We start from the raw sequence: 143,364 nt of genomic DNA, 5'->3' as shown, positions 1-143,364 counted from the left end.
TCGAGGGAGACTTGGATCTGTGCCTCCCTGCTTCTGCCAACTGTAAGCCAAGCTTGGGGAAAACACCCAGCCACTCCCGCCATCCTGGAAGTAATCCTTCCAGAATGGAGGTTTATTTGCTCAGCAATGAAAACATCGAATTGCATACCTCAGCATTTAAACACGCCCCACCGGATTTGCTCACACCCCTCCTGGTCTCGTTTGTGTAAGATTCAGGCTGCGTACACAAACAACCGCCACTCCCTCCTACGGGGATCAAGGAGTCAATTTGTTCCCTGGACCCTCGCCACCACCATCTCTTGGTGGGCTGATGCGCCCATCACACAAGCAAAACACAAACACTCCCCCATTTGGCATGAGGCTTTCTGAACCCAAGCCGAGGACCTTGACTGGCAGTCAACCTGCCCCATCCAGTTGTGGAGAAACAGAGTGACTCATGACAAACAGGTCATGGTTTCAATAGGTTTGTCTTTCTTTCTAAACACCGCGAACAAAGAGCGTTTCCCCTTCCTCCCCCAGCCTGAGCTGGCACTGTCACCCTGCTCAGAAACCCACACTCGAAAGGCACTGGTGGAAACCACAGAGACACAGGAGAGAAGTCCCATTGACAGGAATCCATAGAAGTCTAGACAATGGCCAAGAGGAACTCTGGACTCCATGACTCTGAACCGTGTCACCCGGCGCGATGGAAGAGGGGAAATGGGCGGGCTTGAGGTGCTTCTTCACGCAGCGCATGAACTGTGGGACTCATAGAATCATAGAATCCTAGAGTTGGAAGAGACCACAAGGGCCATCGAGTCCAACCCCCTGCCAAGCAGGAAACACCATCAGAGCACTCCTGACATATGGTTGTCAAGCCTCTGCTTAAAGACCTCCAAAGCAGGAGACTCCACCACACTCCTTGGCAGCAAATTCCACTGTCGAACAGCTCTTACTGTCAGGAAGTTCTTCCTAATGTTTAGATGGAATCTTCTTTCTTGTAGTTTGGATCCATTGCTCCGTGTCCGCTTCTCTGGAGCAGCAAAAAACAACCTTTCTCCCTCCTCTATGTGACATCCTTTTATATATTTGAACATGGCTATCATATCACCCCTTAACCTCCTCTTCTCCAGGCTAAACATGCCCAGCTCCCTTAGCCATTCCTCATAAGGCATCATTTCCAGGCCTTTGACCATTTTGGTTGCCCTCCTCTGGACACGTTCCAGTTTGTCAGTGTCCTTCTTGAACTGTGGTGCCCAGAACTGGACACAGTACTCCAGGTGAGGTCTGACCAGAGCAGAACACAGTGGCACTATTACTTCCCTTGATCTAGATGCTATACTCCTATTGATGCAGCCCAGAATTGCACTGGCTTTTTTAGCTGCCGCGTCACACTGTTGGCTCATATCAAGTTTGTGGTCAACCAAGACTCCTAGATCCTTTTCACATGTACTGCTCTCAAGCCAGGTGTCCCCCATCTTGTATTTGTGCCTCTCATTTTTTTTGCCCAAGTGCAATACTTTACATTTCTCCCTGTTAAAATTCATCTTGTTTGTTTTTGCCCAGTTCTCTAATCTGTCATGGTCGTTTTGAAGTGTGATGCTGTCCTCTGGGGTGTTAGCCACCCCTCCCCGTTTGGTGTCATCTGCAAATTTGATCAGGATGCCCTTGAGTCCATCATCCAAGTCGTTGATAAAGATGTTGAATAAGACCGGGCCCAAGACAGAACCCTGTGGCACCCCACTAGTCACTCTTCTCCAGGATGAAGAGGAACCATTGATGAGCACCCTTTGGGTTTGGTCAGTCAGCCAGTTACAAATCCACTGAGTGGTAGCATAGTCAAGGCCACATTTTACCAGCTTCTTTACAAGAATATCATGGGGCACCTTGTCAAATGACTCGCTCCCACAGGAGGCAGCAATGACGGCTCCCAACTTAGAGGGCTTCCAAAGTAGATGGGACAAATTCATGGCACAGAAGGTTATCAATGGCCACGAGCCACGATGGCTGTGCTGTGCATCCACGGTGTGGAGGCATGTTTCTGGTGAAATCACGATAAGATGGGCCATTAAAAGGTAAAGGTAAAGGACCCCTGGATGGTTAAGTCCAGTCAAAGACGCCTATGGGATTGTGGCGCTCATCTCGCTTTTAGGATGAGGGAGCCGACGTTTGTCCACAGACAGCTTTCCGGGACATGTGGCTAACCTGACTAAACCATTTCTGGCACGACAGGACACCGTGACAGAAGCCAGAGCACACAAAAATGCTGTTTACCTTCCCGATGCAGCAGCACCTATTTATCTACTTGCACTGGTGTGTTTTCAAACTGCTAGGTTGGCAGGAGCTGGGACAGAGCAATGGGAGCTCACCCTGTCATAGGGATTCGAACCGCCGACCTTCTGATTCAAGAGGCTCAGTGGTTTAGACCACAGCACCACCTGCGTCCCATTGGCCTGATCCAGCAGAGCTGTTTTTATGTGACGATGCTTCAGATAAGGATTTTTATGTTGGTGGTGGTAGTGGTGTGTGTTGTTGGTTTTTTTGTGTGTGTGTATGTACTGGTCTCCTTTCGTATGCTGCTGTTTGACTTTAAGCAGTATTGGAAATGGTTTTCGTTTTGAGCTCTGAAACCCACACCTCTCCCACGCTCGGGGATTGCCCCAATTCAGCCCCCCCCCCCAACACAACACATTTTGCACGTTGGATCATTAATTGGTTCAGAGAAAGGAAGCTCGTTAGTAGCCTCCAGTGAGTCAAGGCTGTGTGTGGGAAGGAAGAAACCAGGGAAGTCAAATCTCACACAGCTGCTCAAAGAAATGGGAAATATATTTTTAATAAAAATGGGTGGGAGGGGGCGGGAAGAGAAAGACGCTTTCAACTTTTCCTTAGGGGCTTCAGGGTCTGATTCTGTCTTCCAGAGAGTCTTGAATGGCTAGGATATTGGTGGCGGCAGGAGGAATCTGAGCAGGAGCTGGAACTGCCAAAGGCATCCCCAGCACACCTCATTGTGTGCCAACATGAAAACACACACACACACACACACACACACACACACACAAACACACACACACCCCTGCCTGTTGGAGCGCTGGTGTCTTGCGGCAAAAGGTTGTGCTTCCTTACCAGCAGTGGACTGTCTCCATTGGATGAGCTTCTTGCCTCTCCACTGCATCTTCCAGTGGCCCCAAAGGTAGGGCCAGTCGTGGCTGGTGCCCAATGGTAGGGACGGGGCAAAAGGGCAGGAGGACAACAGGAGGGGGAGCCAGAGAGCCAGTGCCAGGCAGAGCCAATGAATTCTAGTTTTGTCTTCCTCCATCTCCTCCTTCCTGCTGCATTTGGCAGAAGGGCAAAACTGAGATTGAGACGGAGGAAGCCGATAGGCAATGCCACCCCATGGATTGGAAGCAAGCAAGAAGGAGTAAGAGCACCTTTGTTGAAATGCCCCCTGTCTCTTGAGGATCAGTCCTACCCCCCCCCCCCGCCCCAATTCCTCATAAGTATGTATCTGTCAAAGAGTGAGCCAGCAGTAAATCACACCATTCCAAGTTGGAGTTAACTCTTTATGAGCAAAAACACGATCTGCACATACAGTGGTACCTCGGGTTACATACGCTTCAGGTTACATACGCTTCAGGTTACAGACTCCGCTAACCCAGAAATTGTACCTCGGGTTAAGAACTTTGCTTCAGGATGAGAACAGAAATTGTGCTCCAGCGGTGCGGCAGCAGCGGGAGGCCCCATTAGCTAAAGTGGTACCTCAGGTTAAGAACAGTTTCAGGTTAAGAACGGACCTCCAGAACAAATTAAGTTCTTAACCTGAGGTACCACTGTACTTGGCAGAGTGTCAGGCCTCTGAGCACAGCGGCTCCTCCCCGTAGGTATTGCCCCCCCCCCAACATCCAAGCCCCTCCTTTCCAGGGCTTTCTCCAAGCAATCAGAGACTGCGCCTGTCTGCAGCCTGTCCGTTTCAGCCCTCTTCTGGTTCTGGCAGACAGGGTGGAGGGAGAGTATGTCACAACAGGAGGGGAGACCCCTGTGCCTCTTCCTAAGCAGGACCTATCTCGTATCTCTGCCTCTTGGCCTCCATCCTCTTCTGCATCTGCTTCTGCTTCTGGACTTCTCTCTATCACAGACTCCCCCTGCTCACTAAGTCCTGTTACCTCTTCAGCTTCCAGCACCTCCTCTCCCCAGTCTTCTCCCTCTGTCCACCCATCATTGCCCGCCACCACTCCCCAGGCTCTGGGCCTTTTTCCCTTGGGGGTTCGCCAGCTGGTTCCACCCACCATTCCTCTGCGTCCAACCAGTCCATGATGGTATCCTTGTTCCACAACGGAATGAACCATCGGTGGGGACCTTCAGGCCCAGTGCCCAAATGCAGCCCACCTCTCACCGGTTCTGTTCCACACCTTCCCCCAGTTTATTTTGCCTGGCTGGAAAGTGTCTTTTTTGAACTGCAACCATGCTTGCCTGGACAGAGAGAGGTCAGTTGTAGAAACTGCTGGCATTTGTCTACTGGAGTAACATCCATCTCTGGCATGCACCCCTCAAAAGACGCATCACCCTAAGGCAGATAAAAGTTCCCCAGCCAGTGGCGTAGCGTGGGGGGTCAGGGGGGGCGGCCGCACCGGGCACAACATCTGGGGGTTAGGGTTAGGGGGCGCAAATCCACGGGTTAGGGGGTGCAAATCCACGGGTTAGGGGGCACAAATCCACGGGTTAGGGGGCAGAAATTACTTGCCTTGCCCCGGGTGCTGACAACCCATGCTACGCCACTGTCCCCAGCCCTGGAATAAACACTGCCAGTGTTCCACTGCTGATGCCTCTCATACGCTGCATGCATTGGGTGGAGGTTGATGGCTGTGCTGCACCCCTGGGCAACTTTGCTGCTTTTGATCTTTGCTCCGATCTGTAGGTGCAAGTGGGTGGCTCCTGGTGTCCAGCTCCTGGAAGCAGCCAGCCCCAGGTGAGGCACGGATCAGGTTTTGCTTTTCCTGGAAGGGTTACCCACCTGTCTCTTTCAGGTTGTTTTGTCTGTGCCTTGCCCATCCTTGTCTGTGTCACATTCCTGGGCTGCCGTGCTGAGGTGGGACCAGGCAGGAGCAAAGCAGTCCTTGCCTGCCTCGCCCCACTGGCTTGCAATGCTTCAGAGAGAGAAGGAGGCTATTTGGGGTCACCTTGTTTCAGCGGTGTGCAGCTGCATCTGTTCATTCATTCATTCATGCATCCATCCATTCATTAAATTTGTTTAACACCCGACATCCAGAGATCTCAGGGCTGTTCACAACATACAATGACAACTAGGGCCAGGGCCTTTTCAGCACTGGCCCCAACTTGGTGGAACGCTCTGTCACAAGAGACTACGGCCCTGCGGGACTTGACATCTTTCCGCAGGGCCTGCAAGACAGAGCTGTTCCACTTGGCCTTTGGTTTGGACTCAGTCTGACCCTTAAGTTTCCCTCCCCTTATGGTTTTGATCTACAGACTACTTTTAAAATGAGGCTGCATTTTAAATTGCATTTTAACCTGTATTTTAAATTGGTTTTCCCCCTCCTATTACGTTTTTACTATAATTTTACTGGTGTTAGCTGCCCTGAGCCCAGCTCTGGCCGGGGAGGGTGGGGTATAAATAAAAAATATCATCATCATCATCATTAATAGAAACAACACAAAATGCAAAGTAAAAATAAGAACAAAAACAAACCAATAATCCCCACCACCACATACACAACACAACTGAAAGGGCATCCGGTGTCAATCAGCCAAAGACCTGGTTGAAGACGCCTGGCACTAATGAAGGTGATGGACTATATGGAACTGGCAGAAATGACTGGCAGAATCCGTGACCAGGGAGAAGAGTCGGTGGAAGAAGATTGGAAGAAATTTAAAGATTATTTGCAGAAACACTGCAAAATTAAGGAAAGTTAAAGTGATGCTGGATGGAAAATAAGTGGTATTGGTTAAAAGTTTTTTAAAGTGTATGCAAGTATAGATTGTTAATACTTAGAAATATATATTTACAATAGGTGATGACGCAGAGTTATGAAAAAGGACAGAGGGTAAGGATTTGCTGAAAGGACTTTTTAAATGGGAATACAAAAGGGGAGGTGTGAGGGGGTCAAAGAACTAAGCTGATGAGATAAAGGAGATTGAAGGATGGAATTAATTTTAAACTTTAAACTTTTTATGCTTGTTTTTCTTTCTATCTATATCTAATCATTCTTTTTCTTTTATGTCTCTTTTTATTTTTTTAAATTGTTAGTTGTGTGAACTGTATTTTATAATTCTATGTGTGTTTTAAAAAATCTTAATAAATATTATATAAAGAAGAAGAAGACGCCTGGCACTTAAAGGTGTATGAAAGTGCCAGGTGAACCTCCCTGGGGAGAGCATTCCACAAATGGGAGCCACTGCAGAAAAGGCCCTGTTCTTGTGTTGCCACCCTCACGTGGAGGAGGCACATGAAGAAGGGTGATTTCAGGGTCCAGGTAGGTTCATATGGAGAGAGGCAGTGGTCCTGAGCCATTTAAGGCTTTAGAGGTGAAAACTAAAAAAAATCCTTCCAGTAGCACCTTAAAGACCAACTAAGTTAGTTCTTGGTATGAGCTTTCGTGTGCATGCACACTTCTTCAGATGCATGCACACGAAAGCTCATACCAAGAACTAACTTAGTTGGTCTTTAAGGTGCTACTGGAAGGAATTTTTTTATTTTGACTATGGCAGACCAACACGGCTACCTATCTACTAGGTGAAAACTAGCACTTTGAATTTGGCCTGGAAACTAGTCGTCAGCCAGTACAGCCGGAACAGGATCAGTATAATATGCTCAAACAGTCTTGCCCCGGTGAGCAACCTGGCTGCCAAATTCTGCACCAGCTGAAGTTTCCGACCAATCTTGAGAGGCATCCCTACATATAATGTGTTACAATAATAATAATAATAATAATAATAATAATAATAATAATAATAAATAATTTTATTTATACCCCACCCTTCCTGGCCAAGGCCTGGCTCAGGGAGGCTAACACCATATATATAATACATTAAAAACACAAAATCGAATGACTGATTAAAACACAGCTCAAAATCACAGTAAAATCAAAATAAAATTAAGTGGCAACCCACTTAATCGAATCTAAGGACCTGAAAGAATGCATTTCATAATAAGAAATGCACACTAACACATTGATGGTGCAGAAATAAGGAGAACTGGGCTTCAGACTGCAAAAATAAGAAAGGGAAAGTGAAATTGACAGATTTAAGCCTTGTCAGCCTTATCAGCTGCATAGAGCCAGACTTGAAATGTTGATGCCCATATACTGAATTGCTGTATGGGACCTTCCCTCACTAAGAAACATACAGTGGTACCTCGCAAGACGAATGCCTCGCAAGACGGAAAACTCGCAAAACGAAAGGGTTTTTGGTTTTTTGAGTTGCTTCGCAAGACGATTTTCCCTATGGGCTTGCTTCGCAAGACGGAAACGTCTTGCAAGTTTGTTTCCTTTTTCTTAAAACCATTAATACAGTTGTGACTTGACTTCGAGGAGCAACTCATAGCACGCGGTGTGGTAGCCTTTTTTTAGGTTTTTGAAGACTCTGGTGATTTTTGAAGCTTTTCCAAAACTTTTCTGACACCGTGCTTCGCAAGACGAAAAAAACCGCAAGACAGAAAAACTCACGGAATGAATTAATTTCGTCTTGCGAGGCACCACTGCAATGTGGAGAATGCCTCCAACTTTGTAGTTTTGTTTTCCAAGGTGGAAAAGAACAACTGGTTTCCAACGACCGAATTTCAACATGTGCAGAACTGTGTCCCCATCTTTAAGCATCCATATACTTTATCTTTTGCTGAAACTTACGGCCGCACACTCCCACCCTGTCTAGGGTGATTTAATCTCCCCACAACATTTCTGGCTGTGGGCCTGTATGCCTGTCGAAAAGACATGAGAAATGTTTTTTCAAATATATATATTTATAATAAGCTGTTTGGGAAGTCTGGATGGAGTCTGAGTTGTGGAGGTATCGAAACCATCTCCTGGGATCTGATGTAGCACTTGGGTTCGTCAAGATGGCATTTTCCCAGGCTCCTGGCTCAGCCCTGAAATACACACCAGCGCGACTGCAAGGAGCATCGCAGGAAAAGGCAAGGGGCCTTTCTCAAAGGAGGTCGGGGGAAAGGCCTGGAGCTCATCAGTGGCAGGACAGAGCTCTTTTGCAGGCAGAAGATCCCAGGTTCGGTCCCTGGCATTTAGTAGTCTTTTAAAAGTTCATTTAGAAAAGTCGTGTTTGGTTAAGTGACCATTGTTTAGTGGGGAGGGCTCTGGTAAACTCTGGCCTGATTCACACAAACACACACAACAGATGGGGCAGCCAAATAATTCCTGGGCAGGACCACTTTGGAATGCTGATACAGACAGGGGACTAAACTGCCTGGAACCTGTCCCAGTGCTAAATCAGGGTTTCTATTCTGGGCCTTGAGGAATGCCGTTGTTTAAATTTGATTAGAGGGGATTCCTGGAGTTAAGATCACAGAAACAGAGGGCAGAGTATAGCTCCATCTAGTCCAGCTTCCTGTTCAGCTATGGTTTCCCATCAGGGCAAAGATTTCCACTTGCGCAACAGGACTCCCTCCGTTGCACACAGGCCGCCGCCTCCCCAAATCTGCTCCATTGGGTTGTGGGAAGCCATAAACAAAATTTGCACAAAACAGAATGACAATGCGGCACCAAGGAGCCTGCACTGGCCTTGTTTGGACCTGTGCAGACAGACAGCTGTCGCATGAGTGGGACCATCCAGAAGGGGACGTGTCTCATGCGTAGCACCCTGTTGTTCATAGGGAACCTGGTGCTAAATCGTTCATGCTATGTTGGGTACAACCAGTGCTTTTTTCTGATGGTACAAGGCAGTACACAGTACCTGCACCTCCCTCCCTAAAATCAGAGCCTTGCGCCTCCTTCCCAAAGCCCTGGTAGTTTCTTCTCAGCTTAGGGAGGGAGGCATGATGCTCTGGCAGGGTCTAAGAGCCTTCCCTTCTGTGACCAGGTACTGGAAACTTTTTTCCTAGGAAAAAAAATAAAGCATTGGGTACAATTCCCTGTTTTCTCACAGATGCTTGCAGGAAGACCTTAAGTGAGGTTTGGAGGCAATAGCTCTCACCTCTCATTGCTCCCCAGGAACTGGCATTCCAAAACCAGCTGGAGAACCCCCACGAGAAGAAGGCCCAGAGCCCAGAGAGTGGTGGTGGAGAGGAGGTGCTGGAAGCTGAAGAGGTAACAGAAGTTCTGTTTTGTTGTTATGCTTAATAGCCAGCCATTGATCAGCCTCTCCTCCGTATCTTCCAGTTGCCACTCTTCTGCGCTGAACTTCCTCCTTGCCATCCTCCTTTGAAATTGAGGCTGTTCTACACAGACTTTTCATGGAGGTTTAGGTCCCGTTGAATTCAGCGAGGCTTACTTTTGAGAAGATGGACACAGGATTATGCTGTAAACCTCTGTGTGGGGATGGAAGCATTTTTGTCTCCCGGCGTACCTGCATGTGTAAACAGCTTGTAGGCCAATTATGGGGGGGGGGGTTTATAGTGTATCTTTAGCATGAAGAGCAAACACCTCCTTGGCATTTATTAAAAGAGTGCAGGGCTGTTGCAGAGTAAATGGAATGAATACAGCACACAGAAGATGGATTAAGAGCCTTTCACAACGCACAGTGCCAGGCTTCAGAAGTAATCTTTGGTATGAGGATAGAAATGTTATGAGCAGGGCCCAGTTTTCAGGGTGCAGGATCAGGTGAGGGAATCACATGGCTGAAATAATGACAGGGCCTGCAGCTGCCACGCTGAGACCCTTCCCACCACCTTCCCTGGGAAGAAGGTATTTGCATCTGGCTGGCAATTAATTATTGCAAACCAAGGCCACACTTTAGGAATGGCTAAGCCGCCAGCTCTTACAGAGCAACAGGAGCACACCCCACCTTTTGCAATGAAGCATTAACTATGCTCTGGACTTAACCAGTCAAACCCCCATTTGCTAGATTTAATAAGCCAGGAGGGAAAGGGTTCACGAGGGCATGCGGTCAGGCATCTATAGCCACAAACACCTTGAGCTTCTCATCTGGCTGCATCAGGTGAAAACGATCCTGCAACACATCACCGGTGGCTGCTTTGGGTTCGTTGCTTGAAACTGCAATCGGTCAAGTCAAGGTCACTCTGAAGTCAAGCAACTTATCCTCAGAATGGGTAGCCACATTCTGTGGCTCCTCAAATGCTCCAGAGGTAGTAACCTCCAGGTGGTCTGAAATAACTCAGCCAGCTGGCTACTAGAGGATGCAGTCCAAGTTGTGAAATGCACATGGTAGATGCAGTTGTGTGCACCACAGCGGCATAGCATGGGGGGGCCACAGGGGTAGTTGCTTTGGGCGCGAAATTGTTAGGGGCACAAAATTTCAACACCCAGTGTTGCCTCAATACAGCTGGGCACTTCTGTCACTGGACTCCATTGAAAACAGCTTCTCCATGTGAACCAGGAAGTGACCAATCCAAAAAACGGAACAAGTATTCTTTCCTTATCTCTCAGTCTGTGATCTCCTGGGTGACGTGGATGCGCATTGAATGTGCATGCAAGGTATGCGAGGAGAAAAACACAATCCTCCCATTGCCAACCTTCTCCAATTCCTTCTGTCTTGGCAAATGTGGGGCTAGGATTCCATGTACAATGGTACCTCGGGTTAAGTACTTAATTCATTCCAGAGGTCTGTACTTAACCTGAAACTGTTCTTAACCTGAAGCACCACTTTAGCTAATGGGGCCTCCTGCTGCTGCCACGCCACCACAGCACAATTTCTGTTCTCATCCTGAAGCAAAGTTCTTAACCTGAAGCACTATTTCTGGGTTAGCAGAGTCTGTAACCTGAAGTGTGTGTAACCTGAAGCGTATGTAACCCGAGGTACCACTGTATGTTAATTTAACATGTAGTTTGGCCCCTGTCTGTTGCTGAAGGCCTTTTCAAATGTACCTGCACCAAACCCACAAAATCTGACGCTTGAGCAGATGAAGGCGACTGAAGATGGTTGCATCCAACTCCAAACTAAACTCCTTGCATGCAGGTTCAAATTTCTCCCTTTGGTCCAGAGCTTTTGGTAAGGAATGCATATTATTTTGAGGGGCTTGGCAAGAGAGGTAAACATTGTGCCCACCAGACCTCCTTGCTTCCCCATCCTCCAGCTTCGGAGATGTCAACAGATGTTATCGATGTGCTCACGAGCCCGTTTCTCAGTCTTAGGGGCTAGCACCTTGGCATTTTAAACATGAAATGAGATTCTCAGGAGGCTGAATCCTGGCTCCCGTGCCAATCCCATCCCTGCGCAATGCAGCTGCAGAATGCACGCACAGCCCAGCCTTTGATGAAGCAATTAACCTAATCGACCTCTTTTATTAGTAGTAGTATTTGGCTCTGCGGCCCGTGGGAATCTTGCAAAGCTCAGGGCTGTTTATGCACAGATCCACCGACAAGCTGTCCTGGGCAAAAAGGATGATTTGCGCAAGGGGCCTAGCAGAGGGGAGATCCCCGTCCCCCAAGCAGGCGCTAAAAGAGGGTGGCCAAAAATAAAATAAAATAAAATGCATCATGAGCACATAGGTATGGCGGGGCAGGGGGAAGAGAAGCAGCCCTCCTTGTGAGTGAAGGAAGGGAGGCAAAGTGTGCCTGGAGGTCAGACGTCTTGCCAGTTTGAAAGGGAGATGTAGAGACTAGCAGAGAGCACTTTCCCAGGGGGAGGTTAGCGCTTGCCTTCCAGTGCCAAATGGAAAAAGATGCCGCGTTTCAGGCCTGAAGGAGAGGCGGGCGTGGGGTGGGGAGGAAGTGCCTGCTCTGCGCTTGGGTTTTTTTTTTACCTCCTGGATGATATTTATGGGTCAGGCTTTGACCAGGTGCCTTCTCCCCCTCGCAGGGCTCCATTAGCGCAGGAAGCCTTGCCAAAGCTGGACAGGGGGAGGGACCAGGGACCCAGATCTCCTTTCAGAGTTTTATGCTATGCAATGGCTCAGGTCAATGCCTGGGAGTTGTGGTTTAGGTTTTTAGCATCTCTCCGGTTCCTCATTATCCCACTCCCCCCTGCAGTTGGTTTCTGCTGTGTTGTTTTCCCTCCACCGAAGATATAGCAGAGATGAACTTCAGACGTCGCTTGCATTTCAGCCACAGACACACACTTTTAATCCAGTGCAACTCCTTGAAATGTGTGCCCTCCTTGACAACAGAGGGCCCTCCTGTTTTTTTAACAACCTGCAAGCAGGAAAGAAGGATTCTGTGTCTGTTTCTCCCACAACACCACTCCTCCTGTTCCTGTCACACACAAACACCACACCCAGCAGGAGAAGAAGAAGAAGAAGAGTTTGGATTTGATATCCCGCCTTTCACTCCCCTTCAGGAGTCTCAAAGCGGCTAACAATCTCCTTTCCCTTCCTCCCCCACAACAAACACTCTGTGAGGTGAGTGGGGCTGAGAGACTTCAAAGAAGTGTGACTGGCCCAAGGTCACCCAGCAGCTGCATGTGGAGGAGCGGAGACGCGAACCCGGTTACCCAGATTACGTGACTACCGCTCTTAACCACTACACCACACTGGCTCACCACACTGGAGTGCAGTTAGGTAATTTTAGACTTAATGGTCTTTTGCAAGGGTTTTGAAATGGCAATGGGTGTTCTTTCACTTTCCCCCAAAAACATATTAAGCAGGTCCTGTAGTGTCTGAAACCTTGCTGCCAAGTTGCGTTAGGGATCTCTGCCCCAAATTCCAACTGCGATGGCACCATTGTCTCCTCCTGCAGCTGGGATGTTCCTGTGTGTCTTGTTCTGAGTCTCAGTATTGTCTGTACCGACCTGGAGCGACAAAGGGCGTAAGGAGAGCCAGCTAGATCAAGCCAGTGGCCCGTCTAGTCCAGAGTCCCATTCTCAAGGTGGCCAGCCAGACGCCTGTGGGAAACCTTCAAGCAGGACCCGAGACCAAGAGCAGCTCCCCTCTTCTGTCGTTTCCAGGGTGGCTAGTAGCCATTATCATAGAATCACAGAATTGTAGAGTTAGAAGGGACCCCAGGGGTCATCTAGTCGAACCCCCTGCAATCTCAGCTAAAGCATCTATGACAGATGGCCATCCAACCTCTGCTTAACTTCCCCCAAGAAAAGGAGAGTCCATCTCCTCCCAAGGGAGACCATTACATTGTCCTTTCTTGTAATCTGAAGCCATTGGTTGCCTTGTTCTCCATGAATTTGCCCAACCCTCTTTTGAAGCCATCCACGCTGCTGGACATCACTGCTTCCTGTGGCAGTGAGTTCCACAGTTTAATTGTGCACTGAGCTTTCTTTTCCCTGCCCTACATCTTCCAACATTCAGCTTCACTGAATGGCCCTAGTTCTAGTTCCATGACAGGGAGAAGAACCTTTCTCCATTCATTTTCTCCGTTCCCAAATGCTGCTTCTTTTCCTTACAGACTCTCCAAGGTCTCACAGCTGGAGATTTCCCCAAGCCCTACACTGGACTTGCCAATGTCTCTTGCCTGAAACCTTGGAGAGGCACTGCTAGTTAGAAAAAGCAATATTTAGCCAGATGGACTAATAGTTTTATTCTGCGTAAGGCAGCTTCCTGTATTCCTCTGCCCCCCCCACACTTTCATCTGTTGTTTCCCTATGTCATTGTAAGCTCCTCAGGGCAGGGACCTTTCCTCCGGAACTCTTCAAAGCAGCAAGAAAAAACACCCCTCTTTCCTTCCTTGCTTGCGTATTTCAGTGTCCTCCCTGCTCATTTCATGGAAGAAGGTGATTGAGAAGCAAATATCAATAAGGCACGGTCGATATGTTTTGAAAACACATTGGGAAGAGGACAATGATCCGACAATGAAGATGAATTGGAATGAGCATCTTGATCCCTTGCTCTCCTTTTTAATCACCAAATGATGGTGGGCTCTGTTTACCTTTCCCCTGAGAGCTATTGGTGAGCTTTCAAGCTCACCAGCTGGAATCTTAAAAGTCTGAGCCTAAGGTTGCTGACTAATCCTGTGGGTCCAATAAATATATAATAATAGGTGCCTTGCTGTTTTTATTGTAATTATTGGTATGGCTGCAATTGATTTTATAAGTGCATACAGTTTCAATTCAAAGTAAATTTTAATGATTGTTTTCTCTATGTTTTTAGTGGTTCCTATTTTTACCCATAAGCGGCCTTGAGTCCCATCAGGGGGGAAAGCAGGGTATAAATAAGAGTTTGGATTTGATATCCCGCCTTTCACTCCCCATAAGGAGTCTCAAAGCTGCTAACAATCTCCTTTCCCTTCCTTACCCACAACAAACACTCTGTGAGGTGAGTGGGGCTGAGAGACTTCAGAGAAGTGTGACTGGCCCAAGGTCACCCAGCAGTTGCATGTGGACGAGCGGGGAAGCGAACCCGGTTCACCAGATTACGAGTCCACTGCTCTTAACCACTACACCACCATGCTGGCTCTCATATAATATATAAGTATATAATAATGACAGAAGAGGAGGCGGAAGAGGAAGAGGAAGAGGGAGGAGGAGGAGGAGGAGGAGGAGGAGGAGGAGGAGGAGAAGAAGAAGAAGAAGAAGAAGAAGAAGAAGAAGAAGAAGAAGAAGAAGAAGAAGAAGAAGAAGAAGAAAACAGTACAAAAGGGGAAAGTAGGGATGGCCACTAATTTGTATGGCTTTGAAAGAGGATTAGACAAATTCATAGAGGAGAGAGCTATTGATGGCTAGTAGCCATGATAGGACATCCCTATTTTCACTGGAGAAACGTTGGTGGGGAATAGGATGTCCCTATTTTCACCAGAGGGTATGTGATGGCTATGTTCTGTCTCCACAGCTGGAGGCAACAATGGTTCTGAATACCATCTGCTGGAAACTGCAGGAGGGGAGAGTTGCTCTTGTGTTTGTATCCTGTTTGCAGGTTTTCCCCAGGCATCTGGTTGGCCACACTGAGAACAGGATGCAGGACCAGATGGGTCCCCTTTGGCCTGATCCAGCAGCCAGGCTCTCCTTATGCTCATCAGCATCCGGATTTGAAGGAGTCAAGGAGAGGAACAGCTATAGGAGGGAACAGGAAGGACAAGCCTCTGGCACAAGTCGGAACCAAAGTGTCCCAGGAGTGGGTGCCTGGAGGGAAGCAGTTCTGTGGAACGCCAGTGGAGGAATGAAGCATAGGGCGGCACTGGTGGACATTTTGAGACTGGCCAGAGAAAGAGTTGAGCCGGTTGCACAAAGCTTGCGTTATTGCAGTCTCCAGGCTCCCATGGCATTATTTCGTAATGGCTGCAACAGGAAACGTTTTATAAATAGAATATCTGGGGATTGATCAACTCTGGGGTGGGGAAGCTGCTTCAGTCGGGCGGGGGGCACATTCCCTTCCTCGGACACATGCCAACAGTGGGTGAGGCCAGGAGCAAAAGTAGGTGGGGAGACAAACGCAACATTGCATTTATTTATTTATTTGAAATAGCCATAAATTTCAGTTTCCTAAGAAGCATAGCAAGGCAGCATACAAGGTAAAAACACATTACGATAACAGCATCTGTAAAAGAACACCAACAAACCAGCAACAGCGTATCAATAAACTGGTTGGTTGAGGAACCAAAAAGTCAAAGTTCCAAAGAACTGTCGGAACAACAGTAGAGTTTATGAAACTCTTCTGAAAGCAGGAATGACATCTGCTGGACTTCTAGTGGCAAGGAGTTCCCCAGGGCAGGGCCCACCACACAAAAGGCCAGTTCCCTGGTGAAGGCTGACTGAATCTTTTGGGGGAAAGTGCTCTCTTGGCAAAGGACTACCAAGTGTTGCCAAGGGCTCTGCCTCCACAGCTGAAGGCATCCATGCTTCCAAGTAACAATTGCTCAAAACCACCGTGTGGGCTTTCCCCAGGTATCCAGTTGGCCACTGTGAGAACAGGATGTTGAACTGGATGGGAGATTGGCCTGAGGCAGCTGGTCTTTCCTGATGTTTGTATGCTCCTGTGAGCAAGTCTGGCCTCTGCATTTGTCACTCGTTGCAACTTCTACCTTTGTGCAGCAGCCAGTTTCTGCACAAACACACACAGCCTCTCTGCCTTCCATCCAGGTGAGCAAAAGGCATTATTGGAGTTCAAGGCTACATCCCAGTCAGAAAAAAATGCTCAAGGATGCTGTGAAACAGGGCAGGTGAGAGACATGTCCTGCAGAGCCTCCAAGTGTCCCTATTTTCCAGGGACAGTCCCAGATTTACAGAAGCCGTCCCGGTTTCCCATTTGATCCTGGAATGTCCCACATTTTCCTTAAGACGTCCCTATTTTCGTCAGAGAAATGTTGGAAGGTGTGGAATAGGACGTCCCTATTTTCATCAGAGAAATGCTGGAAGGTATGTTCCTGGAGAGGGAAAGACTGTGATGTCAGGAGAGTCCTGACAGCCAGAGAGAGAGAGAGGCTTGGAGAGAGGCATTTGACCCCGGCGTCAAAGATTCCTCATCCTGGACTAACTGCTCCAGCTAAGAAATGCACAGGAAGTGCAAGAAGCGTTAAGGGGTGGGTGAGAGAAAACAGAAACACTATTGGGATACGGGAGTTGCCCAGCCAGAAGTCTGAAGTCCACCATCTGGCCAAGGTTTCGGTTTGTAAGAAGCCGCTTAACAAAGCCTTCTACCAGGCCTGAAGCCATAGGTACCATCCTCTGTCTTCTGTGAAGCATTTTCGTGAATAGAGCCTGCTATGGGCACTTGCCATCGCTCAGATAATCCCTTCACAGGTTCTGGAATGAGCACACACCTGCCCTCAACCACCCACCTCCAGTCAGCCACTCGGTATGCGGTGAATCATCAAAGGAGCCTCCGAGTTCAATAAAAAAGGTAATAACGGGCAGTTGCAACTTCCTGCATCTCATAAACTGACAAAACGTCACTTTGGGACAGAGACTTATGAGAAACAAATTTCTCAACGTCTTCCTTGGAACAGCGAGTTCCAGAAGGTGAGCAAGGAGAGCTGCGGAGAGAGGATGCTTAGGAAACAACCAGGAACGGATTCAAGCAGGAACTGGAGATAAGCCGCTAAATCTCAGAAGACCACAGAGTAATAATTAAGATTAACGTTCTCGAGGGGTGGATTTGTCCCAGAAACTAACAGGTGCCACTCAGCTATACAAATGGTGGATTTTCCAGAAGAGAAAGAAGGAAGCTAATGGGTTTTTTTCTCTCTTCTTCTTCTTTCAAAGCCCCAACCCACAACTTCTCTAACATGCTTGAAGAGGCAGAACCGCACAGGGACAATGTAAAAAAGATAAAAGGCAGACTCTCTCTCCAAACGAACCCCCGTAGTGTGAAGGAGGGCAGAAGAGATGCCAGGATTTTATTTAAAAAAAAAATAAAAAGCAGTCTGATTGGAAAGCAGAAAAGGATGTAGAAGCCAAGCAGGTATCTGTCGCCCCGTTTAAATTCATCTTTGAAGGCTGATAACAAGAGTTATAAAATGATGGCAGTTATTGATAAGTGATTATCAGTGGACTTAACTAGCCAATGGCAAAATAGAATCCAAAGGCACCAGTGCTTGCCACTGATTGCAGGCTTGGGGGGAGATCCAGCAGCAAAACCCGTCTTTGAGTTTCACATGCATGGTTTACAGCCCTGCCTGCCTCTCGGAGGTGACTGTAGGGACTCAAAGGTGGTGGTGTCCGTCTTACCGCCATGACACTTGGTAGTTGCATTGAGTTGCTGTCATGTGTCTAGCCCTGAATGATGGAAGCTCCAGAGTCTGGAGAAGCTGTTGCGTTCAGATCTTGCTTGTTGGTTTCCCATGGGCATCTGGTTGGTCAACTCTGAGAACAGGATCCCAGGCTAGATGGGCTTTGGCCAGATCCAGCAGGCCTTCTCTGTTTTGGTGGCTGTCGTTATTAATTCATTTAATTTGTATCCAGCCTTTCCTCCCAGCTTAAGGGGGCATACATGGCTCTCCTCCTCCACATGTGCCAACATGGATGTTAGAGCGTGATGCTGATAACACCAAGACTGCAGGTTCAGTCCCTGGATGGGACAGCAGCATATTCCTCTGGGTCCCTTCCAACTCAACAATTCTATGATTTCATTCCCACAACAACCCTGTGAGGTAGGTTAGGGCAAGAGCCAGTGACTGGTCCAAGGTCACACTTCACGGCTGCGTGGGGAGTTGAACCTTGGCCTCCCAGGTCGTCGTCCAACGCTCTAACCATTACACCACACAGCTCTAACCATTACACCACACAGCTTTCTTAAACCTATGCTCCCCAGTATTCCCAGATGGTCTCCCATCCAAGTACTAGCCTTTCTGACTTAGCTTCTGAAATCAGGTGAGATCAGGTGATGTGTTCAAGTGCTCCAGGAACAACCTTAGCATGAGAAGGGGGGCATTGCACATTCATCTCTTTATTCATCAGTGAACTTGGTCAGGTATGAAACAGTCTGGGGGTTCAGCGGAGGAGGAGCCTGGTCACTTCCCGCTGCAACCGGCTGCTTCCATTGAAGTGTGTCCACATATTCAGAAGATATAGCTTCTATACTGTGGTGCACACAAGAATGGAGGGTTCTCTCTCACCTGATTCCCCAAATCGGGAAGGTTCCAGTCTATTCAGTTTGTTAGCGCTCCATAGGGTTCTCTCACCTAGTGAGTTAATGCCTAATGTAAGACTTCTCCAGAGTAGGGAGGGGGGAAATCATAGATTTGGAAAGGACCACAAGGGTTAAGTCCAACCCCTGCAATGCTGGAATCTTTGCCCAACATGGAGTTCGAACTCACAACCCTGAGAGTCACAGTCTCACACTCTACTGACTGAGCTACATGAGTCTCAGACCTGTGTCCATCCAGACATGGTTGGACTCCAGCAACTATCAGCCAGCATAGCCAACGGTCCACAATGATGCGAGTTGTAGTTCATCCACATCTGGAGGGCAGCAGTTTCCTCATCCTTGCCCTAGAAGCATCCGGGGACACAGGTTGCTTTCTTGGCCACCGCAGTGCATCACACCCGGCCAGATGTTTTCAGTGAGAGAGCATGCGCAGTGAAGCAGAAGCTGCTTTTCCTGTTGCATGTCTCCATACAGATGCAGCATGCCTCTGGATATCAGAAGTGGCTGATGTTGTGGGCTCCCCACCAGCACACACCAGCCAATAACCACCCCTTTCCCAGCTGGGAAAATGATCGGATGCATAAACCCCAAAGGGCTGAGCCATCCACATGCTTCTGGGACTCACCCACATTTTGCAGCGCTGTGACATTGAACTGCGGGGAAATGTATGGGTGCATGTGCAGTGGGGACCTATCTCACACCGATGAACAGGGCAACTGGCTTCTTCCAGGGAGCAAACCCTACCTGGAGAAATTTAAAGCCACTTCCATAAGGGCAACCGTTACCTTTGCTCTAGCCACAAGCTATCTGCACTGTCAGTTTTCTGGTTCCAGGTAGAAGGGAGGGCTGTTTTCAAAGCTACCACTTTGTTTAAAAGAGCAGGCAAATAAACAAAGGATGTTTTCCCACATTTCTGAGTTGGCGTTAAAGCACTTCAGTGAGGATGTGAATAGGTTCCTCACAGCAATTGGGAGCAGGAAGTCCTCCAGGTAATTGTCTGGTCCTTGAGGTGATCAAAGTGTAAACAAAACAATTACATTGAGGAATCTAAACATCTTCCTTCCCTTTTCTCTTCTCCTTCCCTCGCTGCTGGAGACCCTGAAGAGAAGCAGACTCTTGTCAGGTAATTAAAACTGGAGGGATTGTCCTTGGCTGAGGTGTCAAAGAGGAAGTCCTCGACAGAGTGTGAAAGAGCTCATTCCCGCCTCCTCGGTTTAAGGGATGCAGTGCAAACAAATAAATGACTGGGACTCTACTGTTGTCCCCAAAATCTTTTATTCACCCCATTGCCTTTAATGCCTGAGATGCCATGGCTGGAAAACTCAGGTTGTGTGTCTGCATTTGGGCAAGGAGGGGATGGAATGTGGGGGTTTTTATGACTCTCTCTTATAGAATCATAGAGGACAAGGGTGGTGCTGTGGGTTAAACCACAGAGCCTAGGGCTTGCTGATCAGAAGGTCGGCAGTTTGAATCCCTGCGACGGGGTGAGCTCCCGTTGCTTGGTCCCTGCTCCTGCCAACCTAGCAGTTCAAAAGCACGTCCAAGCGCAAGTAGATAAATAGGTACCGCTCCGGCGGGAAGGTAAACGGCGTTTCCATGCGCTGCTCTGGTTCGCCAGAAGCAGCTTAGTCATGCTGGCCACATGACCCGGAAGCTGTACGCCGGCTCCCTCGGCCAATAAAGCGAGATGAGCGGCGCAACCCCAGAGTCGGTCACAACTGGACCTAATGGTCAGGGGTCCCTTTACCTTTTACTTATAGAATCATAGAACTGTAGAAGTCAGAAGGGACCCCGGGGTCATCTAGTCCAACCCCCTTCAATGCAGGAATCAGAGCTAAACCCTCCATGACAGATGGCGCTCCAACCTGTGCTTAAAAAGCCTCCGCTATTGGAAGGTGTGATAAATAAAAAAGGATCAGACAAATTTGTGGAAGATAACGCTATATCCATAGGCATGTTCACAGATCATACTTTCACACAAATGCTTGTAGATATGTAGAAAAAGCTTGCACCTGTGTAGAGTGTAATGTGTGAACAATCCCAATGGCTATGAGCCTTGATGATTATGGTCTGTGCTGGACTAGCCGGGCCGTTGGCCCAATCCTGAAGGGCTCTTAGCTGCCGATAATCCAAAAACTGCCAGAATTTGTTGTTTCGAAAACGGACCCACAAGGTGGGAGGAAGCTGCGAGGGCGGGCTAATGATGGAGTGACAATGTCAGGTGGGAAAAGGGGTTGAGCACATCTCCCTTTGTTGCATCTCTGCTTAAAAAATGGCCCCTCCTAATTGAAACTTTTCAAAAACAAAAACAGGAAAAGGTTTCATGGCACAAGTTTTTGTGTAGGTTGTAGTTAAAGTTTGAATTTAGATTATGACAGTGCAAACACTTTTGAGGTAATAATTAGGAAGGAAGGAAGGAAGGAAGGAAGGAAGATATGAACATCTTAAGATGGACACCAGGGGATTTGGTTTAAGGAGGAATCTTAAGCCTGATTCTGTGCAGGGAAAGGGCTTGCGTCCATGTAACACTCTTAAGAAATGGCTGCTAAGTATCCTTGTTTTGCATTTCCAAGTCTTAGTAAGCATGGTGGGGAACAAGCAAGCAGGAAGGAAGAACGCCAGAGGCAGGTGTGAGCGTAAAAGCTGAGGTGAGAAGCCTTTCAGTTGGATGAAACAAATGGAAACCCAAACAGCTCCATGCAGGTCAACAAGTAGTCCTGGAACACTTGAAAAATAAAATAAAGTCATCACACAGCAAAACTGGCCCTTGATGTGAGGAGAACAATCCAAACTCATGGCTGAGGAATGCCGTTGTGGGCGCACTCAGGTTTGCACAGGTGCACAGTGGTGATGACGCCAAACCGGGGGGGGGGGGGGCAGGAGGGGGCGAGTACACACTCTGCCCGTCTGGCTCCGTAGAGCGTGTGCCAAACATGCAAGCAGCCCTCTTTTCTGAAGTGGTTTCTCGTCTACTCAGGGTGGCGAAGAGGCAGATTAAGACACTCCAGTAAAGGATTACTCAGGTTTTGTTTGCCAATCCCAAGGACTCTTGGGCTAACCCCCTTTTCAACTCGCGCCAGAGAATGCCGGGACCATGATTCAAGACTGATGCATTGGCAGCGAACCTTCTTGCCCTCCTGGGGGGCTGCCAGGGACATTGTCAGCTCCAAACCATGTTCTGATGAGGGACATGTCCTCTGCGCATGAGGTGGGAGGCGTGGCTCGCTTGGCGGAGCGCACACTCAACTCAGCACACATGACTGAATGACAGAATTGTAGAGTCGGAAGAGACCCCGAGGGTCGTCCAGTCTAACCCCCTGCAATGCAGGAATCTTTTGTCCAGCGTGGGGCTCAAACCCACGACCCTGAGATTAAGAGCCTCATGCTCTACCGACTGAGCTATCCCAATAGCCCGAGCCTGGTTCGCCCCATCTGCAGTGGAAAAGATGTCAAGGTGCAGGTTGCAGGCACACAATAACATCCAAAGCTACCTTCAACCAAGGAAGGCTTTTGGTCCATCTCACTTAACTCTGCCCACACTTACCGGCAGCCACTCTGCAGGATTTTCAGACAGGATACTTATCAGCCCTTCCGGGAGATCGGTGGTGGCTGAAGGGGCAGACAGAGCAGAAGGCAGGGAGGTGGAGGCAGAACCAATGGAGTAAAATCTAGTACCTTCTGAATGCCAAGCAGATGTTCTGCTGCTGAGCTAAGGTTATTTATCATCATATTATTGTTGTTGTTTTTATTGTTTAAAAGAGATTAGAACTGAATAACAAACAAAACACAGACCCATTGGCCATCTGTCAACAATTCTGTTGCATATTGGAGGTGCCCCCACGCGGAAGGCACTTTCCCTTATTTTGTTTGGTGGGAGCAGTCAGAGGAGGACCTCTGAAGATCTCAAATGCTCTGGCAGATACAGCTGTGTGGACAAGCTCTCAAAGCAGAGAACTCAACTGACGGGGCTGCATTTTCAGCGACCTTATAAATGCTCTGATTTCAGCTTGCGTTCTCCACCCTCACCCTCCGGGTTTGATCGCAGAACAGCCATTTTGGGTGAATGGAGCTGCTTTCAAATGCTTCCTGGAGTTTCATTATGATCAACTGCCTTCCCCGCTTTCCAAATCCGTAAGAAAAAATATCTCAGAATGGCCTCCCTCCAGTACTCAACAGGGCAAACCTTTTCTTTTAATGCTTTTTTACTGCTCACCCCAACACCGTCTTTGTACCCAATAAATCTGCAGACCTGGCTGAGGAACAAAAAAGAGAGAGGCCAATTCTATTAAAGGCACATCAGTAATTTGTTCCTGCCAGTCAGAAAAGACTCGTTTCTGTAGGTTGCAAATGGTTTTTGTGTGTGAATCCCAGGAAGATTTAAAACTCTATTCTTGGATATATTCAAGATCAGATAGTAGAAAAACATGCAATTTAATAGCATTTCCCCCCAAGCTACTTTTAATACCGCATCATAGAGACATTGTCCAGGGGAGGACAGGCTTCAGGCTTACATTAGAACCTAAGAAGAACCTGGGAACAGTTATGGACCACCGGTATAAAGTTCACGGCATGTAATGCCCTAAGAGAGAATATTATGAAAATGATTTACAGGTGGTACATGACACCAGTCAAGCTTGCAAAGATCTACCATCTGCCTGATAATAAATGTTGGAAATGTAAGGAAACTGAAGGTACATTCTTTCACCTTTGGTGGACTTGCCCAAGGATTAGGGCCTTATGGGAGATGATTTATAACGAAATGAAAAAGGTATTTAATTATACCTTTCTTAAGAAACCAGAGGCTTTTCTCCTGGGCGTGGTCGGCCAATTGGTGCCAAAGAAAGACAGAACTTTTTTTATGTATGCCACAACAGCAGCAAGAGTTCTTATAGCAAAGTATTGGAAGACACAAGAACTACCCACACTGGAAGAATGGCAGACGAAGGTGATTAACTACATGGGACTGGCCAAGATGACTGGCAGAATCCGAGACCAAGGAAAAGAGATGGTGGAGGAAGATTGGAAGAAATTTAAAGACTATCTTTGGAACTATTGTAAAATTAATGAGTGCTAAAATGCCAAGGTTAGGGAAACTAATAAGTTACAGCTGTATTGATTTGGTAAAAGACAGGGGGAGCAAAAGGTGAATTAGTTAAATTCTGAAGTGAGGATTTGCTGGAAGAAATTTGAAAATAGGGATGCAGAAAGGGAAGGTATGGGGAAGTCGGAGAAACAGGGTTCAAGAAAAGAAGGTTTTGAAATTTTACATGTTTATGTGTTTGTTTGTCATTGTATTGTGTATTGTTTGTGTTAAATATGTGTTAAAAAAACTAATAAAAATTATTTTTTAAAAAAAATAGAACCTAAGAAGAACCTGCTGGATCAGGCCAATGGCCCATCTAGTCCAGCGTCTTGTTCTCACAGTGACCAACCAGATTCCCTAATGGGATGTCCACAACAAGACCTGAGCAGAAGGGAACTCTCCTCTAGTGTACAGTGACGTAGCATGGTGTGTGTGGCCCACAGGGGCGGTTACCTCGGGCACAAAATTGTTAGGAGTGCAAATTTCAACACCCAGTGCTGCCTCAATACAGCCGTGCTCTTCCATCACTGGGCTTCATTGAAAACGGCTTCTCCATGCAACAATGGAGTGACTCTTCTTATTTCTGCATTTGCAATCTCCTGGGTGATGGGGATGCCGTTAGGCAGTTGAATGTGCATGCATACTTCGTCCGTTTCCCTCCCTCCCACCCTCTCCATGCAGCCCCGGGCATTGGCAACCCACGCTACACCACTGCTCATGTGGCTTCCACCGACTGGTGCTGGCAAGCCTTGTTGCCTCCAGCTGTGGAGGCAGAGCAGAGCCATCAAGGCTTGCAGGATCAGTCTCTTTCAGAGAACCCCAGGACTCCTGGATGATTCTCAGGGAGGGCTCTTCAAGGAGAAGACCTGTGATGAGGGTCAAGCTTTGGTGAAAGAGGGCTTGCTTGCCCACTACTCAGGGTTGTCCCTGGGGTGTGAGTCTGTGCATGTGATGAGAGCTCTGTGCTTGGGGGTACCAGTGCCTGACAGGCAAGCTGGCGAGCCCTGCTGATTCCTGCCCTTCTGCTGAGGCTTTTCACCTCTTCCCTTCCTAGAGCAAAGGATAGAGAAAGGAGGTGGTGGCCCAAAAACAGCTGCAAAAGAAACAATTCAAGTGGGAAGGGGTGGGGAAGAGAGAGGAGCCTCCATTGCTGCCATCAGGATAGAGTATGTAGAGCACAAGGGATGGCAGAGGCAGGGTGGGAAGATTAAGTGTGTGTTACAGTCCAAAGCAGCTGGAGGGTTCCAGCTTGGCAAAGGCTGCAATGCAGGATGCAAAGTGCGACCTGAAAGCGTGACCCCTGGGAAACTCTGGCTTATGACAATAGTTCCACAGTTCGTACAACGAGTGATCTGGCGAGAAATAGCGGAATAATGCCCCCCTCCCCACTAGTAACCATAAAAGAGGCACCAGGGAGAGGCTGCTTTTGCACATAACTGGAGGAATGGGACGACTCCTTCCCGTCCCCAAATATTATGATCAGTCAGGCCGGGGGAGCGCGAGTCTTTTCCCAAATGGAAATTTAATTGGGCGCATCTCCATCCTGCAGATTCTTATTTTAGGCTTTCCAAAAGCCTTTAAAAGCCGCAAGGCCAGTGATAAATAAAGTCATGTGTGGCGTCTCCATCTGTTGCCAAGATGAGCTCTCCTTGTGAAAGCAATAACCAAACAGGGTGGCAGGCGGGTGGGGAGAGAAGGGTCTGACCTTTCTAACAGAGATTTGGTGTGAGGCCTGGGTGGCTTGGGAAGAAGAAATGGGGAGAGGGAAACAATCCAAAGTGTCCTCTGAGCCTGAGGCTGGGGTCTTACTCACCTTCTGCCCTGCCACACTGCTCAACTATCCTGATTTGAACCCCAGAATTACATCCTGGCTTCTGATTGGATCCTGGAATGTCCCGGGTTTTGGTTTGGTGCTCTGAAGCGACTCAGCTAGCTCATTCCAGAGCACTGGACCAAAAGATGCTCAATTTTTGGTCTTGCGCTTGCAAGCAAATCAGGATCAGAAAAAACCTAGCATTCTTATTTTGACCAGCAGGATGTTGTAGGATATGCCCTGCTGTTTTGAAGCACAGGCCCATGCTTTAAAGCTCACGTTTTTTTTCCTTCCCTGCAAAACCCCACTCTTTAAATCTGACGTGCAACAAACAGCAGTTTGGGTTTCCCATGGATTGCCATTTGCTCCAATTCAGCTTGAAAGAGCAGGTTTTCATGGGGATAGCTCTGGAGCAAGAGAGAGAGAGAGAGCTTGGACGCAGAGCTTTACAGTATGCACCATGCCTGGAAAGCATGGAGGAAAGGTAAATTTGGAAGAGCCCTGAATGGGATGCTGGGGCAGCAGGTTCAGAGGTCATAGATGCTCTGTAGGAGATGCCACAACAATGCAAGAAACTCAGGTGAAAGTCAAAGCCACGGTGGAATCAGGCCTCAGGTGGTAGTAGAAGGAATGGCTTCTGCTCTCCAGCAATGTCCAGCCATGGCAAGCTTTTGACAGGCGGCTAGGAGAAGCCAGCTCTGTTGGACTGCTCCCTCCAACTTGTGTGAAGAAAGGGCTCTGCCATACATTAAAAGAGTCCACTGCAGGAGGGTGAACTCTGATACCAGACAGAAACACCAGGTTCTTCCCTCGCTCATTTATCCTCATAGCGACCCTGTGACATAGATTATTTGATGAGACACAGTGACTGACCCCAGGTCACCTGGCTGAGCAGGGATTTGAACTCAGGTCTCCCAGGTCCTTGTATGACCCTCTAACCACTACACCATACCTCTATGTCTTTGTCCACCCTCTCCATCTCTCTGCCCATATCCTGACACATTCCTGCCTGTGACCTTTGCTCAAACGGTTCAGCAATCCTCGTTAGCTGCAACTCTGCACTTTCTCTCTTATTGCCCCCTCGTGATTAGAATTCCCTCTTCAAGCACCTGTTGCCTTAAAAATTAATTACTACAGATACAAAAATTACAGATGCAAATACATATGCAAAACCATGAAAGATTTAATCTTCTTTAACAAAGAGAAGTGCAAAATTGTAAAAGCACAGAGTAAAAGAAAAAGGGGTAATTACCATAATGCTGTCACAATGTTCCTGATAGGATCTGCAGTTCAGCATTGCCCTGCATTTTATGACACTTGCACACCATAAAAGGACTCCATGGGTGTGCACGCACCATACGCAGCACATTCAAAGCACATACGCTGCCTCACAAAGAACCCTGGGAATTGTAGTTCACCCCGCCCACTGCTACAGTTCCCAGCACCCTTAGCAAAGGACAGTTCCAAAAGTTATTTGGGAATGCGGTTTGACTGAGCTTTCGAGGTATGGTCTGTGCACGCAGCCCATCTCTGAACCAAAAAATGTATCTATCTCCTACCTTTATGGTTCAGGACCTCCATGTCTTCTGGAATGGGTCTCCTGATATGAACCTACCCAGACCCTTAGGTCTTCATTTTAGGCCTTCAGCAGAGGCTTGGGGGATGATTACAAGGGAAAGGGCCCTTTCAGTGCCTTCCCCAGTGAAGTCTGCTTGGCACCTTCATTGCCATCTTTTTGGTAGCAGGTAAAAATGTACCTTTTCCTCCAAGCTTTTGGTGGATGTTGATGGTGTTATTTGCTGTTAGTTTTGCTGCTGAAGCACTCTGCTAGTTATATTGCGATGGTTGCTTTGCATGCATGTGCGTTTTAACCCAATTGCATGTACTTTTGTGTAAATGTGTTTTATTTTATGTTACAATGTGTTGTCGTTGTTTTTTTTTACTTATGCTGATGCTCTCAAATATGCTGCACATTGCTTGGAGACGGAGAACAAGTGAATAACAAGTTCAGCAATGAACTAACTACAGTAATATGTAGAGACACACATTTAGCAGATGGTGAGTAGCTAACCAGTACACCTACTTGAGTCTGTTGTTCGGGTGCTAATTGTTGGATGAGGGCCACATGAAGACCTCTGCTGCTCTCCCCCTCTTAGGGTCCTTAAACCAGAATTATCCGGGCAACATTTTAAGCTGAGGATGTCTTCGAATACAGGGCTGTCCTCTACCATGCCCTCAAATGGAAGGCTGTCTTCTGCATAGTAGGTCAACTTCCCCCCTTCCCAATACCCCCCCCCAATATAACAACAATAACTGGGTTAACTCCATTCTCATTAGAGAATACAATTTCCACCAAAAACATTACATTGGCTTTGTAGTTTCGTTTCAAGCATTTTCTTGAGGCATTAACAGTGACTATAGCCTTTCCAAGGACAAATTTGAGTGGTTGGTGGGAGAGAGTGGTTATCTTCTTCCTTTGCACAGTGGTGTAGCGTGGGGGCAGGGGGGCTGTGGCCCTGGGCACAAATTTATGAGGGGGAGCATCCAGGTGCCCCTATGACAGGCTCCATCGTTGAGGCCAGAGCCATGGGAAGGCAAGCCATGCCAGGGTTGCGCCTTTGGGGCTGGGGAGGCAGCGGTGCCTCTTTCTCCTGGTGGCTGGCAAAGGGACATCTGCCCATGCCCCCTCCCTGGGCCAGCCAAGAGGGAGGAGGGCGGTAGTGCCCACTGAGGAGAGAGGGAGGAAGAGGAAAGTTAGAAAGGGCTTCCAGAGCCATGGGCGCTGCCCAGAGCACAGGAGGATGAGGCAACACAGCGACAATCCTTCATGTTTCTCTGCCTTATATCTGCTCCCAGGTTGGGACTCGTTTGCAAGGAGAGATTCCCTTGATTAGATGCTGGCCAGCGAAGGGACCAACCACTGCCTGGTCCACCAGGGGGCACAACACTTGCCCTGCCCCGGGTGCCAGCAACCCATGCTACGTCCCTGCTTACATATGGGAAAAAAAGGAGACCAGATTTCTACAAATGTATCTCCCTTTGGAACACCTTTAGCTGCCCTTCTAAGACAAGTTTTTCACTTTGTTCAAAGGCAGTCTATCTTGGAGTGTTGGATTCTGGGGTAAACTATCAGGGACCTCCTCGTTGTGAGCACCTGGAGGCATCTATTGGAGAGCTTGCTGAAAGGTTGGTCCGATTGTGGGAAGCCCTTCAGATCCCCTTCCAGATGTTGTTGATCAAGGTGGGGGTCTTGTGTTTTTCCTCCTGCCTCTGCTTGCAGCTGCTTGCCCTCCTTCCCTGGACTCAGATGTTTCGGGTTTGGCTCCCTCCCCCCAACCCGCCTCCTGCTCTTTCAAACCCCTGCTCCCCCATCTCATCTCCTGGGTTGGGGTGTTTGCAAGGCCAACTCCTGATTCTTTCCAGCTGTGCTCGGCCTAAGCGGCTGACACAGTTCCTGAAGACTCTCCCTGCCAAGAAACAGGAATGTCAGCCAAGAGTTAGCAGCGAGCGCATGGAGAAAGCCAAAACCCCTCCGCCAATTAATCCCAAATCTTCCTCTTCTTGTCAGGGGGAAGAGACTGCAGGGAGAGGTACGTGTTTGCGTTCCCAGCTAAGACCTGGTCTCTCAGGAACCAGAGGCCAGTTCGGCCAAAGCACACGGTGTGGGAACTGGGAACAGCTGAGCCCGATGCTCTTCCCAAATAGAGGGGAAAGCTACCTCAGGTCAAGGAAAGCCCTGTTTATTCTCTGGACGGACACCTGTGTTGATAGAAGGAGTCCAGGCAGGATGGGAGGGTCTCTTCCCACTGGCTGCTTTCTCTATCATCCCTTGAAAATGGTCAAGGTCTCTATCCAACGCCAAAGGCAAATGGTCTTTCCAAACCATCACTAGAGACAAATGCAAGGGAGGACATCACACAGCCTCCAATTTTGGGCTCTGTCTTGAGGGCAACAAAAGTGGAGCTTTGGATCATCTATGGCTCATATCCTCCTAGTGTCCTGATTTCCCGTCCTGGAATTAAGGAAGCCACCCTAGCTTCTGATTTGATCCCGGAGTGTCCCTGTTTCCCCCACCAGTGCTGCTGCCACCGAGCTCAGGGAGGCGGATGAGCTGACATTTGTCCTGAGTGGCTGTAGTGGTGCAGGAGGATCCCATTGCCACTGCTGATCTTCTCCCTTGGGCAGCTCATAGCAGCTGCTGGAGAGCAGAGGAGGAGGAGGAGGAGGAGGAGGAGGAGGAGGAGGAGCAGGAGGAGAGGCTGCTGCCTCTGAGGCCCAGCCCTGTGTGATGTGCCATCTCTGCGATACACACAAAGAGCAGGACCGCCCTGGGCAAGAAGAAATGGGGAGAGGAGAGGAGAGGAGTGCAAGGAGTTAGTAGTAGTAGTAGTAGTAGTAGTAGTAGTAGTAGTAGTATTTTAAACTGCTTTGTGTGTCTGCATCTAATTTGTCCCTTTTCTAAAATTTATTTATTGGCATATATTTTCATTTCATTTCATCCAGCTAATTCTCCCCTGGCCTCCTCGCTGGCCCAAGTAGGACCAATTCAGCCAGCTAGCCCTGGGGATTATCTAATTGATTTTTGAATTTTATTGTTATTCATGTTTTTATACTGTATTTTATGCTGCTTTTTATAATTAAGTGTTTTAAATTTGTTGTTAGCCGCCCTGAGCCTGGTTTTTGAACCGGGAAGGGTCGGGTATAAATAAAAAAATATTATTATTTATTATTATTATTTTTGTAAATCTACCAAAGCAGGATTAAGGGTTTTTCTCAGGAGGGTGAAGGGCTTGCGTGCTACATCCCATTGGTGTGGCAGTGGGGGCACATGCCCTTCTTCTGATAGGTAATAAGAGGTAATAATAGGTAATGCTCCGCAGGAGGGGTGACACATTAAATGGAGGGTCGAGGAGGGTCAATCGGGGGGGGGATGAGAAATGCCCCTACTTTCATCTGAGGAATGTTGGAGGGTATGACGGCAAAGGTGTTCACTGGGTACAGATCCTTGGGTAGCCCAAATAGTTGCATGCGTACAGAAGGAGGAGGTGTCATCAGGGGTAAAAGAACTCCAAAGTCTGCAGATGCAAATGAAAAGAAACTATGAAAAACACACACACCCAGCAGCTGAAAGGGAAATGAAGCAATGGAATGGAGTATCTGGGAAGAAGACAGGGCTAATAAAGCAGATTGGTGTGCGGACGTCCCAATATAAACCCGCAAGACAATGCACTATTATTGCATGAATGACACCTTGCAGAACAGCCCTGCAAACAAGCACCCATCTGGAGGGGCCCAAACTGCTTGTTCATCTGTGCTCTGTGGCTTTCGTGCAGCGCCTAGTGCGCGGCACCGACTCATCTCAGCGCGCATGGAAACGGCCCGAGCCGAACTGCCGGCGACGGGACTGTTAACAGCGGCGCTGGTCTTTCTGCTTGCTAATCACTTGGTGCAGCCTTTTCGGGATGCAACGCGCTTGAGAACCTTATCTCTGGCGCGGAGCCTGAGCCAGCCAGCCCTGCGAAGGTGGTTTGGGGAGGAAGGACCAGCTGAACCGGTTGCCAGTGACCCAGTTCCAGGCTGTCTGCTCCCACAGCAGAAGAAGTCAGGGCTCAGGAGATCTGGGGCTGAGCCAAATTGCCAGCAGGTGGGTTGGGTGGCTCAAGCTCACTTATTCCGAGCTGTGGCGCAGAAGGTCTCATTATGGATGAAAGCAGGCCAGGTGGTGTGACCCACAAGATGCCTTGGGGGGCAGCGTTGGCCTCAGGCAGTTCCCATGCTCTTCATGGCAGAGGGTGGAAAGTATGTCAGTGGAGAGCTGCTCTCTGGAAGAAGACAACAACAACCCGAGCGGCAAAACAAACAACCCCTCGCTGGATTAGAGAAAACAGCACCCAAGTAGCTTAGAGGCCTTGAGGAACATGTTCAAACAGCCCCAGCTGTTGCCGCTGCCCTTGCCAGCTCCCGGAGGCCCATTTAACCATGTGGTGTCCAAATGATGAGAGGCAGAAGTCTGATCTTTGGAGGCACGTTGGATAGTGTAGATGTGATTCCCAGCAACTGGGAGCACAGCCATCATGGCCACTGGCCATTGATGGTCCTCTTTGCCATTCAAGTTGGTGGCCATCACTGCCTCATGTGGGAGTGAGTTCCATAGTCTAACTGTGTGCTTCATGAAGAAGTCCTTCCTTTTGATTACCCTGAATCTTCCAACATTGGGTGTCCCCATGTTCTGGTTTTATGAGAGAGACTTTCTTCAGGACAGATAAAAAGACAGGATGCTGGCCTAGATGGGTCACAGGCCAGATCTAGCAGACAATTCTTATTTCCCTATGTTATTGTGCCTGCGGGATAGCACAGTCGGTAGAGCAAGAGGCTCTTAATCTCAAGGTCGTGGGTTTGAGACCCACCTTGGGCAAAAAGATACAGTGGTACCTCGGGTTAAGAACTTAATTTGTTCTGGAGGCCTGTTCTTAACCTGAAACTGTTCTTAACCCGAGGTACTATTTCTGGGTTAGTGGAGTCTGTAACCTGAAGAGTCTGTAACCTGAGGAGTCTGTAACCTGAAGCATCTGTAACCCGAGGTACCACTGTACCTGCATTGCAGGTAGGGGCTGGACTAGATGACTCTTGTGGTCCCTTCCAACTATGATTCTACTCTCCACACTGTGCCCCATTTGATAGACTGGTTGACTTATCTGCATTCCCCCAATCCCTGGGCTATTTTAAGCAGAACAAGTTCCCAGTCCTCATAGATGGAGGGATAGTCACAGGCAAAGGGGGCAGTTTCTGTGTTTTAAAAGCTGTAAGCTACAGCTGAAACAAACGTGCGGCCAGGTTTCGGACAGGGCAGCGCGACCCCGGAGAAGAGGAAATCGCTCCATGACAAATCCTCCTACCCCAAACCTACAGGCACCAATGTATACTACAAATCTAGAGGGTTCCAGTTCAAATGTTGAGGTGCGGGAGTAGCATTCACAACGGCAGATGTTTCTTCGATGTGTAAACGAATGACAATAATTCAGGGTGACTGTCAAGCCGCTAATTACTGAATGTCAGCATGTTAAGACATCGTTGCAAGCCTGCCAACTCTGCTGCTGACAGTTGTTCTCCTACTGCGCCACAAGGCAGGGGGAATGGAAAAAAGGAGCCTGCCTTGGGCTGCCCAAAGCTGTGGTCCTATGGAAGCCGCAGGGATGCGAAATACGCAGAATTGTAGAGGGGGGACCCCAGGGGTCATCTAGTCCCTCCCCCTGCAGGGCAGGAATCTCAATGTTTATTATCTCAGATTCAATCCCTGGCATCTCCGGCTAGGGCTCTCAAACTCTGGAGAGTCACTGCTAGTAACTGAAGAGAACATGGAGTTAGACAGACCAATGGTCTGACTAAGGAGAAGGCAGACTCCTATGTTAAGAACATAAGAAGAGCCAGTGCTGGTTTTGACCCATAAAACCTTTCTTTAAAAAAATATTTTTATTGAGCAAATTTAACAAATCAAATTATAAATCAATATAACCAATTACACCCCCCCTTCCCTCCCTCTGCCACCCTCCAAAGACTTCCCTCAGCTCCCCTCTCTGATTTGTTTATACATATTATTCTCTGCATGTTGTAAAGTTGTACATATCACTGCCTTATCTGTCATATGTTTTACCAATAAATTTGTGGGTGGTTATTCAAAACCTGCTAAGGAGTCCAAATCCTTTTCTTGTCTTTTTAAATAGTTTGTAAGTAATTCCCATTCTTCCTTAAAGTCACGGTTGTCCTTCTCACTCACGCAATTTATGTGTTAACTTTGCCAACTCCACATAACTCAGGTTTTGACCTATAAAACCTTAAATATTTCAGGACCGCAATACATTAAGGACCACCTCGGACTGTACCCAGACGGCCCTTCTTCGTGTGCCTCCTCTGCGAGAGGTCCAGAGGGCAGAAACATGTGGCATGCTCTCCCCAGGGAGGTTTGCTTGGCACCATCATTACATACCTTTAGGCGCCAGGCGAAAACATTTCTCTATAACCAGGCCTTTGGCGTTTAAGTATCTGTGGCCTTTTAGAGGTCCAACTTTCTATCTCCTGGCCTGCGCATAGTTCCCCTAACTGTTTTTGAAAGACTCTGTGCTGCGAGGAGGGACAGGGGCTATCAATATATTTGGAGCCCCACCTTTGGGGTTTCTTTTGAGAGTCTCTCTTTCTGTTTCCAGCAGCTCCCGAGAGCTTTGCAGAAACTCAAACAATCCCATCCTTTGTTTTCCCCTCCTTAAGCCCTAAACAGGAGATTAAGGGGGAAACCAGCAGCACTAATAACTCCTTTGCTGGGGGGTGAAGAAAAGGGGAGAGCAAGCAGAGAAAGTGAGTGAACATGGATCCCTTGGAGATGGGACCTAGAGGGAAACAAGCACATCCCAATCTCTTCTCTCACATCACCTCTCTGTCTCCTCTTCTCCAGGTTAAACATACCCAACTCTCTTAACCATTCCTCAGAAGGGTTGCGTTTCCAAACACAGTTCTGTGCTGCAGACACACACATAACTTTTGCTGAACCCGGGCTACTATTGTCAGTTCCTGTGCTTAGCTATGGAGCAGAAGTAATAATACAGAAACAAGTGCTTCTGATCACGTGAAAAGGATTTTGGGGTCTTAGTAGACCACAAGCTTAACATGAGTCAACAGTGTGAGGCAGCAGCAAAAAAAGGTCAACGCTGTTCTAGGCTGCATCAACAGAAGTCTAGTGTCCAGGTCAAGGGAAGTCATGGTACCACTCTCTTCTGCCTTGGCCAGACCACACCTGGAATACTGTGTCCCATTCTGGGCACCACTGTTTAAAGAAGGATATTGACAAGCTGGAAGGTGCACAGAGGAGGGCAACCAAGATGATCAAGGGTCAGGAAACCAAGCCTTATGAGGAATGGTTGAAGGAGCTGGGTATATTTAGCCTGGAAAAGAGGAGGCTGAGAGGAAGTATGATGACCATCTTCAATATCTGACCATCTTCAAATATTTCAAGGGCTGTCATGTGGAAGAGGGAGCAAGATAGTTTTCTCCTGCTCTGGAGGGTAGGACTCAAGAAAGGAGATTCATTGGGGAGAACTTTGTGACAGTCAGAGATGTTTGACAGTAGAAAGGACTGCAGGGGGTTAGACTAAATGACCCGCAGGGTCTCTTCCATCTCTATAATTCTACGATTCTATGTGCAAAGTGAATTTCCTTAGCCACCAAGCACCCATGCTCCAATCAGCCAACTGCCAGGACAACTGACATTTTGACAGGTCAGAGGCACAAACCTCCAGGATGCAGTTCACCCCAAGTTTCCCTGGAGAAATCTTTCCCCTGTACATCTATCAGATTCGTGTCCTCTCCCGCCCCTCCGTTTCAATAAACACACACTTGCTCCAGAGCTCCGCAAATTTCTTAAATAATTTAATTGAAAAAAGCATTTCTTTAAAAAATATTTCTACAAATGCAGCTGCACCTTTTCTTTTGTTTTCCCCCCTTCTTCAACATTAAATACATCTCAATATATATACTTAGATATATATATGTATATGTACCTATATATAAAAGTTGCAGATACAGTACACGAGAACCAGCAAGGGTGCGACACCTCTGCACAGACAACTTCCAATAGTCACTGAAGCCAAACTCGGTGCAAGCCAAGCTATTGCAGCTGGTGGGGGCAGCGGGGAGGGCAGAACCATCTTGGGGTGGGGAGAGGGGAGGTGGGGAGGGCAGTGAGCAGGTGGCCTGCAAAAAGCGTGTGAGAGCCCTCATAATGCAACAGGAGCAGGGCACAAGTAGACGGCACAGGCCAGCTCACCTGCTGACCTCCATCCCTGTCCACTGCACCTTGGAGGGCTGCAGGTAAGCCTCTGATAGTATCAGTCAGGGATCCACGGGTCCTACAAGTATCCTGATTGGATGCCTATCCCGAGAAGTAACAGGAAGCGGAAATAGGTGCTGGAGAGACAAATGGAAGGATCAAGTGTTAACAAGGCACACCCCTTGCCTGCTGTAATAAAAACCTGATTTTAGCACCAATCTGCAGAATGGATGGAGACTTTGTGTTGCATTGCCTCTATGTTTTTTTGCTATTAAGAAATAACGTACACGAGAGTGAAAGGAGAAATTTGGCCTTGGCCTTGGAGAACTACCAAGGATGGAAACAAGGCACGATAAAATGATCGTGGCAAAACGTTGCGGGAGGTGCATGGAACTGCTGGAAAGTCGCGATACCCGGTCGCTAAGTATTAAAGTAGCTCCTTTTGCTCCCATTCCTCCCCCCAAGTTTCTGAGCTGCTTAGCAACAAAATAAAAATGAAGCCCTTGCATGTCTCTGCAGTCCAGGAGGGTCTGACACTTGCTTTTCTCTTCTTTTTAAAGCAAAGCAACCAAACCACTTTCCGTGACTCACAGCGTTGTTGCTTGATTGTCACAATGTGGAGTTTCCCCATCTCCCCCCCCCCTGTGTCTCAGGTTACCAAAAACGAAAGCCAGGCTGCCCCCAGAGACCCATGCCACATAGATTCCTGCCTTGGATGTTCTCAGAGGCCCTTACAGAGAGAACTACTTAAGGGAGAACCAGCACAAGAGTAGCTGCCTGTGGAAGAGGCATCTGAAAGACAGACAAGAGGAGATGGAGGAGGGAAAGCCGGCAGGCAACTTGGGATGCCTCAGAGGCAGCGGAAGAAGGGACACCAGAACATATATACTGAGTCACGACTGGTCCATCAAACTCAGTATTGTCGACACTGGCTGGCAGAAGCTTTCTCCAGGGTTTCAGGAAGGGGTTCTCTCCCAGTCTGATCCAGAGGTGTTGCCAGGGCTTGAACCCTGGACATTCTGCATGCAGGGCAGCTGCTCTAGCTCTGAGCTACGGCCCTTTCCCAAGGCCAAAAAGGAAACTCAGTTTACTCTGCCGTGTAGCAGTTGCCAGACAGGATGAGGTTCCGAGGTTTATTATCGCTTTTATATATTATTTATAACCCACCTTTCCCCCGACAGGGACTCAAGGCGGCTTACAGATAAAATAAGAACAGCTAAGCAGATTTGGGACTGAAGATCTGGCATCTAGCCTGCGCCACAGTCAACGTGGAAGGAAGCACCAGCAGGCTCACGGGAGCAGCCCTTTGACTCAGGAGCAATTGATGGGCAGGCTTAGACAGCAGTGCTTCCTTAAGGGAGGAAACGAGGTTATTGGTGCTCTATCTCACCCTGACACCAAACCAAGGCTGTGCTCCAGCACTGGAGTGGGAAACCCCTTTTTTGTCGGGGTGGGGTGGGTGGCCTACAGCAGAATCAGAACAGGCAGGAACTGTCCTCCCTGCTCCTTCATTTCCTGCCAGCTTCTCTCTCTCTGCCACCCGCTTCTCTGCCTTCCTTGCTGCTCGCATGAAATTAGACTGAGGGCTGACCATCCCTGCTCCAGGAGCTGAGGCACACCACAAACTGAGATGCCCAGCAGCCCGGCAAAGCACCAAATAAAGGCACCATGTGGAGGAAAGAGGTGGGGACAGGAAGCCCAGAAGAACCTGCAGAGGTTCAGGTGTTTAATATCCATGGGGAAAACTCCCACAGGACCTTCAAAGCCCTATGATGGAAATCAGCTTAGCACATGGATGGAGAACCAGTAGTCCTCCAGACATTACCAAATGACAACCCACAGCATCCCTGACCATTGGCTCTTCTGGCTGGCATGGATGGGAATCGGAGTCCAACAACATTTTAAGGACTACGAGTTCCCCATCCCTGGCCTAGAGCTTGCTGAACTCCCACTCTGGGGCCTGCAAGTTATATTTGGTTTATGCAACCAGAATACCCATGGAGAACTGCCCAAGCGAAGCCCACACCTTCCTGCATTGAGACAAAGCCACGTTCTCAGGGGGCTTCAATGTTTCCCCATCACACTCTCTTCTTCTCTGCCCTTTCTCAAACTTTCCTTTGCAAGCACAAGGACTAGGGGGTTATTATTCCTGAGCTGTGGTTTGTTCGAGGGACACACGAAGGAACATGACGCATGCAAGCTTCTGTATTAATGGAAGATGCTGTCGATGGCTTGTTGCAAGATGGGCAGGCATGAGGGAGAACGGAAGGGGTAAAATGTGTATCACACGCCTGCCTCTTCTATCTCAGGTAGAGCTGAAAGTTGTCTGCTTCAGGTAGTCAAGTTTGCAAATTCCTGACCTCAGAAACGGGGGTGGAGGGCTGGCTCAGGAAGTGTTGATGCCTGAGGTGGAATGGTGGAATTGCTGGTGCACACGAATCTGTTTGTTGTGACAGAGCTCAAGCCAAAGGTTCAGGTTGCATTCCCCATACATCATCTTAACACACAAGAAACCAGCATTATAACCTAAAATCGGCACACTTTATGGAATAGAGAGTGAAGGCACAGCTACATGACCATTTCAAGAACTTTGTGCTTCAGTGTTAGATGAGCTCCACCTTTTTCATGCAAGCAGAAGACAGGGTCCCATATTCTGGGAAGAGGAAATCATTAGTTGTTTAAAAAGTTCATATTCTACACCAGGTAACCCACATTCCTGCACCCTTCTGTGACCTGATGCACACATTTGCTTTTATTCTAAAGCACAGATAATGCTTCTCCTAATCATTCATAGACAAGGCCCCGCACTAAAAAAAATTGATGAGTAGAAGCCCTTGCCCAACTTCTGAGGTTTTTGCATGGCACAAACCTTCTGCTAGCAAGTCCACCTCCACAGCCTTGAGGATTAGAAACTAAACAACAACAAATGCAAAACAAAACAAACAGAAATCCAGGCTGTTGAATTCAACACGATTCCAAATTACAATGTTTGTGCAATGGCAGAAAATGAAGAGTCTGGTCTATAGCTCCCTCTCCCTCTCTGAGAGCAAGAGAAAGAAGGTATCTTTAATAAAGAAAACATGTTCACTAAACCATACAATGAAAAACAGGTACGCAAGTTGTGTGCGAGTTTCACTCTTCTTGATAACTATGTATGCCTGCATGCCAAGAGTGTAGACCTCCAGATGTTGTTGGACTCCAACTCCGATCAGCCCATCCTGCACAGCACATGGTCAGGGATGATGGGAGTTGCAGTCCAACACCAATTGGAGGACCACAGGCTTCTCCATCCTGGCTGCATGTGGAGGTCTTAGTTTCATTTTAAGGTCCCTGCCCTATATAGCAAACCATACTGTTAAGAATAGGGTAGAGAAAATCTTTGCGATTCTTGAACCTTTCCTTGAAGGGGGACTCATTGTTGTGGCAGCAGGTCTTTGTCCAGTGGGCCATTTTGCAAGATGGAGGGACTGATGGGGAAACCATGTCACGGACCTAGGCAATGGCAGGACTTGCCGGGCAGTTGCCACTGGCTTGTCCACACTTCTCCTTGTCGTGCTTGCCACCCGTGACCCTTCTGAATATGGCTGAATTTACACACGAAAAGTCCTATGCGCGTGTGCCAAAAGGGAGCAACCGCTTCTCAGATAAGCTCTGAGAACCGATCACACATTTCTGAACTATGTACATAGGACTAACTTCCTGCATGTAAGACATAATGTACAGTAATTTGGACAGGCTGTTCCCACACAGAGGCATGAAGAAGCATGATAGACCAGATCGGCATTGTCTACGCTGACCCTTGAAGGCAGAGGCCGATGTCTTGCGGTTTGCCTAGCAACAGCAAAGTGCTTCCTTCTCTAGGCCTTATGACTCACCAAGCTGAACAGGGCCTACCTACTATATATAGTTGCCAGGAATTTGATAACTCTTGCCTTCCATCTTTTTGCCTTATCGCGGGTCTAGTAGGTTGGTTGCAATATATGGCTGCTCAGCATTTAGTTGGGGGGGGGTGTCTCAAACTAATAGGGGCCTGCTTCCTTCTGTCCCTAGCAAAGTAAGAGGCTGCGCCTGAGGTGGGGACAAAGGAGTCCACGTTGGCAAGGTGGCAAAGATATTGCAGGAGAAAACCAAGACAAGCTTTTCCTAAACAAACCTCAGGGAAGTTTTGCCTCCATGTTGGATTTAAGGAATTGAGGAACCAGGCCCAAAGTGGAACAAATTGTGGGTAAGGAAGACCTGTTGCTAAGTAACCCTGAGCTCCCTAAGGATTGGTCATGATGTTCCTCAAGCTATCTTCAAGCCACTTAACCATCCTTCTTCCGGCGAGTTTCCCAAACTTAAGTCTCCAGCTGTTTTTGGACTACATCTCCCATCATCCCTAGCTAGCAGGACCAGTGGTCAGCGATGAGAGTCCAAAAACAGCTGGAGATCCGTTTGGGAAAGCCTGTTCTTCAGGGAGGCCGTACCCAGAAAGGAGGTTGTAAAGGGTGGGGGGAAGATATTGTTTCAAAGCTGGGCTGGGTCCCGGAAAACTGTGTGGTGATGGAAGGAATCCTAGAGACTCCAGCGAGGAGACAAGATTATGAGCAGGCTTAATTGGCTAATTAGTGGAAAATTAAAAACAGGGCTGCATCTGGAAACCACACAAAGCATACTCAAGCTCCACTGAAGCATGGTTAGGTCGGCAAGTATGCGCACTCCTGGTGCAAGAGGCACCTCAGCTTTCATTTTTCAAAAGGGCCACTAGTCCTCCTGGCTGCAGAAAAGTGTTTGCAAATGGGCATCGTCTGCTGATGAAGGCTCAGAAGCCAGCAGGAAGCCTTTCAGAGACCAGGAGATGGCACTTTGATGATCTGTAGCTGGACCCCATGAATCTTCCTCCTAATCACCTAAGTGCTTCTGCTATCCCTGCAGGACTCTGCACCATTATATCAGAGCACAGCAAAGGGTATTTGCATATGAAGGGCAGGGAAATGCAAACCTGAAACTTCTGCCTTCTGATTTTGGTGGGGTCATGGCCAGCTTTAAAGTGGAGGTTGCCTTCCTTCCCCACAGGGTGAAAAAAACGGGTGGGGAGGGGTTGAGTGGAAAGTCCAGCAGCCCCTACAGGACCGTCTCTTTCTGCCTAATGGGTAGCTTCAGGCAGGTTGATCAGAATGAACCAAAACACAGCCAAGTAATGTGAACTAAATGCAGATTATTAGGGTAATGTTAGGGTTGCCATACGTCCGGAATTTCCCGGATACAGCCTGAAAACTGCAGTCGGAAGCAGTTTCTGGCTGAAAATCACTAAAATATCCAGGAAAATCTGGATGTATGGCAAGCCATGTTGGCAGTGCTGTTTTGGGTGATTTTCCTTAAAAAATAGCTCAATAACTTCTGGGTGGGGTTGTTTTTTTTTTTTTTGGCAACCCTAGGTAATGTGTGCGGTAAAAATGCATCTTGGTGGATACAGCAGACAAAAATACATATTAGGGAAAGATGGTTGGCAAAAATGTGCCTGTTAAGACAACATTGCATAGGGGGGGGGGGGGAAATTGGGAGAAATTTGCACTGAAATCCTGCTGATGAATTCTCATGAGGACTTTCGTTTTTAAGAAAATGCAAACCAATGAAGAATTTTGGAGATCTGAACTTAAGGCTGTGAAGCTGAAATGACCATCCCTGCTGCAGAGACTGTGGATTGTTCTGGATGTGCTCTAGCTGTAAACTTCAGCCCTCTCTCACTGACACGCTCAAGCAGTGAGTTACCTAGTCACACTGGCTGCCTTTTCCAGGAAAGAGAATAGCCACTCAGAGAACAGCTCTGGGCGACTGATGAGCCTGCTCTCTTTCCAGCAGGCCTGACGAAAAAGGTTATATCGCCTGCTCTGAGTTACTTGGAGACAAACGTAAGGCTCCATCCTTGTTCCGAGTTACTTGTTGGGGGGGGGCAAGGGGGAGGCAGAGCAAATTTCCCTGCTATAAATTTGCAATCGTGCCCGTTTCCCAAGGAAAAGAGAGTGGGAATTAAGCTGCCTTGTCCAAAGCAAAATGGTGCAGTGATGGCCAAACTTGGCCCTCTAGCTGTTTTGGGACTACAATCCCCATCATCCTTGAACACTGGTCCTGTTAGCTAGGGATGGTGGGAGTTGTAGTCCCAAAACAGCTAGAGGACCAAGTTTGGCCATCACTGGGTAATAGCTTTGGAGAGAGAGTGGAGTGGGGGGAAAGGAATTAGACTCATCACCTTTGCAAAACAAACAAGCTCTGGAAGCACACTTTGGGCGAGCTCTGGTGAATCTCTGCTTCCTACAGGATTAGCTGAGCAAACCGAAAGGAGTCGCTCTCTTCATAGAATGTAGTTGGAAGGGATTCTGGGGGACATCTGGTCAGTGGCGAAGCTTCACGCTCCAGCACGGGGGGGCGGAGAGCAGGCGGGGGCGTGGCACACCACCCACAGGTGTGTGGTGCACGTCCTGGGGGGGAGGCGGGGCACCCAGCGTGGGTGGTGGGGGCAGCCATGATGGCACCCTGGTAATTGGGCTGCTGGGGCGGTGCGCTCCCCCCCCACTCCTCTTCCTCCGCCAGTGCATCTGATCCAATGCCCTGCAGTGAAGTACAGTGGTGCCTCGCAAGACGAATGCCTCGCAAGACGGAAAACTCGCTAGACGAAAGAGTTTTCCGTTTTGGAGGTGCTTCGCAAAACGAATCTCCTATGGGCTTGCTTCGCAAGACGAAAATGTCTTGCGAGTTCCTGTGGGTTTTTTCCCCTTTCCCCCCCTTTTTCTAAGCCGCTAAGCCACTTATCAGCTGAACCGCTAAGCCGCTAAAAGCGCTAATCCGTCAATGGGCTTGCTTTGCAAGATGAAAAAACCGCTAAACGAAGAGAATCACAGCCACCTGCCACTGGTCTCGTCTCAAGGCTACATTTTGGTGGGAGAATGTTCAGAAACTGCAAGAGTGAAGTGTGTGCCTCTGCGTATGGGCGTGAGTGCGCATTTACCTGACAATGCATCTATGGGATGGCCTCCTCCAGCTCATAGGGGTATGGGAATCGGGAGCATGGGCTGAAGGCTTTCAAGGGCAACCTCCCTTGCTCCTCAACTGTCAGGCCCCCTTCTCCACAGGAAGCCATAGGGGGGAGTTGCAAAGGGACCCTCCCATCAGTTTTTTTCCCCAAGCCAAGAAGGATGTTGCTGCACTGGAGGCCTCTGATGGAGGCGGGATATTAGATTCTGCTAGCTAAGCTGTGCTGTCAACCATTGCGCTCAAGGTCCTTTCTGTATCTTAAGGTTTTGCAGCAAACAGCCAGGAAAAAAAGCAGCGAAGAAGCATTTTGGCAAGAGGGGGGGGGCGTGGACACACTTGCTATGGGGGCTCATGAGGATGCTGTGCTATGACTCCCATCATCCCTGGCCACTGGTGGGGCCAATTGTGGGATTCCAAAAACACATGGGGGGCCACTCCAACGAGTTCAGGTCTGCTTTTAGCTTTCACAGTGTCTACCGAAGGTTGTCCTTGTACAAGGGCTGAAAAAAGGAGAATGGGGCAGTGACAAGAGAGATTTGGGCCTCACCTTGCAGCCACAACTGTTCCCATTCCTACCCAGACCGCCCTCCTCTGTGTTTACTCCTTATAGTCCTGAGCAGATGAGGGTTGCCCCTTTCCCCTAACCTGCCCTCTGTCCTCGCTACCTCCAGGTCCAAAACCAGGGACCACCATGGCTGGGCAAAGCTGCGCAGGAAGAAGAGAGGCATTGTGGGTAAGGGAGACAGTGGTTAGCTGGACACACACGCACAAAGCAACTCTGTGATACCAGCAGGGCGGGAGGAGGTGGGGCTGCACTCTGCAGTTGCCTCTGCCACCCCACTCGCAAGGTCCTCCCAACGTCTCATTGCTTGTAGCCTGCGGCTGGAAGGAAAGCGTTGCCCGCTTCCTTCTGGAGGCAAAGGGAGGAAGAAAAACTCTGTAATAGAGGAAGGTAGGAAGGGCAGGTGCCTGGCATTTTGTGTGTGTTGCGGGTTCTGTGCAGCGGAGAAAGGGAGAGGGGAGAGAGGGAGGGATCGATCGATCGAAGGAAACTCAAGTAAAATTGTTATTGCCTTTATTCGGCCCATGCCTTCTTGCACGGTCCAGACGGCCAGTACACGCACTCGTACACATGCAAGCTCGCCACCTCCGCCAGGGAGCCTCCTGCCCCCTCGGCTCAGGGCTGCAGAGGCTTTCGGAAGAAAGCAAAACGAAACAGGGGGGCGGTGGGTGGGTGGGAAATAGAGGGAAGTGTTCCAGTCTTTTTGGCAGCGATCATAGCGTGTGTCAAGAAAAGGATCCGCAGAGATGGGCGTGCGGCTGACAGGGCCTGCTCCTTCCTGCATAAAACATGAGGTGGGGAGGAAGTCGTGGCGGGGGGTGTGGAGTGGGGGGGGGTCTGAGATTGCAAGGCTCCTCCGCTCAGCCTCCCTTTTCTCTCGAATCCTGCTGCCTTTCAACGTCCGCCTGTCCGTGTGATCTCTGTGCAAACTCGCGCTGACGGGTCTCTGGAAACACCCACGGCTGCGATTGCAAGACGCGGAGCCGGGTCGCCCAACTCCTTTGAGTAGAAAACTCGCCGGTGCCGCCACCGGCTTTGTAGTTCCAGCGTTCAGGGTCCCAAATGGACCGGCCGCCATCTCTCCCTGCAGACGCCCCCTGCCGGCCCCGGGGAGCGGAGCTGGCCCTGGCGCAATCGTCTCTGGGTGTGCGGGGAAAACGCCCGGCTGGGTGCCCCTTTCCTGGGGAGGAGAGCGGCTCTGGCAGGTGCTTTTTCCATTTGCTTGTTGGCTGGGGATTCCTTTTCCTCTTGGGCAGCGTGGAGTTGGAGGAATCTTCCGCAGCGAGGGCTGAGATGCCCAAAGGACAACGATGGCACCATTGGAGGGCAGTGGGGGAGAGCCTCAGTGAGAGGGGAGAGCTGGTGCCTCCATCCCCGCCCCATCCATAATGCGCCTTCAATATGAAGACTCCGCGTTGCTGGCACGCCATTGCGAGCACGCAACAGCGAAATAAAAAAAGGGGGAAAGGGGGGGAAGAAGAAAAAGGCATGGTTTCCTCCAGGCCTCTCCCCCCGCGTGCCGTTAATCTAGCTAGGACCACCCTAGTCCGTCCCGCCAGAGGTCTGTTGACAAGCCAATAGGCTCCACGCAAAAATATGGGGGTGGAGGGTTGTGGGGTGGAGAGAGAACGACCCCTCTCCCCGCCCCACACTCAGGAAGCTGGGCAGCACCACAAACTAGAATCCCAGGGAGGTTCCCCCGTCGGGTCCATTCCAAGCCAGAGTCCTCCGCCGTCAAACCTGAACTGGCAACGTCTGGTTCATTTGTAACCTCATGTCCTGTATGCTGCTCAGAATCTTCTTCTGGTGTCCTGCTAGCGTCACTCCTATCCTGAGCAAGTCCCTGGAAAGACACAGGAAGCAAAGGCGTTAGCAACGCACAGAAAGGGGAACTCAGCTTTTGGGGGGTGTCAGTAAGCGCAGGAAAGGGAGCAAGTGCAGCTGACCCATGGAACTCCCTGCCACCAGATGCATCAATGGGAGGGCTGGTGGAGAGCAGTGTGTTTTTGCTCAGAGGCATGAGTGGCGTTCAGATCTCTCCCTGGCCATGAACTCACTAGGTGCCCTCAAAAAAGATGCAACGTGGGGGGTAATAATAATGACCTATATTAAAACACGGTGGTCAGAATCACTAACACACAAGGCGATCAGAGTTCTCAAACGCAATACAGTTTTAAAGGCAGAAGTTCCACTGTGCAATCGTAAATCTTTGTCCTGATGGAACCACTAACTTAGCACTGTGTTGGATGGACACGACTCTATTTTTAGTGGTGTGAACTGACTTCCATTTAATGAATTGACTTTTTCAGCCACAGTCCTGCCTGCCTCTTCCAGATGACCTTCCTCCTCTCCATTTGACACTTGGGTTAGTGTCCCTGGACCTTAAGAATACAGAGTCCGTGTTTAAGCAGCTGGGGGGTTTTTTATTTATTTTTTGCTGGGTGGGAAGGTTCTGTGAACAGTCCACACACGGAAGAGACCTCCCTGCCCTGGACAGGACCATTCTCAAGCAGCGGTGCCATCAGAGGAGGCCTCTGGGGCAGGCGTTCAGAGGCCTCCACCTAGCAGAACAGAAAGGAGGGCCCTCGATGCAGCGGGGCTGGCTTGGCACATTCCGGAGAGAGTGACTCAATATACATGGCCCTCTGCAGAACCCACCCCCACCCCTGCAATAAGACATTTAAATCCAGAGCACCACTGTTCTCAAGCGAAGGCACGGGGGGGGGGGGATTCTGAGTCCCTGGCCTAACAAAGGGGCAATTCAAAGTCTTTCTTTGCTTTTTTTTGGCAGTGCTGAAGTCAGTACAAGAGGATTGACTTGATGGAATGCATGTCCCATGAAGGTCTCAGCAAATACTCAAGTGCCGGCTCGCCACATTTGGCAGCAGCAAGGATCTTTCGACTAGTGTCTGGCACCAGGAAATGGCGAGTTGTGACTCCAGACGATGAATCGTCTACAAAAGACTGTCATCTCCCCACCCACCCACCCCTGCCCGGTAGGCTGGTGAGAATTTCATTCCACAGTCCAAATGCAAGGAATGAAGAGGAGCTCTCTGGACACAGAAGACAGCATGATGGAGATCAGGTGTGGATGATCAAAACCCAAAAATGTTGAAGGGAAATGTAGGGTTAGGCAAAAGCTCCACCTGGGGCAACGCTCACATTTAAAGCAGTTGTGGCTTCCCCGAAAGAATCCTGGGAACTGTAGTTTGTTAAGGTCATTGAGGGTTGCTAGGAGGCCCCTGTTCCTCTCACAGGGTTACAATTGCCAGAGTTCCCTGCGCAGAAGGATTGCCTGTTAAATCACTATGGGAATTGTGGTTCTGGGAGGTGAACGGGGTTTTTCTAACAGTTTCCCTTTAAAAACTCCTGGAATTCTTTTAGGGGAAGCCCTGGCTGTTTAAAGGGGTTTCACGGTGCTTTAAATGTATGGTGTGAATGTGGCCATAGTCCAGTGTCTGACAGTGGCCAGGCAGTTAAAGGTAAAAGGACCCCTGACCATTAGGTCCAGCCGTGGCTGACTCTGGGGTTGTGGCGCTCATCTCGCTTTATTGGCTGAGGGAGCTGGCGTATAGCTTCTGGGTCATGTGGCCAGCATGACTAAGCTACTTCTGGCGAGCCAGAGCAGTACAAGGAAACGCTGTTTTTACCTTCCCGCCCGAGCGGTACCTATTTATCTACTTGCACTTTGAAGTGCTTCCGAACTGCTAGGTTGGCAGGAGCAGGAACTGAACAACGGGAGCTCACCCTGTTGCAGGGATTAGAACCGCTGACCTTCTGATCGGCAAGTCCTAGGCTCTGTGGTTTAACCCACAGCGCCACCCGCGTCCCTATGGCCAGGCAGTTACTGACGCTTAAAAGCTGCAAACACAGGGTACAAAAAAATTGGACAATTCCAGGAGTCTAATGTCAAAAGGGGATGGTGGAAGCCAGATTTTCAGAGCGCAAGGCTTCGGTGCCCCACACTGTCTCCCCCATTCCATAGGATTAGAAGAGCAATGCGTAATAAACAGACATATTAAAATGGGCATGATTTCAAGAGGTCACAGAATCAAGGAGCTGGGAGGCCCTGGGTAGGCACTCTCTTGCTTAAAAGCATCAAAAAGTCTCAACTGTATGCCAGCACACTCTGAATGCATCCTAGCCAAAAGCAGGCGTTAGGTTGCCCACCACAAATAGACCAGGGAACTATAAGCCCATCTCTGTTCCCCTGTGGCTTGTAGCATCCCTGGTGAGGATGCTCCAGTCATCACCTGGCCCTTGAGATCATACCTAGGTGACGTAAAGTGCCAATCTCGGCCTTCCCCTGCAACGTAGTCTGGCTTAACCGGAAACGGCCCGGCCTCCTGGGGCCGCTGCGTGCTTTGCCCCACCCCTTCGTACTTACTCGGCTGTCATTTGGGCGACCAGGTCGAAGGAGGCGAATCCGGCGTTGACGAAGTTCTCCTTGTACCGCCCCATTTTGATGGCGTCGAGCCAGTCGCCCACAGTGGTGAAGGTGGTGTAATCCGGAACGGTGCGGTCCAGGAGGGGCTGGGAAACGCTGCGAAGGATGAGAGAGCCCAGAGGTCAGGCAAGGCTCAGGAGGGGGAGAGCGGGCTGCGTGTGGGGCTGAGCCGCAGGGGGGCAGTCCTGGCAGTCCTGTGGCGCGCGAGGAGGCTAAAGGCGGCTGTGCACTTCCCTGTCCACCCTCTTTGCTCGTTGCTCCAGCCCCGGTTGCTCCCCGACTCCAGCCCCCAAGGCCATAGATAGATATATCCGAGGTTTGCTTATTTATCTTTCCTCCATGAGAGCTAGAAACTTTGCACAGTTAGTCCAGACACAGCAGGTTGCCTGTGCTTGGAGAGGGTGAGGGGGCGAACGGCACTGACCCAGATTGCACGCTGGCGATGACCTTCAGGCTGGCCGCGTTGCGGATCAGCTTGTCGAGCGTGTTCACGATCTGTGAGAACTTCGGCCGGAGGTTGCGGTCGCGGACCCAGCAGTCCAGCATGAGCTGGTGCAGCGCCGTGGGGCAGTCCATGGGCGGTGGAAGGCGGTAGTCTTGCTCCACAGCGTTGATCACCTAGTGAGAAACAGGCAAGGGGTCACGGAGGGGCACTTTTGCTCCTGCACCTCTCCTTCTCCTACACAGGAGGAGGCCGTACTTACATCCTGGTTGGACATATCCCAGTAAGGTCTTTCGCCGTAGGACATCACCTCCCACATGACGATCCCGTAGCTCCACACGTCGCTGGCAGACGTGAACTTGCGGTAGGCGATGGCTTCCGGGGCCGTCCACCGGATCGGGATCTTGCCGCCCTGTGGGAAGAGACACTTGATACCGTTAATTAGCGCCAACCCCTTCAGGAGGGAGATGGGGTCAGCCTGATTATGCTGGGCTAATGAGAGTTGCATTCCAATTTATTTATTTTTAAACTGTAATGAATCAGGCTCTCCCACGTTTTCAGACAAAGGGCCTCTACCTGGAGACATCATTGGGATTGAACCTGGAAGCCAAACAGTGGCTCTAACCACTAGGCTATGGTCTCTTCCCAAAGATGTGGACCTCCCACTAGTTCTTCCCTCAGCATATTTTTTCGTGCTCTTCTTAATTCTAGTTCTGGCCTCATCGGGGTAACTCTTCTTTCCCCGCAGGGTTTCCTTGTAGCGTGCAAGTGGCCCTAGATATCTCTGTGCGGAGAAACCAGTACTTATACAGGGCTTCTCTGCCAGGCCTCTGAGAGGGGGGGGGGGACAGGGCATGGCGGCGAGGGTGTCACATACCAGCGAGCTGGTGTAGGTGGGGTCCGCGGGGTCATCCTCCAAGAAGCGCGAGAGCCCAAAGTCGGACACTTTGCACACCAGGTTGCTGTTGACCAAGATGTTGCGGGCCGCCAGGTCCCGGTGCACGTAGTTCATCTCGGACAGGTACTTCATGCCAGCGGCGATGCCGCGAAGCATGCCAACCAGCTGGATCACCGTGAACTGCCCGTCATTCAGCTGTTGGTGGAACAAGAAGAGGAGTCAGAAAGAATTGCTCAGGTTTGAAAAGATCAGCTCTCCATGTGCTGCTTCCCTGCCTATCCTTGCTGTGATGGCCTGGGACTCAGGCTTGGACTCGGAACCAGAGGAGACTCAGTCTGCACTGGATCCTTTGCCTCAGGCATCACCTGAACCAAGTCTGGGGCCCGATCCTGAAGAGTCCCAGTCTGCACAGGTTCCCCTGCAACAAGCACCAGCTGGGCCGAGTCAGGGGCCTGAGCCTTCCCTGGCTCCAGATGCAGGGATGACCTCCTTGCCTCCAGCTGGGCCATCACTTACAGCTGCTCCACTACTGGTTGGGTCAGGGGAGGCTGAGGCGGCCCCTGGGTCTAGTAACCCACCAACGTCTCCCAAGTTGCAGAGACTGAGGTCTGAGAGAAGGAGAGACCTGAGTGCTCGCCTTTGGGCAAAACAGGGAGGTGAGTTGCTGGGGGATCAGGACTGGCTGCTACCCCGACAAAGATAAAAGGCTGTCAGACTCCGCCCCAAGTTGCGGGAGCAACATTGCTGTGTGCTAGATCCTGTACCTGTCCTTGTCTGGTTTCCTGCCTCGTGTCCTGCCTTGGCCCTGTCGGACTGACTCCTAGCAGAACCTTTGGATTCTGGTCCGGTCCTGGACCGTGTTTCACGGGTTACCCCCGGCCGGGCCCAGCACACTTGCCATGGTGCGTGCATGTACACACACACAGGCAAACACGGCTTGTGCAATATGTAAGATGACAAGCAACCCCTGTCAAACACTGGAGCAACCCATCCACATTTGATGGGTTGAATATGGCTCAGATCATAGAATTGGAAGAGACCACAAGGATGAGTATATTTATAAAGCTCGAAGCGTTTCTGTTAGGGATGATAGGGGTTGAAATCCCCTCCTCCCCCCCAAAAAAAAAAATTGTTAAAGTTGTCTATGTATGTACCAACAGCAGCTTGGATTCTATATGTGCAGAAATGGAAGGAAGAAGCTCCAACCAAAGAAGAATGGATAAGAAAGATAATGGAGTATGCTGCTGGCAGTTCCCACACTGCGAGAAGCCAAGTTACAGGGAACCAGGCAGAGGGCCTTCTCGGTAGTGGCACCCGCCCTCTGGAACGGTAGTGACACCCTTCAGATGTCAAAGAGATAAACAACTACCAAACCTTAAGAAGACATCTGAAGGCAGCCCTGTTTAGGGAAGCTTTTAATGTTTGATGCATTACTGTATTTTAATATTTTGTTGAAAGCCGCCCAGAGTGGCTGGGGAAGGGGTATTGATAAATTGTTGTTATCTGCTTGAAAAGAGCCCAGGAAGCTCTTGGCAAGACCAGGGAGTCCTGCTCACCCGCAGGAAGGAGTCGAGGGCGCAGTTCTCCATGAACTCCGTGACGATCATGACGGGTCGGCTCTTGGTGACCACCCCCTCCAGGTGAATGATGTTGGGGTGGTCAAACTGCCCCATGATGCTGGCTTCGCTCAGGAAGTCTCGCCTCTGCCGGTCCGTGTAGCCCACTTTCAGTGTTTTGATGGCCACAAAGATCTCCCTCCTGCCTGGAAGCTTGAGGCGACCCCGGCAGACTTCTCCGAATTCACCTGCGGGAGGGCAAGACGGTCACATGACGGAAGTGAGTGGCCACACCCACCGAGAGCACAGCCAAACCCCGCCCCCTCCTCTTCCCTCGGTGGAAGGCAGGAGCTGGGCTGCCATCAGGTGACTTGCCTGCTCCAATCACCTCCTCGATTTTCACGCACGAAATGTCGATTTCCTTGGCAAACTCCCGGACGGCTTCGTTGGGGTCCTCGTAAGTGAAAGGGTCGATATAAACCTTCATCCCGGGAGTGACTGCAAGGACAGAGAGGCGATGGATAAGGACACATGCTTTTATCAGACATATCTGGGGCTCATTTAAGTTTGACTCGCCTAGGTTCTTCTTGATTATCCCTGAGATTAGAATCATATTATAGAATTGTGGAGTTGGAAGGGACCGCGAGGGTCATCTAGTCCAACCCCCTGCAATGCGGGATTCTTTTTGCACAACGTGGATCTGGTGGCAAATTATGCAATTATTTTTCTTTTTAAACTAAAAAGGCGGTTTTTACATGCCTTCAATTCACTGACACCCCTAAAGGAAAATCCAGCTCTGAATACTATGGACAGTTTTTCCTTATTACAATGAGGGCTAGAAACTTGTAATCTCTTTTGTCAAAACGGAATGCAAAGCTTCTTTGGGTTGGAAGAAGGCCGCCAGGAATTGCCATAAGGGAGCACAGTTGTGAGGATACATGATCCTCACCGCTATGTACCACCTTTCCATCAGAGAAAGAGGACGAAGAGGTTTACATGCAGCCTTTTGCAGCAGCTACAACAAAGGTGACTGCCTCCTTTGGGGCTGCTGAGCACACACAGGCAGCATGCAGGCATCTCTGGGAAATAAATGCAGGCTTGAGAAAGCAGAACCCACAAAAACAACGTTCACGTGCCTGTGTGTCTCAGGTGCTCATGCCACCCCTGGCTTGATACTCACTGTATTGCTGCAGCTTCTCCGTATACTCTGAGTCGGTGTTGTTTTGTTGCTTCCTGCCCAAAGAGAAAGGAAACCATCAAACAGGCTGCAACATTATCCGCCTCCTGGTCATCTTTCCACCAAAACCTGAGCACTGGAACACTGAACACCATTGCACACAGAGAGCCGAAATCTACTCCACCCATCCTCTTGGTCTGTTATCCATGCACAGATAATAGTTGGAGAGTATTCAATCAGCCCTGGGGATACCATGAAGGCAGGGTGCTATAAAGGGCTTCTGTGCTTAAGCTGCATTCATTGCACCTCTGATTGAAGGGCCACAGACTGCACTTTCTGCATTCTGTTTCCCTCTGACCTCGTGGCTTATAATTCCTTTCGCCTCCATGGATATACAGATATCTATACAGACATGGACAACTGAGAATTGCACACCATGCATCTGATGAAGTGGAATCAAGTCCACGAAAGTTGGTGAGATGGGGGAACCTGCGGTCCTTCTAGAAGCGGTCAGACTGCAATGACTATCGACCCTAACCAGCATGAATTAGAAACTCATATACAGTGGAACCTCGACTTACATACGCCTCGTCTCGTGGACGTTCCAAGTTGCATTTGCAGCAAACCCGGAAGTAAACACTGGGTTTGCCACGATTTGCGCATGCGGCTTCTGCCATCTGCACGTGTGCAGAAGCGGCTGCCGCCGTCTGCACATGCGCAGAAGCGCACTACCACCAAACGTGCACGTGCACAAGACGCCTCTTCTAGCGTCCCGTTTCGACCAGTGGATGGACCTCGGAATGGATGATGTCCGTAAGTAGAGGTTCCACTGTATATATATAAGCTGATCACCAAATGGCACCTTAAGCCACAGTTGAGGTCGCCACAATGGAATGTCTAGGCACCTTCCCCCACCCCCGGTGAGATCTTTCTTGTTGTTGGTTTCATTTCTATACCACTTTATATTTTAAAGAAGAAATCTCAAAGCGGTTTACAATACATCAAAGCATCAAATAAAACAATCCAGAATAAAGCAAATGCAAGCTTTGAGAAAAATACTTCAAATCCTTCTCTAAGTGACGTTTTGCTTTCCCAGTTGCCAACCTGGTATTCAGAGATCTCCATGTGGTTGCAATGGGACTCACACCAGTTGCAAAATGCGCCTTGCGACTGGCTAATTTCCAGCACTGGCTCAGGGATGATGAGAATTGGGAGTCCAACAACTTCTAGAAAGGAGAAGTCTCCCCGTCCCTGACTTAAGTCATAATCAATCAGTCTTGGAGGTGCCGCAAGACTTTTGCTTGCTCATGCAAGCCGGGGATAGCCAACGTGGTGCCCTCCGGACTCTGTGGATTACCACCCCTGACCATTGGCCATACTGGGAGTTGAGAGTCTAGCAACATCTGGAGTGATGGGAGCCGTAGTCCGAAACATCTGGACAACACCACAAATTGTCTATCGCTAATATAGGCAGATCCAATCCTTGACAGAATGAATAGTCACGCCCCTCCCTGGAGCTCAGGCTCTCCGTCGTCCCCGCCAGTACCTGAAGCAGACAATGGCTATCACCACGACCGCGATCACGAAGACGAGGCCTGCGGTAGCCGAGCCCACGATAAGAGGCAGTTCCTGGAAGCTCTTGCTACTGGAGCCTGTTAGGAGAGGAAGAAGAGGGAGGAAGAGTGTTGGAAGGTGGGAGTGGAGAAGGAAGGGAGATGCTTGGACGGCAGAAGCCTGTGGGGAAGGGAGGGGAAGGTGCAGAGCTCATACCATCCTCCACTGGTGTCCGAAACTCCATGGGGAGGCTGTACATCCCATAGCCAGCCACCGTGCGAGCCCGGACCTGCACCATGTAGGCAGAGTTGGACTTCAGCCCTTCCAAGCGCACGTTGTTCTTCTGGCTGGTGACGGTGTTGGCGATGCCGTCGCTCTGCTCCTGCTGCAGGGAAAGAGAAAAGGGGATGCCTCAGGGTCACATCCAGCCCTTCCCCGACTTGGATGGTTTTAAAAGAGAAGTAGACTAATTCATGGAGGAACAGCAGTCAAAGGCCACTAGCCCTGATGGCTGTCTTCTGCTTCCACAGTTGGAGGCAGTAATGCTTATGAAGACCAGTTGTTGGAAACTGCAGGAAGGTAGAGTTGCTCTTGTGCTCAAATCCTGCTTGCTGGTTTCCCACAGGCATCTGGTTGGCCACTGTGAGAACAGGATGCTGGACTAAATGGGCCATTGGACTGATCCAACAAGCTCTTCTTGTGTTTCTAACACCTAGAGGGCCAAAGGTTCCCCACACCTGCTTTAGGCGGCTCTACAAGAAGGGACAGGGACGCGGGTGGCACTGTGGGTTAAACCACTGTGGGTTAAACCACAGAGCCTAGGACTTGCCGATGAGAAGGTTGGCAGTTCGAATCCCCATGACGGGGTGAGCTCCCGTTGCTCATTCCCAGCTCCTGCCAACCTAGCAGTTCGAAAGCATGTCAATGTGCAAGTAGATAAATAGGTACTGCTCCGGCAGGAAGGTAAATGGTGTTTCCGTGCGCTGCTCTGGTTCGCCAGAAGCGGCTTAGTCATGCTGGCCACATGACCCGGAAGCTGCATGCCGGCTCCCTCGGCCAATAAAGCGAGATGAGCGCCGCAACCCCAGAGTCGGTCACGACTGGACCTAATGGTCAGGGGTCCCTTTACCTTTACAAGAAAGGGACACGCAGAGCGAAGGCATTCAAGGACACCCCAGAATTCTCCTTTGCACAACTTTCTAGTGGTTTTCTCTAAAGAAAGGCAGACTCGGAAGGCTGTGCATTGATAAGATACTTCCCCCCATTAAATAACCTGCATTCTCTCCTCCTTATCATAGCTAATCGTCATTATTTGTTGCTGCTGTTATTAACCGTTGCTCTGTACGGCACCTCTCATTGCTAAAGTGTTTTGTTATATATGGAATAGAATCCAGCACCCTCCAGATGATGATGTTCCCCAACTCCCACCGTCCATATTGGCTGGGGCTGGTGAGAGTGGAGAGTCTCACAATGCCTGAAAGATTCCCCCATCTCTGCAGCAATCATCACAACCACCCCTGTAAAGTATGCCAGCATCACCCCAGCCCCCCACCTTGCAGACAGGGCGGCGGCACAAACGGCGAGATTTGAACGGAGGTCTTCCTCTTTGGCTGGCTCACCTGCTTGGCTACCGCAGTAGAACTCAGCACACTACCTAATTCCCCTCCCAGTGGGAAAAGAAGTGTGCCGAGTGTTTGTCAAGCTGAAGTGTGCCCGCCACGTCCCTGCCAGAGGATTAGCTTTACCTTCTCAAAGTACTTTATCTCGTAGTCCAGGATGATCCCATTGGGCTGTTTCGGAGGCTCCCAGGAAAGAGTCATGCTGCTTCCCGTGCTGCCGTGCAGATGCATTGTGGGAACTGCTGAAGGAGCTGGGGGGGGGGGGGGAGAAGACGTATCAGCCTCCCTCCTTATCAGCAGAAATAACAACTGATCCGGCTCCCCTGACAGACAACATGTGAGTCGCTGAGGTCCTCAATGCAACACCCAAAGACACCTTGGTGCCTCTGCCCCTACCCCATATTTCACCATCAGGGCTCCCCATTACTCCTGATTTTCAAAACGCTTTTCGCAAAGATTGTTATTCTCTCTCTCTCTCTCTCTCTCTCTCTTTTTTTTAAGAAGCCAGCAGCAGCTGGGCTGGCAGGAAAGAGCAGTGCAGGCTTCCAGCTCCTTTCCTTTCTCTAGGACAGCGGTTCTCAACCTGTGGGTCCCCAGATGTTGTCAGACTACAACTCCCATCATCCCTGAGCTCTGGCCTTGCTAGCTAGGGGTGATGGGAGTTGTAGCCTGGTCTTCCAGCTCCCATCCAAAACATTCAAGTAAGAGGGGGAAAGGCAAACCTGCAGGTGCTTTGTAAGTTTGAGGAATAGCCATTTCCTTGGATGCATTTTTGTTTCTGAAGATGGGGGCCACCCTGGTGCTTTTGGGGTGCTTTCCCTGTATTTTGGGCAGTTGGGTTTTTTTTGTAAGCCAGGGGTTCACCTGCAATTTTCTTGTTAGGTTGTGTGTGTTTGCGCTGCCTTTTTTTGGGGTGAATGTTGCCTGTCTATTTCGCCTGTGTTTTTCTTGTTTTGTGGGTTTAAATGTCGGTGTTTTGCAAGTCTGAGAATCACCAGTATTTCTTATGTGAATTGTTTTCTCCAGCATGAATGTTAGATTTTCCAAATGTGTTACTTAGCCAGATTTCTACTGCCATTTTCTAAGATTTCCAGGACTCAAATAAAGCTGGAGGCACAACAAAACATTCGCAAGACCACTAAAAATGGCTCAAATCCACTGGAGAGCCAACTGGCGTTCCATTCGCTGTGTCAAACAGGTCACTGTGAAAGGCATGATAGGCGCCAACGTGTCTGCTAAGCCACTGGAATGCAGGACCTGAGATGGAAGATCCAGTCCATCATCCGGAATGGAAACCCTTTTCCCTTCCTCTATTGCAATCCCTACAGTAGCAGCCTTCTAGAAAGGTTGGTAGCCCTTCACCTAGCTCCACCAGCAATTTCCCACCAGTCACATTGGAACAGCCGTCTTTGGGGCAACATGGAATGATGCCCACTATCAGGGCCGGCTCAAGACATTTTGGCACCTGAGGCAAACCACAAAATGGCGCCCCCTTGCCAGGGAAGAAGAGGGGAGTGAATATCTATGCCATGAGCAAAGGGGGGGGGGGGATGAAAATCAACACTGGTAACAGGGTGGGAGGAGACCAGCAGTGCCTCCTATTCACCGCGAGGCTGCTGTGGAGGCAGCATTTGGGGAGAGGGTTGCTGAGGAGACAGCAGGTCTGGCAGCAGAAGTGAGCAATGTGTTCTTGGATGCCGGATCTGCCATCCCCGTGAATCTTGCTGCCTGCGGCAGTTGCTTCACCTTGTCTCATGGATGAGCTGGCCCTGGCCATCCTGACTCCACAACAGGAGCCCCCAATCTCTGGAGGTCAGTGGCCCCACATTTGTATTTCTGAATGAGTGTTGGAGCCACTCATCTGGTCGCTCCCCTTCCTCGTATCACTCTCCTCCCGTCCCAAGAGACAGGAGAGAAAGAGTGTGTGCACATACTTTGTTCTCCCATGAGATCTGGGTAAAAGCCAGCTCCAGGAGAATCGATCTGAGCCTGGAAAAGGGCATAGAGATGGAAGAAGAAGTCAGAAAGAACATCTCTCTTCCAAACTTCCTCCTTCAGCTCTAGAAAGGTGGATCCAAGGCCTGGGGAGCCTGGAAGGCCATCACACTGGCTCATTTCATCGAAGGAGGGGAAATGCGTACAAACTCATTAAAAACAAACAAACCTCGGGCAAGATTTTAGAAATAAAGGACGTAGTTACTGTAAGGCTCCTTCCCGATTCTTTAAACAAGAACCACCAACACCATTTACGTTCTCCTTAAATCCTTGGCTAGATGCACAACCAGACACCCAACACACTTACAGGAATCCATGGCAGCTCCAGGACTCCAAGTTCAGGGCCTGTTTGGCATGAAAGGGCCTCAATCCCAGAGGTTCCTGCTCCACCGCTGGCTCAGCAGAGATTGCCAGGGAGAGCCTAGGCAGCTGCCCTCCCTTTCCCATGAAGCACTCACCTGCCTGGTTGGTGGTGATGTTGACAGAGGCAAACTGGGGGTTCTGAAGGCTCTTGCTTGAGACCCCGTTGACGGCCTGGATCTCGAAGGTGTACTGCGTGTGAGCCATGAGGTTGCTGATGTAAATGTGCCTCTCGGTCAGGCCGAGTTGGCGGGGGACAAACTCCACGTTGTCGTCGCAGCGCATGCACAGCCGGCGCTCCACGCTGCACTTCTTGCAGATGACATTGTAGAGCAGGTCGTCCCGGCCCCCGGAGTCGCGGGGCTCACTCCACTCCAGCACCAGGGATGTTTCGTTCACGTTGGATATGACGTTGCGCGGGGCCGACGGGACACCTGCCGCGGGATCAAAAGAGGCTCAAGGCCCCGAAAGAACCCCCAAAACCTTACCCTCAAAGCTGGACTTTCCCCACCCCAGAGCCTTTTGCCACCCCCTCTCCAAAAATAAAATAAAATGATGATTGGCATTTACACAAAGGCATGTGAGTCTTTGACGAGTTTTGCATACAAGTTTCTCTAGTCATCTTTACAACCACCTCGTATTGGAGGAAGCAGAGGTAACGCTTTTAGGCATGGCGGTTTGAGTGGGTACAATGCAAATGTACCCTTTTCTCTCCTGAACCAAGCTCTGAAAAAAGAAGACTGGTTCTGCAAGTCTGCAGCATGGTTTAGTCTGAACCAGGGAAAAGCTGGCTGCAGAAGGCACCGATTGGCTAGTACCTGTGACATCAGAAACCGCTGGCTGGGTAGAGCGGAGGTTCCTGGCAGGAAGGTTGCTATTGCTCACGGGGAGGGAGATGGGGAAGGAAATTGGTGTGGGGCATAAACATCGGCAGAAGCACAGGATTGGTTCTGCTGGTGCGTTTACACCATGCCAACCTCCCAGCTACCTTTCCTTCCAGTAAACAACAGCATCCCAAAGCTAGCGTAGAGGCTCCACCCCACCCCAAAAGCCATTTCTGTTTGGCGTCACCAGCATACCTCTTCTCCCATCTTCCCAATTCCTGAAGCAGCTTTGCAAATCTTTTGTAAATTGTTAGTTTCGTCAACAAAGCAATGGGCGGAAGTATAAATGCATTCATGTGCTACCTTAGAGGATCATCTCACTGGCCTTGGTACCCTCAAGCTAGAGTGGAATAATAAGCCCAAAATAAACACATTTTGAAGTGAAACCGAAACGCCAAGCAGCAGAAGGGCAGACTTACTGGTGCAGGCACTGTCGGGTGGATCGGTGTCTGACCGGAAATAGTTGTTCTGGCACATGCAGAGAGTAGCTGCCCCGGAGCTTGTCCGACTGTTGGGAGGGCAAGGGGTGCACCGACTTTCCCCCTGCTTTGACTTGAAGGTGCCCGGTCCACAGGCTAGAAAGGGGGGGGGGAGGAGAGAGAGGAGGTCTCAGTTACTGGCACACAACAAGAGATCCAATTTAGCCCCATTACACGCAAATGCAGAGCTGGTACACATACGCAAAAAACCAAATTGCTTCATATTTCAGCCTACTTTTTTGTTGCAACACCTCACCCAAACGAATGCCCTCGCCAGGCCGGGCAATAACAAGCAAATCCTAAAATTAACAATCACTGTGGCATGTTGGCCACAGCATGGAGCGATGGCTTGCATATTATTAATCATTATTATTGTCATCCCAGGACAGGCTGCAACAACATGAAAACACAAGGCTGGGATCAGTTAAAGCAATTTATATGCAGAAGAATATGGTGTTGTGAGACACAGACAAGCACACCCTGATCTTTATCTAGATAAATGAACCATCACAGAGCAAACACTGGTGGCGCAAATTCTGGGTTGCCTGCAGCACCTGAAGTCAGGTTCCTCATGGTGGCTGGAAAAGGGCCTTGGTGGTGAACATGAAGACCTTGCCCTCGTTCTGAACTAGCTTAGCTACATGGCGTCATAATAAAGCCAAATCAGAGTGAGGGTTGTGCTTTCTGTCCACAGCATCACCCCAGCTAGGAGGACCAATGGTGAACGATATTGGGAGCTGCGGTCCAACAACATCTAGAGAGCCACAGTTTCCCCATCCCTGATTTAGGCTCTCCAGCCTGACATTCAAGGCTGCTCCATTCCTCTCACCCACAGATCTTCCTTCTTCCTTTTATTTCCAATCACTTCCAATGTCCATGAATGCAGGGAGGACGGCATTGACGTGGATGTGGATGAAGATGCCAGATCCGAGAGAGGTTCAATGAGGGAGGGCTGTGGCCCTGGGCAAAGTTTGCTTCTCTCTCTCTCTCTTTCTCTCACATCCAAGTCTCCTGCCCCTTAAATGGGAGCTAGGATACAGCCTACCTCGCAGGCATGTGTGAACCCAAAACGGGGGGAAATTGCAAAGCACTTTCCAAATTTAAATCGTCAGCAGGCCAACCTAACCAAGCTCTTTCTCTTCCACAATGATTTGAACAGTACAGTGGTACCTCAGGTTAAGTACTTAATTCGTTCCGGAGGTCTGTTCTTAACCTGAAACGGTTCTTAACTTGAAGCACCAATTTAGCTAATGGGGCCTCCCGCTGCCGCTGCGCTGCCGGAGCACGATATCTGTTCTCATCCTGAAGCAAAGTTCTTAACCTGAAGCATTATTTCTGGATTAGTGGAGTCTGTAACCTGAAGCGTATGTAACCTGAGGTACCACTGTATTGCATTTTTTTTTATAAACCACCAACTTGGAGGGAGAAATCCATGACAGTGTACAGTACAATAAAAACATTAAAATGTCACAAAATAATAATTTAAAAGCCCATAAATTTACACCCCACCGTCCAGCCATGGTCAGCTTCGACTTGGTGGGCGGCTTATGGTGGAATCTGCGCCCTGAGGGCTTTGGAAAAGCCCCCAGGCCGTGTGGGAACATTCCCCCCCCCATCTTTTCTTCCCAGAGCCCCAGAGGCGGTGCTGCCAGGAGGCTCCTGCCTGCTGAGTCCCCCCCCCCCCCGTCTTCTCACACTACCGCAGGAATCCCGGGAGAAGAGCGAGAAGCATCTCACTCTGGGATTCCTGCTGACCTCGGAGCTGCCTCCGTGGACCAGACTGACAGTTGCTGAGCAGTCGGGCTGCGAGAGCCAAGACATTTTTTCCTTTCCACCCTCCAATCCCCGGGGGCCTGGAACAACCGACCACGTCCCAGGCCGCCTTCGCCTGGAGGGCTGACTGAGCCGTTTTCCACACAGCTCCTTTCTTTCCTCTCCCCTGCTCCTGGATTTGGTATTTATTATTGATTATGGTTATTATTACTACTTCAAATAAATACAGGGAAGAAAGAAAAATATGCAAGAGTGGGAGAGAACAGGGGAAAAAGGAGAGGGACAGGCCGAAAACACGAACCTCTTGATCTAATAACTTCATGGCTGCCAGCTTTGATTGATTCCCAACCATACGCACCAGCTTCTAGCAACTGAAGCAGTTTCAGGCTCCCCATTTTAAAATATATATATATATATATATACATATTTTTATGGAGCCAGGCCCCCTCAATGTTCAGATGGTGTTCAGTTCTGTCCCCTGGCTTCTCACAACGTCACATGTGACATCAGGAAATCGCACTGGGGCCCCTCAATCAAATTGATTGGGGAAACCCACCCAGATGGGTGGGGTATAAATAATAAATTGTTGTTGTTGTTGTTGAATCATAGAACCATAGAGTTGGAAGGGACCCTGAGCACCATCTAGCCCAACCCCCTGCAATGCGGAATATGCAGCTGCCCCATGCAGGTATCGAACCTGCGACCTTGGCGTTATCAGCATTGCGCTCTACCCAACCAAGCTATCCACATGGCTCCTCTGTTCTCAACAAAAAACGCTGAATGCAGGTTAAAAAATTGGTCCCAACAAATCAACAGGACTGAGACTGGAGAACAAATGGTCACTGCAGAAAGAGGATCCCCGTGATATATGTACACACCCAGAGAGAGAGAGAGAGAGCCCCAGATTTGAAATGCACAGAGCTGATCAGAAAATGAGTTGCCAGAATCCTGGACTGCACATCCAAGGGGAGAGGAGAGGGCTGGAGTCTTTATTTGACGCCACATCTAAAACAATTCCATTGATGGAGTGAACTAGCACACCTGGCTAGATCGGAGATAAAAACAGCCGAGACTGGGATTTTGGAAATGTTCCTGAGTGCATAGGAGTGAATTCACTGCCTTGTTTTACCTTTGGTAGCGAAGGCTGGTGGACACAGGAGTCTGCCTTGAACTGAACCAGACCACCAGTCCAACACACTCAGTATTGCCTTTTTAATAGTATTAGTATTAGTATTAGTATTAGCATTAGTATTAGTAGTATACCGCCCTTTACCCATAGATCTCAGGGCAGATCGCAACATAAAATTTCAATATAAAAAACACAAAATACGTAACAAAAATATGCCTTCCCTGATGGACACCAGCTCCTAGTTTGGTTCACATCAAAATGGGAAGTACCTGGGTACTTTATTAAATACTGGGGACAGGGAAAGGAAAGTTATTGTTGACAGAAAGAGATGGCTGTGCAGGATGAGAAGATAAGAGCTGCAAGGACTAAGCCTTCCCTCTCCCCAAGATGGGCTCATTCTCCCCTTGAGTCTATTTGTAGCCTCTCCCTCTCTGCCGCCCTGAGGACGAGATGCTTTCCCCTTGTTTTCCTAAACGTTTAAGCTTCTGCAAAGATGCAGCAGATCCTGCGCTGCAAGTTCCGATTTCAAAACCTGTCGTGCTTTTAAGTGCAGGCTTCCCAGACTCCCATCCTGTGGCCACAGCAAAAAATCCAACCCACCCAGGGCAGGACATGAGCACACAGCAGTAAACAGGAGGAGCGGAGGAATCCTCCCCACGCGTGGTCAGGCTCAGGGGCCCAGCCCTAGTGCGCCGACCCCGGCAATGACTGCCGAGGCAAAGCCCTCTTCATCCTGCCTAACCACAGAGAAGTGCCACAGGAATTTGGAGTGCGACAGGAAACTGCCAGGACTGCACCGAAACCGGAGTGGGTGGAATCCAGAGGCAGCAAACGCCGTCCTTGCCCTCTTGCCAAGCTCAAATCAGATGAATAATTTCCATATCCCCCTACCCTGCCAGATTTCTGGCAAATATTTAACAGAGCCTTTTGACTTTTCCATGTTCTTTTTCCAGTTGTTTGGTGAGGAAGGAAGGAAAGTGATTAGAAGCGCAATCCATCATCTCTTCCCAGGCTCCCCTAGACCTCAGCCCTGCTCTAGCTTCGAGGTGCATGAATCCTGTTTCATGAATAACATTGACCCCAGGCTCTATGTGCAACCCCCCTGCTTCAGAAATTTATGCCTGCAGCATCTCACCATCCTGTAGTGGCCTGTGCTGCTATCATGTATCTTGCATTTTCATGCCTGGATAGCTCAGTTGGTTAGAGCGTGGCACTGATAATGCCAAGGTTGCAGGTTCAATCCCCGAATGGGGATTGGACTAGATGTTCCTCAGGGTCCCTTCCAACTTTACAATTCTGTCATTTCATGATTCTGTAGATATGAGATCTACAAACAACGACAACAACCACCATCTTGGCTAGTCTGTGCTAGAGAGGTATCCCTTTCTAGAGTTGCACCTTATTTACCCTGGGCTGTGCCCAAATCCCGGAAACGTCTTAATGTGTCAACTTGTGTTTGTTTATTTCTTCTTGCTTCCTGGGCACATGATGTCTGCTGAATGTGAGGAAAAGCATTCATGGCATTGACTCACCCTGGATGTGCAAATCGTGGCTTTTCGCAGCATGGTTATTACCCCATTGCAGCTACAACATCTCCCAAAGTGGGTTAGCCAATTACGGCACAGTAAATGTGGGACAACTTTCAATCCGGAGGAAACAGGGAATTCTGTGTCACAATAGCGTGGCTGTCAAGGTGCCTTCCTTCCAGATCTGGGCTCCACTGCCCCGAGAAGCCGTGGGCTGAGAGGGTCCCCAGAATATATGATGGCCTCACGGCATCCGGGGGACTTCCAAACACCCCTTCCTGGAAGCCCATTGGTTTCTCTTGACCTTGAAAAAGGGCTGGCCCAGACCTTCTGGATCAGGTCTGGGATCTGCTTGGGCAACAACCAGCGCTGACCTTGTCTCCTCTGACCGTCTGCCTGACTTCCCTCAGGCTCTGTTCCCAGCCATTCGCGTTTCCTTCTTCCCACCTTGCTGGCATTCCAGACTATTTACAGCCCAGGCTGTCAGCAATAATTAACTTCTGGAATCCATTGCCACAAGATGCAGTCAAGGCCCTGGTGGCTCAGCCGGCTTTTTTTTTTTTTAATTTAAAGGATTAGGCAAATTGATGGAGGGCCGTTATGAGTCACAACAATGGAAGAGCCAGCTGCGAGCCAATGGCCAACTGGAGTAGCCAACCGGAGGCTTGTGGGAAACCTGTAGGCAGGCTCGGAGCACAAGAGAGCTCTCCCACCTGTGGTTTCCAACAACTGGTATTCCGTTGCTGCTTCCAACTGTGGAGGCAGGACATAGTAATCATGGCTTGTAACCATCCATAGCCTTGCCCATCATGTTATCTTCATTTGAAGTCATCCAAGAGGATCCCTGCCTCCTGGAGGATAAGGTTACCAGACATCCCCGTTTCCCGGATTGACAAATCAGTTCCCTGAAAAACTCCATCTATTTAGTAGGAAGTTGAAAAGTGTCCCCGGATTCATTGAAAAAAATCTGGTAACCTTACTGTAGGAGCGAGATCCATAGTTGAAACTATGCGCTGAGTGAAGAAGGCCTTTCTAGCTGGGAATGGAACTTTGATGCTCAAAGGCCTTTTGATTACCAGACCAGAAGCCAGAGGATGGGGAAGGCTCTCTCTCTCCACCAGGTCCCAACTGACCACTACTGGAGACTGTGCGCACTGGGAGGCAACGGGTCTTTGATATGAAGCAGGAAGGCAATGCTTATGTTTTTAATGCCAGGGTGATTCAGCATTAAAAGTCTAACTGAATTGGGCTTAAGAGTGCTGCCGATGTGTTCCTGAGGACAGTATATAATAGAATAATAGAACTGTAGAGTTGGGAGGGTCATCTAGCCCAATCCCTTGCAATGCAGGAATATCAACTAAGGCATCCATGACAGATGGCCATCTAACCTCTGCTTAAAAAAACTCCATTGAATGAGACTTCACAGCTCTTACTGTCAGACAGTACTTCCTGATGCTTAGTCAGAATCTCCTTTATTGTAACTTGAAGCAATTGGTTTGGGTCCTACCCTCTGGATCAGAAAAAAAAACTCCAAGCTTGTTCCATCTTCCATGTGACAGCTCTTGAGATATCTGAAGATGGCTATCATACCTCCTCTCGGTCTCCTCTTTTCCAGGCTAAACATACCCAGCTCCTTCAACCGTTCCTCATAAGGCTTGGTTTCCAGACCCTTGATCATCTTGGTTGCCCTCCTCTCCACACCTTCCAGCTCGTCAAAATCCTACTCTTACTTCCCTTGATCTGGACACTAGACTTCTGTTGATGCAGCCTAGAATAGCATTGGCTTTCTATGCTGCTGCTGCTGCATCACATTGTGGACTCATGCTCAGCTTTTGGTCCATTAAGACCCCTAGATCATTTTCACATGTGCTAGTCCCCCATCGTATATCTGTGTAGTTTTTTCCTATTGAAATTCATTTTGTTAATTTGGGCCCAGTTTTCAAATCTGTTGAAGTCATTCTGAATCCAGATTCCGCTTTCTGCAGCATTAGCCATCCCCCCCAGTTTGGTGTCATCTGCAAGTTGGATGGACACCCTCTCAATTCCTCCGCCCAAGTCATTTATAAAGACGTTGAACAACAACGGGCCCAGGACAGAACCCTGCAGCACCCCACTTGTCACTTTTTCCCATAAGACTTGGCGAACCAAGTAAATCCTTGCCAGAGCCTTAATACCCAACACAATCTTCTCCAGATGTTGTAGGAATCCAACTCCCATTGGCTCCAGCCAGCATAGCCAATGATGAAGGATTATGGGAGTTGTAGTACAACAACATCTGTAGGGCACCACACTGGCCACCCTGAAGCTAAAGGGCAATGAAAATAACTTGATGACAGCACATAAACTAACAAACCACACCCGTTCCTCATTTCCAGTTCATCTGCTTAATGGCTTTGGCCCGGTTTCAGCTAAACACTTGCCCACGGGTAAAATGGATCCATCCTGGGGACCCAGAAGGTCCACGGATAATTATATCCTGCCCTCTCAGTTCCCAAATCATCACCAAGTACTTAAAATTTCGGTACTGTTTGCACATTTTCTAATGAACCTGCGAGGGGGTGGGTTCTCTGGAACTCAGAATATTTTGACAAGCAGTGCTGGGTTTACTGGGAATTCAAAAGAAGAAGATGTGCCACAGGAGTCATCTATGAGGAGCTGACACTGCTCCACGAAACCAATGGCTGCTGTAAACAGAGCAGGGGCGCAATCTGTCACGGGACGGTGGTGGTAGATGAGACCCTTTCGTTTCCACAATAAAACCAAGAGAAGTAAACGATATTACATTTCTGGGAGAACCAGCGTTTCTGCTGATTTTGTATGACTGGCTCCACACATGATCCTGTGTTTTCCAATTTTTGCATGTTAGAAATTTCAATAAATATGTTTTGAGGGGAATATTGACAGAAACCAGCTTCACTATCACCAGCCAAGGCTACAGGTGTCTTGCCTGATTCGTTTTGCTGAGCTGTTGCTTTTTGCTACAAATCTCTCCCTCTCTTTTTTTTTGGGGGGGGGGTGTGTGTTCCTCAGTACCTTCTCTAAGCAAAACAATTTGCACATGCATTTTATTAAAAACTGCTTGCAGTTTTGGCAGAAACTGCCTCTGTGTTCTCTTCATATAAGGAGCTGCCTTAATCTTGAGCCAGACCCACCTAGCGGACCCGCAGCCTCTTCCTCCAAATGGCCAGGACTCGCCCCAGCTGGGGTCTTGGCCTCCCCAAATCCTACAAACTAGAAATGAATGTGGAACATCACGCCTGCATAGCTCAGTTGGCGGAGCATGATAACTTTAATCTCAGGGTTGTGGGTTCGAGTTCCACGCTGAGGAAGATGCTTCACTGCATGGCAGGGGGTTGGACTAGATGACGCTCGTGGTCCCATCCAACTCTACAATTCTGTAATTCTGTCACTCACAAGTGTGCTCTTGCAGCTGCGGAGCTATGGCTTCCCCCATGCACTCAATTCACTTTTCGCATTTATGCAAGGCAAGAGAGGCATTTCACATTCAGTCTCAGTTATCAGTACAACACTCCTAAAAGGTAGGCTAGCATTTCCACTCCCTTACAAGAGACTAATGGCTTACTAGCAGCCCCCTTCCTTCGCCTCCCATTCCCCGAGAGGCTAGGCATCCCCCCCCTTGCTTCGCTCACCGGCAGATGACACCATGCGCCCCTTCTGACTGCAGCCTGTCAGCCCTGTGGGCGACACCCAGCACAAGCCCCCCCCCCCCGTGCGGGCAGCCCCCTAGCCCCCAACCCCTCAAAGCCACTGCCTGCTCCGTTGGTTGGAACAAGGCGTCTTGTGTGACCCTCTTTTCTGGGGGGTTGATAAATGCCAGGAGGCCACAGCTGTGAGTAGCTGGATCCAAACCCTCAAACAGACTTCCATTCACATCATAATCAACCCCTTTGTTGCAGGCACGGCTGCAAGGATGGGGAGGGGGGAAGGCTCTATATCTCCCCCCCCCCAAAAAAAAAGATTCAAAGTAGATGAATTAATCACAGGCTTTGGGGGCATACGGCTGGTTCCATCACTTTTTTTTTGTAAAAAGGATTCCAAGCTGAGGTGGAATTGTTTTTCAGGCTCAATCGGTACAGCACAAGACTCTTCGTCCCAGGTTTGTGGGTTTGAGCACCATGTTGGTCGAAAGATTGCAGGGGGTTGGACTAGATGACCCTCAGGGTCCCATCCAACTCTACCAGTCTGTGATTCTAGGTGTGATATTATCTTGAAGCCCTGCTCACAGTGAAGAGGTCAGGAACAAGGGAGCGCTTTGGCTCCCCAGGTAAGCCTTATAGCAGTGCTAATGACAACCAAAGTTGCCTCGGGATCATTTCCAAGCCATGCTTACAGCAGGAATGGGGGACCTTATACAGCTCGGGGGCCACATGGAATGGTGGGTGGGGCAAGAGGAAAAAGCAGGCAGAGCAACGAATGTGAGTTTCATCTCTGTGCAGTATGCTAGTTTCTAGGTCTCCCTCTCCCCCCCCCCAGGTATTCTTCAGCCAAACAAGCAAGAGGCATTATCAGAGTCCAAGGAGCCAGACAAAAAACATTCAAGGGGGGTGCAAAGCAGGGCTGGTAGTTTATTATTATTATTATTAGCAGCAGTAGTAGTTGATTTTATTAATATTTTGATTTTTCTAAAAAGCTTATTTTAAATTCTACTTTTGTTATCTATCTATCTATCTATCTATCTATCTATCTATCTATCTATCTATCAAATTGTAAACTGCTTAGAGGTTTTATTTACAATTAATCAGCATACAACAACTTCTCTTAACAGAAATTAAAATTAACAAGGCAAAAGCGAAGAGTCCCGGGGGGGGGGGGCAAAAAAAGAGAGGTCTGGAGGGGCTGCCTTTGCTACCTGGATGGAAGGTTCCCCAACCATCCTGAGGAGGGAAGGCTGGCCAGCCATAATTCAAGCTCGCCACTCAGGCATAAGCTCACCTTGGGCCAGTCACCATCCCTTAGCCTAACCTACCTCCCAGGGTGGTTGTGAGGATGAAATGGGGAGGAGGAGAACCATATACACCACCTTGAGCTCCCGGGAAGATAAAGCTGGTGTATAAATGTAATAAATAATAATAAGAGTCTGTAACCGGCAGAGAGAGTCAGCTATATTAACAAGCATGGCCAGCCTTGCATCTGCACCATCCCTGGAGAGCGCTGTCCAAAGGAAGCCAGGCCAAACCAAGCACATTACAGTGCCTTAGACATCCACATAGTGCACAGACAGGGAACTGGTGGTCCTGCAGATGTTCCTGGGACGCCGGCTCCCAACAGCTCCAGCCAGCACATCTGGGAGGGACACCACCCCTGATACTGCAGACACGGAGACAATATTCTGCGCACGGAGCAGCCGCGCCAGGAAAGAGGGAGCCAATCCATTAGGATGCTTTGCTCATGCTGCAATTCTCTGGAAAAATCCCACCGGATGACCTAAGCATTTTATTAGCAAATGTTCCTCGCTGATACGAACCCCTTTCCGCCCATCTCCCAAGTCCCCTGCTGAGTAAGAAATCTGGAACATGAAGCATCCAAACGGCGATATGCACTCAGCCACGCACCGAGGGGACCTGGCCTCTGCAAAGGAAGAGGTCCATCTAAGCAGCGCGTGAGCCAAGCGCTGGGAGATGAAACCCACAGCTCAGGATATTTCACTCATTGCTGCAATCCTCTTAGGGCTGTCTCAGCACAGTGGCAGCTCTCTTAAGGCTGCCTTGCCCAACCAGTTACCCTGAGAAAGCCACTCCCTGGATTGCTTCAGCCTTCAGCTCGTTTTGATCAAAGAGCGATGGGATGAGCTGGCCTGATCTCGAGGCAGGGCCCTCGGAGGTTGGCTTCTGAGGCCCAGGCCTGCTTTTCTCTTAGGCGGAAAGTCTCCCTGCAGCTTCAGGCAGCCCATAGATGCTAAAAGGATGGATAACTCCTCATCCACATGCAACACACACACAAATCCCAGAACGGAAAAAATGAACGTGCTGGGGACTCCCATTCCTCCTTGCTTCTTAAGGCACCTGGGTAAGAAGCAACGATCAACTCAGAGCTGAAGATGGAGAACCCGAGGACTACCGTTGGCCATGCTGGTAGATGGGAACTGAAGTCCCAACAACACCTGACAAGTAGGGCTGCACGATATCAGCTTTTCAACCTCATGATGTATCACCAGCCAAACATCACAATGTAGTAAAGGTAAAGGGACCCCTGACCATTAGGTCCAGTCGTGACCGACTCTGGGGTTGCGGTGCTCATCTCGCTTTATTAGCCAAGGGAGCCGGCGTACAGCGGCATGACTAAGCCGCTTCTGGTGAAACCAGAGCAGCACACGGAAACACTGTTTACCTTCCCACCGGAGCGGTACCTATTTATCTACTTGCACTCTGACGTGCTTTCAAATTGCTAGGTTGGCAGGAGCAGGGACCGAGCAACGGGAGCTTACCCCGTCGCAGGGATTCAAACCGCCAACTATACTATGATATAGTAGGATTGCCTTATTTGAACAACTTTTGGGCCAAAGGAAATTTGACATCCAAGGATTTGCCAAAAAACACTTCTGACGTGGGTTGCCATAAACCTGGGAGGAACCAGTTGCAACAGCCCTGGCCCCATGAGGCACCACAGGACTCTAGCCCTAAAACCAGTCCAGGGCGACATACTGGTAAATTACCCAGGCCTACTGACAAGCCACAGGTTCCCACATCCCTTGTTCACAGCACCAACGTATATATATTGTGTATAGATGTGGCACTGCAACCCACAATAGTAGTAACTGCTAATGGAGTGTTCTCAGTTGACTCTTCCCATGAGTCCGTGCTGAGCTTTTGTTGATAAATCTGTTTGTTTACCAGAGGCCCAAAGATGGGGTTTGCCTTCCTGGGGTTATAAATTAACCCTTGCCCAGCTGTCAAGTACATTCATGGAAGCGGGTTCTTGTTGGTGTAGTTTTGACAAACAGTGGTAAATCTGTGTGTGGGCTCTAGTCAGCAGGTTCAGGCTCACCTGGTAGAATGCTCCCCCTCCCCCCACCCCACCCCAAAAAAGATGTCGACTGGCAGCTTTACCTTCTCGCTCTTCTCCCTGACTGATTAGTTTTCTGCATACGGGGGATTTCTGTGCACAGAGGAGCCATCAACTGTGTGTAATCTCTATCTGCCCTACTGCTGGCTGCTCAGCTGAACAGGGAAAATATTACTATGCATCAAAGTCCCCCCCCCCCCCCAGCAGAGCTGAGCTCGGACATGACTACTGTTTGGGAAAAGCAAGTTTGCAGGGTTGCAAACACCCACCTAGTCACCTGTGTTAAGACTTTCTCCAGGCAATGAGGGGTGCTTTGATAAAAGCTGGGTTCCTTCCCTTTACCCCAAAACAGATTAATAATAATAATAATAATAATAATAATAATAATAATAATAATAATAATAATTTATTTGTACCCCGCCCATCTGGCTGAGTTTCCCCAGCCACTCTGGGCGGTTTCCAACAAGGCTTAAAAATACATCAAAATGTCACACATTAAAAACTTCCCTGGACAGGCAGAGAATGTTTGCTGCGGATTTGCTTGCAGGCTTTGGTTCCTATCCGCCTTGCAGCAAGGACAACCCTACTAGGATCCAGGGAGAGCTGGCCACCTTAGGAGGGCCGATGTTGGGTGGAGATAAGGGGCAGCAGAGTTGGAGATGGAGAGGTCCGATCTAAGGCACACACGCCAGCGGGAAGTTCTGGTGCGCAAACTTCATTGAAACGAACGAGAGCTGCACTTTCTCTCTCGTACAGCTTTTGTTATTTCCCCAATGAGGTAGGAACAGGAGAATTTACTAGTGGGTTGTGTGTTTATCCACAGGGAAGTACCATTTGGGTCGAGTGCCAAAGTGTTTGGGGCTAGCTCTGCCTTGCAGAGGAGGAGGGGGGGGGTGTCGAATCAAAGCCTCAACCCAGAGAGAAAAGATTGCTATCTTCCAGGGAGCTGGAAGCTGATGTGAAACAGCCTTATTTTCTTGGGCAGCCTCCCCGCCCCTGAAGCAGAGGCCAGGAAAACAAGATAAGTCTCACGCAGCTGAGTGCGGCTTGGGCTTCCCAAATGGCACTAACCAAGGATCTACTGGGGGAAAGGAATGTCTCCAGCTTCAGCACGTATTTTCCCAAACAGTTGTGTCAACGCTCTCCACCCAGAGAGGCGGGCTGGAGAGCATGGCGCGTCCATCTGGTGGCTCGAATGGGCTCCAAAACTTTTTGGCAGTCAAGACTTCCCTGCCGGGGTCTGACACCTGCCCTGCATCGCTTTGAACCGAAATAGACTGACCTTTGGGGCCTCCCCTCGAAACCCGCAAAACAGCCTTATACATATTTATGGGCTGAGCCCCGTCCAAGAAGCAGACACCCTTTCGCCACGAATGTTCCAAGCTGCACAGCCTGGTTTGTTTTCAGGCTGGAAAAGTGCACACACCAAAGTTTCGCCCATGAACTGAACAGCACAGTGTGACCACTGGGTTGAAGGTGACTAGATCTCTGCTGTGAGTGATTTTTAAATTTTACTTATAAATCGGTGTTTGAGACCTTGTTACTTGGCTAGTCATCTCCTGGGAACTTTCTCAAGTGAACAATGCAGGTGTGAGTCCCCTGATTCTGCTAACCACCCATTTGTAGATTTCCATGTTCTGGGATCAATCAACTATTAAGAAAGAGGATCTCAGCTGCAGCAGAGCTAGGGAAGGCCTAGTTAGGAACAAGGAGAGCTGTTCTCATCCTGGGGGGAAACTGGGCAATTAGATGGACCAAGGATTGGTGGGTGGGGAACCTGTGCTCCTGCAGATGTTTATATTTATTGCACAAGATTTATAGACTGTTCCTCATATGAAATCCCAGGGTGGTGCACAACAGAGATAAAATGCCACTAAAAATACTACGGAATGATCATAAGACGAGCCTGTTGGCCAATTGCCCATCTAGTCTAGCATCCTGTTCTCACAGTGGCTAACCATATGCTGGTGGAAAACGGGTCCTTAAAATGACTGGCTCATCTTAAAAGCTGAAACCGTGGAAGGGGCCTGTCGACACAAAGTGGAATTCCCCATCAGCCCCAACCAATGTGGCCAGTGGTGAGGGATGATGGGAGATGTAGTCCAGTAACATGTGGAGGGCCACAGGTTCCACCATTCCTGATTTACAGAATCTTTAGCTCAGCTGGTAGATCTCAGGTTCGTGGGTTCAAGCCCCGCAGTGGGCAAAAGATTTTGTCATGGTCCGTTCCAACTCTACAATTATCTATGATTCTATGTTAAGTGCCCGTTGCCAGCTGTTATAATGACTCTGGGCTCTAACAGCAGAGGAAGAGACCTCCTTGCCAACACCAACACAGTGCCAGCCAGCTTGCCTGTGATTCCGCTAACTCGGCTGCATTTGTTTTATTGTGACAGAATGTGTGGGTGAGCCAGGGCTGTCCCAGTTTGTGCTCAGCAGCGCCCAATTCCATCTGGATGACCTGCCCACGCAGTGATGCAACGTTGCCAGGCAGGCCTATTGGCAAGAGTGGACCTGGGCTGTGCGCAGCTGACGGAGGCCCCGCAACATCTGGCAGCATGGCCTGCCCCGAGGTGCAGGTGTTCAAAAGTAAAAATACAACAACTTAATGTCGTACCTGCAGGCCGACAGCTACCTGTCTGCGTCTGGCTTTTCTCAGGATGTTTCCATGCAGACATGATTGACAATGTACAACCCTAGAAGGCTGCCTTAGATGTTGCCTAACTTTGACATAAGAACACAAGAGAATCCTGCTGGATCAGGCCTGTGACCTATCTTGTCCAGCCTCCTGCTCTCGCAGGTGCCAACTCGATGCCCGTGGAAAACCTGCAATCAGGATTTGAGCAGAAAAACGCACTCCTCTCCTGTGACTTCCAGAAACGGGTCTTCAGAAGGTCTACTGTCTCCAGCTGTGGAGGCAGACCATAGCCCTGATGGCTAGTACCCATCGGCAGTCCTCTCCTAGCTCAGCATTGCCCACACTGAGTGGCAGCAGCTCTCCAAGAGTCTCTCTCAGCTCTGCTTGGACTGAAGCTGGGGCATTCTGAATGCAGAGCAGCTGTTCTACCACTGAGCTACAGCCCTTGAGACACCCATCCTCTGCCATCGTAATTGTACTGGGATCCAGTATGCTGAGATTTCAAAGAAAGTGGAAGAAGGGAATACCTTGAGAAAAAAGCACTTCCTCCATCTCTAGTTGTCTGCAAATTGCGGGTCCCTTGATTAAAGGCAAATATTTGTTCTCTGACCTTTTTGCATTGTGCAAGAGTTCTGTAACATACTATGTGCAAGGAGATAAAGAACTACACAACTTTTAAAAGACATCTGAAGGCTGCATCAGGAAGTTTATAATGCTTGATATTTTATTATGTTTTTATATTTTGCTGGAAGCTGTCCAGAGTTGTTCTTCTTGTTGTTGCTGCTATTTTTTTATTATTAATCATCATCATTATTATTAACCAGAAATGAAAAAACAGCTGTGTACAACTGCAAGAACCTCAGGAACAAGGCTCCTATTGAGTCCAGAACACCCACCGGCAGATGCAATTGCCACAGCTCCTCTGTACAACCCATTGCAGAATACATTAGCCTTACTTGCTCTGAACACCATCTCATGCAGAAAGCAGCAATCAGCTCGTACTCTTGCACATGTTCTAGAAGTCAGCTAGAAGAGTGAAGCGGTCCCCTCAACTATCAGAAAGCAACACAGGTTTGGTTTTTTATTTATTGGATTTCTATCTTGCCCTTGCTCCCAAAGGAGCCCCCGAGTCCAGATCATTCCAGTCTATTTAACGAGGTCGCAGCAGGCCAAGAGATAGCCGCTTTAACACCTCTGAATCAGAGCACCTACCGCGTGAAAGCCCACAGAAATGGTTATTCTTCGAGTGTCATCTCAGAAAAGGAGGACTGAAAACAAAAGAAATTGCCACATCTTGCGGTGAACTGAGCTCTCCTTGATCCCCATGTTGCATGCCTAGTGTTGACCCAACCCAACTTGCTCAGGCAACCTGACGGGACCCACAGCGCACGGTGGTCTGGCTTGGGGAAGAAGCCTCTCTTGCAAAATCTAGACCTCGCCCATGTGACTAAGGGCCAAGGGTGGGAGCTTGGCTTCGTTAAAAACACACACACACACACAACCACCCTGAAATCGCACACAATAGTGACTCACATATGGCTCGTCGTTACCGCACAGAACACTTGGCAGGGAGAGGCAGGAGTTATCCAAAGCCCTGAGCAATCCCTGAAGTGCAAGCTCGGCCAAAATGTCGGGGTCCCCTCCTTCCAGCTGGGAGGAGCATCCCCCAAGAGTTCAGGCTGTTTCATCTGCCACATCATTAGCAAAGCTCTTTGCCCCAGCCAGCTCAAACTTCTCTCCTGCACCCCCATCCAGAAGAAGACGAAGAAGAAACCCACCCCTGTTTTAAATTTTTTGGGTTCCAGTTACCAATAAGACAAGAATAATATCTGGGATGCCATCCCGTTTTATGGGCCTGGCCAGCTTTCCAGCCTAGGCACCATCGTTTTGTATGCCTCAGCAGTGCCTTTTCCAAATCCTCCAGGACTTCTCTCCCAGCACGGAGGGGAGAGAGAGAGCGAGTCCTGGAGATAAATTGAAGCCATCACATCCCTTTGTCCAGAAACCATGCAATTTCGTTAAAGGCAGCAATCAGGTTCGACTGGCAAAAAGCTGTGCTTTATGAACCCTCCAATCCTTCTCCCCTTAAGTGCTTGCAGATGGTGTGGAGATGTGCGGCTGAGGTGGCACCTCTCATTCTAAGCTGCTGTTCTGGGTTTCCCCCCCTCTTCCAAGGTGCTTTTGATTTGTGGAGGCATTATCCCGTAGGTTGAAGAGTCTAATTCAGTTCCATAGTGGATTCCACCCCCCCCCTTTTTTTCCCTCGAGGAAAGCGAGAGAGCAAGAGAGATAGGAAGGACTTGAGGAGCGGAGCTGAGTGTTTGGAGGAACTGGAGAACTGAATTGAGGTCGAGAAGGCAGTCAATTGACACCGTCGTTTTGCCAGAACCAAATCCAAAGGAACCCCTCTCAAAAAATTCACTTAACAGACAAGCCAGGCCCAAACTTAATTCTCTCCTCTTAGGCAAAGATCATAAGACGACCTGGCTGGTAGCCAGATTCTGCGCCCAGATTTGTAGGCACAGATCATCCTCTAGAATAAAATAGCTTACTAGGGAAATGCTGAAGTTGCCCTTTGGGGTGCCTCAGGGTCAATTTTTTATGGTGGCCCAAATCTTAGTTGTACGGGTGTATGTATAGATCTCAATTTTTTAACTCAAGCCAGGCCCAAATTGCCTTCATTTTAAGCCCCACACGGGGTTTTCACTGCAGATGGTTATTTGCCTCTCGCTGCCTCAGAAACCCAAATACATTGCAAAGGGCTTAATTAGAAACGGGATTTCGGCAGGGCCCAGCCCCAGAGCCTGGGTTCAAGGCCAGGAGGCTCAGCCCAGGCTGAGGCAGAACTGACAACAGCACATCTTCTGAGCATGTAATTTCCAAACCTTGTGAAATCCCAGGAGGCCCTTGCTGGTGTTTTGTTCAGGGTAGGGCTGTTCCTCCAAGATCCACAGATCTCCAAGAGCACAGCCCTGAATGCCAAAGACCCATGGGTGTGTAATAAACACGAGAAAGCCACAGATAATAAATAATTATCTGGAGCAAGGATGAGGAGAATAACAGGGGTATATGGGGGTGGGTAGGTAGGGAGCGGAGTCACCGGAGATCAAACCCCTTCATCCCGGCAGAGGTCAGCTTAAAAGGTTTTGCACAGTTTCCGAAAAAGTCAACAAAGCAGAATTCAGATGGATGAGTGTAGATAAGGCAGTCCAAAAGACCATCAATCTTTCTCTCACACATGCATGCAAGGAATACAATTGGTTACGGGGTCTTTGCACCTTGACCTGCGTCCAGTCAATATGGCCTTTGTTTTCTGAAATAACATTTTTACTCCAACGTTCCTCCAAGGAGCTGGGGGGGGGGGCAATTGGCCTATTCCTCCCCCACCTTTTATCCTCCTGAAAAGGCTGTGAGGTAGGTTAGGTGTGTGTGTGGGGGGGAGAGAGAGAGAGAGAGAGAGAGAGAGAGAGAGAGAGAGAGAGAGAAAGAAAGAAAGAAAGAAAGAAAGAAAGAAAGAAAGAAGAGAGAGATACCCCAATTTGAATCCATGGGGCTTTGGCCAAGCCCCATCACTTGTGGGTGTTAAACTGGCGTTGTAGAGCTACCTCTTTACCACTGCCTTTAGCAGCTAATTTGATCTGAGTTGCACCGCTCCCCCAGTTTTCACCCGATTTTGATTATTTTGCATTATTTCGGATTTGGGTTGGTCCTCTTGGCTTTCAGTAAATGTTTTGAGGCTTTTTTGGGTGGGTGTGATTAAACCATTTGCATAGTCTGCCCTACCCACTGCCCCCATCATGCCCTCTTGGCTGCCCACTTTCTCCCCCCCCCTTCCACTTTGCCGGGCCCACCTGCCCCCATTAATAAGCTGCCCCACTTTCCCCCACCAGCACTTCTTTCCCAGGCCTAGTAGAGAACACCAAAGTCTGGGCCAGGCACCATTTGTATGTGGAGAGCTCCCCTATGTTGCTCTCACAAGAACTCTCATAGAGGTCAGGTCCAAAATACAGAGACTGGCACACAGTCAGCCACTGAGCTGCCAATAATTATGATTATTAAAAGGCTGCACATGGGAACCTGCGGATTACAGCCAGAGCAAAATCTCACCAAAATTCCTCCTCTCGGTTACAGACAGCTGCAGTGCCAAGTTTTGCTTGCCCCGGGATTTTTTCCCTAGCTGGAAACATTGATACCTGCTGCTCTTTTCCTCCACCCACATCTCATCTCTTTCTCGGGGCGCAGCAGAGGCTGCAACGCAGAACCTTGGCAAATGTCGGGAGTGAGGCTCCACCTGCCTCTGAATCGTCCTCCACCTTGCTCCAGGTGTCCCACATCATTCCTCCCAACCCAGGCCAGCATCCCAGGCTGACAGCCTAAGTCTCAAATGGCTAGTTTTGATTACAGATTCTTTTGCAGCTCTGCCATCTTTCTTGTACTCCCCCCGGTTTTATTTTTATTTTTAATAGCATCTTAAAATATATGTTCTCGGTCCTGCTCTCACCAGTTAATTTTTGCATGCATACTTGAACACTGATTAGTATTTTCCTTCTATCCTAATCCCTCCTGGCTCCTTCGTCTCTTCTAGTTCTTAAGGACAAAACAAAAACCATCAAAACTTTTAAATCCTCCACTCTGAGTTCTGTAGTTTTGCATTCATTAAACTTAGATTTTTAGATGGCAGGCCGGCAAATGGGGAGCAGCCATTATCTCCTGCCTAGCCATTGTCTCCTGCCTATTGTACAACTCCTACACCTTTAAGGTGCGCTGTCAGAGGGCTGCAACCTGCCCTTTTTTCTGATCACCTGTGGTGAGCCAGAATTATCTCCCAAGCGAGCAAGTTCTTATAAATTAACCAAATTGTATATAACCAATTTCTGTCTGCTAAGACAAACAGTAATCTCAGACCCGTTTCGGAAAGCATGGTAGTAAACCAGAATTTTCAGCGCTAGCGAGTTCTGAATGCTTACTTGCAAGGTTGCATTATTTTAGGCGCTGCTCCCCCACCACACCTAATATCAAGCACATGCCTCATTAGGCGTATTTTACTTTTGCATTCCAAAGTCATATTTGCATGAATTAGTCACGTTTGATACACAGCATGCAATGCGCGTCAACCCGTCAACTAAATAAAACTTTGAGAGCACTTAGCTTAGTAATTTCCAAGCTGTGAGCCAAACCACACCAACAGGCCACAAAGGAGAACTGCTTGCAGTCGGTGACAATTTTTCTAAAAAAAATAAATGCTTCAGTGAGCGCAAGCACGCTCACCCAGCCAGCCGCAAAGAAGAAGGAGCCTAATGTGTCTCTGCATGGGTCAATTCTTCAGCTTTAGTTCCTTCTCAATTACCCACCAGGAGGAGGGTAATTCTGGCCCATCTCTGCTTCTGGTGTGTTTCGTGCATCTGATCTATCCAGTAGGTAATTTTGCCCCATTTCTGCACCTGGTGAGTTTGGAGCAAACACAGAATTACCTGCTCAAGGAAGAGGCTACTTGTGGTCTTTCTGTACGCTGCAGGCCTGCTTCTTTTCAACCAGGCAAAAAGACTCGTACAGAAACACAGAACGATTAATTCCTCCAAGGAACACATTTCAGTGGACTTTAGAAGCAAATCCTTTCGCTCGCAGGAGGAAATGGTAATGCAACGAGCAGACGTTTTGGAATCTGGCTACTGCAGGTACTTGCCTTGCTACCTGACAACCCCGCTTCCCCAATCGTCCCATAGTTGCCCACACCACTAAAAAAAGGGGGGGGGGGAATTATACATCTTCAGCCATCATCTGTCATGATACTGTGTTCGCTCGGTGATTAAAAAGGTTTGCACAAATGAACCCAGTGGAGAGAGCCTTATGTGGAGGTGAAGGGGAGCGTGGAAAAACCACTTCTGATTGCTTTCTACCTCGATAAAAGCCCCATTGACGGCCACGGGCAGGAAGCACAAACGTAAACCGTGCACATTCGGTGCATTATCTTCCTTGGCACCAGTATGATTTATTTAACATTTATATGGCATCAAGGCATGCACACAACACAGGCCCACACACTATGGAAACATCAACACTGAAGCCTTATCGCGGTGGTAATGAGACGGCAATGATTGCAGAAGGCACAGAGGCCAGGAAAGCTCTCTGGAAGTGCACATCCAGTTTAAACAGCTCTGTCTTGTACCACGCTCACGTGGAACAAAGGCAAACGAGGGTTGAGGAAGGGTGGAAAACTTCTGTAAATGCACACACAGGCCATTTAGTGATTAGCTTACATACCTGAGTTCCTAACATGGGCTGGGGGTGAGGGGAGTTGTATAATCTAGCAAGGCTAGGGAACTTCAGGCTGAGAGACTGAGTGTGGCCCTCCAAGCCTTTCTAATTGGCCCTCAGGACTCTGCACCCAGGCCAGGAGGGTAGAGAGGACCATGGAAGTGTGACCAGAAACTAGCCTAGGTAAAATTCATGTTGCTGCACTCATTTATGCCTCAGATTCCACACATTTCTGGCATGTGGCCCTTGAAACCTGTCCAGAAAGGAATGCAGCCCCTGGTCTCAAAAGGGTTCCCCAGCCCTGCAGGACACGTCAGACCACAGTTATCTGCAGGCGCTGACAGCCGCCTCCATCTCCCATCTGAGGGTCTGTCTCTCCGGTTCCCCCACCTGAAGAACCAAGCCAGGTCCCAGAGGGAAAGCTGTGTGCTAATTAAATAAATGCAAACAAGGCTTGAATGGTGTCAGCACCAGCTCTCCATGCCCAGGTGGCTCCATTGGGCACCAGAGAGCAAAATCCTCCATCCTCTTGGGAGTGGGATTTCCAGTTACATATTATTAACAGCTCGAAATGCGGGAACAGGGAAGATGAAAGAGATGCGGGAGATCTTCAAAAGACCAGGAAGTTTAGAAAGGAGTGGAGAAGACCTTGCTGTAAATCCATCTGAGCTGCAATTCAGTTTTATTGTTATTTACTGTGAGGCAGGAGCAACTCCTCTCAGAACTGCCGCTGAGAGAGAGGAGGAGAGAAGGGAGAATGGCCAAAACCATAAACCTCCCCTCAAGAACTGGGAACAAAGCCTGGGCCAGTCCATAGCCTTCATAATCCCTGCAAATCACAGGGGTCTAGGATGCAAATGCCATCTTCTTCAGCATCTTCCACAGCACACCTGGCTAGGCCGCAGCCTCCGCCTAAAGTTACCGGTCCAAGCATAAAAGTCCCTGATACAGCCGATTGGTTGCTGTTCGCTGTGGAGCGTGCACTTGGCGGCAAACCTGGTTTTTCGAGTGTCTGTGTAACGTGTAAAATAATAACAGGCAATTCATTTCAACGCAGAAACAAAAGTTTGAAACTAGTATGTGTATGAGGCATGGGGATCCTCTGGCCATCCAAATTTCCTGAATTGCAACTCCTCTCTGCCCTGGCCACGTTTGCTGGGGATGATGTAAGCTGTGCGTCAGCAACATTTAGAAGGCCATGGATTTCCCAAGTCTCACACCTTGGAAGCTGCAGCAGATCAAACCCTCACAACCAGCTTAACTGCCACAGATTAACTATAAGTGAAGTAAAAGTTGTCAAAATTCTCTGTGGGAAGCAGCCAGGATCATGCCTCTTCCATGCAGAACATTGTGGGGAACAGTACCTTTCTTGCAAAGATAGCCTTCTGAACAAGGCCAGAGAGGCGTTCCATGGTTGGGGAGGAAAGGGGGTTGGACTAGATGGCGCTTCTGATTCCTTCCAACTCTACAATCTATGATTTTAACTGGTACTCATAAGCATTCTGCCTCCAACAGCAGTGGCGGGATATAGACACTATGGATCGTAGCCACCGATCGCCTGATCTGTCCCATGAGAATTTGTCTGATCCTCTTTCGAAGCCACCCAAAAGGGTTTGAACCCGGGACTCGACAGTTCCGGGTGCTAAGCACACACATTACTCCCCCAGAGACTCCTCAGGAAGCTCATGGGACTCAGGGTCAGCAACTGTCTGAAGAACCGGAAGCAGAGAATGGGAACAAATAGGCAGGACACTCCAACTCCCATTTCACCCACTTTCTGCTTCCTGAGCCTCTCTGTCTCCCAGGCTCAGCACCTGGTTTTAAAGACAGCCTGCCATTCTCCCTTCAGCCCCTCTGCTTCTGGGTGCCTTGCCCCTCAGGCCCCCTTCCCCTTCCAATGTGCTTCCCTGCCCACCCCGCTTTCTGCTAACAGCGCAACAACCCCTCTTTTCCGAGAACCAGTCGGAAGGCTTTCCAAGCCAAGCTGGCGTTTTAACTTACTTGACAGAAGCTGCGGTGTTTATTAACGTTCTATCGCTGATAGCTTTTCTGTGGGCAGAGAAAACCCAAAGCTGCTGACTCCAGGAAGCATGCTATGCACACACCGTTTGCTCAGATGTGGCAACTGAAACCTGCGACTCCACAGTATCATAGCCTGGGGTATTTCATTCTTAACCACACAACACTTCTGCATCTTCTCCTGTCCCCTGACTTCAGTGCTATTTAAGGAGAGGCTTCTCAGCGGCCAACTACCTGGCTGCATCTGGCTAGAGAGAACTGCCTCCCGATTGCCAGACAAAACAGATTTTGCACACAGGGATACAGTCATACCTCGGGTTACAGCTGCTTCAGGTTGCATTTTTTGGGGTTATGGACTGCCGAAACCCGGAAGTACCGGAACGGGTTATTTCTGGGTTTTGGCGGTCGAGTATGTGCAGAAGTGCTAAATCGCGCTTTGCGCATAAGCGCCAAATCACAACCACCGCGTGCGCAGACGCAGGTTGTGAACGCTGCGGGTTGCAAATGTACATCCCGCACAGATCACGTTCGCAAGCCGAGCGTCCGCTGTAGTTTGCTCTCCCTGTGTACTTGCAGTGGCAAGCGAAGGGGTTGGTAGGCTTCCCCATGCTACTGACCTCCAACTCACACCATCCCCAGCCAGCCTGCAAGGGTCAGGGCTAATGGAAGTTGCAAGTCCACCACCTGGAGGACCACAGGGACGGTCCATTTGGAGTTAAGGGTACTGCACTGGACAATACTTTCCTACAGTCTACCTTACAGGGCTGTTGTAAAGGGGACAGGATTGCAATGTACAGTGATCTGATCCTGTTGGAGGAATCTCTTTTATAATAATGAATGGCAAAGTTAACTATCTGGGGTAGTACTCCCCCCCCCCCACCTCCGGTAGGGCTGTGCAATTTATTCTTTGCAAGGCTGAATTAAAAACCACTGATATTTTACGGTGTGCGGCTAAGAAGACCGCTGGTATCCTCTCCCCCAGGAATGAACATTAGGCTTGCAAATTATGATTTCACACGCAAGCCTTTTATGGGAGGATTTTTCGGGACTGCATATAAGCAGAAGATTCACGAATCCCTCTCTTAAAAGAGAGTGGGAAGGAAGCGTGAGTGGAGAGTCAGGTCTATTTCAGATTTGCCCAAGAAATATGTGAACATTTTCAAAGTCCCATCACAACTTACAGGAAATCTGGCAAACTTCAAGGTGCTGCAAATCTTTAAAATCTGTTTCCATTTACGGACATGAAACCTTCATATGGAAGATCTCCAGCTTTAAAGGCACAAGAAGACACACACATGTACACGCATCTCTTTTTCTTTTTCTTTTTCTTTTTCTGTTAAATTACCCAGCGCACAAAGTAGCAAATGAAGATTTGTACTGGATCTGCGCCAAGAACCTGCCTAGATGATGAACTGGATATCGTAGCAAAGTCTACACCTGTCAAAACTTTAGCAGGCATCCAAAAGGGGCTGAGAGCCTGCTGCAAAATCGTTTCTTGCCTTGTCCGACAAAATGGCTGAACACAGCAAGGCAAGATGGCAGAACGCATGGACCTGAACTTACAAATACTGGTATGGTTGGTAATATCTGCCTGGGGCAGGGCCAGGAGAGCCCTAAGATACAGGGAGGTAGAAAACAGGAGGAAAGGTCAGACAAACCGTAGGGAAGATAGCTTGGCCTATTTTGATCAATCAGACAAAAACGATAAGACCCAGGCACAGAGCTGTGGGTGGTGCCACCAAACCAGCCAGATTTTTACTCACCAGTAAAAAATAACATCACAGCAACTAGTATTATGGTGCTTTTACCCATCTCATGACCAACCACTTGCTTTGTAGTTTCAAATATTCACACATTTTACACCAACGGTGGATAACCCTTTCCCTGCCAAAGGCCCACGTTGCCTTTGGATTAATAATATATGTTAGGGGTCTCATACCAGCAGCAAGCAGGGATGGAGTCTGAAGTGGGTGAGGATACCCTCACCCCACCATCTCCTTGCCCCGCACCCCATTTCCCACCTTACTTGGCACCTGCATGACATTATGGCTGCAAGATACATGGGCCACAGATTGCCCATCTGTGTTTTGTACGAACAGTATCAAATCTAATGGGGGGTGGGGGTGGAATCACTTAGGAGAATGAACACATGGTCCGCTTATGGAATTCATTCCCAAAAGAGGGAGAACAAACAACAACATCTGCATGGGGAATTCGTCTATCAGCCATGACAGCTAAACTGAACCTCCATACACAGATGCAGCAAACCTATGTATACCAGATTCTGGAGGGCAAACAGAAAAGAAAGCCATTACCTTCAAGTGGGCTGGTTTCCACACACACAAATCACACGCCCAACATCAGGCAAATGAGTCACTATTAGAGTCCAAAGACACATTCCAGCCAGGCAAGAACACCCAAGGAGGTTGTGAATCTTAGAATCAAAGAATTGTAGAGTTGGAAGGGACCGCAAGGATCATCTAGTCCAACCCCCTGAAATGCGGGTCTCTTTCAGCCAACACAGGGCTCGAACCCACAACCCTGAGATTAAGCTACGGAGCAAAGGCTGGTAAGGAGAGTAGCCTGGAGAAAGAGGATGTGGCTGGGGCGGGTGTGTGGCCTAAGCAGAGTTCCAAGGGCCTAAGAGAGAGGTCTAGAGGGCCACATCTGGCCCCTGAGCTTGAGGTTCTCCTCCTCCTCTACACATGACATGACCCGGCGGGATCACAGCCCACTAAGCTCAGGTTTTGCAGAAGCTCTCTCCCTGAGAATAACCCTCCAGAGGTAAATCTTGGCAGCCACCAGTGCCAAATATTCAACAGTTCTTGTTGTCGCTGCAGGCACCCTGCAGGCACCCTGATTCTCCTCCCCTTGCCTACGCAGGTTCTCTTGACTGATTGATTTAAGAGTCCCAGTTCGCTCACTCCTGAAGGCTTGGAGAAGTCAGAGCAAGTTAAGAACAGACATAAAATACCTGGTTGGGTTTTCTTGTTTTGTTTTTGCAGGGGGGAAGGAGAACAATGAAGAGCGCAATCTGATGCCTGTCTACTCAGAAGAAAGTCCAATTGACTTGAGTGGGGCTTACTCCCTGGCACGTGAGTGTGGGATCGCGGCCTAAACTCTACTGCTCTTTCAGGGGCCTTTCAGGATCAATTTCTTCATTCATTGCATTTTTTTATCCCATCTTTTTCTCCGAATAGCTCAAGGCAGCAGACACGGTTCTCTCTGCTCAGCTCCTCATTTGATTCCCAACAACAACCCTCTGAGGTTGTGAGTGGCTTAAGCCTAATTCTCATGTCAACAACAAGTCCCCTTGGCTGCCTTGGACACTACACAGAACCAGCCACTGTTTCCCATTCGCAGAAACAAAATAGTAATCATCTACCGTTCCAAAAATTACCCTAAAGGTGATTAAGTGGGAGTGGAGAGTTAATGGACTGAAACAAAACATCGTGCACAGGAGAATTAGTTCTCCTTCCCAACCACCAAAAGAATCAGAAAGAGACTTTGATACTGCCAAAGGGCAGGCTATGCTCTACAAATCCAGGGGCAATTGCTCCTGGCCCATAGCTGACCTTTCCTGGGCATGACAGCCCTCTCCCTCCCTTTGAGAAGGGCTGTAGGTCAGGGAGTTCTTGGTTTGTCCGCAGGAGGTCCCAGGATCACTTCCCAGCATCTCTGGGTACCTGCTGGGAAAGTCATACGCCTGAAATCCTGAACAGCTGCTGCCAGTCAGTGTCTGCAGTCAGGAGATAGCCAGTATAAGGCAGATTCCTACCGATCTTCCCTTTTGCGGTGGTCACTTGTACCGCTCTGAGCTCTAGAACAGGTACATACAGCTCAGGCGGCTTCACCTTGTTCAAGAATTCAGAGCAATGTGAGGCAAACAATCAGACGCACTCAAGGACTTCCCAAAGAAAGGTGTCTTGCATTGTTGGCTGGGCTCTGGAGCAGGCAGAATTCACACTCTGGCAGCCTGAGCCAAGGAGCAGCACAATAGGAGAGACCTCTCTCTCTCTCTCTCTCTCTCTCTCTCCCCCTTTCCCCCATTTTCCCTGCCCTCCAAGTACCCAGATCTGTTGCAGCTGTGATTAAGTGTTAACGTGATGATATACTTTGCATTCCCTACAAAAGCACTAAAACACACACACTCTCTCTCACACACACACACCCCAGAGCATGAGTCAATGTCCTAGTGCAGCTGCCATGTTTTACAGACAGACATGTTTTTCAAAAGAACAGGTTTTACAAGAAAGGAGATTCCGACTAAACGCGAGGAAGAACTTCCTGAGAGCGAGTCTACCTGAGAAACTGGTGGGCTCTCCTTCCTTGGAGGTTTCTAAACAGAGGTCGGGCGGCCATCTGTCAGGGATTCTTTAGCTGCGACTCCTTCAATGCAGTGGGCTGGACTAGATGACCCCCTGGGGTCCCTTTTCAAACTCTACGGTTCTACGATTCCAGGTTCGCAGCCTCGAAGCTGGGAGCAGGCATTGCTCACTCTTTTGCTTCTCTGGCTACCCCTCCAAGCCACGGACGGCTGCTCCTCAATATCCCAGCACCGCCTCGCAGTGACAATACCACAAGGCTTTGTTTGATTCAGAGTCAATTGGATTTACACTTCGGGAGATAACCTCCAGACACTGAAATAAGCACTCTATGACCAGAGGAATTGGGGGAAAGAGTGCTAAGGAAGAAAGCAGAGATAAGCTGCTTCCTATAGCATCTCTGGCTACCTGCTAGACTTTCAAACACCCACCAGACATTCGCCATGGCAGATGGTATTAGCAAGACGAGGCCAGTATAAACCTCAGAGGCTTTAATGTGCCCAGGCTCTGACCCAGAAACAGAGACCTTTTAAATTTAAAGCTAAGATGTCAGGAGGTCAGGCTCAAAGGAGAATGGTGTGTGCACACACTTCTGGCATTTGTGAGCTGTCAGTTGCATAAAGAGAGAGCAGGAACCTGGGATGGTGGCATCGTTCCAGAGCGGAGGACAAGGTGCTGCTTTTGATCATATAAAGCCCTGAAAAACAGTACGGACTCTAGAGACCTTAAAAGGCTCTTGCCTCTGCTGCCTTCCAACCAGTCTGCCTTTGCCCCACTCTTGACCACTGTTGGCGGCTGCCAGTTCTGCAGCCTCAAGTTCCTTGCACAGTGTTGTATACGAAGACAAAAGCTAAGACTGACGTGATGGTGTACACCATTATCAATGAGCCGGCCCTACCATGAGTCAGGTGAGACATCTGGTTTGGCTGGCGGAAATCATAATCTAATTAATTTTTTGACCCTTGGGGATGGAGGCGGTGGGAAAGAGAGAGTTAAGATTTTCTCCTTCGCGTGGCAAAATGTCTACACCAGCAGCATACATTGGGCAAACCGGCCAGGAACTAAAGCAACAGTCTCAACACACGCAACCAAGGAATGCCAGGAGGAAGGCCACCACTTACCTAGGCACTGAGTCTCCTTCATAGCCGGTTCATACCCAGCAGCACAGGTGCAAGCTCCCACGGGTACCATCCACTCCCCGTCGCCATTACAGTAGAGTTTCAAGGGCACAGACACTTCCACCGCATTGGGGATGCAGGTGCCCGGAGCAATGACCAAGGAGGTCGGCTCCGCTCCAGTCAAGGTCTCGGGGAAAACGGCAAAGCCAGCAATGGTGCTGGAGCACTTTTTGTAGAAGGCACGGACGGAGATGAGCGACATGCAAGCTCCCAGGTCCTGGAAAGCCAGGTAGAAGCCATTCTTGGAAAGGGGCCCGAAGCTGCGGACTTTGGTGTTCATCCGGCCGGATTCCAGCTTCGAGAAACTCTCATCGGGGGCAATTGTATCCACTTTGACGTAAGGGTTTTCCATCCAGAAGGGGCTGGAGGCAGAGGCAGAGTCCGTGTCCGACTCGTAGTAGAAAAGGTTGAAGGTCTCTTTGCAAGAGCCGGGGATGTTGGGGATGCTGTTGCAGTCGCGCACTGTGAATTTCAGCTCCACGTAGACGCGCTGGACGTCGTGGCGCTCAATGAACTGGGTGCGCAGCCAGTTGTTCTGGTTCATTTCTTGCACGTTGCACACCTGATACGTCCGGATGGGGTTCATGGCCTCGTCGTAGCCGCTGACTTCTTCCCACTGCACAAAATTAAATGACACCGGTCCATTATTATTTCTTTATTTTTTAATGAGAGAAAGGGGAGGCTTGGCTAAGTAGGGCGTGTTGTTTGGGGGGGGGGAGAAACTTACTTTTTTGCAATTTTTTTCTCCTAGAAAAAGTGTTTTTTGGATGTGAGGAATTCAAATCTGCTGTTATTTTTGTGATTGGATAACTTTTGGCTTGGCAAGTCTACATCTGATTAAGAAGCTTAACCGCTTTTGGAAAACCAGAGCATTTTTTTAATTTATTTTTTTATTCAAAGTTATAACAAAACATATTTTCCAAAAACATATCCTTATTCCCCCCCATTTTTCCTCCCCCTCCCCCCACAAAACCCATCCCCCACCCCCCGACTTCCCTCAGTTCCAGTCTTTGGTTTCTCCAGTAATGCTATTTTCTGCATGTTACAGAGTTGTATAAATCCTCCAACTGTTTAGCTAATTATTATCAGTAAAAAAATAAATAAATGTGGATGTTTATTCAAAACCTGCCAAGGAATCCAGTTTGCTTTGTTGCGTCTTCAAATACTTTGTGAAAGGTTCCCATTCATCCTTAAAGTCACAGTTATCCTTGTCCCGTAGCTTAGAACCAGAGCATTTTAATTTGACCTTATGAAACTGTCAGGTAATGCTAAATAGTAGTAATTATAAATACTAATAATAGTAATATATAATATAACTGCAAGTATTGGCAGTTTTAACGACTTCTGTGCAATTTCACACACATTCTAACTATCAAGCAAAGCGAAATCATAATAATTTAGCCAAAAACACTATTTGATTTCCTGAGTCATGCTTCAACTTTTTAGTACCCCTCATTTTTGAAAATAAAAACCGAAAAATTCAAGCCACTCTAAGAAGGGCAAAGCAAACCAGGACACCCAGGCATATCACTGAGACTCTTCCAAACGTAAGCTGTTTGCTACTGAAAAGTTTGGATGCAAGGACATAAAGGCTGCTGCCATAAATCATGGGGAAGGACTGTAGCTCAGTGGTAGGGTATTTGATTTGAATGTGGGAGGTCCCATGCTCAGTCCCTGGCATCTCCAGGTACGGCAAGGAAAGACCTCCACCCAAAATCCCCGGAGAGCCACTGCTGATCAGAATAGACTGAGCTAGACCAATGATCTGACTCAATGAAAGGCAGCCCCCCCCCCTGTGTTCCTAAATCCCACTGTGGCCAACCAGTTGCCTCTGGGAAGCCCACAAGCCCACTTGACATCAGGGCACAGAGCCCTTTGCCCCCATCAACAGCTGGTTTCAGGCCTGGGTTGCCTTATTTGGCAGAGAGAAACCCCAAAGTCTCCCAAGCTTAAGCCTTTTCCCAGCCCGTCAAGTGCAACATCCTCAGAGCGCAGATGCCAGGAGTGAACCTGGGATGTGCTACTTGCAAAATTCTGCTCCCCATTGCAGAGCTAAGGCCCCTCTCTCCTGTTAAATCGGCACTAATACCCTTTGCACGTGGGATTAGCTGCAGAGGCAGGAGCACACAAGCCTTGGAGAGAAGGCAGGGTGAAATTAAAAAAAAATAATCTGCATGGGCATCATCCGTTAGCAATCTTGGCTCCATCTCAAAGCCCGAACTGGAAGAAGAAGAAGAGTTTGGATTTGATATCCCGCTTTATCACTACCCGAAGGAGCCTCAAAGCGGCTAACATTCTCCTTTCCCTTCCTCCCCCACAACAAACACTCTGTGAGGTGAGTGGGGCTGAGAGATTTCAGAGAAGTGTGACTGGCCCAAGGTCACCCAGCAGCTGCAGGTGGAGGAGCGGAGACGCGAACCCAGTTCACCAGATTATGAGTCCACCGCTCTTAACCACTACACCACACTGGCTCTCACACTGGAAGTTATGTAAAGGCAGTTTACTCTGGTGCAGTTGATCTGTGCCGTTTTCGTACTAGAATATAAAAATCTGGTTTTGCACGGCTGGAATGTAGCTGACCGTAGAGAGTCCCAATTCACTGATTCACCCAGTTTTGCCTCTGGCCACACCCAACACTGACACGCAGCCCACGGAAAATGTTCCAGGAGGAAATGCAAACCTTGGCCTGGAACAGAGCTCTCATCCCTGGCTCCCAAACCCCGGCCCCATAATGCAATTGGCGGGGAAGCTGGAGGGTGAGGAAGATTTGCTGAAAACTTGCCTGGAGAGAAGAACATTCCTCACCCTCACACCCCCGAATGCACAGCTTTCATTGCTTGGGGGAGTGGGGGGATGATATATTGGGGGGAGGGATCAAGTTTCTAGTTCTCATGGGTCGTAGCGAAAACCCCACGAAAGCGCAGAAACAAAAGAGAAAGCCGTGGGAAGAGATGAAGTCACGCAACATCTGCCTGCAACAACTTGCAACAGGCTTTTGTTGTGGTCATGAAGTCAATGATGCTATTAATGAGCAGCAACATTCAGCAATATTGGTTGGTGAACAAACAGGAGGTCAGAGGCCCCAGGACACGTTTGGATGTTATGAGGAAAGGAGCAAACCAAGATCGTCCATTTTTGTTGCTGTTCTATTATTTGCTAGCAAATTTCCGGTTATGGCAAGTGTTCTGTGTGTGCTCGTATCTGCATCTACTACAGATGTATATACTCTGATGGTGGCGCAGTGCATCTCTGCATAGACTGCATTGCACACAGGCATGCGTGTACACACTTATGTGCAAATACACGAGAGGGGAATCCCCGGAAGAGGGGACTAGGCCAGCCTGTGCAACGGGGGGAGACTGCAGTTTAATTTGCCCCACAGAACTGAATGGAAAGACCATCCAACCACAGTGATACATCGGTTTACGAACAGTCCTGTTAACAAACTATTCGGTTTATGAACTTCGCAAAACCGGAAGTAGTGTTCCGGTTTGTGAACTTTACCTCGGTCTATGAACAGAAGCCGAATGGTGGAAGGGCACTGGCAGTGGGAGGCCTCATTAGGGAAAGCGCGCCTCGGTCTAAGAATGGATTTGGTATAAGAACGGACTTCAGGAATGGATTAAGTTCGTAAACCGAGGTACCACTGTATATAGGATAAAATAAAAGAGTGTACCGAGGTGGCTAAACTCTCTCTTTGGCTCTGGTGACCCCAGTCATTAAGTCTGCTCCTTATGAACATTCCTATTCTGGGTCCTGCTCTTTGGTCACGCTAGAGTTTGACAGAATGATGACAGCTGACATATATCAGTCTCTGAAACTCCCCCAAGGCTTCTTATGATTCTACGCACCCAATATTTTCTGCAGAAGCAGGACAAAGCTAATGGCACAAAACCGACTCCCTTTAAAAATCGAATCATTAGAGGGCTTTTTTTTTTTTACTGCTTGGTTTAATGTAACTTTAGTTTAATCTGAAGCAACAGCATGCCGGAGAACGCTACTCAAATGTCCCCGGTTCCCTCTTACCACACTCCTGGCTGCATCAGGAACAACAACCCTCACGACTCGAATTGCTGTGATGGTTTGAACCTGGGCTAATGGTTTGTTTCTTTCCAAACAAACCATGAGCTATAGCCAAGGTTTGTTCTTCGGCTTGTTGCTTGTGGCATCTTTGGGGAAAACAAACCATGAGCTCAGGTCCGGACGACACAACGAGCGAAGACCTGTGGTTTGTTGTGGTTTGCTGTTCCAGAAGCAAGCAGGGGAAGATCAAAGCAGAGCTTTTTTTTAAGCAGAATGCACTATGGCACAGCCCATTCACGTTACACCATAGTTAAACAATAACTATGGTTTTTAACATGACGCGGGAGCACAAACTTTAAGAAATCACCTATGATTATTCTACACATGACTACAGTTCCCCAAGAATCAATCTTTTGGTTCCCTGCAATGGTGACCTCTGTCTTTTCCCTTCACAGGCTCTAGACACAGCTCATCCCCACACACAACCTACTCCACCTTACGTATCCCACTTCCTCCTTTACTAGTCACTGCTACACAAACCTCTGCCTGCAAATTCTGGCATTGCAGGGGGTTGGACTAGATGACCCCCTGGGGTCCCTCCCAACTCTCAAATTATATGATTCTAGGAAATGTTTTTTTAATAACTTTGCTTTAAAAAATCATCTGAGTTATAGTAAGACTGAAGCAGAAGTTCTTATGACATTTTATGTTGTTGTTTTTTTAAAAGTATGCGCTCACATGTCAAGTTAAGCCATAGTTATTGTTTAACTATGGTTTGATGTGAATGAGCACTGCCCTGGTGCATAATGCTCAAAAGGCAAATTCTGCAAATGATTGATTTCCATGGTTTTTATAGGTCTAAGTGGCCTTCTTGGGCTACCCTCATTGCAACTGCTAGGAATTCACATGGGTGGCTGAAGCAATATTTGGGAGTAGCAGGTGAATCCACGAATCACAGAACTGTAGAGTAGGAAGGGACTATGAGGGTCATTTAGTCCAATCCCCTGCAATGCAGGGATATTTTGCCCAGTGCGGGATTCGAACCCACGACCATGAGATCAAGAGTCTCACGCTCTATTGATTAAGCTAAACCTACGTTGCGGAGACGCACAGGAAAGCAAAGGCAGACAAAAGCAGTGTGGCTCTTAATTTTGCCCACGTCTCGTTCCAACCCAGCCCCTTTGGAGAATGGAACATCTTACCCCAGTCTCGGGATGAGCCGTCCACGCCAGCTCAGACGTCACCCACTTCGTATCCATCAGAGTTTCTAGAGGGTGGGAGAGAGAGAGAGAAACACACAACTTGGAGGTCACTGTTGCACAAAGTTATTAGTTTTATTTCTATCCTGCTTGATTGTAAAAGTAAAAAATAAAAACCACAAGCAGGTTTTACCCAAGGAGTTACACAATTAAATTATGGGCAAAAAACAGTTTAAAAGAACCATTCAAAAGATTAAGATCAGCAATAGACCGAAAACTCTCATTAACATCATTGGGTTATTGGTTTGTTTTCGTTCTTGCACTTATTATGTATTTTGTGTTTTTATGCAGTAAACAGCCCCGAGATCTATGGAGGCAGGGCAAATAAAAAACAAATACAAATAAAATAAAACGTGTTACAGCAACACGTGTGTCAAATTACACCAAAAGAGACCATTCCACTTCTGGAAAACAGCAGAGGACCTTCAGCTTGGCACACCCCCTAGCCTGGCACGGAAAAACGAGGCAGCAGATAGATTACAGCGAACTGGGTCTCCCACAGAATGACTTTTCACCTGCAGCCCAGTTACGGGGATGCTGCCTGTGTTGGCCCAGCGGATAGCACTTTGTGCATGCTCTGGGACACGCCATTGCTGCCTTTGACAGGTTCCAGAGCTAAGCCCTGTCACTTGAAGTAGGAGAGGAAGAAACAAGAGCACCAGAAACCTACACATAACACAAGCCCCTAGAGATCATTTCTTATTTTTTTAAAAAGAGAAAACTTAACCCTGGGATGGAATGGGATGTGGGAAGATTGCAGGACAACAAGGGTCCTTGTTACGGCTGAACTTTAGGGCTGTTTTGCCTTCAGGAAGGAGATTTCCCTGGAGTTACATGCTTGGTCTACCCTAATGACTGCCCTTCCTCCACCCTTTTGACCTCTCCCATTCCTCACTTCTGCGCAGACCTGGCAGTAGAGGCAGGAAAAGCTCTCCCCCCCCCCCACTTCTCCCAGACTTTGGCAGTGCTGGCATGTATGAACCACAGCGCTGGTAGAAGGAGTGCTTTCCCCGTGACTAGGGCGGCGAAGGCTGAAGCAGGTTTATCCAGCAAGAGAAGAGCAGGGAGGCAGCTTCTCATGCGCCGCTCACTCGTGCCGTTTCAAAAAATAGGGGGGGAAGAATTTGACCGTCTGGCCAACATTCCAGCAGCAGATTAACAGCCAAAACCTCCCTGTCAGCATTCCCCAAAGAGCCTCCCAAGTCCCAGCCTCAGCCTTGGGGGTGAACAGAGAGACAGACAGAGAGAGAATGAACAACAGCGCATTTGGGATTTTTGTCGGGGCCGTAACCAAAGACGGTTGACCCCGAGTAGTGCCAGGCCATTCTGCAGCTTGCCAGCATCCGCGACAAGAGAAAGATGGGCATTTGACATGGAGGACCAAACACTAGCAGGTTGATAACATCAGCTGAAAGATAGATAGATGATAGATAGATAGATAGATAGATAGATAGATAGATAGATAGATGATAGATAGATAGATGATAGATAGACAGATAGATAGAGAGAGAGGGGAAGATTCTGGGGCAAAATCAGGTGCGTGGCAAAAACAGTTGTGCGGCCGCAAGAGTTTATAACACAGCTGAGTTCCAGCAGCATAGCAAGCACACATCACAAAACTAGACTCCAGTTCATGATTGGTTGTCTTATTAAAAAGGTTTTGAGTACCTGTCCTTGTAAAGAGGTCTCATGAGAGACCGGGCAGTACAGGGAAATGACTCGAGAAAACCAGCCACAAGGGATTACCCTGTAGGGCACAGTTAGTTTGGTTCGGTTCACATTTTGACTCAAATCTCCCTAGTCTGGACTTCCTGAAACAATGTGCAAACTGAGACACAGCTGCCCTTCAAAACCTGCCATTTCTCTGAATTTTGCAAGGCAGTTCTTCAGCCCTGAAAACGTATACAAAATGCGTACACGCATTAGGGGAACATGCACGTATAAAAGCGCACATGGTTGTTGTTGTTTTTTGTCAATGTACAGAAAAGTGTTATAGTAGGGGAAATTGCTTGCAAAAAAAAAAAGTGTGTACGAGGCAAAACTGCCTTGGAAATGAGTAGATGAGCAGTAAAGTGTGCTAAACTACCGTTGAGTTTTCTCGAGGACTTTTCGCTTAAAAAATGAAATCGCAACCTGATGCAGAAACGGGGCAAACTTGAGGCTGGGAATAATGAGAACTGGATGGGAAGTGAAATGGACAAATTTGTTTGTCGTCGCTGCACCCTTGGCACCCTTCTGTGGAACAAAACGTCTCCATCGCAGTCACCCAAAGTGGCTGGGACCTTCCTGCTCACAATGCAGGAGTCAAAGCTAGACATTATGACTTTATGCAGCTCCTGTCCTAATTACCTTGTCTCCAAGGCCCACAGAGTAGCATTTAGCATCATTTTATTACTTTTGCACATTTGAGAAAGAGAGAGAGAGAGAGAAAGAGATACAGTCAGAAAACACCATCTAACTGGTGGTAGTTTTTGGGAATACTCGTTGTACTACCATCCCAGTTTTTTTCTGAATCACACCCAAAACACAGAATCACATCTCCCATCATCCCTGACCCCTGTGGCTAGCTGCAGATGATGGGAATTGTAGTCCAACAACATCTGGAGAATTGCCGGTTTCCCGCCCTTGCTACAAGCAAAGGCTTGCACAAATTTTTCACTTGTCGAGATTTAAAGTAACTCCTGCCTTACAAAACAAACAAGCCACGATAAACAAAGGAGGACATGGTGGCGGGTGTTTTGTCCCTGGCCCTTACAGAACAGGTTGGACACGTGCAGTCCCAACGAAGAGTGGGCGGGAGCAAACCCCAAAAAGCACCTCGCACATGCGCTCTGCCACTGAGATACCATCTCTGCCTTGTGGAGGGGAGGCCAGATATGCGCCGTGCCAGGAAACCGTCACGCCGCTCTCAAAAGTGAGGAATTTATGGCCTGTCAACCGAGTGATCTATCTCCCATCAAAAGGCATGATTGATGGGCTTCCGCGTTTATTGAAAGGAAACTTGCGCGTGCTGGAAGTGGTTTGCATACCACCCATGCTTTGCCCTGAAAACAAGTGCCGCGGAATGCAGCACATGGACGTCCAAAACACTCCTCACAGTGCGCCAGAATGCTGAATCTTGTCTTGAATCTAGAAATGGTTCCCGTCTCTCCCTCTTTCTCTCTTGCCTGGGAGTCCCAGCCAGATCACCTAAGCCAGGGGTGGGAAACTAAAAGTTCTTGGACACCCAACAGCACCAGCAAACATGGTCAGGGACAATGGGAGTTGCAGTCTGCAAAGACAGAGGTTCCACACACACACACACTCTCTTAAGGGATGCCAACTTTCTTCAGAGTCCTCCTCAAAGCCCACCTCTTCCACGGTCTTGGTTTTAGCCTCCATCCCAACCCCTCGCCCCAAACTACGGCACACTTTGGATTACATTCGAGTGTCTTAGCCACACGTCACTGTCCGCTGCTGGAAACGGCAGGAGGGGAGAGGGCTGTTGTGCCTCCAAGGTCCTCCTTGCACGCTCCCCACAATCATCTGGTTGGCCAATGTGAGAACAGGATGCTGTACCAGATTGTCCGCTGGCCTGATCCAGCAGGGCTTATTTATGCCATCTGCTGGATAGCTCAGCTGGTTAAGAGTATTCTGATTATAACGCCAAAGTTGCAGGTTCGATCCACGTAAGGGAATATTTCTGCATCGTAGAGGGTCATAGACTAGATGATTCTTGGGGTCCCTTCCAACTATGATTCTATATTGTCCTTCCTTTCCTCCATTGCCTGTTCTTGGGCAAAAGTTTTGTTTGCAGGCTTTTCTTTCTTTGTTTTTAGCTGGTGATTATTGACCATGATTCCAAGTAAACAATAAACCTCTTCCAGAGGCTCGGATCTGAATCAATGAATTCAAGAAAGGAGATTCCGACTCAACATCAGGAAGAACCTTCTGACAGTAATAGCGGTTCAACAGTGGGAAAGACTCCCGAAGGAGGTTGTGGACACTCCTTCCTTGGAGGTTTTTAAGCAGAGGTTGGGTGGCCATCTGTCATGGATGCTTTAGTTGAGACCCCTGCATTGCAGGGGGTTGGACTAGATGACCCTTGGGGTCCCATAGAATTGTATTCTATGATTCTATGAAAAACCAAAGAGAAAACATTTTGGGAACCTTAATGAACAAAAAGGAAAGGAGCTGGTTATGTGCAGTTTTACATTTTAAACTCACTTCTCGTTGTTTTTACTCACTTCTCAGCCTGACCTGCCTTGTGAAGATATAGAAGGTGACATAAAAGAAATGGAAAGCATGACTTGTTGACTATATCAGAGGTATCATATCTGGGTTCTGTCAGGGATGCTTTAGCTGAGATTTCTGAATTGCAGGGGGTTGGACTAGATTGCAGGGGGTTGGACTACAATTCTTTGGTTCTATGGGCATTCTCTAGGACGCGGGTGGCGCTGTGGGTTAAACCACAGAGCCTAGGACTTGCCGATCAGAAGGTTGGCAGTTCAAATCCCCACGACGGGGTGAGCTCCCGTTGCTCGGTCCCTGCTCCTGCCCACCTAGCAGTTCGAAAGCACATCAAAGTGCAAGTAGATAAATAGGTACCGCTCCGCCGGGAAAGTAAACGGCGTTTCCGTGTGCTGCTCTGGTTCACCAGAAGCAGCTTAGTCATGTTGGCCACATGACCCGGAAGCTGTACGCCGGCTCCCTCGGCCAATAAAGCGAGATGAGTGCCGCAACCCCAGAGTCGGTTACGACTGGTCCTTATGGTCAGGGGTCCCTTTACCTTTTATGGGCATTCTCTAAACTAAAAAGGCCTGTGTACACTGATGGTGCTGCATAAACAAAATGAGAATACTGGATTAGCCGAAACTGTTTTTGTACAGGTCCGTGGCAATATGGAACTATCAAATCTAAGTAAGGATACCAAAGTAGAAGTGGAATTTTGGAGCAACAAAAAAGAAAATAAAAAACCATGTGCCGCCAACGCAGGTGGCAATGCTATATGGGCTGCCTTTTTGCCATCTCCCACTCCCACCCTATTGCCCTTCAGCACCCTCTCGGTGAGATAGCAATTAGTTTTCCAGTTTGGTCTTGCAAGGAGGTTACGCCGCATCCCGGGATTTTAGGAATCCAAGTACTACCCCCCTGGAACAGAGATGGGGCTGTGATGGAACAGCTGCTCCAAAAGGGGGGGAAGCAGACTGGAGCCTGATCAAAGCTCAAGGATCGCACTGGAAGATGGATGGTTTCCATCTCATGCCAAGGCACCACTCAGACTTGTTTTGTGCGGAAAGCAGATCTTGCCATAAAACTGTTCCTGGACTATATCAGTTCAGACTGCAAAGTGGGGGACTGCAAGGCTAAATGTTCCCCCAGATGAGGGGGGAAATCCCCCAAGAAAACCAAATGTCAGGAACAAAGTGGCTTCTAGCTTAGGCTAGCTTGTCTTTCGGCAGGTATTATTTTTGCAGGGAAGCATTCGAACACACAATGCTCAGAAACGACACAGTCCAAGAACAGTTTTGCAAATCAGCTGTTCGCACAGTCCACGATTCAGAGTCAATTCAGGCCCTCACAAAGCGCCAGAGCACCAATGACAAACTACACATGTGACATGGTAAGTGGTGGGCTTTTAAAGGACTGGCTTCCCTGCGTTAAAACAAAGAAGGAGTATCACAAAATGACCAGGCTCCCAATTCTGTATTTATGCAAAGAACCCTGGGCACACAGAAATCCATGTAACACCCTTTGCTATGGAGGAACTTGCCCATGTATTTTAAAAATCAATTTAAACAAGGATGATTTTACACCTTGGTTCAAACTGTAAGGCCTAAATTACAGGTGTGTTAGAAGCGTATCAGCTCCTGGTGTGTTCCTGAAGCCAGCACCCCCAAAAAGGTACTGAGACCGAAGCCGGGGTCGCTCCTTCCCCTTTGAAAAAGCTCAGCAGCAGCAGCAGCAACAACCCATGGAGGACAAAAGAATTGGGAGAACCCCTGGGGAACCAATTTAGCCAAGGCAAACAAAAAGCTGGACATTTGTAATGGAGGCTTGTAAATAGCTAATCATCTGGTCTCCTATGGCGAATCAGAACCGTTTCCAGGCAACCACGCAGGGTAGCTTCTATTAAGTGGGAAATATGCCCCCCCCCTTGCAGTGCCAGAAACCGCTAGCGCAGAGGCAGGCAAGGCTAGCAAAAGTTTTCCTGGGCTAATAACGCCGGTGAACTTATTTGCAAAGCTGAAGTAATGCGCGCACCACCGCAAACAGTGGTATTTGCAGGCCTGTGCCTGCCCATCTTCATCCTGCCTGAAGTGTTAAGCGACTACGGCTAGATTTGTGGCTGCAGTTTTGGGGGTTATTTGCTTCATCTGCTCTCGGGGGACCGGAGCAAGGAGTGTCTTGCGCTGGGACAGCCCAAGAGCGAGCCGGAAGAAAGCAGCGGAAAGTTCTAGACCTGCTGCCAACCTTGCCTCCCTGTTCAGCACATGTCCAAAAGGTAAAGCCAACACACACACACACACACACGGCCCGCACCCCCTCACAAAATGCCCTTCTCGGAGGTATGTTCCGCCAGAGACTGCTGATCCATGACAGATGCTGCGTTCTGACAGGAGACGTGCCATTTGCATCCTGATTTTGCCAGGATCCACGAGCTCACCTGAAAGACGGGCGCCGAACAAGGAGGCACAAGAAGAGGCTAAAAATAATTTTTAAAAAAGAACTATCCCTGCAGTAATTAGAAATCTCGGTAAGCAGTCAACCACAAAAAAAGCGGGGAAGAGGGGGGTGGGGAGCTCAAGAAGACAAAGAAGGAAAAGCCAGAAAGCATCTTTTCAGCAGCTGGAAGAAAAGGGAAGGGGCTGTGAGAGACATCATGGCAAATGGACATAAGGCTGCCCCTTTGCCCCTTCCCAGAATTCCTCTGTTTATGACACTGCAGGCTAAAATTCAATGGATACAAGACTTTTCCTAATGCATAGATACCTGAGCTAAACAAGGTGCTACTTACAGTTTTAATGAATCTTGCTTAAAGGTGCCTACTTTTACTTCGAAGGAGGTGCAGGCACATGGAACGCCCCCCCCCCCAATTCAGGACATTTGGTTTCCTGCCCAAAATTGTACAAAGGTGCCACTCTGCAGTAAACCGAACTCCATTCAAAGCAGCAACAATATCACCCTCGTTACACCTTGCAGAGGCAAACACTTTTGACCCTGTTCTCAGCGCCCACCCCAAAACAGTGCGGAAAGGAGGGGTGCTTTTTTTTTGCTTTTTTTTTGGAGGGCAACTTCGTTTCCCAAATCCTCCTCTGATTCACTGTCAGCTTAGGCCTACTGAAACTAATATACTGCCGAGCCCTGAGGGCAGAGTACAACTTGCTTCTCCCAACAGTGATTTAACTGCTTTGCAGAGCAGTATATGCTTGTTATATGTGAACGATGGCACAAGTGTCTGTTTTGCTGTGACTAATTGTTACATTAGACAGTTTACTTTGTATACACACACACCTCAGCCAGGAAGCCTACGTAATTTGCACCCCCTAGCAGACTCCGGCTAAGTTTTAGGCAGACACTGATGAATTTTTCGAGTTTCACGTTCCCGTTGCATCTTTTGTGCGCCACGTGAAGCATTTTTTAATTGGAAGGCAGTTGCATTTTACAAAGCAATTAGCAAAACGCATCCTTCGCAATGGTCTCAAAAAACAGCGGAGAAAACACACATGCACAAAGGAAGCAGACGTCGGTGTGTGTGTGTGTGTGTGTGTGTGTGTGTGTGTACACACATGAATTTGGACCAATATATTGGGGGGGGGGGAATGGATGCAGGAATTCCTAGACTTTTTGAGCCTGTGGGCACATTTCAGAATTTGAGAAGCTGCCATGGCTATACCACAAAATGTCTGCCGTGGCAAGAGGTGGCAAGTCATTAAACGGCTGCTGCAAGAAGCCTGGCTTCCCAAAGAAAATGAGTGCAAGGGAGAGGTTGCGTCTGAGATCCAAACGTAAAATGACGTTATCTGATCCCTTCCCAGAACAAAATATCGGTTTCACAGGAGGAAAACGGGCGGTGCTTGAAGACACCCCCTCCCTCGACACCAAGGAAAAGCAACACGATACAGACAAAACAGACTGTACCCTCAACATTAAGAGGGGTTTTTGGCCTTCCAGTCAGAACAATATTATAGAAACGATACAACTTTATCTGTATCATAAACTCTGCCATCTCTAGCCTGTCTAATAACACAATACGAGGACATGAGGCCACCATCTTGCTGCAACTAAGCAGCTCTGGGTCTGGTCAATCAATGCCTGAGTGGAACCATGTTGGACAGAAGGAAGACAGGATATAAATGAAAGATTTTGATATATCACAATGTCTGAAACAAGGACGGAGCTATTTGGGGCATTGGCTGGCTTCATGGTTTTTCCCCGCCTTGTGATTTCTGCATAGCACATCATTATCATTTGCTATATATTGCCAGGTCAACAATTACGAAACTGATACCACGTCAAAATGGTTTTGGGTGATATATCGCTATAACGCCCAGCTCTACTGAAGACACCATGGGGAAGGGTCATAGGTCAGTGAAAGAGGATTTGCTTTCCATGCAGAAGGTCCAGGCTCAATCCTGAACATCTCAAGAACTTGCCTGCAATCCTGGAGATTCACAATAGTGAGTTGGATGGGCCATTGGAGCTTCCAAGGTTCCTATCATCTCCATCTGAACCACAAAGCTTGGAAGCTCTGAACCGGCATGCCCAAAGCTCCAGGTCAGGGATGTCTGGAAGCATCCTTTGCCAGCTGCAGAATATCCTTAAGACAGGCAGAAAAGGAGTACCGAGGAATGAAAGATTAACCACAGCAAAGGGAGAAAGTAGAAAGCGGGGGGGGGGGGAGGAGGCAGATGATATCGTAGAACAAAGGGCGCGGCTGAGCCAACCGATTCTCCCGGGATACGTGCCGAGTCATAAGGGGCAAAATGCAATCTGCAGCTTGTTTCAGGTGCTCTGCTCCTCATTGAGACTCCTGGTTCCAAGTTTTACTGCGGGCAAGTCAGAACCTCATTAAGAGATACTAACTGTTTGGACCGACATCACAGGCCATTGCAACGTTCTTGGCTGCTGAAAGAGCAGGCTGGGGCATGGTACCGCAGGGAAATGCCTTTTATGGGGGGCGGGGGGGGGGAAGAAGCTCCAGCCTGCCACCTCTGCCAGCAGGTCGGCACTCCTCCTTCCAAGAAACTATCCGATTGCGAGGATAGATTTCAGCCAGCGACTAGGACCAAAGTAGACTGGCAAGCATATTCAAGAGCAATGGCGCGGAGGCTACAGGAACTCAATGGCAGAAGCAAGTACCAGGACAGGGAAGGAATTATTTGCTTGTTCTCTCGCAGAGACGTTTTCCTCACATCTCTTTCCTACGTGGGGCTTCCCGGGACAAGCAGCAGTGTATTAAGTTGTCACATAAAACGACTCAATGGTGGCACAGTGGGTTAATGCGCCTGGCTGTTAACCAGAAGGTTGGTGGTTCGAGCCCAGCCAGGGATAGATGTGGGCAGGACCATTATTAGAAACTCATAGATATATAAGCTATTGGCCAAATGGCACATTCTCTCTCTCCCCCCCCCCAATGTGGTTTATTATTAAAATTATAATTATTAAAGGGGGGGAATCTCAAAGCAGCTTGCAAGACATTAAAACATCAAATAAAACAATCCAGAATAAAACAAAATCAGGCTTCAATGAATTTTTTCAGATCCTTCTCCCAGTGACAGTTTGCTCTCCCCAATATTTACCTAGTCAATCTATATAGCTGCCCCATAGAGAAGAAGTACTGTAGGAAGCCAGTGTCGGACTAGGACCTGGGAGATCGGGGTTCAAATCCTCACCCAGTCCTGAAGCTCACTATGTGACCTTGGAATCACAGCCCCCTAACCTACCTCACAGGGTCGTTGTAGAGATTAACTGAGGAAGTGGGTGAAGCATGGACTCCGTGGAGAAAATGGTGGGATATAAATTGCAATAAATAAGCTATTCTGCTTAGCTGCTGGAGAGAGATGGAGCGGCCAGCCAGATGGAAAAGCAGACACGGAGCAATGGATCCAAACTACAAGAAAGAAGATTCCACCTGAACATTAGGAAGAACTTCCTGACAGTAAGAGCTGTTTGACAGTGGAATTTGCTGCCAAGGAGTGTGGTGGAGTCTCCTTCTTTGGAGGTCTTTAAGCAGAGGCTTGACAACCATATGTCAGGAGTGCTCTGATGGGGTTTCCTGCTTGGCAGGGGGTTGGACTCGATGGCCCTTGTGGTCTCTTCCAACTCTATGATTCTATGATTCTATGATATGATTCCATTTAGCCACAATCGGTCCTGCTCCAGTTGCAAAACACATCTGGCTAATTTTGACCACTGTTCCCGCATTGCCCGGGTTTGGAGTAGATGGCCCTTGGGATTCCTTCCAACTCTATAATGCTAGCATTGTAGCATCATTTCACAAGGAATGGTTGTGAATTTCTGTACCCATGCCTCCTGCTATAAAGGTGATCCAAACAGCAGTTATGACCCCTGAAACTGTGTCGTGCTTCTACCCACATACAAGAAAGTAAGCCTAAGAGTCATTTCATCAACCAAGCAGCGGGAGCCCCAAGGCCGGCAATCCAACTGGTAGTGCTGACCCCAGAGAGGGCGAACCTCCCCTGCCCAAGCTTTGACTCCCTGTCCAGCTCAGGAGGTAATTGTGGCCACAGCAAGCAACTTTGTGCTCCCTGCATTCAGGCACCTATTGGCACAATTAATCCCAGCGACATTCTGAACAGCATCACAAAGGCCTCTGGAGAGAGCGCCTTTGTCCGGGACAAAAAACCGCCTGTGGCAGACAACATGAGGTTGCACTTTTCCCGCTGACATGCGGATTTTTTTGCAAATGCAAAAGCATCAGCCACACAGAGTGACAGCATAGTTGGGGGGGTCAGCCCCTGTGTGCTTCCCTGCCCTGCAAAACTTCCAAATTCTCGCCAATCTTCTTGCCTTTTGGAAAGAACCTTCATCGTCCCCAATCTCCAAAAAAAGTTGCACACTCTGGGGCAGGGAAAGCAGCTTTCCTGGTAAGAAGTTATCGCTGTTTGTTGACGAAGGGCCCGTCACCGATCCCTACACTGCCAGGATGTTTCATGCACAAAACTGCAAGCTGTTGTGCTTTTTTGCGGGGGATCTAGACGATTTATCCTGAGATAACTCTCCTGTTGCAGAGCAGGGGCCAGGAGTGTCATTTGCCTCTGCAGTCGGAACCACAAAAATGTCGTGAAAATGAGATTCCTCGCTCACTGCTAGTTACTGACAGTGCTATGCAGAAAAACTTGTTGTGTAAGCGTCGCAGGAACCAATTGGACAGTGCCCATGACAGCACCAGTATTACCGTATTTTTTGCTGTATAAGACTCACTTTTTCCCTCCTAAAAAGTAAGGGGAAATGTGTGTGCGTCTTATGGAGTGAATGCAGGCTGTGCAGCTGTCCCAGAAGCCAGAACAGCAAGAGGGATTTCTGCTTTCGCTGCGCAGAGATCCCTCTTGCTGTTCTGGCTTCTGAGATTCAGAATATTTTTTTCCTTGTTTTCCTCCTCCAAAAACTAGATGTGTCTTATGGTCTGGTGCGTCTTATAGAGCGAAAAATACGCTAAGTCTCCTCCAACCAGCCTTCACCAGTTCTAATAGCTCTTTTAAGAAGGTTTTGAAAAGAGTAAGAGAGAGAAAAGATCATTCTCCAGAGCTGGAGTGCGCATCTAGCTCCACTTTATTTTTAAGAAAAGGGAAGGGGCATTTACCCTCTCATGAAGTTACACAGAGGCTGGCACAGCCTCTGCCAACCTGGTGCATTACAGCTGATTTGGATTACAATTTCCACATCCTCCACTGATGGGAGATACAATCCAGAAGAGCTGGAGAGCAAAATTTTGGCCAAGACTGGCTGGACACGGCCCCTGCTGCCTTTGAAACCAGCCGTTCTCCCTCCGTTTTCCTACTTTTGTAAAGGGAAAAAAAAGCTGAACAAAAATTGTGTTTGCGCTGAAGGGTGCAACCAGCTTCTGGCTGCAAACACAGCTCAGGTGTGTGTCTCCCCCTCACCTGGCTGAGGTGAGTTGGTGCCTTAAATCTACAAGGCCGCCAAAGAAACATCACAGAGTCTCCCTAATTAAAAAGAGAGAGAGAGAGAGAGACCAAAGTTTGGGAGTGTATACCTCATTATCACCATTTCAGTTCTGCCAAAAGGAAAACTCACGGCCAGGTCAACCCCACCTTTGTGCACTTCAAAGCCCAAACACGCTTGCTTGATAATGGCCTCAAAAAGCAGCTTTGAAACGAAGCAGCAGAGAAAATGGGACTTTTCATCTCTCCCGCCCCCTCACCTCCAGCTGGCCACCTGCCCCACCTCAACCGCTGGCAAGAGGAATGAGCCCCTGCGCCTCTCAGCTTAATAGGAGAACCCCTCGCCTCTGACAAAGCACATCTCATGAAAGATTCAGAAGGGCTGTGCGCTGCGGAAGCGGCCATGACAGGTCTGAGAGGAGGGGGGGGGGGGAGAGAGAAAGGCAGTGAAAGAGGAAGTCTGAGCACCAAGCCATCGGACCCGTTGCAAGATGCAAGCAAAGCCCTGCATGTCGGGGTGGAAAAGGAAGGGGACAAGAGAAAGCGCGGAGAGCTCAGGATGTGCACACTTCATGCGCTCCCGCCTGGCACTCCCCAGAGGACCTGAGCTGTCAGGGCAAAGCTATTCCAGGCCCACGAAAGGCCGTGACCCATGAACGCCGCCTCTCTGCAACGTTTCGGAAAAGAGGGGTCCTGGGAAACCCATGCGCTTGCCACTTTTAATGCGCCGGCAGAAGCTATGTGCCAGCTCCCCCTGCAGGAGATCAGAGGCGGCTGCAAGTCAGGCTGCAAAGTGGGCAGTTTCGTTCCATGCTTCTTCTTTTTGGCTTCCTCCCTTGGCTCCCCCCCCCCCAAAAAAAGGAATTGGCCTTCAATTTCATAACTCACTCAGGATAATTTTCTTTAAAAAAACCAAAAAACAGCAGCAGCAGCAGCAGCTAGCATCTCATACCCTCCCGTTACACACCTTAAAAAAGAAAAAGAAAAGAAAGAAGATTATTGGTTTCTTTGCAGTATAAAATATACTTCTGCAGAAAGAAACAGCGCTGAAGGTCGTAAGTGAGCTGTCGGAGGGAGACAGGTAGCTTGTCAAAGCAATGCGTTTGTCAATACAGAAAACCTGTCTGCTAAGACGCCTCACTTAATATTGCGGTGTGGAGCTAACACACACCCTTCTCCTAAGCCAGACTTTAAAAAGAGGGCTTGGCTATTCCTAGCTAAAGCAGCTGATAAAATTTTGATCCCCCCCCCCCCACACACCATTAGTAATTGTAATTTCTCACTTTTTAAAAAAACCAACAACACAGTTTGGTTAACATTAAATCTGAATGCCCTGTTAAGGCTACACAATCTCTTAACACTGGACTAATTACTTTCTATCAAAAACATTGCAACGGAACTCTTTTAATGTAAACAAGAAACTGGGGGGGGGGGGTTGGGGGGAGGGAGGATCAGGAAAATCATCTTTTTTGAGACCAGCCACTTAGATTTGTACAGCGCTGAATGATCATCGTGAACGAAAATAAAATACAGAAACACAACAACTCTTTCTTATGCGCTATGACACATAAGCCTCTGTGACACAATAAGCAGGTGGCTGTATTATTATGATGGGCTGGAGATTTTGGGCTAAGGACAGACAAGTCATCACAGGCACTGGAAGCCAGGGAGTAGGAGCCAGCTGCTGCCTCCAGGAGATGAGGAGGAAAAGGATGTCCACTAGGCCCCACCTGGGTGGTCCTGTATATTCAGGTTTGCATCCTCTCTGCTTGAGCTCTGCAATTATCTCCTCCTTAATTTGTATGCGCTCAGCTGGGACCGAGTCAATGGGACTTAGAATCGTAGAAATCTCAACCAATGTCCTGCAATGCAGGAACCTTTTTTTTTTTGCCCTGTGGGGAGCTCAAACCCACAGCCCTGGAACTGAGAGCTTCATGCTCTACCAACCGAACTTTCGTTCTTTCTTTTCCTTTTAAAAAACAACAACAATTACTGAAATCTTTCAGCATTAAATACAATCAGGATCAAAGTAGTCTACAATACAGGAATATTTAAAAGGACCAAAATATATAAAGTAAGAGAGAGAAAAGGGAAATGTACCCATAAGGCCCTTCACCATATTTATATTGTATGCATCCTGTCATCTATCTACATACATTTTTGCCAAAAATAGGGCTTGAACCCACAACCCTGAAACCGAGAGTTTCATGCTCTACCAACTGAGCTTTCTTTCTTTCTTTTGCAAGCAGACATGCATGGTATTGCACTCCTACAGAGTTCAGAAGTCTTCCCCAACCTGGTGCCCTCCAGACATTTTGGACTACAATTCCCAACCTCCCTAAGAACTGCAGATGAAGGATGGTATACAAATTTAATTAGCTAATAATAATATATAAACACAAGATCATTTCTTTTCTTTTCTTTTTCTTCACCTGTCATGGCGCCCTGTATCCCTAGTACCATCCCTTCTGGAAGGTTTTAGGCCTTTTGAGTTGCCTCTAAAAGCACAGATAGTAATCTTCAACCTTTTTAGACCCAGGAACCCAGTTTCTCTGCATTGGGGGGACCCATGGCTTAATCTCGGAGTCTGCATTTGCTCCTGTGCTGCAACGCACCTTTGGGGCAGCCCCAGCCCACCAGCTGAAGACCAGTGGATGAGAATAAGGAAAACCTTTGGACTATTAGCCGATTTGTGTGGCTGGGGTGGAGAGAGCCACAGAGAGTTATGTAATACGAGACAAACAACCCAGCACACAGCCACCCAGAAATAACATTGTGAAAGGTTTGGGTTGATCAATAAAGGGTGATGTGCTGCATTGTGTGTGTGGAGTCGCTTCCAGTTAGCATCCTTATAAGGCTCAGCAGCTTAAAAGGGTGAGCAGTTATCCAATAAATAAGTACTGTGTTTTGGATGTATCTTAAAAGTTGGTAAAAACAACAACAACAACTTCCAGATTCTATACACAAAATTATACAGAGCAACACTCTCCTACATGGAACAAAATGCTCTATTAAGTTTCGACATAACATGCTCTCTTCTGGTCAGATTAACCAATTACTCTGCCCCACTGTGTAGGAAACACAAGTGGGGAACGGAACAAGCAGTTAAAACAGGCTTTTTCTCTCTTGAGAATTAAACCCATCCCCACCAAGTCTGAGCTAGTCTCCTGTCTGCTTATCCCTAACATAGAATGCTAGAGGATGCTACAGGTAGGGCACAGATTTGACCCATAAGGAAGAATCTGGGGTAAAAAATTGCAGACAGGAGACAAGGGACCTTTTATATGCAGAACATAAGCTCTGCCACTGAGGTATGGCCCCAAATGTTCTTGACAGCTGGCCTCCCCTAAGCTATTTTTTATTCTTTTATTATTTATTTAATCTGTATACCACCCTATATGTAGATGTCAGGGCGGTTCACAACATAAAATTACAATCCAAAAAACAAAACAAAATTCATGATAAAATTAAGAACAGAAACAAACCAATAATCCACAACACATTTCAAAAGGGTATTGGATGTCAATCACATACTCTCCAACATTTATCCGATAAAAATAGCGGCATCCTATTCCATAATGATAATTTTACTATTTATACCCCACACATCTTACTGGGTTGCCCAGCCACTCTGGGCAGCTTCCAACATATATAAAAAGATTTTTAAAAAATATTCCCTATACAAGATTGCCTTCAGGTGGCCTGGGGGTCGGATAACTCCATACCCTCCAACATTTCTCCAATGAACATAGGGACATCCTAAGGAAAAGTGGAACATTCTAGGATTAAATCAGAAACCGGGACGGCTTCCCTAAATCAGGGACGTCCCTGGAAAATAGGGACACTTGGAGGGTCTGCAATCAGCCAACGGCCTGGTGGAAGAAGAACGTTTTTGCCTGGTGCCTAAAGGTATGTAATGAAACCGCCAGTTGAACGTTCCACAAAGGAGGGGCCACTGCAGAAAAGGCCTGTTCCTCTTGTGGAGGAGGCACACAAAGAAGTACCTCAGAGGATGACCCCTGGGTCCAGGTTGGTTCATATGGAGAGAGGTAGTCCTTGAGATATTGTCCACTCTCTCCATATTCTCCTCTTCTGGTAATATAAAGCACAGTTTCCAAAATAAAACTCTGAGCGATCCCTATCACAGCTTCATTGCTGAGTGAGTTCCTTCCTCCCTCCGCATTTCGGGTATCCCTCCATGCAGGACCGCCAGGGAAAAGCGGCAGTGTCCCAGGCTGCATCCTCACCACCAACTTGGCTCACGTCCCGAGCCAAGCACATGCAAAATAGGCCCCAACTTGCACTCACAGCCTCAGCGCATGGGTAGGTGGTGTTTATCCAGACTGCAGAGCAGCATCACTCAGCAAGGAAGGTGTGAGGCCTCCCTCCCTTCTCGACAACACATACCATCAGACAGGTACTTGTTATACGGCAGAGCAACTTTTGCAAAAACAACCGGAGGGGGGGGGGGAAGAATCCATGCTGCTTGGGAGTCCTGAGCCACTCCTTGGAGAGGGAGGAGGCGCAGGAAGGACACCTCTCTCGGAGCATTCGCTTGCAAACCTTGTTAACTGTGGCAGACAAGCTAAGCCAGCGCTGGTTGGGAGAGCCTAGAGCAGGGGTCTGCAACCTTTAAGACAAAAAGAGCCACTTGGACTGAAGGAAAAAAAACTGGGAGCCGCAAAACCATTGCGACATTTAAAACAGTGGGGAGTGTCAGGGCACACAATGCGCCTCCTCCCCTCGCTAGTATCTGCCCCGGAGCTGCGGCAAAGGTGTAAAAGAGCCACATGCGGCTCCGGAGCCGCGGGTTGCAGACCCCTGGCCTAGAGAAAATACCTCCTCCCGCATTTCTTAGAGAAGGAGTGGCAGAGATTCATAAGCATGGCTCCTCCAGCAGGACTAGGGAAGACCCCCCTTTCTGAAACCCTGGGGCCTGAAGCGGTACTGCCAGTCAGAGTTGGCACTACTGAACTAGACAGACTAACCTATTGCCAATCCAAGAAGGTAACTAGCTAGCCTGAGCAACGACTGCAGGGGGGGGGGGGAGACGTAGAAAGTGCCCGAGTAGGGCTGTCTGTCGTCTTCTTCAAGTCCATGGGGTTTCACAATGGATTTTCTCTCCACCCGCCCAATCTTCTTAAAAAGGACAAGCTGCTAGTCCCCAGTAGTAAGGCAGGTCTTGAGAACCAGCAAAAGGCCTCCATGTAAGCCTGCACTGATTTGTAGGGAAACCAGCTGTACCTTCTCCTCCTACCCTTGTGTTTTTAAGGGCCCCACATTGGTAAACACTTATCCTTTAGTCTCCTCCCTGTCCTTTGTTCCTGTCTGCATTTTTTCTCAAAATCAGGATTCTGCAGAAACCCAAACTTTGCAGAGTGTGTGCATGCAGAAAACAAGCCGAGCCTGCACAACATTCCTCGTTTATTTGCACCATCTCATTTTCAAACCAGAACACACACACACCCCGTTCGTCGCATGCCCATCCTGCTCTTCCACCAGAGAGCTCGGGGCAGTTTATGTGGGGTTGTCCCTGTTCTATCCATGCAGCTGCTCTGTGGGGCAGGTTGGGTCGAGTGTGAGCAACTGTCCCAAGGCCACCCAGTACGCAACACATCTGAATGCAGATCAGAACCCAAGTTTCTCTGGTTGATGGTTCCAACGCTCTAGGACAAGGATGGGGAATCTGGAAACATCTGGAAAGGCCACAACTCTCTTTCCAGCACAGCTAGCTCTGGGATGATGGGTGCCACAGATTAGATGAAATCCTTAAAATTAAGCCCTTGCTAGCTCCCAGCAGTACTGCTGCCCAGGCGTTTATGTTCAGTTACACACACTGTGCTATTTGTCTGCACGGAACTGGTGGATTCTCAGGGACGCAGTGCACAAACCATCGTTTCGCTTGCATGTCCCACCTGGCTGGAGACATGTGCATGTTTAAGCATGTTCCTCCTAATCATGTACCACAGCGGAGATGAGGCAGGCAGAAGGCATTCAGTCAGCGCACACTGCAAAATGCAAATGGATCAACATTTGCTGAGCAGGCAAATGGCACAACTCTGTGTTGCTTCAATACCTCTGACCCGGATCATTTCGCACACGGGTAAGCAAGTCTCAACTGTTCGCACAACCCTATGCATACAAAGAATCCTAGAATTTTAGAGTTGGAAGCGTAATCTAGTCCAACTCCTTGCAATGCAGGAATCTCAGCTAAAGCATCCATTAACAGATGACCATCCAATCTCTGCTTAAAAACCTCCAAGGAAGGAGAGTCCACAACCTCCTGAGGGAGTTTGTTCCACTTTCTAACAAATCTTACTGTCAGAAAGTTCTTCCTGATGTTGAGTCGGAATGTCCTTTCTTGTAACCTGAAGCCATGGGTTCGAGTCCTGTCCTCCAGAGCAGGAGAAAGCAAGCCTGTTCCATCTTCCATGTGGCAGCCCTCAAGATATTTGAAGATGGCTGTCAGATCTCCTCTCAGTCTCAAGCAGATGTGCCTTCTCAACCCCAGATTTACTCAGGTTCTCCCATGTGCGCATACTTCAGATACAAATGCATGTGCATTCTCAAAGCAACATGTGTGCCCAGATGGCATGGATGGCACGAAGACTCCAACATCTGTTCAGGGCTGGTGCTGTACCTGCAAGCAAGCCAGGGGTGAGGAACCTTCAGCTCTTCAGGTGTTGCTGAACTAGACGTTTCCACAGCATCTTCAGGTAAAATAGGGAATGTCCCTTGTCGGAAATCCTGAATAGCCACTGCAGTCAGCTAGCTGTGCCAATGGTCTGATTCAGCTCAAGGCAGCTTCCAACAGTGATGAGGCAGCTCAGTCGGTAGAGCGTGAGACTCTTAATCTTAGGGTTGTGGGTTCCAGCTCCACATTGGGCAAAAGATTGCAGGGGGTTGGACTAGATGACCCTCATGGTCCCTTCCAACTCTACCATCTAGGATACTATGTAGTCGTACCTTGGAGGTTGAACGCCTTGGCTCCCAAACAAATTGGCTCCCAGAGGATCGAAACCCGGAAGTGAGTGTTCCGGTTTTCGAACGTTCTTTTGTAAGCCGAACGTCTGACGGGGCTTCCGCGGCTTTTGATTGGCTGCAGGAGCTTCCTGCAGCCAATCAAAAGCCATACTTTGGTTTTCAAACATTCTGGAAGTCGAACCGACTTCCGGAACAGATTCTGTTCGACTTCCAAAGTACGACTGTATGTCCCATCAGCTCCAGCCAGCAGGGCCATTACTCAAGCAAGGCTGATGGGACTTGAGAATCCAGCAACACCTGGAGGACCACAGATCAGCTGCCCCCTGACCTAAGCGGAGCAGGCACGTGTCCCTGACGCAAGTTGCATCCTTGTCCCATTTTCAGATTTTTGCTGACCCGCATCTGACTCAATTGCTCCACCTGCAGCATGGGAAGATTGCGGCTTCATTTAGAGTCCCAAACAAAGCCAGAGTTTCAAAGCAGCCTCTCTCTCTCTCTCTCATCATTGCTTCTCATATTACAGCAGTGCCTAAAGGCCCCAGCTCAGGCAGAGCCCCATTATAGGCAGACAATGAGCGCTGGTCCTTGCAACCAACTCTTTTAATTACAGGACAATAGGCAGAGGGAAGAAAGGGAAGGTGGATTAGTAGCTGCTTTGTGAGAGGGACCAAAAAAAAAAAAAAAAGGAACTATGTTACTTGTCCCAGGCCATGCTAGGAGCAAAATGGGAAGAGCTGGCTGCTAGAGCAAGCATAATAAAAAGATGAACATGTGAACCACCTCTTCGCTTGGATCCTCAGCATCAGGACCAGAGGCTTTTTCAGCCAGAGACACTCACACTTCCCCAGGCATTTTCCAGATGTTTCAGACTACAACGCTCATCATCCCCCAGCCAACATTTGGTGGGAACTGTGCTCCAATATCTGGAAGGCAACAGGTTGGAGAAGGTTGGTCAGTTCTTAATTTATGCTTAAGTTCAACCAACCAATACACCTTTTGCTTGGACAGGCTTACACAGTCAAGTAAAGTCTACCTGCTGTTCAATATCTCATGCACATATATTTGCACTAGCTTGTATTTTGACTCTTTTACCGAGAATTCTAATGCATATTTTCATTTCACGTAAACTGCTTTTATGATCCGACAAATTCCATCACATAAATAAATAAAACAGAGGGCAAAATGATACGTTACGCCTGGGATCATGTGACTGGCACCCACAATATAACACTCCTTTCTTCAAAAAGCAGCCAGTAGAACAACTCAATTTGGATGCATGCTATAGCACCAGTCTGGAGTTTAACACTTTACCAACATCAGGTATGGGGCAACCTTTGGCTCCCAGCCATTGCTGAACTAAAACTCAAATCAGTCATAGAATTGTAGAGTTGGAAGGCACCCCAAGGGACATCTAGTCCAACCGCTGCCTGCACTGCAGGAATCTCAACAAGCGGCCCCCCATCCAAACTGAAACCATACTGGACACTGCTTTGCTTTGCAAATGTGCCGGCAGATTGATTGCTGCACTGCTTGTTGCTCCAAGGCCAATAACGATAGGAGCTGTAGTTCCAACAATGCCTGGAGATCCACAGGTTTCCCAAAGCTGCCCTACCTGCTGACTTCCCCAAACTGACCACCCAAATATATGGGCAGAAATATATAATGGCATCAGGACGGAAGAGGTACATTTGCTTGAGGAAGCAATGGTTGCAGCTGCTTTTGGGGGAAGAAAATTACATCAGAAGTTCCTATCACAAAACTCCAGCATAACATGTAACTTCGCCCTTTACTCTGGTTGTAGGGTGCAGCACGGCTGTTAGGTAGAAGGAATGAGCTATGAGCCAGGACACATCCTGATCCAAATTCATGGTAGACACAAACTCACTCGCTCATGGGAAGGGAGGGAGAGGGAGAGAGAGAGAGAAGAGCTGCTTGCCTGTCAGTAACACAGGGATAATTGTGGGTTGCCTTTCAGGGTTGCTGTATTGATTTCCGAGATAAAACCAAGCACACATACATAAGAGCCTTGCTATATCCTACCGAAGGCCCGAACGGTCCAGCATCTGCTTTCTACAAGGGCTGGCCTGATGGTGCCCCGCAGAAGCTTGAAGGCAGGACCTGAGCACAACAGCAGTCTCCCTCATTTGCTTCCCAGCAGCTGGTTTCCAGAGGCATGCAGCCTTGGGATCCTGAAGGTAAGAGTACAGCCATCCTGGGACTAGTAGCCGCTGCCTGTCGGAAGCGAGCCAGCAATAAATCACACAAAGTACATGAAGTTAACTCAGGAACAAGGTCTGCTTGGGAGGGCCTAATGAAGCCAGCAACTCTTCTTCTTCGGTAGGTCATGCCCACAGTTGCCAAAGTCTCCTCCTCTCCCGGGTCTTTCCCAAGCAATCTGAGACTGCGTTGGTGTGCCTGCCTTTGCTCCTCCCGTTAATGTCTCTCCTGGTCCTGGGAGACCAGGGGGGAAGGGGAGCTGGTTGCAGGAGATGAGGAGACACCCTGGGTTCTTCACCAGCCTGACTCATCTCTGTCTCTTGACCTCCTTCCCATTCTGCTTCTGGACTGCTGTCTGCAACAGTGTCCCCCCGCTCACTAAACCCTGTTACCTCTTCAGCTTCCAATACTTCCTCCTCTGACCACTCATCATCATCCCACCACCACTTCCCAGGCTCTGAGCCGTCTTCCCTTGGGGATTCCCCCAGCTGGTTCCTCCCACCATTCCTCTGTGTCCAGCCAGTGACATCACTGATAGCATTAGCCTCCATAAATTTGCCTAACTCTCTTTTAAAGTCACCTACATTGGTGGCCTTCTTCACGTCTTGTGACAGGGAATTCCAGGATCTAACAGTGCCCTATGCAAAGCAGTATTTCCTTGTTCATCAGTACCCCTTACCCACTTGCAACCCACTACACCCTCGGAAAGCCAGTACCTATTTAGAAAAATTTAGAATGTGCCACAAAAGACTGCAATATAGTAGGAGGGCAAATAGATGAGCCATTTTCCGTAGACCTAAGCACTTTCACAAGCACAAAGCCACCAGCGGATACAACACCACAACATTGACATGGCTCAAATCGACTGGATGCAACCCCATTCTTTGTGCTACTAATGAATTTTGTGACATTGCATTTTTTAACGAAATGGGATGCTTTCTGCAGGAAAACACAGGTACAAGAGAGGTGCAAGGGAAAAGGGCTATGGGAGAAAATTGTAGTATCATAGGAAGTATTATTGTTGCTGTCAGTGTCAAGGTAAAAACAATTGCTGCTGTAAAGAAGCAATTTCTGCCACATAAGCACAGGGTCTCTAGTGTGCATCCCCTTGGAAGTTTGAGAGGGGCACGGTTCATATATTTTGTATCAGCTAAAAGCTGGCCCCAACACGGCTCCCATCAGCTCCAGCTGTGTCGTGTCATGGAACATCCACAAACAGTCTAACTTGGAGTGGGAAGGGCTGTTCAAAAATGCTGCAAAAATAGTGGACGGATGTGGGGAGACTCGTACATAGGGCATGGCAACAGAGTGTGCACACACTGCTGGTAGCCAGAAGGTGGGAAAAGCAGAGCGCAACCCGAGCGACAAGGGGTCTAGGGCAATGAAATGTGAGGGGCATCACAGCTCAGAGATGGGGGATATAAAGTAGGCAAAGTGATAGCAGCAGGGATTTGAGGGAAGAGTAGATGGCTGCAGATGTCAGGGGGGTGTGGGTACTTGAAAGAAATACCAATGAAGAAAGTTCCACATAGGTCTTATCTTAGGACAGAGGAGGGAAAGGAACATTTATTTGTTTAGCCAACTTGCTCCCTGGGAACAGGCCTGTCATGCTGTGACTTTTAGGGTAGTTTTCTGATAAAAATGACCCTGAGAAGAAATCCAACATGGGAACACTCCCAGCTCCAGAAAGCCAGCGTGAAACCAGAAGGTCTCGCAGGGCTTTGAAGCCCAAAATATTGTGCCGCCCTCCTGGGAAGTGACCCAGGTCGGATGCTGTGCCAATGGCAGAACCAGTAAAGAGAAAGGGGGTCCAACTCACTTTCTCATGTCAGGATTTCCTTGGGGTTGGGGTGAAAAATAACTTCTAGCAGAAAACTGTGCGTTAATAATGCCAGAAAGCTTCAAGCACAGCAGGCTCCCGGAAAATCAACGTCTGTTTGGAGGGCCCCAATTGGTACCTTGGAAACCACAAATTAGCAGGATGCTGGGTACAGTATTTGGTTCTCAGCACATCCAAGACCCCAGCATGCGTCAACTCGAAGCCGTCCAACTCCTCTCCCCACAGCAGCGAGCCACGCCTGCGCAGACGTGGTGCGGCACTCTCTGGCTGCCATTGTCCATTTTGCTCAAGGAGCGCCGCGGCCGCCATTTTGGGCTCCTTCGACAGCTCCGGCAAGAATTCGAGGAAAGCGAGAGGACCCAAAATGCACGGCTCTGTGGCGGCTTCCTTAAGGCAAATAACTTTCAGGTGGCTTAGCCGTGCGTGGACCCCAGAATCTGCACCGAGAAAGTCTTATGAAGAATGTTTTCTGCGTGCACAAAATGTCCAGGCGCTGGCACACCTGCCTCGTGGCCACTCGCTTCCCCACAAGATCCTCCTCAGTGCTGAGGGAAACATGAAGCCCAGTTCTCGCTCGCCTGCCAGGGCCTGCACACTTGAGAGAGAGTCGGGTTCCAGGGGACGCTGTCTCCCTTGCCATTCCCTTCTTACTGACCCGTGGCTCTCCCTGCTTGACCTCCCCACCACCTCCGGCTCATCAATCACAGACTTCCCTACGCTCAGCGGGGAAGGAGGGAGGGGAGATGTACATTCGCCTCGGTTCTGGTGTTTCCCCTCCTCGCCAAGCAGCGGAGGGCCTCCCGGGCTCCAGCAGGCAAGCCGAGGGAACAGAGCGGCTTGCAGTTCTCCTCATGTCAGGAATATCCGTCTAGCCCTGCCACCTCCTCTCCTGCCCCATCTGCTGAAACTGTCCGGCAAAATGTCTGCGGCGAGGGACAAAAAGCCGCCGCTTCTACTTTGTTGCAAAGCAAACAAAAACACAGCGCTCGGCAACGCCAAGCCATGGGTCTTCCTCGCCAATTTTAATCGGCGCAGGGTTTTTTGCGGCCCACCCTCAGTTTCTTGGCCTCGCCGCCTGCCGCGTGGATCCTGGACCCAAACTCCCACACTGTTCTTGCCAACAACTCTCGGCTCTCTGCTGCCTTTGGGCTGGCGCATGGATTTTGTCCCAGCCAAACCAAACTTTCAGTTTCAATCACAGCGACGGCACCAGCAGCCTGCATTCCGCCACTCTCTGAATGGCAAGGGTAGCAAACATGCTGTGACGCCACAGCAGTTCAGCCAATGGCTTTGGAGGGGGGGTTCAAGAGCCTGTGTCTGTTTCTCGAGAGAAGGGGGTAGCTGATGTCTCCCAGACAACTCTCGTCATCTTCAACCACCGCCCAGAGGGCTGAATCTGTTGGGAACCAAACCCCTGAAAGGCAGCCAATTGGGGAAGGTTGTTCCAGAGGCAATGAGAAACCACCCCTGTTCCTCACATACAACAAGCGCATTTTTCCCCCTCTGCAAAACAGTGACAAGAGCTCAGCAAGGAATGGGGAGAAGGGCCTCATTCTGATTTGGTGGCAACACACAGGTCATTGGACTGGGATTTCTTGCTCTCTCTCATTTTAGAAGAAATGTGTGGCCTCCTCTTTTCAAAGCTTCGAAAAAGAATATCGGAAGGCATTTAAGTGAGCTGCTTGCAGTATTTATAGCTATTTTTAGCTTTTTATAATCTTTGCCGGCAGTCGTGTCTTTGTACGGAGTAGTTATCCTCATTAATGGTTTTCATTGTTAAGTCTAGATTTGTTTTTGTTACCTTTGTTCCCAATTCTTGTAAAATATTTATTTCTTCTGCTTTCTTTTGAGTTACCTTGAGAACCCAATTTGGCGGGGGTGGATGGATATGCAAAAAAAAAAATTCCTATAGGAGGGTTTGTGTTTTAGGAGGGAGGGAGCCCAGGCCGAAGATTCGTCACCACTGATCTATGAGCATTACCCAAGAAGGAGCTAGATAACAGCAACCAAGTGACCTAAAGACAGAGGATTTGTGGGGATTTTCCTCTCCTAAGCTAAGGAGGTTGGGGGGAAGTCATGGCAGAGGACCATAAAAAGTTATTGATTGATTGATTAAATTTGTATGCCCCCCTATATCTGTAAATCTCAGGGCGGTTCACAATATTTAAATAACAATATAAAAAACCCACAAAACACATTGCCATAATAAAAACAGAAACAAACCAATAACTCCCGCCTCCACAGCACATTTGAAAGGGTGATGCAGAGAATAGGAGAAGAAAGAAATGCCCTCTCATATCACCCTCCACCTCAAGGAGACTTTGTCCAAAGATAACATCTGCCAGTGTAACCAGGACGGGCGGAAGGAAACTCTGCAAAATAACCGAGAGCTGGCACAGTCCGTAAGCCTCACCAGTCTTCCTCAACCTGGTATCTTCCAGATGTTTTGGGCTACTATTCCCATCAGCCCTGGCCCAAAACATCTGGAGAACACCAGCTTTAAGAAGGCCGAGCTATGTTAAGAGTGAGGCGCACAGATTTTTAACGCATAAGCAAGTCTTGCAAAGTGCCGCCCCACGTTCACAAATACGTCTATCGGAGGTTTATTTGGCCATGGTAGCTAACGTGGAATCTTCAGATGCAAAGTGAGAATATTTCTAAATACTGGCAAGCATGTATGGAGAATGCATTGTCTTTTTGTCCTGTTTGTAGCATTCCCAGTGATATCTGGTCAGTCAGTGTCGGAATCAGGATCCCAGACTAAGTGGACCTTTGGCTTGACCCAGCGGAGCTCTTTGCGAGTGGCATCGCTCAAATCATTCGCACATAGTCCTCATTCACACCAAACATTTAAAGCACTTTTATGCCACTTTAAGCCATCATGCCTGCCCCCCCCCCCTCCTGCCAAAGAATTCTGGGAGCTGTAGTTTGCTACGGGTGCTGAGAGTTGCTAGACCACTCCTATTCCCCTTAGTGAGCTACAGTTTGCACAGTTCCCTGTGAAGAGGAATTGACTGTGAAACCACTCTGGGAATCGCAGTTCTATGAGGGGATTAGGGGCCTAATAGCAGTAGGAGTCTCAAAAAGAGATGGGGAAATTCTGGAAATTTTGAAGCACTTTCCCCTAGCCTTTCCAAGGAGGAAAACCAGAAAATTTGAAGTAAAGTTGAAACATGCAATACTTTCCTTCTTCACCAAACCTGAATTTATAATGCATAAAGATCTTCATAAGATGAATTTTGAGCGAGTAGAACTACATTTTTAAAAGACACGTCACTCCTTACAAAGCCACATTCAAAACTCCTGGCTTCCCCCAAAGAAGCTCAGGAACTGTAATTTTCCAGGAGTTCTGGGAGCTGTAGCTCTATGATGGGAAACTACAGTTCCCACAGTTATTTTTGTGGGGCAGGGGGCGGCGAGGATGTGTTTCAAATGTACACGCACCCAGGGTCCTGATGAACACCAAAATTGCCAGCATCTTCATGAACTAATTTAGGCTGCGTTCACACAAAACAGCCAGGCAAAATGGAGTTCTCTCCCGCCCTGCCAACCTCGCAGCAGCGCCCGAAGTTGCGGGCGGGAGAACCACCTTTTCCAGTTCCTTTTGCAGGTTCTTCTCCTGGGAGAGGAGGAAGAAAACAAGGGGGGGGAGCAAGCGAGAGAGATGTGCCGGTAGAAGACGACGACTTTTATCGGAAAGACTTAGCCCCACAGACGGAGCAGCTCTGAAAGTCAACAAATTTAGCTGGCAAGCACATGGCCCCCCCAAAACGGCCCTTTGCCAAAATTTCCCTCCCAGTCCTGCGCCTGGGGCAGTTACCCGAATCTCTGAACGGCCCTCCGCTCACTTCCTCCCAACGTGCGAACGCTAAACCCATCTGGAACTGTTTAAACCTAAATATCCTCCTCCTCCCCCCCCCCATAAACTCCCCAGTCCAAACTCTAGATTCCTCCGAAGTTAAAACAAGCAGAGAGAGAGAGGCAGATGGAGAAGGGGCAACGAGAGAAAAGTGCCAGGGCCTGGCTCGATGGCGCTTTCTCTCTCCCTCTCTCCCCCACTTTTCATTTTCAGTTTAATTTCTGCGGGACTAGGATAAATCTGTCCCTGGCAATTGGTCAAAGCAGACACGTTTTTCTCGTTAATAAGTAAAGAGGGGGCCTCGGGTTCCTCACCGTCGGTGCGTGCGGAAGACGCACGGCACTGCCACCCCTTTGACACCTCCTCTGCCTGCGCTGCCAAGCAACTCCAGAACCAGAGTCCCTTCCTTTCTCAGGTTCTCGGGGGTCTGAGAGGCAACGAAGCCCCTTCCCCTCTTGCCAGAGGAAGCAAGGGCTTCCCCCAGAAGTCTCAGCCAGAGCAAATGCTGTAGAAAGAGGCGGCTTTGGGACAGGACTTCAGCAGTGACCGGAGGGCCTCTGTCCAGCCCTTTTTGAAAGGGCGAAGGACAGAAAAAGCTGCTCAGGATCATAAAGATAGCCCACTGAGTCCTCGGGCGAATCCATGCAACTTCAGTGTTAAATGCAGCCTTCCCACACACAAACACACGCAAAAAACCCCACCAAAACCCCAGAGCTGGCATGCATGCTGTCGATTATAAACCCGGCCGAAGTTCCTACATGTTTCCTACATTTCACATTCCAAGGTGGGGGCTTGGGGGGGGGGAACAGGTGCAAGGGAAAGATGCAGGCTCCTAGAGACACAAGAGGAGGAAAAACACACACAAACAAAAACAAAAAGCCCATCACACACACCAGAGCAACAAGAGGGTTCCTATGTGCTGGGGAAACGGGCGACACAATGGCCTTAAGGGAGCCATGGGGCCTGGGCTGACTTTCACAGCAACGGGGAAAGGGTCCAAATATTGTGCTGTTGCTGCTATTTCCCTTGCACGGAATCACACTTCCAGTTCCTTGCAAACCTTTCCATCTTTTCTTTCCCTTGCAAAAGTGAGCAGTTTTCGATAGCTATTTACATTTTTCTGTTGTGAACCGTTCTGGGATCTTTTAATGAAGGATAGCATACATGTTTATATTATTATTATTATTATTATTATTATTGCTCATTCTTTCTTGTATCTCCACTGCATGCCTGAAATGCAGCTCTTTTTTTAACAAAGGAGAAGATAAACCCTACTAGACGGCAGCGCTCGCTGCTATGAGGTATCCAACACAATCCCTCGAGTTACAAAATTTCAGCGGCATGTCTGTGCAGGGAGCTCATATCACTCCAAAAACATTGCTCAAAGGGGCCTTGCTCAGCCAGGCCCAGATTTAAGACCCATTTTCATCTTACGCACCACCCAAACAAAGCCATGGCATCAAATACGCACACAAAAATTCCAGCTGAATTTAGCAGAGGGGTTTGAGAAGGATCTACATAGGCCAAGCTCCATAGCTGGCAGATCTCACATGCTGAAATGGAGGATAGTTCACAGAAGCTGTGGAGCTATGGAACCAGCTCCACCTTCTCAAACTTGGTGCCCCCTCCAGATGTTCTGGACTACAATTCCCATCATCCCCTGCCATCATGGCACAGGTGATGGGAGGGTGGCAGGCTGAGGAAGGAAGCTCTAGCGTTCTTCCATGGTGCCAATGTACTGCCCACAAAAGAACAGACCCAGATTCCATCTGAAATGTGCACATGCAGCTGCCATGGCCAACACTTCCAGAGACATGCAACTTCCCTCAGATGGCAGCCAGGCACAAGGCTACAAGAAACTACTCCTTTCACCCAAAGTTGCTGTCTGTCTCTATTCCACAACCGTGCAGCAGGCCCCCTTCTGCTGCAAGACACGCCCCACCCCAGAGGATGCAGGAGAGCAGGACCTTGAGGACGGCAAACAGATTCTGCTTTCCAGCCACACACTGTGCAGTATTAATTATGGCAGTCAATCTAGCCGCCATTTTGACTCCTCCACCTGCCAATAGCCTCTAATGAGAGGCCCAATCGTTACACTGTCTTTTGTTCCCCGGATGCGATCTTTGTGGAGTCACAACAACCTGCTCCCTCATTAAGGCTGCATCTCCACATAGTGGCTTTGTGGAAACAAGAAAGCTTCAGCGAGGGAGGGCCGCCATATTTGCAAGCAGAGACGCATGTAAACACACAAACGAAAATGCCCACACGAGATGATGCGCCGTAACACGGGGCAATATGGTTTGGGGATTCCGGTTTTACGGATGGGAATCCCTCAAGTTCTGGAAACCCTGTCCGATGGGACAGCTTGGTCTTAAGTGGAAAAAACTGGACATCTGACCAGCCAGTCTATTTGGCAAAGAGGGAAGAATCCCAAAATGGGGGTCCGGGGTGGGCAAAGCAACACAAGCGCCTATGCGCTGTGGCTCCAGAACCCTCTACTCCATGCTCCCAGCTGGAGAGAACATGGTTCCCCGCACATGCGCGCTGATGCCTGCCTGCCCCCTTCCCTCATGCTTGGCACCACAAGGAGAAGCTGAACCTGGAAAAACCAGTTTGAGTCGGCACCGCAGGTAAGTAAAAGCGGGCCTGGAAGAAAAACACAACACAGAAAACAACACGTGAGCCCGTGATTCAGGTTCCTTGGGATGTTTAATTAAAACCTGCCGAGTACCCAGTCGCCAGCAACCGCCAAAACCAGCCTGCGGGAAGAAAGGGGGAAACGCAACCGAATATTTCATGCACGATGCCAGCCTTGACAAGAACTTTAAAAAGGAGGAGGAGGAGGGAAAAGCCCCAAATGCCACCACAAAGGGTGCTTGGGTGCGAATCGTCCGGTACTAGGGATTCCCCACCATTAAGGGAAATGGAGGGAACAGAGATCATTTTAGCCCAAAAGAGTCAGCATCATGATCAGCCTAGCGCTTGCCCGTGTAGCTCGAGGGGAAGCTCAGTTAGGCGCCGAGAAAATAAGAAGATGAGAGCAAGGAAAGTATAGAAAGTACAGAGAACACCGTCCCGGGAGGGGGGACCCTCAGAAGTCCACGCAGCTCGTCTTGTAAGCTTGCCCTCGTCGCCAATTAGCCGGCTGCTCTTCTGGGCACAAAGGAACAGCCTCTCTCTCCCCCCAGACGGATGAGCCAGCTTGCAAGGAATGGGAGATTTAATGAGCTCGGCCAGAGCTTCCCGAGTTCTGTGACCAGATTCCCCTCAGCCTTATCCTAAAGCATCAACAAAACAGCAGGCCGAGTGTCCCCGCCGATAGAGGAGGCAGTTCAGTGAACTGTAATTAAAAGAAAGCAAATCTCGCTCCGTCAGGGAAATACCTGGCAGCGCATCTATAGAATCGGGAGGGGAGAACACGGGACGTTGCACGCGGACGCACCACGCACATCGCGCTACGTCAAAACATGTGCCTAAATATGTGCATTGTGCTACACCAGACTGGGAGCCCACTGCCCCAGAAACAAATGCACTATAGAATTCAGCCAGGCTTTATAGAGCTAAAATGCGCCTCCCAAACCAGCCTCCATCTTCGCTCAACTCAAGCAAAACTTGGGAAAGGATGAACAAGCTTCCCTCCTGACCCACTTAATGCCACAAGCACCCCCGCGCTCCACATTAAGCTAATGTGAAACAATCTCTCCCACTACCCAGTTCTGTATTTACATTCACCTGCCTGGGCTTCACCCACAAAGAGGTGGTGATGGTGGGAAAATCCACTTTTTAAACCACACCTTTAGTCGCTAGGGTAGCGGTTAGAGGGTCTTATGAGTTAACTCCTGGGCATTTAGTGATCTTATGTAGCTGCTCTGCAGCGCAGGGAGTTGAGCGTAAACAGAAATGCGTCCCCTCTGCTTTCCATTTGTCCCCAATATCCTCCTCCTCCCAATGTCTCAGCAAAGAGTTATTCATTTACCCAGTCATGGGAATACAGGGGGCGGAGGAGCCCTTTGCAAAAGTGGAGAGGTTAATTGTGCCCCGAATCCCTCGGTGCAGTGTCAGGGTGCAAGCTAGCCAGGACAAAGGAAAAGGAAACCCTCGAGGTTTTGCAGGGACAGGAGCTGCTCTTGTCCGTCTTGCCCCTACAGAGTTTGTGCCTCTTTGTGCGCAGGTGAGCAGGCAGGAAGAAGAAAAAGAACCTGTCCTTTGCCATTGTTCCCAAACCAGTATTATTAATTCCTTCCCTTGCGCCCAGCCCTGGGGAGGAGAGAAGCACAGGGCATCAGAAGCACTAAGAGGTATAGAAAATGTGATTTAATGCAGTTTAAATTAACGGCCTATCGTTTTTCTCTCTCTTTCCAGCAGAACAGGGGTGGGGTGGTCCCAAGCAAGGGAAGCAGCAAAAACTGAGCAAAAGGGGAAGAAGAGAAAGCTGGCATTTTCCAAAAGCGCTCCTCCTTCCCCTCCTGCGCTCTTCGGCCGAGCAAGGGAAACCTATTCCCGTGGGGCCTCGGCTCCCCAGCCCAACTCGCCTCTCTTCGCGTTCAAGTGCCTTTGCCAGAGAAAGCCGCCGCCGTTGCTTCTGGGCCAGAGCATTCCTGCTCCGGCAGGCTGAGGCGCTGCTGAACCAGAGAAGAAAAACACACTGTAACTTCAAACAGACCCAGCACGCTTGCACAGAAATCTGGGGGAAGGAACCATTTTCTTCCCAGCCCTTACAAAGCCCTCTGTGACTCGCTGCTGAAAAGCAGGCTTCTCCACACACACACACCCTTCCACCGCTCTCCTCCTCGGCCCCTCGACGTCTCCCCTTCTGCGCTCCCTTGCAAAGAAACTGGACTCTCCACCAGGCTCCCGATAGGTCAAGCCAAGAGGAGCAGCGGGGAGGAGAGGGGAGAAGGAGCACAATTGAACAGAGTCGTGTTGCATTTTTTTTAAAAAAAAGCCCAGACACAAGTCTAAAAATGTGCACGCTCACACCCCAGCCGACCGCAAAATCCCAACTCTCACGGGTCAGGACGCAGAGGTAACAAAACTAGCTGGGAGTTACACATTTCTGGCACCGAAACCTGACAGGGCAGCGCGAGGTGGCAGAATCCCCGGTTACTAGCAGCTGCGGTTTATATAGAGTGTGCGCATATGGATTTATTGCTGCTATGGATTTATTATTAGCACTAAAGTAATGCATACACTAGATTTACAGTAACTGCTCAAAAACGGCACAGTCTGGATCAGGAAGCAGCTTTTTTAAACAGCGGGGGGGGGGGGAGACCCACAACACAATGCGCGTATTATTTTTATTTTTAAGTGAGAGCCCCCGCCCCACAAAAAGGGAATGTAAGAGCGCATTCCTGGTGATCTTAAGGGTCAAGCGACCCTGATTCGCAGAGTTAAGTCACAACATATGCCGCACACGCCACTGCTCGGTTTACACGCAGCCCAGCTGGAACAAAAGGCAGAGCAGGAAAAGTGCAGGTTGAGAAGCCAACTCTCGAACCCACCCAAGAACACGCCCCGCAGACCCCAAGCGAGCGCCTCGCGGAGAGAGCCTGGCATGAAGCTGAGACGCAAACTCCCCCGTCTGCAAGGTGGTGCTCTTTTTAAATACACACACATAAGGGAAACAGTTGAAAAAGGAAAAGGGAAAAAGTGTTGCCATTCCTGAGCAAGCCTTTCTATAGCCTCCGATTTGCTCTTCGTTTAGGAGGTTAACGGGGACCTGATCTCGATGACAAGCTGCCACCCCATTTTCTCAAAGCAGGACAGGACAAAGACGCATTGATCTACACGGGCCTGACAATCACAGCGGCAGAGAACGGAAGAAACTTAAGGGAAACACCTGAAGTGTGGAGCGTGGCAGACACTGTACCCATAAAGCACGCCAGGTCAGGGAAATCAGAACACCAGGACGACAAAGAGAAGGCAGGCAGACTTGCAGAACGCACAGCACTGGTTTAAAGTCTTGTGATGTGTCCCCTTCACGAGATCTTTGTGGGTTTGCCCTGGTTTCTGATACAATTTGGTGACATGCCTGGGCTGTCCCCATCTGGACAAATGGAGCTGCATATATGGAACAGGGAAAAATTCTATCCCTCTGCAGGAATTTCCAATTCAGTGTAAAAGGCCCTTGTTCTCCAGGAGTTAAATTATCTTGGAGAAAGGGAGATATTCCACGAAGTGGCTGCCTGCCTGTGTTGATGCCTCGCCTTCCAGCTGAGGCAGTTCCCAAAAAGGCGGAAAAGCTCCAACCTTGTTCTGCACAAAAGGAGCCAAAGGTAATTTGGAAGGAGGCATGTTTCTTGAAAATCTCAGAAGGAGCCAAAAAGGGTTCCTTACACACACACACACACACACACACACCCTCCCACCCCTTCTCTTTCTCTCTCACTCTCATTTCACCACAAACCCAGCGCCTTTGCCATCCCAGCAAAAGAATGTGCCTGTGAAGGAAAACTTGAAGCCAGCGTCAAACAGGGGAGAAGAAGAAAGGAAGTCAAAAGCATGTTTTTGAATGTATCCAAGGGAAGCGATGCTGAAGCTGGCGGGTTTTAAGGTCTGATGTATTTGGGGAAATTCACAGGAGCTACTTTTAAAGAGACAACTTCCATATTTGTGTGGAAGGGAGGCTGGGAGGTAGCTGGAGAAATGAAGCTGCCTATTAAGAAAATTCCCCAGCACTGATTTTTGAGAATGTGTCACATATGTCTGCATTCCAGCTTCTGTGCTGTTCTTCTTGTGCATGCTGAAAACATGCCCCCCCCCCTCTCATTTTGACAAGATTCAGAACACAAAGGGCAAGATGAACCCAATTTTTCCCCGAGCTTGCTCAAAGGCCCAACACCTTTTCTCTGATGGGACAAAAGCTCGTGATTCCCACGCATTTGGCAAAATGACTAAAGTTAAAACTTCTACCAGAACTGGAAAACAACCAGTTTCCTCTCCACTGGTCTCGCAATTCAACTGAGTTGCAAGCCTTTCGTCCTGGTTCTTGAACGCTCAACCTTTCGGTGGGGCTAAAGAGACCATTTCTGGCCTTCAGGACTGAGGGGTTGTGGAAAAGCAAACTTGAAATCTGCCTACACCCAAAAGGAACATTAATGTCTACTGTTCTTTTGCTGAAGATAGGAAGTATATGGGGGGAGATTCCACTAGAATACAAACCTCTCCATTTCTGCTAAAATTGTGCTTTATACTAAACAGAAGTATCATTTGGGCTTAAAGCAGGAATAGGATACTCAGGCTATCTTCAGGTGGCTCCAACAATTTCTGCAGAATCGGAACTTTTCAGTGAGACATCTATGCTGTGAAAGGCAACAACTAAGTAAGCCACTGCTCTTACATGTGAGGCTCTCTTACAGAGGGAACTAATTTTAAAACAAACTCTGAACTTGGCTTTTTTGTTTTTAAAGTCTACCACGAACTGCTTCATTTCACAGCTTTGCTTTTCTGTTTAAGGCAGGCCAAGTGACAGAAGTACCCTCTCTGCCTCCCCGGTTCCCAGTCTGAAGAAAACAACATTCTGCTCCCACAGCCAGAAGAAAGCAGTCCAAAGAACTGAGAAAAGAATGCAAACCCAAATTCCGAACTGCAAAGGTCTAAAACTCACCCGCAGTCAAAAGCATGGCGAACTTAGCAACTTTATGGATAGCATTTGACAGCTCTGAGGATCTCTTCTCTCTCATCTGCCACTTACAACACAACCGCCCTCCAAAATTTAGCTGAGCCAACTCTCAGCAACCCACACAACGGGCAGCAAGGCCAAGGCAGGCCAGTTGGCCACCAGCTTCCTTCGCTTGCCCCCCAGTTTTGAAGCTGCTGGTGTCATAACACAGGACCTCGCCGTTAAGCAAGGGTGGTGGCCCTATCTAACGCCACAGTTCAGAAAGTGGGGGGCAGAGGATATAAGTTAGAAGACCCTGGAAAGACCAGAGACTGGATCTCAGGCCAAGTGGGCATGCTTCGGACTTGATTATTTTCATGGAGGCTGCCACAGATTTGTGAAACAGAGGCTGGAGGGCAGAAGAAGGGGCCAAGTGTTTGAATGGGGGGGGGGGTAGGGCGGAGGTGGAACAATTGCCCATCCCAAACAGACAGGGACAATGGCTTCTCTCTCTCCAGGCACCCATCCAAGGCAATGGACGGGCGTTCTGGGGCGTGTATGTGGACTCAGGACAGCAGACACCTCTGGAGGCTGCCTCTCCATCTGATGTCCGATATATTGATAAAGGTTGAAAGTGTTCGTGACTCTGGAAAAGGGTGGGGTTCTTAAGCACCCCCGGTACCCCCAAAACGCAAATATTTAGTGTGTGTGTGCATCCGCAGAATTCAATGTGCACATGCAAAGGTGAGTGCCAAGCTGAGGTTTTCATCATTTCGCTCCCTCGGAATGGGGATCCCCCGACGGAGAGGCCGATCCCCGCGGGAAATCCCCCCCCCATTGCCCCCCAAGGGATCCGCGGGGCCTCACCTTCCAATGCGCGGCAGCCGCCCGGCAGCAGAAGCAGCAGCACCACCGGGAGCAGCGGCTGGGGCGCCCCCGGGCGGGCCGCGGCCATCGCGGGGCCGGAGCCCGGCGGGGCGGCTACACAATCCCGAGCCCCCGGGGCGGGCGCGGACCTCCGGCGCGTCGCTGTCGCTGCTCCTCGGCAGGGAGCCCACGGTCCGCTCCCGGCGTCGGTTCGGCGTCCGGCGGGCTGATCTTTGCACCCAAAAAACCTCCCGAAATTAAACTCCTCCAGGCTCCTGAGGGTCGATCCGGTAGTCCCGGGCGGTCCTGAAAGGCGCTGTCCGCCCAAGGCGCCTCGTACTCCGCCAAAGAGGGACGACAGTCCTGCCCTCGCTTCCTCGCCCGACCCCGCAGCCCGGGCGGAGGTGGCTTTGGACGGGCGCCCTCCGGAACCTCTCGCCGGAGCGGGTCTTCCGACGGCACCAGAGTTCCGCGCGCCTCTCCAAGGACGCCGCTCTCCCCAGCAGCACCGGGGGTCTCCTTTGCTCGGGTCCGGGGGACTTGGAGCGGGTCAGAACCGGCCGGGGCTTCTTCAGACGACCGCTCCGGTCCGCGATGCGGACAGCGGATCCCCGCTCGGCTTGCTAAGCTCCGCTTTCTCTTGCGCTGCTGCTGGGTCGGAACCCAAGCGGGCTCGTCCAGGCCCTTGCGGACGGTCCGGTGCTGAAGCGCGGCAGGGCTGGAGTGCCAGGATCTCTCCCGCCCCACTCTCGGTTTTCTCTTGGGTCCGCGCTGGGCTGGGGATTCCCCGGCGTCGGGGGTCCGCAGAGGGTCCTCCTCCCCGGCTGGAGAGACCCGGGAGGCTCGGTGCGCGGCAGGCTGCAAGCGACTCGCGGGCTCCGCACGCAGCCAGCGCCGCCCCTCGCTGGGGGATCCTCTCTCGGCCGCTCACGCTCTCGCTCTGGGCGCTCCTGCAAAGCCGCCGCGGCTCAGACCCAGGGGGAGGAGCCCGGCTGCCAATCGCGCCCAGGGCCGCGCCCCCGGCAACCAGGCACCCTCTCAGCGCGGGCCAGGCGCGGCGGGAACGCCCCTAGCAACGCCAAGCCTCGCGCTGATTGGGCGGCCGGCGTCCTCTGGGTTGCGGGGAGGCGGGGCTCCGAGGGAAAGATGAATTGGAAAGGGCGGGCGCTCCGAGACCAGCTCTCAAGGCTCACTGGCCGGGCGGGAGGCACGCGAGGAGGGTGCTCCACCTAGTGGCCGAGTGGGGGATTGCCTGCTATTAAATTGCTGCGGTGGGGGGGGGGCTCCCATTCATGAATGGGCAGGATGACATGGGAGGCGGGGGGAGGGGAAGCCTGAGAGTTAACAAAAGATAGGAATAAAGAACTCCGCAGCCGCAGCAGCATGGAGATAGCGGCAGATTTCGCAGATATGGCATGGTCAGGATTTCCCCAGATACCTCATGCGAGGTACAGGAGCCATGTGCTGACATAAAGTCTTCTGCTAAGCATAGACCCTATACTTATAATGTTGCAAAATGTGTCCCGCAACAAGCCAGTGAGATACTAGAACTGCCTTAGTGGGGGAAGCACACTGCGTTGCCCACACGACATTTCACTTCATTAGTTGTTCTGTGACGCTTCTCCCAATGTCACCACAATATTGCCATCTGGAGAGGCACTCTTGAGCTGCAGCTATTAACATGCGACAACAGCAACGATGTCCGTTTGCGGTTTAAAAAGTTACGGTTTTTCAGCAGGACATTATGGATCCTGCACCAACTGAAAAGGAGGCAGTGTGCTTGGCACTTATAACCAACTCATGGGCACATGGCATCGTTGTTGTTGGCCTCCGTCTGTCTTGAGAGACAATGGAGTGCGCCTCCGGGGGTGAAGTCAAACTGCTGCACTAGCAGCACCGAAGTGACCTCCCCCAGGTTGCAAGCCTGGGCAATGTATGGAGCTCCTGGGCTGCCCAAACGACAAGACCCTCCTCTCGGTCTCACTGATGGATACCTGAAGGAGCATCTCCACCCCCCTCGTTCTGCCTGGAAACTGAGGTCCAGTGCCGAGGGCCTTCTGGCGGTTCCCCCCCTGAGAGAAGCCAAGTTACAGGAACCAGGCAGAGGGCCTTCTTGGTAGTGGCACCCGCCCTGTGGAACGCCCTCCCACCAGATGTCAAAGAGAAAAACAACTACCGGACTTTTAGAAGACATCTGAAGGCAGCCCTGTTTAGGGAAGCTTTTAATGTTTAACAGATAACAGTGGTAACTCAGGTTAAGTACTTAATTCGTTCCAGAGGTCCGTTCTTAACCTGAAACTGTTCTTAACCTGAAGCACCACTTTAGCTAATGGGGCCTGCTGCCGCCACCGCTGCACTGCCGGAGCATGATTTCTGTTCTCATCCTGAAGCAAAGTTCTTAACCTGAGGTAATATTTCTGGGTTAGCGGAGTCTGTAACCTGAAGCGTCTGTAACCTGAAGCGTATGTAACCCAAGGTACCACTGTATTGTATTTTAATATTCTGTTGGAAGCCGCCCAGAGTGGCTGGGAAAACCCAGCCAGATGGGCAAGGTATAAATAATTATTATTATTATTATTATTATTATTATTATTATTATTATTATTATATTACTGATGGGGTCTACAGGAGCCAGCTGGGTTGGAGGAGTTGCCAGAAGGAGGTGCACAAGGTGCCACTGAACCATCTTAGGGACTCCCCTCCAGATTTGGCTACTCCATAGCCATTTCTTCTCCTGAAGACATCCCACAAGGCAGTGGAAGTTTAGGACCAGCCCCTAGATGGGCTCCCTTCCTATGTGGACGCAACTGAGCAGGCCATGACACACCACCCTTGGGGGCGTGGCATGCGTCCCGAGGGCGTGGTGCGCATCCCAGGGGCATGGCACGACGAGGATGACATGGGAGGCGGGGGGAGGAAAACGACGAGCAGCGCGCACCCCGGGAGGTGCCGCTGATCGGGAGTTGGTATTTTGTCGCACCCCCTTTGGAATGGCACCCAGGGCAGACTGCCCCCCTGCCCCCGCCTCGGAACGCCCCTGAGCCTTATCTGCCCTTCACCTTTCCTCTACAGTGCAGAAACTGCCTTCTTCACCGTTGGACCCCCTATTGGTCTGGTCTGCTCAATCCACCTAAGGCTTTCTTCACATGCAGGCGAACTCTCTAACTCCCTGAGGGTTTGAAACCCATTGGCTACTCTCACATGGTTTAGCTGGCCAGCTGAAGCCGTTTCCTAGGGTGTGGCCAATGTCTCATTCTGGCAGCTTCTAGGAGTCCCAGGTGAGAGCTGAGTGCAGGGTGGGGTCCAAAGGTCCAGAAGGTGCACCACATGTCCCCACCAGAGGTATTGCCCCTCCCCTAACACCCCACACACCCCAAAATGCAGGGGCTCTAACAATAGCTGGATGGAGAATTTGAGATCCAGGGCTCCTCTATTAGTCAAGGATCTACCGAGGTGAAGGGAAGAAGGTGACAAAACACCCCCATTTTCACACAGGGTGCGGGGAGACTCACAATTCCGCACGAAACTGGGCTGCTGAGCCTGGGCTTTCCCCCTGACCTCACTAAATCAGAATGCACAGGTTTCTAAAGGTGAGCCTCTTCAAGCACACATTCCAAGCTTGTGACCACAAAGCAATGCTCTGGATTTGTGTACATCTCAGAGGAGTCGTTGAGCAATCAGCATGACAAATAAGATACTGAAACAGCTGAGAAAGTCACCGGCAGTGTGGTACGGAGAGGGGGAAGGAGGGGCATCATGTATCAGTGTTCCAAATATGAGGAAGTACATGGGAGCTGCTTCCTCAAGACCTCAACCTCAACCTGCACTTGCGGCGGGAGGAGTCACCAATGGTGAAAGCTGCATCTGCTTAATTTGGCCTTCTCCCTATGCCACCATGAATGGGACTTCTCTGTGGTTACTCTGTGCAGAACTACTCACCATCCAAATCTCTTTCCAGAATGCCTAACCCAGTGGTCGGGAAAGCCAGAGCAGGAGCGACCCTCAAATCCTTTCCATCTGGCCCCTGGGACTCTCATGAGACGACACTCAACCCCAGGACATTCTCCCTCTCTGATCCTGCTTCTCAAGGGCTTTCCCCTAGCTAGAAGGGATTCCCCTTGAGCCGTAAAGATGCCTCTCACTTGCCTGAATAAAGGGTGTGTACAAACCCCTGACGTTTGTGTGCCTGAAATATACACAGATACAGGTAACGTCTGGAAACCCAGCCAGATGGGTGGGGTATATCATCATCATCATCATCATCTGCACATCCAACTTTGACCCAGCTACTTCTTGCCTCTGGCCCTGCCCACTGCAGGCTTGCAGCCCCCAAATGTTGCCTGTGAGGGAACCTGGCCCTGAAAAGGTTTCCCCACCCCTAGCCTCACAGAAGCTGGTACATGATGTCGCGTCATCTCCATTGATGTCCCTCCACCACCTGAATTCAGAGAGGTCCATGAGAGGGAAATGTTAGGCTGATGTAAGAAGGTTACCAAGCGTTTTCAGGGGATGCCACCAGGTAATGCGGAGAAGGGATGCAGTAACCACAGCGATGTTGCCTTTAAGACAGGCCTTCCTCTACCTGGTGCTCTTCCAACGATCTGGCCTCCAGCTCCCATCAGCCCCTGCTGATGGAGAGTGGGGTTGTAGTCCAGCAAGACACCAGAGTGAGGAAGGCTGGCTCAAGGTAACCTCTAACCTGGCCCTTATTTGCGAGTGAAATATACTCTGTGCCTGCTCAGAGGCACTATTGCTTACTTTCATAGGTCCCAAGGACCGAAGGCATTTAAAACCTTGCTTGGAAGGCAAGCATTCTGCCACTACATCCTGGCCCCTTAGTTGCTTATTATTTACACAGAGCCACAATTGTGCACGGTGCTTCGCAGGGTGACATAAGCAAAAGATAGATCTCTGCCCTGAGCAGCATACAGTATAAATGTGCATACGGTGGAAGGGTGGAGAGGAATATAACAGAGGGGATGTCAGGAGGCCCCTCCAGACCGATACCCTTTGTGGGTGTATTTTGCAAGACGTCACAGACATAACAATGCTGCATAGGAGATAAAGAACTACACAACTTTTGGAAGACATTTGAAGGCAGCCTTGTATTGGGAAGGTTGTAATGTTTGACGTTTTATTAAATTTTTATATGTACTAGAAGCCACTGGGGAGAAACCCAGCCAGATGGGCCGAGTATAAATAAAGAAGAAGAAGAAGAAGAGGAGGAGTTTGGATTTGATATCCCGCCTTTCACTCCCCTTCAGGAGTCTCAAAGCGGCTAACATTCTCCTTTCCCTTCCTCCCCCACAACAAACACTCTGTGAGGTGAGTGGGGCTGAGAGACTTCAAAGAAGTGTGACTGGCCCAAGGTCACCCAGCAGCTGCATGTGGAGGAGCGGAGACGCGAACCCGGTTCACCAGATTACGAGACTACCGCTCTTAACCACTACACCACACTGGCTCTCTAAATAAAAAAGAAGTTGTTGTTGTTGTTTCTGCTCCCAAACTTTTGCAGGTTCAAATAGCTTCGAAAGTGGGATCACATATAACTGCCCCAATACCACCACGACCACAAATAGTCATGAATGCACAATAAACAGGATGTGGGGGGGGGGGCAGGCTTTAGGAGGGTTCATTTTTGTCCTCAACTAGGGACAGAGAGGCCCATTGGCTTAATTCTGAGTTCAGGTGGGCTGCAGTTCTGCAATAGTGGGAGGAAAGCAGCCTGGGCATGCTCAGATTCACTGGTCGTTTCCTCACCCACAGCTGACGATGCTCTTTCAGCGCAACCAAGCGGAGGTGCAGGTTTCAAAGCAAGCCCAGGAAACACCCGGGTTGCAAGTTGCCGCTCAGGCAGGGTGATAAGGAGGCTGCGGGTGGAGGAAACGAAACTCCATCCGAAGATGTGATCTGCTTCTCTTCTGGCCCAGCTCCACCTGCCAGCTCGGCAGATACTGGCAGGGTCCGCTCCTCTCTTCCTTCTTTGGCAACACCTGTCGGACTCGCCCTACCGGTGTGAGCTGGCATGATCTGAGTGTTGGATTTTGCCATGTGCATCAGCAAGATAAACAGGGCTGTTTCTCTGATTCAGCCAGGGCAGCCTGACAGCTGATGATCAGGTGGATAAGATCTCCCTCTCTTCTGATCTCAGACACCAAAGGTGTCTGTAGGTCCCGAGCGAATCACTGCTGATGACTCTACCTCCAGAAACTCCTTAACAATAACAACAATAACATTGCAAGGAACCTGCCCTCGCCTATTGCTTCACTGGCCAGGTAGGGATAGCAGCAGTGGATCTTTTGCAATATAGAGTTGTAGCGTTGGAAGGGACCTAGAGAATCACCTGGTCCACAAACCGTCCCTGATGCAGCCTATTGCCAGCTGTCAGAGGACATGCTCTGCCATCGCTCTAAACTAAATGAGCCACCTTCCAGTCACACCCAGCATGGCGGGGAGTCCAGACGCCGAGTCCTATGAAAGCTCTGCGGGGTTTTGTAGCCCAAAGAAGAGATGGTCAGGGCAAAATGGATAGCGGGCTTCTTCTTATCTTTTCTTTAATATTTTTATTAACAATTTCAACAAACATTCATACCTCGAGTTGAATGTGCTTCGGGTTGAACGCATTCGAGTTGCGCTCCGCGGCAACCCGGAAGTAACGGAGTGCATTATTTCTGGGTTTTGCCACTCACGCATGCGCAGACACTCAAAATGACATCACGCGCATGCGCGGAGACAGCCAAACGCAACCCGCGCACGCGCAGACGCGCCGTTGCGTCTTGCGTTCTGTTCGGGTTGCGAACGGGGCTCTGGAACGGATCCCGTTCGCATCCCGAGGTACCACTGTACAAACTATCAAAACATATCATATTCATTATTATTTTCCCCTTTCCCCCCTTCAAACCCTCCCCCCCCCCGAGACTTCCCTCAGCAGCTCCTCTCTCTGATTTCTCAGCACATATTGTTCTCTGCATGTTATAAAATTATACATATCCTTATGTTATCTATATTGTCAACCATTAAATTTGTGTATGTTTATTCAAAACCTGCCAAGGAGTCCAGTTCATTTTGTTGTCTTTTTAGATAATTTGTAAAAAGCTCTCATTCTTCCTTAAAGTCACAGTTGTCCTTATCCCACAGTTTGTATGTCAATTTAGCCAGTTCTGCATAACTCATCAATTTTTCTTGCCACTATTCTTTCGTTGGGATTTCCTCATTCTTCCATCTTTGTGCTACCAAGACTCCTGCTGCTGTTGTATCATACATAAATAAGTTATTTATTTTTCTTGGCAAGTCTTGTCCTAGAATCCCTAATAGAAATGCTTCTGGATTTTTTTTACAAATGCCACTTTAAACATTTTTTTTCAGTTCATTGTATATCATTTCCCAATTTTTTTTCACTTCTCTACATTCCCACCATATATGATAAAAAGTTCCTTCTTTTTCTTTACATTTCCAACATGTGTTTGACTCGGTTTTGTACATTTCTGCTATCTGTACTGGTGTAATATGCCATATACATCATTTTCATATAATTTTCTTTCAAAAGAAAACAATCTGTACATTTCAAATTTACTTTCCACAAATTTTCCCAATCCTCAAATTGTATATTATGTCCTATATCTTGTGCCCATTTAATCATAACCAATTTGACCTCCTCATCTTTTGTTTCCCATTCTAGCAAAATACTATATGCATTCTTCAACAGCTTTACTTTTTCTTCTATAACTTCCTTTTGAAATCTAGAAGTTGTATAACTAAACCCTTTCTTGTTGTCTTCCTTGTACATCTCATGTAGTTGTCTGTAATGTAACCAAGATAGCGGCCTTCAAAATATCTGAAGAGCTGTTGTGCAGAAGACAGAGGAGACTTGCTCTCTGTTGCTTCAGAGGGCAGGACTTGGAACCAAAGGGGTGGAAATTGCAGGGAAGCGGATTTTGGCCGAACCTTAGGAGACGCTTCCTAGTGGCAAGAGTTGTTTGACTGTGGAACTCTCTGCCTCAGGAAGCGGCGGTCTCTCCTTCGCTGGAGGTATTTCAACAGAATGGTCACACTGTCAGGGGTGCTGCAGTACAGTGGTACCTCAGGTTACATACGCTTCAGGTTACAGACGCCGCTAACTCAGAAATAGTACCTCGGGATAAGAACTTTGCTTCAGGATGAGAACAGAAATCGTGTGGCGGCAGCGCAGCGGCAGCAGGAGGCCCCATTAGCTAAAGTGGTGTTTCAGGTTAAGAACAGTTTCAGGTTAAGAACGGACCTCTGGAACGAATTAAGTACGTAACCAGAGGTACCACTGTAGTTGAATTGTCCATTGCAGATGCCACCTTAAGCACACGGGTTGAGCTAGATGACTTTAAAGGTCCCTTCTGATGTCCTCCAAACTCAGTGATTCTACGAAGGTACATTCTTTCACCTTTGGTGGACGTGTCCAAGGACTAAGGCTTTCTGGGAGATGATATATAATGAATTGAAAAAGGTATTTAAATATACCTTCTTGAAGAAACCAGAGGCCTTTCTCCTGGGCATAGTCGGCCAATTGGTGTCAAAGAAAGATAGAACTTTTTTTATGTATGCCACAACAGCAGCAAGAATACTTATTGCAAAGTATTGGAAAACACAAGATCTACCCACCCTGGAAGAATGGCAGATGAAGGTGATGGACTATATGGAACTGGCGGAAATGACTGGCAGAATCCGAGACCAGGGAGAAGAGTCGACGGAAGAAGATAGGAAGAAATTTAAAGACTATCTTCAGAAATATTGTAAAATTAATGAATGTTAGAATGATGTTGGATAGAAACTAAGTGGTCTTTAGCTGTAATGTTATAAGAGAATACGAGAAAATGGTTATTAATAGGTAAAAACTTAATGTTATAATATTTTAAAATTGAAGATTAAGATGATTGAAGAGGGGAGGGATTTGCTGAATTAAAAATTTGAATTGGAATACAGAAAAGGGAGGCGTGAGGAGGTCCGGGAAATAAGCAAATGAAAATATGTGATGGAAAGACTGAATTGTTTTTAACTATTTTTATTTTGTATCTTTCTTTCTTTTTTTTTCTTTTGTAATTTTTTGAAAATCTTAATATATATATATATATATATATATATATATATATATATATATATGCTTTCGTAGATTTTCACGGGTACAGGAATGCAGGTTTTGGTGTCTTCGGGTGTCTTCCCGTGTAAGAGTTGGGGTGTCTAGACACCCCAACTCTTACACGGGAAGACACCCGAAGACACCAAAACCTGCATATATATATATATATATATATAAACTGATTCTACGATCCTTCTGAGGCGTTGCTGAGGCTGATGAAGTTTGCGCTATTTGCGGTGTGTTCCATTTACAGGGTTTTGCCTTCATGACAGTCCTTCTCCCCTTGTTCTGCGCGGGTGAAATCAGCCGAAAGTCCTTCCTTGAAGGTACGACGGACGACGCGTCTGGCTGCTTTTCCCCGGCAAATGTCAAATCGTGGTGCATTTCTACTCTGGGGAATTGTGCACGGATCCCACGCGGCGATCTGCTTAGCTGCTTACTCGTGGTGAGGAGGCCCTTCTGGCTTCTCCCAGACTGACGGAAGAGAAGGAGAGTGTTCTGGCCGTGACCTCGGGCTGAAGAGAAATGACCCCCAGGCCGCTGATGTTCCTGGAAAGCTTGCCCTTTGCAGGCTCCAGCCCGTGAATCTGGAGAGTGAGAGGCCGGAAGGCTTTCTGTATTTGAGGGCAGAAGGAAACCTGACCTGCTGCCGCTCCCTCATCATCCATCTGCCAAGTGCCCAAGACGAGGCTTGCCGCTCTCGGAGCCCAGGGAGAAGGAAGTTATTGACACTTCCTTCCCCTCCAGCCCACAGGTGTCAAGCACGTTCCAAAGGGGAGAGGCCCGGCTGAAGGTTTTGTGTTCCTGAGCAGGCAGGAGGGAGAGAGAGAGAGGCTTGCAGGCTCCTTAGATGGCAGCTTTTCTCTACAGGCAACACTTGGACTGTTTAGGGAAGCTTTTAATGTTTGATGCATTACTGTATTTTAACATTTTGTTTGTCGAAAGCCACCCAGAGTGGCTGGGGAAGCCCAGCCACAAGGGAGGGGTATAAATAAATTATTATTATTATTATTATTATTATTATTATTATTATTATTATTATTATTGGACTGGCCTCATATGCATAGCCAAACACTGGTATTTTGACAGCCAGGGTGGTGTGGTTGTAAGGATACCTTCCTGGGATTGGAAAAGCCCCAGGTGGTTACGAGGGGAACGTAGGAAACTGTCTTGGACTGAGTCAGACCACTGGCACACCTACCTGACTTAAAAGAAATATTGCTTAACAGAAAGTGGAAAAGATATATGTTATTGTGGACTGAATGTCTTGATTTCTTTCTCTTTTTTTATGCAACCAGCAGGTGAAAAATCGGATGTCCTTCCTTCCTTCCTTCCTTCCTTCCTTCCTTCCTTCCTTTCTTTCTTTCTTTCTTTCTTTCTTTCTTTCTTTCTTTCTTTCTTTCTTTCTTTCTTGTCTCTTTCTGGTCTCCTTCATTTTCTCCTATTATTTCTTTGGCTTCCTTTGCTCTGGGCCTTTAGTAAGGTCCAGGGATTATATGCCCATGGTGGTGGTAGATGCTTGATGGAGGATCTTGGGTGAGAGACAGGGAAATGGTGGTCTCCCAGGGTGAGAGGGTGGGAGGAATGTTTTTAATACAGTGGTACCTCAGGTTACAGGGACGCGAGTGGCGCTGTGGGTTAAACCACAGAGCCTAGGACTTGACGGTCCGAAGGTCGGCGGTTCGAATCCCCATGACGGGTGAGCTCCCGTTGTTCGGTCCCTGCTCCTGCCCACCTAGCAGTTCGAAAGCATGTCAAAGGGCAAGTAGATAAATAGGTGCCGCTCTGGCGGGAAGGTAAATGGCGTTTCCGTGCGCTGCTCTGGGTTCGCCAGACGCGGCTTAGTCATGCTGGCCACATGACCCGGAAGCTGTCTGCGGACAAACGCCGGCTCCCTTGGCCTATAGATGAGTGCGCAACCCCAGAGTCGGTCACGACTGGACCTAATGGTCAGGGGTCCCTTTATCTTTTTACCTCGAGTTACTTACGCTTCAGGTTACAGATGCTTCAGGTTACAGACTCTGCTAACCCAGAAATAGTACCTTGGGTTAAGAACTTTGCTTCAGGATGAGAACAGAAATCGTGCTCTGGCGGCGCGGCGGCAGCAGGAGGCCCCATTAGCTAAAGTGGTACCTCAAGTTAAGAACAGTTTCAGGTTAAGAACAGACCTCCGGAACGAATTACCGTATTTTTCGCCCTATAGGACGCACTGTCCCATAAGGCACACCTAGTTTTTGGGGGGGGAAATAAAGGGGAAAAAATTATTTCCCCCCCAGGCGCGGGGCTGGGGCGGGGGAAGCCCGAGCTTCCCCCGACCCCAGCCCCCAAACAGGCAGCTCTCTGCAAGCCGTGGGAGCGCTCCTGCTGCTTGCTGAGAGGTCCGCGAAGCCTGGACGCGCTGAGCTCAGCGCGCGCGGGCTTCAGCATGCAGGCAACTCTCCACATGCAGCGGGAGCCCAGCGCGGTGCTTCTGCTGCTTGCGGAGAGGTGCGCGAAGCCTGGAGATGGAGAGGGGTCGGTGCGCACCGACCCCTCTCGCTCTCCAGGCTTCAGCGAAAGTCTGCATTCGCCCCATAGGACGCACACACATTTCCCCTTCATTTTTGGAGGGGGAAAAGTGTGTCCTATAGGGCGAAAAATACGGTAAGTTCTTAACCCGAGGTACCACTGTATTCTGTTGGGAGCCACTCAGAGTGGCTGCAGAAACCTAGCCAGATGGGTGAGGTATAATTAAGTTGTTGTTGTTGTTGTTGAAGATCCCAGGTGAGAGCTGGGAGGGGCTACTGCTTTCTTTGGGCAGTAAGAGTTAAGACCTACCTTTAAGAGAGGACTCTGTATTCTACTTATTCTATTTGTATTTCTTGCAGCTCTTTTTAAATTTAGATTGTTGTTGTTTAGTCGTTTAGTCGTGTCCGACTCTTCGTGACCCCCTGGACCAGAGCATGCCAGGCACTCCTGTCTTCCACTGCCTCCCGCAGTTTGGTCAGACTCATGCTGGTAGCTTCGAGAACACTGTCCAACCATCTCGTCCCCTTCTCCTCGTGCCCTCCATCTTTCCCAACATCAGGGTCTTTCCCAGGGAGTCTTCTCTTCTCATGAGGTGGCCAAAGTATATAGAGATTAGTTCTCTATATCTCATTCTTTTAATTAAAATCTTGCATTCCTGAGATCACTGATACACATAGCTCAATCTGCTTTCTAGGGCAGGGGTCAGCAAACTTTTTCAGCAGGGGGCCAGTCCACTGTCCCTCAGACCTTGTGGGGGGCCGGACTATATTTTGAAGGGAAAAAATGAATGAATTCCTATGCCCCACAAATAATCCAGAGATGCTTTTTAAATAAAAGGACACATTCTACTCATGTAAAAACACGCTGATTCCCAGACCGCCTGCGGGCCGGATTTAGAAGGCGATTGGGCTGGATCTGGCCCCCGGGTCTTAGTTTGCCTACCCATGCTCAAGGGTTTCAGACTGGACATTCCTAGTCCTGCCTGTAGATGCCCAGGATTTGAACCTGGTACTTTCTGTATAAAGAGCAGATGCACTGGAAACATAGGGAACTGCTTTAAACGGAGGGGTAGAATGCCTTCTCCAAAGATGCTGGTCTGGTGCCTTTTTACAGCTCTGTCATGGAGCTACGGTCCTTTCCCCAGGGCTCCTGCAAGGATCTTGAGCAGCCTGCCCCCAGCCTTGAGGCCCCAAATGTTGTTGGACTACAATTCCCATCATCCGCCGCCAAGAGTTATGGATGATGGGAGTCGTAGTCCAGCAGGATCCAGGGACCCAAGATTGGGAAAGGCTGGATTGCAGTATGCTGCAAAGTGCCATAAATATGCCAGGTATAGATGTCCTCATTTGCAGCCGTTTCCCGTATTCTGATGTAAATACAATAAGCACTAGATCTCACCAAACAGAAAAAAAGAGTTTGGGGGGGTGGGAGGGAAACCACAGAGAAATGAAGGCAATTTTCGGTGAGACACAAACCCATCTCACGGCAGCAAGAATGTAAAACTGACAAAACCGGGTATCATTAGGAAGAGGAGGATGCTGAACAGGCACAGCTTTGCTTGCAATCTGCAATTAGCCAGAGATAAAAGAGCCCCTCCCAGGCTATTCAGATGCAAAAATCTCTTGACTGCAGGAGAAATCCAATACAATTTGAGAAGTGGCAAAATAATCAAGGAAGCCTTATAGCAAAAATAAATTCCTGTGGTTCATACAATTCTCCCTTTAATTAATTTTTAAAAAAAGAATGGGAAATAAAGAGAAAAGCATTTGGCCGCGCTGCCAGGAAAAAAAAAAGTTATTGAAGTCTTCCAGGATGTGGCCCTCAAAGGTTTTGCAGCTGGACCGCTTGGTGATGCTCCTTTCTGCATAAATGCCTTCCTGGAAGTGACCTTTAATGTATTGTAAGGAATAATTGCTGCTGGAGAAGGATTTTTTTTCTTCTAATGGGGGGGAGACACACCACGTATGTCTCCATGTGCAAGAGACTCTTTGGGAAAGGGGGCTCTTGGATCAGAGAATCTCTTGGTGTCTCGGCCCATTGTCAGGATCCAACCAAGTGCCTACATTAAACTTCCACTGCAGCAACTAACAGCCACTAATTACACTTACTTCCAGTTGTTGTCAGCATCTGTCTGTCTGGGGAGACAATGAATGGAAGAGTGCGCCTTTGGGAGTTAAGTGAAACCATCACAGAGTTACAGTGCCTGCTGTGTCTGTAGAGACCGATACAGGAGAGACATGTTTTATTGCAGCTGGGGCAGATGGAGGCGTCCACCTGTGCTGCTGCAGATGCACCAGGGCGTTTCTTCTGTCTGCATTCCTCCCAGCGGTTATTTCTCCTCTGATCACCGTTGTGGATACACAACTTGACTGCCTGTCTCCAGGCACTGCAGTCATCTGCAAGGGTTTCCCACACAACGGGGTTGATGTTGCTGTTGAGATTCCCGTTCCACCTTAAGGAACAGACATGGGATTGTTACGTGTCACATGTCTGTTTACATTCCAGCACAGTATGCTGGGAACTTCCATTGTGTATAGCTTTTGCTTTTGCCTGTTTTCTCTCTGAGATGACATGAGAGAGAGACGATATGTTTCTTTGTCCTGATTTATGATTAATAAATCTGTAGTTGTAGTATGCTTCCACAAGCCTCACGCCTATTCTGTGTGTGCAGTTCTCTCTTTGAAGCCTGGGTCGCTGATTTTCGTTGGAGCACGGGCCGATGGAAGGAGACGTCCGAGCTGGGGCTTGCTAGCTCGAACTCGCAGCCCTCTGCATGTCGACAGTTGCCAGCCTTCATGTCACGTTTGAAGACATCTTTGTAACACAGGGCTGGTCTACCAATAGGCTCAGTGCCTGAAGGTAGCAGCACCCTGTAGAGCACTTCCAGAATGTGACTGTTTTGCACATGGACTTCTATCACATACTGAGAAAATTCAGGGTGCTTCCATGGAGAACTTCCATGGCCAACCCAATCCCCTTGGTCGCCTGCAAAATAGGGTTGGGCGATACATCAATATATTGTCCAATACCGGTGTGAAGTCATGATATCGGTTTCATATTTTTTGACCTGGCAATATATCAGGAATCATGATATGTGTGTGTCTGCACGCTATGCAGAAATCATGAGGTGGGGAAAACTGTGAAGCCAGCCAATGCCTCCACATAGCTCCATCCTTATTTCAGATATCGTGATATATCAGTATATCGGGGTGTTTAGCTGGTGACATATCACAAACCAGATATCGCCCAGCCCTACTGTAAACAGGACCTGAGCACAGCAACACTCTCCCTGCCTTCTCTGCAAAGGGCATTCAAAGGCATGTTACATCCTCTGTTGAAGGCAACTTTCCAGCTGCTGCAGATGTTCTCACCCGTGCAGCTCTATGGGGTCACGAGCCAAACCTGCCCAAATGCTATGGGAAGGCACAGGGGCACCCTAATGAAGTCCCCTTAAGCCCTGCAAACCTCTCGCCAGAAACTGTCGCATCTGAGAGGTTATAGCAGGGGTCAGCAAACTTTTTCAGCAGGGGGCAATCCACTGTCCCTGAGACCTTGTGGGGGTCTGGACTATATTTTGAAGGGGGAAAAAAGAACAAATTCCTATGCCCCACAAATAACCCAGAGATGCATTTTAAAGAAAAGGACACATTCTACTCATGTAAAAACATGCTGATTCCTGGAAGGTCCATGGGATGGACTGAGAAGGTGATTGGGCTGGATCCGCCCCCGCCCCCCGGGCCTTAGGTTGCCTACCCATGGGTTATGGGGTCTGAAAAGAACTGCTTATGGCAACCTGCCCCGAACAACAGAACAGACCTAAGCAGAGGTTGTTTTTTCTCCCCAGTGATTTGTTACATTTAATTTGAAGAGCTTTTAAAATGTACGGTCTTCTTATTTATGCCGTCTCAATTCTTTTTAATGGGTTGCTTCAATTAAATTGTCGCATGAATCTAATTTCGTAAACAAAGAAAGAAATGTGAAGTTTGATGACAATATTGCGTCTGGGTGTGTGGCAGAGGGTGTGTGTGTGCTCACATACTTGTGTGCACCAGACAATTTGCCTCCAGGAGGAGGAGGAGGAGGAGCACCAAGTGGCCTCCTTTGCTTCTTTCTCATGAGTAGATCCTTTGGCAGATAAGACTCCCTAACTTCCCACTTAGAATCGAGTCCTTCCCAGTCCAAAGATGCAATTGCCTGCAAGAGATCTGTCAGCTGGAAAGGGCCCTCCCTAAACAAGGAGATCTGATCTGGTGTCTGTTCAAAATGACATTAGTGGGAACATTGCAAGAAAGTGAAGATCTTTCCCTCTTGGAAGAGCAGCTCACTTCCTCTCCAACAGATCTGCAAGCGGAGCGCTAACTCCACCAGGGCTGGACCAGCTTTTCCTGGGACATAGCCCAGCGGGAAAAGTTGGTGCAAAGTGAATTCTAGGCTGAGTACAAACGAAACATGATCCAAGCAGCAGAGCCACTCTGGAAGCACATTCTGTTCGAACAAGCCCTTTCCCCTCCGGGGGCAACTTGTTCTGCAGAGCATCCATGCACAGCTCTGATTGGCTGGTGCCTGTGAAATTGCCAACCCGCCTTCCCCCTTCTCTTCCAGAGCAAGTTGTGCGAGGAAATTTTAATCATTAGGGCTTTTTAAATCAAATAAACAGCAAGGTGGCAAATGAAGAGTTCAATAGATAAACATCCACGAGTGCATTAAACGGTTAAGGAGCAGGCGCTGTGGGTTAAACCACAGAGCCTAGGACTTGCCGATCAGAAGGTTGGCGGTTTGAAGCCCTGCGATGGGGTGAGTTCCCGTTGTTCGGTCCCAGCTCCTGCC

General features: G+C 49.0%; 1 protein-coding gene and 1 long non-coding RNA gene across 4 annotated transcripts; both read right to left on the bottom strand.

Moving 5' to 3' along the window:
• Positions 1 to 34,875: 34,875 nt before the first annotated feature.
• Positions 34,876 to 41,740, bottom strand: LOC310707555. Its single transcript, XR_014526575.1, has 2 exons — positions 38,691 to 41,740; positions 34,876 to 37,949 (listed from the first exon to the last, which is right to left on the bottom strand). It is a non-coding gene; the product is annotated as an uncharacterized lncRNA (long non-coding RNA).
• Positions 41,741 to 43,365: 1,625 nt separating this feature from the next.
• EPHB3 (EPH receptor B3) lies at positions 43,366 to 127,865 on the bottom strand. 3 transcript variants are annotated; one of them, XM_083503995.1, is made up of 16 exons: positions 126,924 to 127,865; positions 91,372 to 91,436; positions 86,090 to 86,762; positions 58,221 to 58,376; positions 57,016 to 57,351; positions 54,689 to 54,813; positions 53,160 to 53,328; positions 52,936 to 53,041; positions 51,393 to 51,445; positions 50,588 to 50,710; positions 50,213 to 50,460; positions 48,636 to 48,851; positions 48,021 to 48,170; positions 47,741 to 47,934; positions 47,257 to 47,412; positions 43,366 to 44,712 (listed from the first exon to the last, which is right to left on the bottom strand). In XM_083503995.1, exons 1-16 carry the CDS (start codon positions 127,009 to 127,011, stop codon positions 44,604 to 44,606), a joined length of 2,967 nt encoding a protein of 988 aa, XP_083360121.1. In that variant the 5' UTR covers positions 127,012 to 127,865; the 3' UTR covers positions 43,366 to 44,603. The 3 variants fall into 3 exon arrangements, with proteins under 3 accessions (XP_083360121.1, XP_083360120.1, XP_083360122.1); XM_083503994.1 differs by having other exon boundaries at positions 48,021 to 48,185; positions 126,924 to 127,049; XM_083503996.1 differs by lacking the exon at positions 126,924 to 127,865 and adding an exon at positions 126,063 to 126,093 and having other exon boundaries at positions 48,021 to 48,185.
• Positions 127,866 to 143,364: the final 15,499 nt, after the last annotated feature.

Source organism: Podarcis liolepis (assembly GCF_965112155.1).
Source record: "Podarcis liolepis genome assembly, chromosome: 5".
NCBI lineage: Eukaryota > Metazoa > Chordata > Lepidosauria > Squamata > Lacertidae > Podarcis > Podarcis liolepis.
This window is presented reverse-complemented; position numbering and strand designations above follow the sequence as displayed.

Coding starts and splice junctions, on each gene's coding strand:
- EPHB3 (XM_083503994.1), bottom strand. CDS start 127,011: ATGGCCGCGGCCCGCCCGGGGGCGCCCCAGCCGCTGCTCCCGGTGGTG. Junction 53,329..54,688: donor AGATAAAGTACTTTGAGAAG/GTAAAGCTAATC, acceptor CTTTCCCTGCAG/CAGGAGCAGAGCGACGGCAT. Junction 44,713..47,256: donor GTCGCCCAAATGACAGCCGA/GTAAGTACGAAG, acceptor GTGTCTTTCCAG/GGACTTGCTCAGGATAGGAG.